Source organism: Pelodiscus sinensis, chromosome 15, assembly GCF_049634645.1.
Source record: "Pelodiscus sinensis isolate JC-2024 chromosome 15, ASM4963464v1, whole genome shotgun sequence".
Lineage (NCBI taxonomy): Eukaryota > Metazoa > Chordata > Testudines > Trionychidae > Pelodiscus > Pelodiscus sinensis.
The window spans coordinates 14360562-14495235 of NC_134725.1; the positions used below are offsets into that span (position 1 = coordinate 14360562).

The following is a 134674-nucleotide window of genomic DNA, read 5'->3' on the forward strand; positions in this document are numbered from 1 at the left end:
CAATCTGTTATCTAAAATCTAAAGGTTTATTAATAAAAAGGAAGAAAAGGTTGAGAGTACAATTGTTAAAGAAAATACATTACATACATCAATCACCAAGTTTTTGATGCAGGTTTTTAGCAGAGATGTAATAAACTGCTAGCTTAAAAGTCTCTGGAGGACATCCTTTGTTAGGATGGGTCAACGGTCCTTCCCAGATCTCTTCTTTAGATCAGTTTCTTCTGGAGCAGAGAGCAAGAGTGAAGACCAAGATGGAGGCCTCCCCAGGATCCTTTCATAATCTTGCCCACACGGAGGAAAATCCATTTTTCTCCTGAATGATGAGGGTGTCTTGCAAAATGGAGCTGATCACATGGTTAACTAACCTGCCCATGTCCTTTAGGCAAGCAGCCATGGTATATCTGCTTGTCTGCAGGTTCTCAGCAGAATTCCTCAGATGTTTATTGGCAACACTTAAAAGCCATTGTCCATGTGGCATCGAGTAACGCCTCTCACAGTAGGTGTTCAACGCCTCCTGCTATCTCCCAGACAGAAAACATTTAAAATAGAAGTACAGAGCCCATATTCATAACTTCTCATACAAAAAAATCACACATATATATGAGCAGCATAAGTAGACTCAGCATAGAATAAGCTTTCATTAGATACCTCACTTGGCCCAATTTGCACAGAATTTGGGGCTAACATGTAGCAGTGGGTGCATCAATGATCTGCCAGTTCTCATTAAAATCTCATTAAAATTAACGTGGCATAGGGAACACTGCTGTCCACAATAAAATATGACTTTGGGTATCCTCAAGTCATCCAGATACTTGACAATAATTCAGGATTTTGATACTTTGAATCTTGTTCCATCCTTGACCCCGGAAACATCATAGGTAGCTCATATGGAACTGATCTAGTTTCCTATGTTGTCCAAGTCCCACAACCACACAGAAATGTTGTAAGTGTTCATGTTCAATGGAAATTTAGCTTAGGGCTTATTTTGATGCCTCTATCATTCCATAGAAATTGTTCTACGATTTCTATAAATCATTCTAGTATTCCATAGACATTTAATTTAGGGTTTATTTTTGATGCCCTTATCATTCCACAGATAGTGCTCTTGCATTCCAAATTTAGAATTGACCTTGGCTATAGGATGGGCTCCCTCATCATCGATTGTGGCCTTCTGTGACAGCATATCTTCTAGATAGGAAAACTTCTCTCTGAACTTGAAAGGAGCATTGTTGATCTTACTGCTTGAGTAAAGGTGCATTCCATGACACAGGTTGACACTGCACATCAGTTTTCCTTAGGCTGACTGTGAAGCCAAAAATGATTGACTACATGATCAGCTAGAAATGGAACGTCCTCAGTTGTGTGAGCAACATTCACAATTATCACCAAATAAAATCTCCTTACAAAGTACATGTTGCCACTTTCTAAGCACTGCAGATTGAATAAATTCCTATCAATGCAGAACTAGATAAATCCTCCCGTCAATATCATGAAATGCATCTGTAAGCACAGCTGAAAAAAGTATGGAAAACAACATGAAAGCCAGCACACTGCCTTGTCTGGTGCCTCTGATGACCAGAAACGGGGTCTGCAGTGAAGACTAATGCAAAAAAATCACCTAGTTTCTTCACAACACAGCTGTATTTTCCTTCAGTGCTGCTTCAGTGCCTTAATGATCTAGTGACTCTTCTAATGTTTGGTAGACTTCTTGCTTCTGATGTACTTAACTTTTGTGTGTGTGTGGGGGGGGGGATTTGTTTGGGTTTTGTTTTGGTTTTTTGGGGTTTTTTATTTTTTCGTAGCTGCTCTTCAAATTTTTTTTGAACTGCCTAATTATACTTCTTCCCTTGCCGTGCCACAGTTGATGCTCTTTTCTATTAGATATCAATAGAAAGCCAGTATTATACTGATCATTTCATAGTGTACATATGATGAACAATAGGGATGTAAAACTGAGTTTAATCAGTTAACCAATTAAAGGGGGGACAGGAGGAGGTGGTTGGTGTGGCTCCTATCTACAAGGTACCCGGGCCCATCGTGAACAGAGGTTGCTCCAGATGCTGGAGCTGCCCTTACCTGCTGAAGACAGAAGCTGCTTCAGTCCAGCCAGACCAGCCACTATCTGTGGGGTTCCCGGGCCCACTGTGGACAGAGAGCCCCATCCATGGTGGACCCTGCAAGTGCTAGAGTAGACCCCTGCCTGAGGTGGGTAAGGAGCTGTTCCAGCCCCCACCGGTTAACTGGAACCAGTAAGCATCACCTATTAAGGTGGTTAACTTGTTCAGGTGGTTAATCAGTTAAGCTTTCATATCCCTAATGGAAAAATTTAAAATTATGGCTGTATTGGAAATTATGTCATAGAAGGAAAAGGCCCAGGTAGGGATCATCAAATTGTGGAGGTAAATGCGTAGTTGTGCCAGCTGTGTCAGAGGGAAGGCTTTGGACCATGGGATGTTGTTCCAGGAAGAGATGGGATCCATCTAACAAAGAGCAAAAAGTGTATTTATAGGCAGGTGTGCTAATCTAGAGAGGAGGGCTTTAAATGGGGTTTTCTGGGGGATGGTGACCTAAGTGTTTCAGTAAGTAGAGAATCAGAATACCGAAAGGAAATACAAGGAGGAGGGTGCAAGAGGGGAAGCCTCCTAATTTATACTGAGAAAGTAGGGCAATCAGCCAGTTATCATAGGTGACTGGCTTGGCTTAGCAGTGAAATCCTTGGCAAGCTTAAATACAAAAAGAAAGCTTACAAAAAGTGAAATCTTGGGCAGATGACAAGGGAGGAGTATAAATATATTGCTCGAGAATGTAAGGATGTAATAAAAAAGGCCAAAGCACAGTTGGAATTGCACCTAGCAAAGAGTGTGAAGAGTAACAAGAGAGGTTTCTACAAGGCATGTTAGCAATAAGAGGGTGGTCAGTGAAGGTGCAGGACCTTTAGTGGATGAGGGAGGTAACCTAGTAACAGATGATGTGGGAAAAGCTAAAGTACTCAATGCTTTTTTGCCTTTGTCATCACAGACAAGGTCAACTCTCAAACTGGTATGCTAGGCAACACAGTATGGGAAGGAGGAGGGCAGACGTTGGTGTAGAAAGAACAGGTTAAGAACTATTTAGAGAAGTTTCACATACACAAATCCATGGTGTTGGATCAAATGCATCTGAAGTTGCTGAGGGAGTTGGCTAATGTGATTGCAGAGCCATTGACCATTATCTTTGAAAAGTCGCTGTGATCAGGGGGAGGCCCTGGACAATTAAAAAGGGCAAATGTGGTGTCCATTTTAAAAAAGAAAAGAAGGACAATCCATGGAACTACAGACTGGTTAGTCTCACCAGAGTTCCCTGGACAATCATGGAAGGGATCCACAAGGAATCCATTTTAAAGCACTTGGAAGAGAGGAAAGTGATCAGAAACAGTCAACATGGATTTACCAAGGGCATGTTATACTGAGCAACCTGATTGCCTTCTATGACAAGGTAACTGGCTCTGTGGCTATGGGAAGGTGGTAGAGGTGATATACCTTGGCTTTAGCAAATCTGATAAGGTTCAACAAAGACAAGTGTGGAGTCCTGCACTTGGGATGGAAGAATCCCAAACATTGTTACAGGCTGGGGACTGACTGGCTATGTAGCAGTTCAGCAAAAAAGGACCTGGGGATTACAGAGGATGAAAAGCTGGGCACGAGTCAACAGTGTGCCTTTGTAGTTGAAAAGGCTAGTGGCATATTAGGGTGCATTAGGAGGAGCATTGCCAACAGAGCTGGGAAAGTGATTATTCCCCTTTATTCAGCACTGGTGAGGTCACATCTGGAGTATTGTATCCAATTCTGGGGCCCCCATTACAGAAAGGATGTGGATGCACTGGAGAGGGTCTAGTGGAGGGTAACAAAAATGATTAGGGAGCAGGAGCACATGATTTACTAGGAGAGGCTGAGGGATTTGGGCTTATTTAGTCTTCAGAAGAGAAGAGTGAGGGGGGATTTGATAGCAGCCTTCAACTACCTGAAGGGGGGTTTCAAAGAGAATGGAGAGAGGCTGTTCGCAGTGGTGGTAGATGACAGAACAAGGAGCAATGGTCTCAAGTTGCAGTGGGGGAGGTTTAGGTTGGATATTAGGAAAATCTCTTTCCTTAGGAGGGTAGTGAAGCACTGGGATGGGTTACTTAGGGTACGTCTAGACTACATGCCTCTGGCGACAGAGGCATGTAGATTAGGCTACCCGACAGAGTAAAATGAAGCGGCGATTTAAATAATCGCCGCTTCATTTAAATTTACATGGCTGCCGCGTTGAGCCGACAAACAGCTGATCAGCTGTTTGTCGGCTCAGCGCGATAGTCTGGACGCTCCCCTGCCGACATCAAAGGGAGTTGTCGACAACCCAGGTATGCCTCATCCCAGGCATACCTGGGTTGTCGACAACTCCCTTTGATGTCGGCAGGGGAGCGTCCAGACTATCGCGCTGAGCCGACAAACAGCTGATCAGCTGTTTGTCGGCTCAACGCGGCAGCCATGTAAATTTAAATGAAGCGGCGATTATTTAAATCGCCGCTTCATTTTACTCTGTCGGGTAGCCTAATCTACATGCCTCTGTCGCCAGAGGCATGTAGTCTAGACGTACCCTTAGAGAGTTGGTAGAATCTCCATCCCTAGAAGTTTTAAAGTCCCGTCTTGACAGAGCCCTGGCTGGGATGACTTAGGTGGGATTGGTCCTTCTTTGGGCAGGAGGCTGAACTCGATGACCTCCTGAGGTCTCTTTCAACCCTCTGATTCTATTATTCTATAAAATCTCATCTGCTTTTGTTGATGAACCTGTTTGAAATAAAGCAATGTTCATTCCACTTAATGTGGCAAGCTGCTGGGTACTGTGTCTCTAAACAACAAACCAACCACAATCTCTCTCTCTCTTTAGCCCAGGAGAGGGCTAGACACTACAAAGTATGTGATTTGGGAGAAATTTGGGACTCCAAGTGTGTTGTAATGAACTTGCCAGATGTAACCAGGGTGTCGCAAGCAGGTATGTGCTGGAATGAGAATTGCTGCTTAACAAACAGACAGTTTGTGCAGACTTATGTGCTGCTTGGGAGCATCCAGACAAAGGCTGCTGCAGCAACCTAGCCTTCTGAGGCATTTCTTACAGGACAGGTGTGATAACTCCTCACTTGTCAGGATTACACCGCAGAACATGAAAATAACTAAAGTTTTAAAAAGTCCATTGAACAGGGGAACTAGATGCTGGGAGTCTCACATCAGTGCACTAAACCCTAGTAGTGCAGTGCCCAGGGAAACTGAGGCACACACTCGCGGAATTACTACAGAACAGTATAGTGGAAATCACATGCACCACATTGGGCACTTTGGCACTGTGAAAGGCAGTGGCCTGTGTTTTGTAGAAGTTCAGACTAGGTGATCAATGGGAACTTCTGGCTTTTTAATCAATGAATCTATAGAAAAACCAAGATCCCCACACAGTCTTATTCCCAGTTTGTCTACATTGCATTCCTTCTTCAAGAGAATGCAAATGAAATTGCAAATGAAGCACGGATTTGAATTTCCTTTGCTTCATTTGCATAATGTGGCTGGATGCTTTTCCAAAATAGCATATTTCGAGAAAAAAATGGGGTTATTTTGAAAAGAAACCCTTCCTTCGAAATAACTTTTACTCCTTAAAAAATGATAGCACACAGCACCATTGCTCCCACAGACAGGCTATTATGTCTCTCTCTCACCACAGGATGGCAGGGTCGGTGCATCTCCTGCATGTGGTTAACCCCTATCCTACAGGGTAGTTGCAGTATCTGTAGGGTTTTGTTTTGTCCCAAGGCACCTGGTGTGTGCATGTGCTGCACAGTTCTTTCTATGGAAGAATGCCTGGAGCATGGCTGAACTAGTTCAACTGAAGCTGGAGACAATCCAGAGAAGAGCAACAAGAATGATTAAAGGTCTAAAAAACATCGCCTATGAGGGAAGACTGAAAGAACTGGGTTTGTTTAGTTTAGAAAAGAGAAGACTGAGAGGGAAAATTATCGCAGTTTTCAAGTATCTAAAAGGGAGGAGGGGGGGAAAAAATTCTGCTTGGCCTCTAAGGATAGGACAAGAAGCAATGGGCTTAAATTGCAGCAAGGGCAATTTAGGTTGGACATTAGGAAACATTTCCTAACTGTCAGGGTGGTGAAACACTGGAATAAATTGCCTAGGGAGATTGTGGAATTTCCAACAGTGGAGATATTTAAGAGCAGTTTGGATAGACATCTATCAGGGATGATCTGGACAGTGCCTGATCCTGCCATGAGGACAGGGGACTGGACTCAATGATTTCTTAAGGTCCCTTTTGGTTCTAGTATTTTATGATTCTGTGACCCCTGGAAAAGCCACTGACTCATGTGTGAGGGACCAGTCTCAGATCCAATCTTTGCAGAAGTACTTTAAAGCAAGTTAAACTGACACCCTCTTCCTAGCTTTTTCCCTTTGGCTACGTCTAGACTGGCATGATTTTCCGCAAATGCTTTTAACGGAAAAGTTTTCCGTTAAAAGCATTTGCGGAAAAGAGCGTCTAGATTGGCACGGACGCTTTTCCGCAAAAGCACTTTTTGTGAAAAGAGTCCGTGCCAATCTAGACGCGCTTTTGTGCAAAAAAGCCCCAATCGCCATTTTCGCCATCGGGGCTTTTTTTGCGCAAAACAAATCTGAGCTGTCTACACTGGCCCTTTTGCACAAAAGGACTTTTGCCCGAACGGGAGCAGCATAGTATTTCCACAAGAAGCACTGATTTCAGACAGTAGGAAGTCAGTGTTCTTGCGGAAATTCAAGTGGCCAGTGTAGACAGCTGGCAAGTTTTTCTGCAAAAGCAGCTGCTTTTGCGGAAAAACTGGCAAGTCTAGACACAGCCTTTGGGTGTGTCTACACTACAGTGTTATTTTGAAATAACACATCTAGACACAAAATGCATTTCAAAATAGCGTTTTGCTATTTTGAAATAGCGCGTTCACACTGATTGGATGCTGCATCGCATTTAAGGCCGGCCAGAACCTGTTCTGGCAGGGCATCAGGTCAGGAGTTACCTTGTGTGGCTGCTGCCTGAGGCTAGCTGAGACCTGTGCTTAAAGGGATCCCCCTGGACAGCCGGTTCTAAGGTTTCCCTGCTTGCCTGCCTACCTCACTAAGGGACAGCAAAGCATTTTTTTCTCTGTATGTTCTGGTTGCCCTCACTCAGGACACCACACCACTCTGCAGCATGGAGCCGGAGCTGCCTCTGGGCACTCTGGTGCTTCTCCTGGATGTGTTGCTGTGAGCCTGGCAGCACGTTCTGCAGGCAGTAACAGTCTCCCTGATGTGCCCCACTGGGGGCTTGTGCCTCATTCCTCCCTCACGTCCTTCCACTTACCCCTCCCTAACCTCCCTCCCTGCTGTACAATAAAAGACACATGTTCATTACAACAAAGCTTCTTTAGTGAACAAAACTGGAGTGAGAGGGAGAATGAAACTGAGGTAAGACTGGGAAAAGAAGGTGAGAGAGGGAAGGAGAGAGAGTGGAGGGGGAAACCTGGGAGGAGGGAGCTGGCAGGGGGTGGCAAGGGGAGGAAGGAGGAGGAGAAGCTCAGGGCTCAGGTTTGGGGGGGGTCTCACCAGGCCAACTGTCTCCCAGAACCACGGGTGTGGAGGCCTCAGCATCCCTGGGGGCTTGGCAAGGATTGGGAGGAAGAAGCGGGAGGGGGAGAAGGAGTGGGAGGAGGAGCGGTAGCTGGGGAGGCAGCAGGGGCTGAAGCAGCAGAGACAGGAAGCTCTACCCCAGGGTCAATGACTACCTGGGGGGCACAGACCATCCTGCCCCCCAGGATGTGTTCCACAGCATCAAAATAGGGGCAGGGGCCTGGGTCTGCCCCTGGTTGGGAGCTGTCCCCTGTGGCCCTGGCATACGCCTGCAGCAGCTCTTTTATTTTCATATGAACCTGCTCCTGGATTCGCATGCGGCCTTTGGTGGCGAGGCTGGCAGCCATCCGCCTGTAGATGGTTGCGTTCCTCCATTTAGTGAGGAGATCGTGGATGTTGGAGGCATCCCCCCAAACCTGAATTAGGTCCCTGATCTCCACTCTGGACCAGGCAGGCACCCACCTTTTTTGGCCCCTGGCAGGCTACTGGAAGATGGCAGACTGGTCCTGGGGAGCGGTGGAGGGCTGGCTGGCACTGGCTGCCTGGCTCATGCTGGGGCCACTGGGTCTGGTACAGCGACTGCTGGCTCTGGGATGGCAGGCTTGGAGCTGGCACAGGCACTGTGGCCAGAATCTACCCCTTTAAGGGCTCCGCTGAGGGGGGAGGGGAGAGAGAAGTTTTCTCGGTTGTGCCCAGAGTGGCCACCAGGGCACTCTGGGAAGGCTGGAGGCCCCCTATTTTGAAATAAACACCTACATAGCGCTTATTTTGAAATAGCAATTTCGAAATTGGTGCTATTCCTCTTGGAATGAGGTTTACCAATTTCAAAATAAGCCCTCCGCTATTTTGATTTAATTTTGAAATAGCGGTTTGGCTGTGTAGACGCTGGTAAAGTTATTTCGAAATAACGGCTGTTGTTTCAAGATAACTTTGCTGTGTAGACATACCCTTTCACATTTTATCCAGCCTCAGGGTAACTTTTGTGCATAGTGGGTTGGTCAAGTAGCAAAGCTTTCTGCTTTGTTTTGAAGTGGTCCCAGATTCCTACCTAGCTAAGCTTTTACAAACACATTCAGTAAGCTCATATCTATCTCCATGATGTATTTAGTTTTCCCATCCAGGAAAAGGGAAGTTGTAACCATGTCTGCTGTTTTACCAGACAACAGATTCCTACCCCCACCTTTTTGTGTGCTGCAAGTTGGTGTGACCCTCTCCTAGCTTCAGTGTCCCTTACTTTCCTACCCTGACATCCTGTTGCAGCCTGGACACCCCTTAATGTGTTCTCTTTGGGGCTTCTGTTTTTAGGGTCTTCTCTGTATGTTTCCCTGTTATTTTTGTGCAGGTTTTAGCTCTTAATGGGCTGAGCTGAGCTGAAGTGCTTGCTTCTCCGGGTTTCTCCTTTCACAGGGGTGTTCTTCCCATACCCCAATTCCTTGTCCCAGCCCTGATCCCCCTTCTACCCTCTGAACACCTTGGTACCAGCCTGGTGAACCCTCCTCCATCCCAAACCTGTTATCCTTGGCTCAACCCTAAATCTTGCTCTCCCAGCCAGAGCCCTCACCTCCTCCCTTGCCCCTTGCACACAATTTCATGAGCATTCATGGCTTGCCATACAATTTCCATGCTGAGATGTGTCCTTCAGGCCAAAATGTTTGCTCATCCCTGCACTAACTTCTTGCATATGTGGTAAAAACGATATTTTAGCTTCTCAGTAAAATATCCCATCAGGAATACAACAAATCCCTTTATGAAAGGGGAATACATCTATATATATCACTGAGAAGTAATAAAAGACATGTATCAAGATGGAATGAAAAAATCCCATAACCAGAAGGAGTAAAATCAGTCCATATACCAAGAGGAATTTTTAAAACAATCAGGGGATATAAAAACTCTGTATGGTAGGAAATATTACTATTGCCCTTACTCCAAAAAACCCCAAAACTTTCCATGTGATATAAGATTAAAATAATCCCATAAATTAAACACAACTGAAAAACACCATAAATCAGAGAAAGTAACAGAATACTGTATCTGAAGTGGCTGTAGGGGGAAAACACACACATTTGAGGCATTAAAAACAACTGGTAGATCTGTGAGGAGGGATAAAAAATGCAATATCTGGAGGGAGCAGATAAAAAAAAAAGAGAGGGATATGAGACCCTATTTCTGGAGGGAGGGAAGGATGGAGTACACACGCGGTACCCGGCAGTTCACCTTCAGGTGTGCCCCTGCCTACTACCTTATCCACTCAAAGTTCCTGCAGCCCACATGAACAGTATGCCACATCCAGGACACCTCTATGTTAACCCTATGTTTGCCCCCTAACCCCCACCATTGGGCCACACATCAATAGCATACAATTCTCGCAGCAGGGGAAGATACATTTATCCTACAGCAGTGAAGAGGTTAAGCAAGAGAAGTTCACTGGCCTTCTTCCTCTGACATCACAGTCAAAGGCCTCCTGTCAGCCCCCAGAGCGTTTATGCAGTGAAGTCCTTTGAAAGGTGCATGAAGTTCTTAAGCAATCAATAGTGACTAAAAAGGTACAAGCTGCCATAGCAGCTGCTAACTGAAAGGGGCTGGGATGCAGGAGAATTCCTGCTTCCCTGGTGTTCTGAGCTACTATATCAAGACTGCATGCAGCCCAAGAGAACTGGCTGTACTCCCTGCTGCAAGCCTAGGACAAGCTGCATTACTACACACACTGTGACTTGCCTCAAGCCTCTTCTAAATTGGAATACAAAGCAAAGGATTTCCAGTGTAGCTTTCTGCTGCCTGAAGGGACTCTAAGAAGCTCTCTTGTAACTCTATGGTTTAATTTCATTGTGGCTTGAGGCTTCAGTCTTTCCGCTCAGGTAAGCAGCTATTTTAGATTGTGCATTATTTTGCTTTATGAGCAGCAAATGGATAGATATTTGTCTGGTTGAAAACTGAAGTGTAAAGAAGCTGTTTCTCTCAAATAATGATCAAGTTCATGTTTACATATCTATTCTGTTGACATTGCTAAAATAGTATAATTGTGGCTTTCTGAATAGATTGATTATATCATCCTATGTAGTATTGCTCTAACTGAAAATTAAAACCTAAGAAAAGAATACAAGCTGCCTCCTTTGTGTTCCTTCTAATTTAACATTGATCGGATGCAGCTCCTATATGCTGCAATGTGTGTTATTACTACCTACATAGAATTCAGTTGATTTGTATTAGCAGCACATCATGCAATGTTTTGTTTAGGTTTGCTGTGTCACATTCAGTGTGGGCTAGTCCGAAGCTTCGTTAATGATAAATGCTGAATCAGGTCTTCTAGTATAAATAGCAATCATATTTATTAACTATTCCTGATACCCTGCAGTATAAGTTTAAATTGCTAAGCACAAGATAACATAGGCTAGTAGTTAAAGCACAGGACAGTGAATTGGAACAGCTGGATTAAGATTTTCAAACTTGGCTGCCTAAAATAAGGTTTCTAAACCCATATTTAGGCATCTAAATTGAGATTTGTGGGCACATAATTCTCTTAGGTTCCGTTTAAAAACCAAGCCCTTTATTTAAGGGTGGTATTTTCACTGACTGAAACCAATGAAAATCAGATTAGTTAACCAGTTGGTTAGAAATGGTCAATGATCTTAGACTAGAATTTTAAAAGGTGCCTAGTAGAGATGGATACCCAGCTCCCATTGATTGTGAGAGTTGGACACATAATGCCATTTGACCTCCTTGACAATCACAGCTTCAGGAGCCCAATGATAAACTGTCAAGTGTGAAAATAATGACCCTGATTTCCATAAATTGGCTTAAAACAGAGCTGCAGATATCTCTAGATTTTCTGGGCTATAATGGTTGATGGCCTTGTTGGTGGCTGACAAGTCTAAGATGGTGAAACTTAGGAAGGAACTATCCATTGCACACATACAAAATGGAAACTGCCTGTCTAGGAAGGAGTACTGCAGAAAAAGGAATCCACGGGTCATTGTGGACTACAAGCTAAATATGAGTCAGTAGTGTGACATTGTTGCAAAAAAAGCAAACATCGTTCTGGGATGTATTAACAGGAGTGTTGTAAGCAAGACAGAAGAAGTCATTCTTCCGCTCTAGTCTTTGCTGATTAGGCCTCAACTGAAGTACCGTGTCCAGTTCTGGGCGCTACATTTCAGGAAAGATGTGGACATATTGAAGAAGGTCCAGAGAAAAGCGACAAAAATGATTAAAAGTTTAGAAAAAATGATCTGTGAGGGAGGATTAAAAGAATTAATTTATTTAGGCTTGAGAAGAGAAGAAAGAGATTTTAGTACCTAAAAGGTTGTTTCAAGGAAGAGGGAGAAAAATATTCTCCTTAACCTCTAAGGGTAAGACAAAAAGCAATGGGCTTAAATTGCAGCAAGAGGTGTTTAGGTTGGACATTACAAGAAATTTCCTAACCCTCAGAGTTTAAGCACTGGAATAAATTGCCTAGGGAGATCGTGGAATTTCCATCACTGGAGATTTTTAAGAGCAGGTTAGACTGGGATGAGCTTCAACTGGAGTGTGGTCCTTTCATGAGTGAAGGGGATTGGACTTAATGACTTTTCAAGGTTCCTTTCCAGTTCTATGATTCTATGGGGTACTGATTCTGAGCTGTCAGCAGGAAAAGATTATGCAGGCTTCGGTAGCAGTGGATTCAGTGGAGAGCAAGGAGCAAGAAGCTGAATTGGAGAAAGTCTAGGCTGGAATGGGAAGAAATCTCAGATGACAATTGTAGACAGCATGTTCAATAAGTTTACATCTAAAAGGCAGATGGACTGGTAGTTGGAGAGGCAAATGGTGTCAAGGGTGAGTTCTTAAGGTGGGAAAGTATACAGTTTGTGTAATGAAGGGAAGGAGCTGGAGGAGAGTGAGAAGGAGAAGAACAAGTGCAAGGCTGGAAGAGGGAGCACAGGAGATCAGGAGGTGGGATGGGGTCACTGGGGAAAGTGGAGGAGAAGAGCAGATCAGAAACATCTGTATCTGTGACGGGAAAAAAGGAAGTTGAGCTGAGGGGAGAGGTAAAGTTACATGATATTTTGTCAACTTTATGTCAGAATAAATTGGTGAGAGTCTACGTAGAGACAGAATTGGAGCAGAAGGATGGGAGAGGGTGAGGCATAAGTCAAATTAAGGCAGGAATAGGATTCAGTTAAGTTGACAGAATTATTTAGCTAGGAAGATGGCAGAACTGAAGGTCATAGGATTTCTGCCAGCAATGCTCTGTAATGGGAGAGCAGGAGTGGAGGGAATGAGCCAGGGCTGTGGGTTGGCAGGATGTACATTGTGGGCAGTAAGTGGGTCAAAAAAAGTCAAGCATGCAAGTTAGTGAAGCATGGAGAGAATTAACAACAATGGCAATCAAAGAAAGGGAGGAGAAGGCCAAGAGCAGTTGAAGGCATTAACACTGCTGGACTGGAAGACAGAGAAAAACAGAGTTACGTCTATATCCCCATGTGCACTCCTTTTTATACAGTTATGATAAATGTTGTATGAAATATGCCTTGTGAGAGATCATTTGAAATGTCCTGATTTGCCAACCATTATCATCCTCATGCAATATAGATAACAACATTGCATGAACAGTTACAAGATTCCTCTGTACAGTGTCAAGACATGTTCAAAGCCCAGGGACGCAGCCTCAAACTAATTTCACAGAAGCTAGCCAACTCCTCAGCCACCTGTCTACAAGATCACAATTGCCAAATATCTCGTGAAGTAGACATTTTTGGGCAGGAAAAAGACTGTGTGCAGAAAATCTATATCTTGAACAAAAGAACAGCTGCAGGTTCCTTCCCACACAGATTTTCCATCTCCAGAATCTCAGCTAGAGATGATTCTCACAGAAGAGAAAGGACTATGGCCAAGTCTACACTGGCAAGAGCCAGCACAATAAATCAGCTCCCAGCCTTTAGGTCCCAAGGTGCCCACACTGGCAATGAACTTAGTGTGCACTAATTCTGCTGTGATTTAGGTAAACCACCTCAGTGAGACGCATAGAGTTTGCTGTGCTCTGGATACAGCGCTGAGGTACTGGTGTGGACACTTAAATTGTTTGTTACTTTCTGACTGGTCTTTGGAAGTGGCCCATAATCTCTCAGGCCCCCTCAACTCCTTGTTTTGAAGTCATATGTCTGCCCCACAGGCATGTGCATATCCCCTTTCAGGTTTCTGTTCTGAACCACCCTCATGATGTGCTGATTTGCTCTGGGACACAGAGCAAACCATGCAGATAGAGGGGGGGATGTGTGTGTGTGTGTGTGTGTGTGTGTGTGTGTGTGTGTGTGTGTGTGTGCTGAGATCCCCCAAAACACGCTGTCTCCTCCGCCCCCATACACACACGCTCCCTAGAGTTCTACTGAAAAGCAGCTGTCAATGTAGCAGGATGACCTTGGAGTAATAGGATTGGGAAACCTACATCATGTGGTGCTGACTGCTCTATGTGCCCTTGCAAATCCTTCCCAAAGCACCTTGTGGCCAGTTGCACAATGGGGTAGCTACCACAATGCACTGCTCTCTCTGCTATTATTAGAACTGCTAATGTGGACATGCTCCACGATCATAAGGAGCACAATCTGGACATACGACTGTGATTTCCTTGCAGCACTCTGTGAGCAGTGCTGTACAGAGCCTAAGAGAAAAGAAGGCACATGTCCCCAAATGACCCTCATGTCTCTACCCATGGCTTCAAGAACAGCTGAAGAACAAGGAAAGTGGCACTAGATTGAGGGAAAGATCCTATCTGAAAGGCGATTAGCCAGTAAGACTGTTGAGATGAGAGAGACGTAGAATTCATGTAGCCTATTAAATTGCATTTTACATTTTATTTTTTGATTGCCAGTTCTGATTTATGTCTCATTACTTGTAATCACTTAAAATCTGGCATTCTCTAGTTAATAAATTTGTTTTATTGTTTTCTCTAAACCAGTGTGTTTGGATTGAAGTGTTTGGGAAACTCCATTTGGGATAAAAAGGCTTGTGCATCTCATTTTCTGTTACTAAAAGGTGGTCTCCATATGAGCTCATCTTGTCCAGGAAAAGGCTGGGTAGCACAATACACCCATTTCTGGATGAAAGCCTAGGTGGAAGAGTTTGTTGGTGTTGCTTTGCAGTGTAATTCATGAGCAATCAGCCAGTATTCATGCCTTGTAACTTGGAATAATTTATATGTTGCAGACTGTGAGAACAGACCAGGAGTGGTAGCTCACATAGCAAAGCAATAAAAAAGCACCCCAGTTTGGAGGAGTGAGGGGAGACAGATGTTCATCAGTCTAGCTTGTACTGTGGGTAATGTCTCAGATTGGGCATGGGGGATGAGGCTGCTGGGTGATACTGAATGTCACAGCTGGTGGTTGAAAAAAGGAAACTTAGCAACAGAACAATCGGGGAGAGAACATTGCCTGCTGAAGATCAGATAACTGTATGACCAGGTCAAGAGAAAAGGTGAGATGTGTCATCCGCATAGATACTGAAGAGACAGACGATGAATGGAGGAGACTGTGAGTAGAGGGAGCCAGGAACTGAGACTACTGAGGAAGGTTGATCTGGAGGAGTTGGATGGACTGTAGATGAGAGCAACATGGAGGGAGCAGAAAGAGGAGTGTTAGGGTACGTCTAGACTACAGGCTTTTGTCGACAGAAGTTTTGTCGACAGATACTGTCGACAAAACTTCTGTCGACAAAGAGCGTCTAGACTACATTTAGTTCTGTCAACAAAGCAAGCTGCTTTGTCGACATGGTAGTGTAGACGCAAAGGACAGTTTACATGCAATAACACCTTCTGTCGACAGAAACTCTGTCGACAGAAGGTGTTATGCCTCGTAAAATGAGGTTTACCAGCGTCGACAAAACTGCTGAGTTCTGTCGACGTTATGTCGACAGAACTCAGCGGTAGTGTGGACGCAGGTATAGTTTTGTCGACAAAAGTCCACTTTTGTCGACAAAACCCTGTAGTCTAGACACACCCTTAGATGCAGCATTTTTTAAAGGATGACAGAGTGGAAAGCAAGAGGTCAGGGGAGTTGGAAGCAGCAGGAATGGGGAGAAAAAAGTCTAACATTGCAGGAGCAGTCCATCTGACTCCACTGTCAGTCTCTGGAACGGGATAAGAATCTGGCCCTTTGATGGCATCAGTTGGAGAACGCTACAGAAGATGAAGAAATATTACTGTTACTTTTATTACCTGATTTTAAATACAACTATTGTTTGAAATACCAAAGCAACAAGCAAATGGAACTAAATTGTTTCAAGAAGACATTTGTTTTTAAAAGCTATTTCAGAAGCCCCATTTGCATGGGGCAAAGTTTTCAAATGTCCACTAAATTCATTTTCCTCAATTCTGGGGACTATAATCCCTTTGGAGCAAACAGGGTTACATTTTCATTGGCCAGCATTAGGGTGCCAGAACAATCTGTATAGTGAGGGTGCAGAGAAGCACTGAACCAAACTGTAAATCCTGTATATGCGATGGGAGCCATTTCAAATCAGATGGTGATACAGCATCCCCAGCACTCTTATTAGTTCCAGCATCTATGTTGTACCTGCAAGAGACACATTATTAAACCCTGAATGTGCAGGCAGAAATATGAACTTGCTTAGGTGACTAAGCAGTTACACATGCAATTTCCTGTTTTCTACAGGTAAATGTGAGATGTGTTGGTGTAATGAATTTATGCACAAATGTTGTGGCTGCAGCTTAGTCTAGATCTTTTGATATCCCATAGTAAACTGTCTGTATTTCTTTTGCACACACTGTCACAGAAATATCCTTTTGGTGTGCAAAAGCAAAAGTTTAAATTTAAAAACCACAAAAAAGATTTGAAAATAATATGCAGCTTCCAAATGAAAGTTTCATTCTTACCATTTTGTGTGTTGTGAAATCCTTCAGTTCCACACAGGGCAATCTGACACTGTGAAACTTTTCAATGTTTCTGTTTTTATTGATGCACCTTTGAGATCTTAATTGCATCTCTTGTTTAATTATTAATTTCAGAACACTACTTGTCTATCTTGTAAAGAACATATTAAAGCTGTAGCACTGAAAGCCGTGTTAAATGACCCTTTAATCATAACATAAATGACTGAATCAGCAGCGAGTAAAACAATACTAGTTGTTGCTTTAAACAATGTTCATGGGATACATCTCAGAAAATCATTGAACACATTAAATGGCAGCATGATAACATTTAATGACAGTGAAGATTGCATTTAAGACACGACCCCTGAAAACTTCAACAGCAGAAGATAAGGGAGAAGTCACAGAACATCACCTACAATACAGTAGGGTGAAAAACACACACTATCACTCTGCAATTCTGGGAACTATAATTCCTTTTGATTCAAATTTCATCTTCCAATTCCACTTCCAATTCCATCGTCAATGAACACCAAAAGCAATCTTTCACCTCCAAACAAAAATCCAATTACTACCTCTGTGTTGATTCATAGATTTACCTTTCTATATGCTGGACTTGTCGCCTTCTCTACAACTAAAATCTTGCCCTGTCTCTCTGACATCTCCTTAAGGACATCCATGTTTCAATTTAAGCTCAATGTGGCCGAAACAGAGATTTTTGTCTTTTCTTCCATCCCCTCCTTTCTGCTTTAATCACAATGTACACCACCAAAACTAACTTCTCTGTCAATCAGGCCCCTCACTTGGGTGTCCTCTTCATCTCAGGCCTCTCTACATCCTTTCATGCAGGCTATGTCTACATAAGGGGTTTTCAGAATTGGGTAGCAGTCCCAGCCGTGTAAGCCGCTGGTGGGCCATAAGAAGCTTTGCTTATCTAAGTGTCTGTAGGTACAGCGCTAGTAGCTCCCATTGGCTGGAGTTCACAGCTCACCTTAGCTGGAAGTGGCAAGGGCTTTGTGCTTATGGACACGTAGATAAATAAAGCAGGCCCACAACCCAACTTTGAAAACCCCTGCTCTAGATCTTACTGGTTCTCCCTACACAACATCTCAGATTCAGCCTTTCTTCTGCATCTGGATTGCTTGGTAAACTGGGTGCATGCAAACAATGCCCATTTTAATATGGCTAAATATAAATGTATATAGCTAGGAACAAAGAAAGTAGGGCATACAGGTTGAGGACTCTATCCTAGGAAACCTGATTTGGGAGTCATGGTGGATAATCAGATGAATTTAAGCTCCCAATGTGAAGCTATGGCCCAAGGATCTCTCCTGGGACCCGTCCTATTAAACTTATTTATAAATGATCTAGAGAAAGGGGTAAAGAGTGAGGTGGCAAAGTCTGCAGATAATACCAAATTGCTCAAGATAGTTAAGAACAAAGCAGACTATGAAGAGCTTTAAAAAGATTTCATCAAACTAAGTGATTGGGTAACAAAATGGCAAATGAAATTTAAAGTTGATAAATGTAAAGTAATGCACATTGGAAAAAAATAATCCCAACTATATATACAATACAATGGGGACTAATTTGGCTACAGCTACTCAACAGAGAGGTCCTGGAATCATTGTGAATAGTTCTCTGCAAACATCCACTCAGTGTGCAGTGGCAGTCAAAAAAGCAAATATAATGTTAGGAGTCATTAAAAAAGGGATAGAGAATAAGACAGAAAATATTTATTGCCTCTATATAAAACCATGGTACACCTACATCTTGAATACTGCATTCAGATGTGGTCACCTAATTTGAGAAAAGATATACACTATTGGCATTGGAAAAAGTTCAGAAAAGGGCAACAAAAATGATTAGGGGTTTGGAGTGAGTCCCATATGAAGAGAGATTAAAAAGACTTGGACTTTTCAGCTTAGAAAAGAGGAGACAAAGGGGGGATACGATAGAGTTCTATAAAATCATGACTGGTATGGAAAAAGTGAATAAGGAAAGTTATTTACTTGTTCTCACAATATAAAAACTAGGGGTCACCAAAAGAAATTAATAGGCAGCAGGTTTAAAACAAACAAAATAAAGATTTTCTTCACTCAGCGGACAGTCAACCTGTGGAACTTTTTGCCAGAGGATGCGGTGAAGGCTAGAACTTTAACAGGGTTAAAAAAAGTTTTAGATAGATTAATGGAAGTTAGGTCTATCGATGGCTATTAACCAGGATGGGTAGGAATGGTGTCCCAAGCCTCTGTTTCTCTAGAGGTGGGTGACAGGGGAGGGATCACATGAAGATTACGTGTTGTGATCTCTCCCACTGGAGCATCTGGCATTGACCACTGTCAGCAGACAGGATCCTGGGCTAGATGGACCTTTGGTCTGACCCAGTATGACCATTCTTATGTTCTTACATTTAAGCAACTAAAGCAATCCTGGATAGATGGATGTATCTCCAGTAGGAGCAGAGAGGTTTTTTTTAATTTTACTTCTCTATTTGGCTTTGGAGTGAACACTGTAGGACCCTGTTCAGTGCTGGTACAATTCAAAAGGATGTTGATAAATTGGAGATAGTTCAAAAAAGGGTGATGAGAATGATCAAAAAATTAGAAAACCTACCTTTATTGATAGATTGAGCTCTTTAGGTCTATCTAGCCTGCTGAAGGGGAAGAGGATAAAGCTAGACAAATTCAGACTGGAAATAAGGTGAGAATAATGAACTATTAGAATGATTTACTAAGGTTCTACACTGGATTTTTTTAAAATCAAGATTGGATGTTTTTCTAAAAACTCTGCTCTAGGAATTGTTTTGGAAAGCTCTCTGGCCTGTGTTATGCAAGAAATCGGACAAGACTATCACAATAGTCCCAGGGAACTTGGCTGTGTTCATTTCAACTTTAAATCCAACAGTTTTGCTGGAACTAGAGCCTATGTTTTTGAAAAACATCCAATCTTGATATAAAAATGTCTAGTACTGAAGAATCCACCATAACCACTAAGTTTTTCTTCGAGTAGTGTCCCCGTGTAGTGTCCCCGTGTAGTTCGAGTAGTGTCCCCTATGAAGACACTAACCCAACGAGGCAACGAGGTCCCAGAAGGCACCCAAACCAGGCCCGCCCACCAACTACCCAACCATCTAAACAACAAATTTGAAGATTTGGTCGAGGACCTGCAGCACCTCTCTTACGATCTACCACGAGTTCAACATGGCCATCTATTCACCCACCGTTTGCGGCCATTCCTTCCTCAATGGGAATCCATAACATCGGACCGCTGGGTTTTAGAGATAATTCGAGTAGGCTACACCATTCCATTTACCTCTGTTCCCCCTACCCTTCCCACTATCCCATCCCTCTTCAGGGACCACTCTCACGAAACCCTTCTAAAACAAGAAATCGATCGACTCCTCCTCATCGGAGCTATAGAAAGGGTACACCGAGAGTTCCATTGGAGAGGGTTTTACTCGAACTATTTCCTAACCGAAAAATGAACAGGGGGTTGGAGACCTATATTGGACCTCCGCAAACTGAACAAGTTTCTCAAGAAACAGCATTTCAAGATGGTCACACTCTCTACAATCATTCCTGCGCTAGATCAAGGGGACTGGTTTGCAGCCCTCGACCTCCAAGATGCCTATTTCCATGTAACCATCCACCTCCCCCCCCACAGTCGCTACCTACGCTTCACATTGGGACCAGACCACTTCCAGTACAAGGTTCTTCCCTTCGGTCTCTCATCAGCTCCGAGGGTATTTTCGAAGGTACTGGCGGTTGTAACGGCGTATCTCAGATGACAAAACGTCATCATATTTCCCTATCTAGACGACTGCCTTCTAAAGGGATCCTCGTACGCCGAAACGGCCTCTATGATACATACGATCATGACCCTCCTTAGTCGTCTAGGCCTTCTAATCAACCAAGACAAGTCAACTCTGCACCCGGTTCAAGACATAGAGTTCATTGGCGCACGCCTGGACTCAGTTACAGCCTGGGCATACCTACCTCAGCAACGTTTTGCAACTATGCAAGAAATTATAAACGGGATGCTTACAGTTCCTACCACCACGGTACTTACATGCCTCCGACTAATGGGGCACATGGCTTCCACCACCTACGTAGTCCACCATGCTCGTCTGCACTTTCGATGTTTTCGGCTCTGGATTGCAACCGTTTATATCCCATCACGACATCCTTGAAACAAAACAGTTACTATCCCACCAGACGTGCTGGCATCCTTACGATGGTGGACAGTGCCAAACAATCTTCTGACAGGGGTTCCATTCCAACAAACCAAACCCACTATCCAAATCACCACAGATGCTTCCCTTCTCGGCTGGGGGGCACATATGGATGGTCACGAAGTTCAAGGCAGGTGGTCCCCAAACGAGACACTCTTACATATCAATCTCCTCGAACTGAGGGCAGTAAGGAATGCCTGTGCACACTTTGCCTCCGACATCGCCAATCACACAGTCCGCATCCTAACGGACAATATCTGCATGATGTTCTACATAAACAGACAGGATGGAGCCTGCTCCTGCTCCTTATGCGCGGAGGCTATTCGCCTGTGGAACTCGTGCATCCGCAACCAAGTCACCCTTATAGCATCCTACTTGCCCGGAGTGAACAATATCAAAGCGGACTCCCTCAGCCGAAACTTCACCTCGGACCACGAATGGGAGTTACATACGGAGGTGACGAACTCAAATTTTCCACCAGTGGGGATGGCCATTGATAGACCTCTTTGCTTCTACCCAGAACACCAAATGTCCCCAATTCTGCTCACGTGTGGGACTTGACAAACACTCTCTGATGCCGTCCTAATCAAATGGACAGCCCCCCTATACTATGCCTTTCCTCCCATGCCGCTCATCCCAAGAGTCCTGCGCAAGATCCTGAGAGACAAAGCCCTAGTCATCCTGATTGCGCTATCATGGTCTCGCCAAACCTGGTACCCATACCTTCACAGGCTAGCGGTCCAGCCTCCCTACCCACTACCGTACCGGATAGACCTACTATCTCAGGATGACGGCAGGATATTGCATCCACAACTCAATACCCTGCATCTTCAGGCATGGCTTCTCTCTGGTTCTCAGAGGTAGAAGATCGCTACTCCCAGCGAGTAAAAGACGTCCTCCTCCACAGCAGGAGACAGTCTACTCAGAAAACTTACCAACAGAAATGGACACGTTTCTGTTACTGGTGTCACCGAGCCAAAGTGGAGCCCCGTGCCTCACCACTAGATGCCATCCTCGACTACATTCTGGACCTTAAAGCATCAGGACTGTCAATCTCCTCCCTAAGAGTACACCTCTCTGCAATAGCAGCATTTCATACGTCAGTAGATGGCTTCTCCATTTTTAACCATCCTATTACAAAAAGATTCCTCAAGGGACTCCAGAATGTGTACCCACCACATAGGGCCCCACCCCCTTTGTGGGACCTAAATCTTGTTTTGAACTGCCTCACCAGACCTCCCTTTGAGCCACTGGCAACAGTACCACTTCCTTTCCTTTTTATGAAGGTCTGTTTCCTCTTAACCATCACCTCCGTCAGGAGGGTGAGCGAACTTGGAGCATTAATGTCAGAGCCTCCTTACACAGTTTTCACAAAGGATAAGGTCATACTTAGACCCCACCCCACGTTTTTGCCAAAGGTCTGTACAGAATTCCATCTCAACGAACCAATCGTGTTACCTACCTTTTTCCCAAAACCACTTTCTTCGCAGACAGATGCCAGCCTGCACACTCTGGACATCCGGAGGGCTCTGGCCTTCTTCCTAGAAAGAACAAAACCATTTCGTAAATCTGAAAGACTTTTTATCTCCATTGCTGAATGATCCAAAGGGACACCAATATCATCTCAACGAATCTCAAAGTGGATATCGACATGCATAATTAAGTGCCACTCTCTGGGCAATAGACCGCTGCTACGCCCACCATGAGCGCATTCTACTTGAGCCACGGCTGCTTCTACAGCCTTTCTGGGCAATGTCCCCTTAAGAGACATTTACCGGGCAGCAACATGGTCTTCAGATCATACCTTTGCTAAACATTACGCTATTCTTCCACAACTTAAGAGTGACTCAGCAGTTGCCACGGCAGTGCTCTCCACCACTGCCAAACATTGACTCTAGCTCCCTCCAGCCATATACTGGATACTGCTTTGTAGTCACCTACAGTGGAGCACCCAAGGGGACACTACTCGAAGAAGAAAAGGGAGTTACTCACCTCGTGCAGTATCGAGTGTTCTTTGAGATGTGTGTCCCCGTGGGTGCTCCATGACCCTCCTTGCCTCCCCTCTGCTCGGAGTCAAAATTACTCGGGCGGAGACGAGGAACTGAAAGGGAGGGGGTTGAGCCGCGCTCCTCAGGAGGCGGGAAGGGCTTGAGACTCCTCCTGGGCATGCGTGGCTCAACAGGGGAAACTGCTATACAAAGCTCCGATCTGAGGCTCAGGGCGACCCTTCACCCTACAGTGGAGCACCCACAGGGACACACATCTCGAAGAACACTCGTTACTGCACGAGGTGAGTAACTCCCTTTTGTTCCTATAATTACCTTCCTTAAAATTTTGCACTTTATTTCTACTATGAATTTGTCTAGTTTCATCTTCCATACATTGGATTATGTTAATTATAGAATCCTAGGGTCGGAAGACACCTCAGGAGGTCATTGAGTCCAACCCCTACCCAAAGCAGGACCAATCCCAACTCAAGCATTCCAGCCAGGGCCTTGCCAATATGGGATGTAAAAACCTCTGGAGATAGAGATTCTACCGCCTCCTTAGGTAACCCATCCCAGTACTTCACCAACTGCTGTTTATCTAGTCAGTCCCCAGCCTGTAACAGTGTTTGGGATTCTTCTGTCCCAGATGCAGAACCCTGCACTTTTCTTTGTTGAACCTCATCAGATTTCTTTTGGCCCAGTCTTCCAATTTGTCTAGGTCACTCTGGACCGTCTTCCTATCCTCAAGTGTATCTACCTCTCCCCCTAGCTTAGTATCATCTGTGAACTTGCTGAGGATGCATCTATCCCCTTATGCAGGTCATTAATGAAAATGTTGAACAAAACTAGCCCTAGACCCTGACCCTTGTGACACTCCACTTGATACCAACCACCAACCAGATATCAAGCCATTGATCATTACTGTTGAACTTGACTATCTAGCCAGTTTTCTAGCCACCTTACAGTCCATTTATCCTATCTATATTTCCTTAACTTACTGGCAAGAATACTTTGGGAGACCATATCAAAAGCTTTGCTAAAGTCAAGGTACATCGCATCCACCATCTTCCCCATGTCCACAGGGCCAGTTACCTTGTCAGAGAAGGCAATCAGGTTGGTCAGGCATGACTTGCCCCTGGTGAATCCATGTTGAATGTTCCTGATCACTTTCCTCTCTTCCAAGTTCTTCAGAATTGATTCCTTGAGAATCCCCTTCATGATTTTTTCAGGGACTGAGGTCAGGCTGACCGGTCTGTAGTTACCTGGATTGTCCTTCTTCCCCTTTTAAAGATGGGCACTACATTTTCTTTTTTCCAATTGTCTGGGGCCTGCCCCCATCGCCACAAGTTTTCAAAGATATTGGCCAATGGCTCTGCAATGTCAGCCATCTCCTTCAGCACCCTCAGGTGCATTAGACCAACCCCATGGGTGTATGTCCAACTTTTCTAAACAGTTCTTAACCTGTTCCTTCTCCACCATGGGCAGCCAACCTCCTTCTCATACTGCGTTGCCTAGTGCAGTAGTCTGGGAGTTGACCTTGTCTGTGATGACAGAGGCAAAAAGAGAGAGAGAGAAAAAAGCATTGAGTATTTCAGCTTTTTCCACATCATCTATCACTAGGGCTACGTCTAGACTGCAAGCCTCTTTCGAAAGAGGCTTTTTTGAAAGAATCTTTCAAAAAAGCCTCTTTTGAAAGAAAGCGTCTAGACTACAACCTCTTCTTTCGAAAAAGTGAGCCATCCAACTCTCCTGGATTCCTTCATGTTAGCAACCCAAAGGATCCTGCCCTTCAGTTCCCTGAGGGAGTCAAAGTCTGTTTTCCTGAAGTCCAGGGTCTGTCCAGGAGGGTTGTTTTGCATGTGGTTCTGGTGGATTGTTTATAGCTCCAGGAATAGGTTTATGTTTGCTCTTGGAGGTGTATATGAGGTAGGAGGGTTGCTTGTGTTTTTTGGGGTAGTTAGCCTTCAGGGGAGGTATCTATGTGTGTTCTGGAGGATTGTGTGTAGCTGAGGGAGGAGAGTTGTACATGTGGTTTTGGGTGTATAGGTGAGAGGGGAAGTTGTATGCTTATGTGTATTGTAGGGAGTGATTTATACCTGAAGGGGGAGAGGGATCCATGTGAGTTTGGGGACAGCGTATAGTATGGAAGAATTGTTGGGTTTGTTTGAGGGTGAAGTGGCATAGAGTTGGTGTGGAGTTAAGCAGAGGGGGCAGTGTGTGTGTGTTTTTTGGTATTTGAGTATGGTGTGTAGCTGAGCACCCCCTCCTTTCCTCTCCTCTCCCTCTCTCTTGCCCTCACTGTCCCTCCTCTCTTCCAGCATCACCCTGTCCCCTTCCTTCTCACATCCTGATTGACACCTTCCCTCCCCTATCCCTTCCTGCCCTTTTCCTAATTGTCTCTTCTGGGCTCCCTGGCATTTATCTCTCCTCCACCCTGCCCCTTTGTGCTTGCCCTTTTCTTCTCTTGCCCTGTCCCCCTCCCCTCAGCACAAGCCCCTTCCTCTCCTCACCCACCTTCGCCTTAGTTCTCCCCCTGCCCTTCCCTCACCTTCTGCCTTTCATGTGGAAAGAAGTTTGCTGCAACCGGGCTGCAATGTTATTTTTATTACTGTGGTCCCAACCCCAGCTGCTCCCAGGGCAGGACCGCATGCCAAGACTGCAGCAGAGGTCGCCCAAAGTGCTGTTTTTAGGACTGCAGTCCCAGTTCCTGTGGGTTGCCCGGCTCCAGCTGGAGTCAAGCGGCAGCCACATGAGGCCTGTGGCAGTGAGGCTGCCCCGGCTGGAACGCACCTCGTGTGGCTGCCGCTTGACTCCAGCTTGAGCTGGGGCCACCCGCAGGGACCTGGGCTGCGGTACTAAAAACAGCATCGCAGGCAGCCTCTGCTGCCATCCCAGCACCTGCCAAGCTCGAACATGCCCCATCCTGCAGCACCCTGGCCGGACACTGCATGGCTCCTGCTGGGGCTCCAAGGTGTCCCGGAGGAGGAGGCGGTGTCGCCAGAGCAGGACCCCATGTGGCAGAGGTGGTCCTGTGGGAAGGAGGAAGGGAGGGGCTGCATGCCACCAGAAGCCAGCCCGGCTACCTTACTTGCTCTGCCGGGGAGGAGAGGGAGGAGGCTGCTGAACTATGTGAGGAGCAGTGGCACCGTACCATTTCTTGCTTCTTCCCATACGGGAAGCCCCAGCAAGGCTTTCTGGGACATTTCACTACTTGATGGGGCATTGGCCCAGAGTATTTAAATTTGGGATAGTCCCGGAAAAATCGGGACGTATGGTCAACATAGCTATAGGGTGGGATTCTACAACTTGTTAACTGAAGTTATATCTGGAGATAGCAAGGCTGTTTGCTCTCTGGAGATTGGGGCTCTGGCTCTGTCATGTTACTGAACCTGACATAGCCCTACATCACACTGTGCCTTGGCCTCCAGGAGAGCCACCGTTTCTTTGCACATGCTCTTTGCTTTCTGCCCCTGGTGATGTGTCAGGCTGGGTGATCATCCTGGCTTTGTTTATGAGTAACCGTGGTTTGCTGAACTGCATGGCAGTGTAACTCCTCACTCCACAGACTAGATAGCTTTTTTATCGCCTCACCTATCTGCTAGAGATAGCAATATACTGAGCACTTTGTTTTGTGATAACAAAGGGCAACTGTGTCCAAAAGACCCACTTTACTCATTCAAAGGTCAGCTACATATGAATAGTGATAGAAATGTAGCCGTATTAGTCTGGTGTAGCGGAAGCAAAATACAGGACTATGTAGCACTTTAAAGACTAACAAGATGGTTTATTAGATGATGAGCTTTCGTGGGCCAGACCCACTTCCTCAGATCAGATCCTTCAGGCCCACAGATCTGCAGAGGCTGAGGGCTCCTCTCCACTCCCAGTCTGTCAGGACAGAGCCCTCAGTTAGTGGCTGACTGCTGGCCAAAAGGAGCACATGAGGGAGGGGGGAGAAGAGGGTAGGCAGAAGCACAAACAGCTCCATGGGGCACCTGAAAATGTTGGCAAATTTTTGGGTGCCCTATGCAGCCTGTATTTCACATGTGCACAGATACAGCATAAGAATGTAAAAACAGCCATACTGGGTCAGAACAAAGATCCATTTAGCCAATATTCTGTCTTCTGACAATGGCCAATACCTCACGCTAATTTTGGGGCTTCCCTGCTGTGTAGACGTGCTATTTCAAAATAAGCTATTCGGAAGAACTGTTCAGGAATAGCTTATTCCAAATAACTGTTCAGTGTAGACGTAGCCGTACATACAGTGCAACTCCTCCATCTTTTCCCTCCCACCTGTCCTTCCTGAACAGTTTATATCCTTCCCTTACAGTGCTCCAATCATGTGAGTCATCCCACCAAATATCCATTATTTCAATCACATCATAGTTCTTTGATTGTGCCAAGATTTCCTATTTGTTGTGCTTGTTTCCCAGGCTTCTTGCATTCATGTACAGACACCTCACTTAATTAGGTGATTGCCTTACTGTCTCAGTACAAATCAGGGGTCCTCCTCTGTTGCACCTTTTTCCTTGTGTTTCTTCCCAGGAACCCACTTCCTCACTTACCTCAGGGCTTAGGTCACAGTTCCCCGATGAACATAATTTAAAGCCACCCTCACTAGGTTTGCACGTCTGCCTGTGAAGATGCTTTTTCCTCTCTTCACTAGGTGGATCCCATCTCTTCCTAGCAATCCTTGTGCTTGGAACAGCATCCCATGGTCATAGAATCATAGGGGAGGAAGAGACCTCAGGAGATCATTGAGGCCAGCCCCTTGCCCAAAGTAAGATCAACCCCAGTTAAATCATCCCAGCCAGGGCTTTGTCAAGCCGGGACTTAGAAACCTTTAGGGATGGAGATTTCACCAACTCCTTAGGGAACCCATCCCAGTGCTTCACCACCCTCCTAGGGAAATAGTTTTTCCTAATATCCAACCTGGACCTCTCCCCCCATAACTTGAGTCCATTGTTCCTTGTTCTGCCATCTGTCATTAGTGAGAACAGCCTCTCCCATAGTCTTTGGAACCTCCCTTCAGATAGTTGAAGGCTGCTCTCAAATCCCCCCTCACTCTTCTCTTCTATAGATTAAATAAGCCCAAATCCCATAGTCTGTCCTCGTAGGTTGTGTGCTCTAGCCCCCTAATCATTTTGGTCACCCTGCGCTGGACTTTCTCCAGTGCAAACACATCCTTTCTGTAATGGGCGAGAGGGGGCCAGAATTGGACACAGTACTCCAGATGTGACCTCACCAGTGCTGAGTAAAGGGGAATAATCACTTCCCAAAATCTGCTGGCAATGCTCCTCCTAATGCACCCTGATATGCCATTAGCCTTCTTGGCTATCAGGGCACATTGCTGACTCATATCCAGCTTCTCATCCACTGTAATCCCCAGGTCCTTTTCTGTGTGATACATCCCAGGTCAGCACTGCACAGTCCCCTCAGCTCCTGTGCTTCCCTGCATAATTCACTGTCAGCTGCATAGCTTGTGCAGCTTCTCATGAAGCCCCGTGCAGAGACTCAGAGTGCAGCAAGGAGGGATCTCTCTCCAAGCCCTAAAGATGCCAGGGCCAGCAGGGAAGAGCCCCTCCCCACCAGCCCCAGCATGGAGCTGCCCAAGTAAGCCTGAGCACCACACCACTGCTTTGCCTTGAGTCAACCCCAGCCCTGAGCACCCTCATGCAGCACAAACTCTCATCCCCAGCTCTGCCCCAGAGCCTACACCCCTAGCCAGGACCCTCATACTCCTGCATTCCAACCCTGTGCCCTAAGCCTCAGCCCTCTCCCACAGTCAAAGCCCCTTGGTCCCACTCCCACTGCGTGAATTTTTGTTGAGTGCACCACCAGAAGGCGATGTGTCACACGTACCTCCATGTTGATGCATATAAGAAAATTAATTCTGCTCAGGGATGGAAAAAATTAGAGGGATGCTGGTTCCCAGCCAATGGGAGCTGCAGGGACAGGCACACAGCCTCAGAGCTTCCCTGACCATCCTTCCCTATGCCCAAGGTCCTCGTGGACAGCCGAGCAGCCTGGCATCCAACCTTCCCTTTGCAATGGAAGAGCTCACGGTTCCAACTCCAAGGCTTAGGCCTTCCCACCCATGGTGCAGAGACTTGCCATGGGCCAGATCAAATTAAACAGGTGGATAGATCTGGCTTGCAGGCTGGAAGTTCACCACCCTTGGTTTAGATTGTTGTCTCTGATTTGTATTTCTTTGGGCAGAGACTCGCTGTGATAGATGTTTGTACAGTGCTTAGCCCAGTGGGGCATCTGCTGTAATACATAATGATAGATAACAGGGTTACTCTGGGAATTTGTTATAGAAACACTGAAGCAAAACAAATATTTTGGAAATTAAACTCAGTTTGCGTGCATTGTTGTTACTGAAAAGGTACTGCCCCACACTTCAGAGGGATCTAAGCCACTCTCCACTGAAGTCTCCACTGATAGCAGGATTTTCAACAAAATCAGTAGGAAATAGGCTCTTAAATACCACACAGAGTCTTTGGTGGGCCGTGGCTGTAATCCTGTGTAGTCCAACCTCAGGCTATCAATACATTTTGGGATTGGTGCAAATGCCTGCTTCTCTGTTCCTTCCTTGACTGAAGAGCAAGCCTTGGGTGCCTTACTCTGACTTTGTGAATCCCAGGGATTCTCTGGGTGACTGAAATTCCCCGTGTGAATTTAACTGTTGACAGCTGGAAATAAATCTCATGTGGAGGCTCCATTCCCCAATATGTTCATCAGTTTACAAAAAGACTCATGGTGCATAATCGAACATGACTTGTGAGCCATTATTTCATGTAAGGGAAGTACCTTTAACTTGTGAATTTGTGTAGCCTAGCCCGTGGTTGTGTGGTTGTGTGAAGGAAAAGGGTGACTTAAAAATAAAGTATGTATGTGAATGTATTGCTTGTATTACTTTTTAATTGAGTTTTTTCCATTTAACATAGGTTATGAAGGCAACCTAGCACCCCTGCTGGCATGATCAGCCAGTGTACCATGAAAGGTTATACCAGACATCCTGGTGAGCCGATTGCTCATTTTAAGCCGTAATGGTCTGTCCCACCTGAAGACTGGGCTGCAGCATCTACTAGTTGGCTTCCTTTCTATTCCTGCTGTGATTCTCTCCCCCTGCTCGGTGCACCATGGGAGGATGCTTCTCCAAACCAAAGCCAGGTGACTGCTGTTCATTGTTCATCTAGTCGTCAATGTTTGTCGGAATAGCTGCATATGAATCTAGGTCAGGCATGCCGAGGTACTCCATAGGGAGGCTGTTTCAGAGAATTTTAATTCTCTGCTCCTACACAGAGGATTACAGGGCAGTTAAGCCGCAGAACATTCCATTTCATTTCCACTCCCATGCAATGAATTGTATAAAACCTTTCAAAGTGCAGAGAGGGAGGGTTTAGAGTGCAGTGAAAAACTCAAATCTCAGTAAATTAGAGATAGAAAAACTCACCAGGGCATCAGTTGCAGCTTGGGCCAAAGATAAGAATCCAGCCTTGATTTGAAAGACAGAAATTCAAAATCTAAGTAAATTTGCCATTTGATTTACCCTCATACATGAACTGCCCATTGAGGCTATGTCTACACAGCAGCATTATTTTGGAATAACTGATGTTATTCTGAAATAACACCGTATGCATCTGCACTACAGGCAGTTATTTCAGCATAATGTCAAAATAATATCCAGCTGGAGGACTTCCTACTCTGACTCCTGTAACCCTCATTTTATGAGCTCATTAGAGACACAGGCTGCATGAGGTGATAACATTTATTGGCCCAGCATCTCACTTGGTGAGAGAGATAAGTTTTGAGCCACACAGAGCTCTTCTTCAGGTATGGGAACAGAATTGACAGTGTCACAGCTAATTACAAGATCAAATGGGTAATGTTACACACATAGTTAGCACATAGTCTTTAGTTGTTTAGTCTCTCCATTTTTAAATATTAATAATTTTTATCAGACCTCATCATCTGGGGGATCTGATTCATGATTTTTGAATGCTTGTAGGTGGTATTCTGAGAATGGCACAATACTGACATTTGCAAATAATATAAAGAAATTGCTTAAGCTACTTTTTTTAGTATCTTTAAAAACTTCTCCAATTGTCAGGTTAGCTCATTTGTCCAAGGCAGTTGCTTTGCCATGAGAGAGAATGGATTTCTACTTCCCAACAATGTTGGGTCTTACATGACAAGAGTCCTGGTCTTCAGCACAAAAGTTCCACCTTTGTTGGCCCAACAGAAGTTAGCCCTCATTGCTACGGAGTAAACAGAAGTACAGTCATATGTGACTGCTTAAAAAATTCCAAGACGTTAGATCGCAATCACATTAAGCTTAAGAACCTCTTTATAGTAAGTTTAAGAAGAGCTTAAAATATGCTGGAATGCAATCCAAGTACATCTACACCAAGCCAAAGGGATTTAAAATGTTAAGAAATGTGGTGTTTATAAACCTCTTATTTCTTTGAAATTTAATTTTCCTTCATCAGAATAGAGCTGTTTCCATTCTGGACACAGTCACCATGGATCCCCAGACTCCAGAAGGGCTCAGCAAGAGGGAATACTGCTCCCTGCCTAAGTGGCTGTCCTAGAAGCACCCAGTGTGGTGCAGGGTAGGGTGAAGCAGTGAGTTTCCAGGATGGGGAAGGCATGAAGTGGACCCAGGATGCAATAGAGAGGAGGGGGTGGGATGAAGCCAGAAGACTGTGGGGGGAGAGGGAGGTGAGCCACATTGTCAGGGGCTGAGTTGGGAACAAAGAGCCAGGTGCCTCCACCAGGGGCCTGTAAAGGCAGCTGACTCCCTTGCTAGTGCCATATAGGCCCTCTAGTCTTGTATAGCAGTGGCTCTCAACCTATGGTCCACAGATCCCTGACTATGTGCAATGGGTCTAGAAAGACTTACACTGAAAACTCAAGGAACAGAATTCTACTGTATATACAGACAATAGATTTCCAAAAGGGCTCACACCTCTGCTTGAAATGTTTTGAGGGCCACCTTAAGAACCATTGTAGTGTAGTATTGAATAGTGGCATAAATTTGTTGCTGTGCTGGTTAATTCAGCTGATAGGGAAGTACATATTCCCACACATTTGCTCACAAGGCCCCTTCTTTGTCCACAGAGACACATAGTTGCATATCTTAAGCCATCTATACTACAAAATTAAGCCAACCTAACTGCCATTGGCATATGATTGCCAAAGTTATGTCATCTGTGCATGTCTACACTTTGCTCCTTGTGTCATCGGTGAAAATTCTCACCAGGATCACTTATATCAATTTTACTGCACTGTGGGATGGATCCTGAAGGCCAATAACAGTTAAGGCGACAGTGCATTGCTTACATTATCTTAACTATATCAGCTTCACCTGTACACTGTGAGGGTATGTCTACACTACCCCCCTAGTTCGAACTAGGGGGGGTAATGTAGTCATACGGAGTTGCAAATGAAGCCCGGGATTTGAATTTCCCGGGCTTCATTTGCATGAAGCTGGCCGGCGCCATTTTTAAATGCCGGCTAGTTCAGACTCCGTGCCGCACGGCTACACGCGGCACGGACTAGCTAGTTCGGATTAGGCTTCCTAATCCGAACTAGCTGTACGCCTCGTGGAACGAGGTTTTCAGGGTGGCTGACCCTAAAAACTGAGGCTGAAAGGATTATTAAAAAGGTAGAGATGAGTTATTCAATGGTGCATCTCAGGGGTAGTAACCATGTTATTCTGAATCTGCAAACTTTGAGGAGTCTTGTGGCACATTGGAGACTAACAGATTTATTAGGGCATAAGCTTTCTGGTGAATTGGGGTTTGAAGCACGTGGAAGAGAGGAAAGAGGTCAGGAACGATCAACATGGATTCACCAAGGGCAAGTCATGCCTGATCAACCTGATTGCCTTCTATGATGAGGCTCTGTGGGCATGGGGAAGTCGGTGGATGTGATATACCTTGACTTTAGCAAAACTTCTTATTCAGTCTCCCACAGTATTCTTGCCAGCAAATTAAAGAAGTCTGGATGGGTAAATGGACTGTAAGGTGGCTAGAAAACTGGCTAGATTACTAGGCTCAATGGGTAGTGATCAATGGCTTTATGTCTGGTTGGCAGTCGGGATCAAACGGAGTGCTCCCAGAGTCAGTTCTGGTCTGGTTTTCTTGAACATCTTTATTTATGACCTGGATGAGGGGATGGATTGCACCCTCAGAAAGTTTGCAGAAAGATGTGGATACACTGGAGATTGTCCAGAGGAGGGCAACATTCATGATTCGGGGGCTGGAGCACATGACTTATGAGGAGAGGCTGAGGGATTTTGGCTTATTTAGACCTCAGAAGAGAAGAGTGAGGAAAAATTTGCTCGCAGCCTTCAACTACCTGAACAGGGGTTCCAAAGAAGATCGAGAGAGGCTGTTCTCAATGGTGCAAGAATCAGGAGCAATGGTTTCCAGTTGCAGTGGTCTCAAATTGCCCTAGCCACAGCCAGAGAAGGACTTTTATCCTGACCCTCAGAAAAGATTAAAGAGCTAGCTGTAAAAAGGCTTGGCACCATGAGCAGAGAATCTGTCTTCATCTGTTTGATTCCTACTGTGTTCTGGGAAACAGGACTGTGTGCATTCTTTGTATATAAACAGGATTGCATCCAAGAAATACCTGACTGCATCAATTGCATATGCTCAGGAAAATAATCCGCTAGACCCTAATTATTGGCTAACCACTTGGGTCAAAAGCAGTAACAACACTGTATCTGGATCCAATGCTTGCATGCTGTTTCTGTACCAGAGATAGGGTTGTATATTTCCTCTGGGAGGTCCATCTGGCTAGCAGAGCCTACGCATCTAGGCAATGCTTTTATTACAAAAAGTGTGTTTTTACATCAAATAGCTAGCTCAAGACAGCCATCTTGTTGTAAGGTCAGCATGGAGACAAGATACAGTAGTACTTAACTCCAGGTAGTTGGTCAGGCTGTACTCCAAATGGATCTTGGCTAACTCTATCAAGATAAAAACAGCTGCATCTCATCTCCACTGGAGTTACCTTCTCAATACCAGAACAGGCCTTTGCAGTTAAGGCATAGCCACAGGGCAGGGATGGGAGAAGGAGATGGCTCTGTCTAATAGTCGCCCAACAGCTTCCACTTATGGGCTGTTAAGAGACAGGGTCAAGCCCACTAGCCTTAATGGTTCCAGTCTGACCTCCTAGGAAGCCCCTACGTTGGTTTGAAGAGGGCGAGGCAAGGCATTACTGCACCCACCTGATACAGAATCCAGTGGGAGAAAGGAAGGTTGTGTGACTTAAATAAGGACAGGCTCTTTGAAGAGGAATCAGACAACACTTGACTTAGGCTTTTGAGGGTTTGTGAGCTGGGCCAATTCTGTTCTTGTAACTTAACTGGATAGTCTCTACATGAGCTTGTAGGGCACATAAGTGGTTGGTGATGGAGTAGTATACCCACACCTGGCTTAAGTGGGAGAATTCTGAGATTCCCCAGAGCCTAGTACTTGAGGGAGATGTGCTCAGAGAGACCAGAAAGGGGACAAAGCTGCAGCTAGCTCTGTAACCATGGCAACATCCAATTCCTTTTACAACAAAAGAAAATAAAAAATTTACATCTCTTAGGAGAATGAGAATCCAGGTCTAAAATGGTATGTCTATGCTTGCCCTTGATCAACAAAACTTTTGTTCTTCACAGGTGCTTAATGCACCCTCCTCCCCCAGAAATGACAAAGTTTTGCTGTGGCAAGTGAAAGTGTTAACGCTGCTTTGTTGGCAGAAGCGCTCTCCTGCCGACAAAGTGATTCCCCCATAAGAGGTGGAAGTATTACAGTGTTCACACATGCTGACTCTTAGTCACAAGGTAATGTCAACACAGCCTTGTTGCTAAGAGCTCCGCCAGGCAGACATGTTCCAAAGTCATGTCAAGTCTATTTCATATTAGAGTTAACGTGTGAAATAATACCTTGTGCTGGAAATCTAGAAATCAAAACACTCCATCGTAGAACACCTCCTGCCTATTCACTTCTGAATAGATGCATGTCACCTCAACATCCACCAATTTCTGCATTTACCCCTCTGCCTCAGAGCAGCCTGTGGTGCAAAAGCAGTGAGCGATGCTCTGAGTCAGTGGCAAGGGCTAGGAATGGCTGTATCTCTCCAAATCAGTTGACATGTCAGCCCTGATGCAGCTCGGGTGACGCAGCAGGGGGTGGGTGAGTGTGCACTGTTATCATGCTGTCCAGCACTGTTATCATGGTTACAAGCTCCTCCAGCTCCAGAGTCCCAAAGGAACCTATTCTACTCTGCAACTTGTTCAACATGGTGTTAGGGAAGAATATGAAACAGTAGAGAATAATATAGCAACAATACACTAATAACTAGCCCGACATCAAGGGCAGTTCCACTCCACCATTTCCTTCCTCTCTGCCCCTGCTGCACCCCCAAAACCACACAGCCCTCTCCTTGTTACCCTGGGATAAGTGTATAACTATCATGGAAGGCCTCAGAGCTGCCCTTGCCCGATCCCCAACAGTGCAGAGGCCTCCTCTACAGGGAATTCACTGGCCATCATGAAGGCTACTTTGTAGTATGGCCTTAAAAAAACAGATACTCAGGCTTTTATCTTTCATTCTGAAATCTTTTCTGTCATAATGGTTTATGTGGAAATACTCTGAAGAGCATCTGTGACTAGGGTTGCCAGGTGGCCGGTTTTCACCCGGAGAGTCCAGTAATTGCGTCTTCTGTCCGGTTAAAAAAAAACCAGAAAATATCTGACATGTAAAATGTCTGGTATTTTCTGTTTTTCTTGGACAGAAGGCTGGCAGGGACATTTTTCCCCTGCCACATCTGGTGGGGGGGGGGGGGGGCAGAAGGTGAGGGAATTTAAAGGCACAGTGACCTTTTTTTTTTCTCAACCAATTTTTTTCCCCCCCATGTTCGGAATTTTTTGTGAAAGTATCTGGCAACCCTATCTGTGATGGAATGCTCCTTAACCTCTTCCAGTGGTGGGCCCTGCCAAGCAGTACTTGCAAATCCTGCATAAGAACTAAGGCAGAGCAGTTCAAAGGTGGACAAGCAGAGGGAGGGAACAGATTGGTGCTCAGGGGAGATAATAGTCCACCAGCTCCCGTCTCACAAGACATGACCACACCAAGCCTGAGAAAAGACCGGCGGTGGTGTTGGAAATCCAGATACTTTATTTTCAATTCAGTTCTTTAATTTGCCCAGTGGGGAGACAAAGGATAACTCAGGTAATTTGATTTGTCAATTTCACATGCATTCATTTTTTTTGATTGTATCACTTTGGTATACAGGCAGTCCCCGAGTTACGCAGTTACGAACGGGGCCCTTCCTCTCCCTGGTCTCCAGCAGACCAGGGAGAGGAAGCAAAGCCGCGGAGCACGCGGCCAGCTGACAGCCCAGACGCGTCTGGGCTGTCAGCTGGCCACGTGCTCCGCGGCTTTGCTCTGCTCTGCTCCCCGTCCCCCTGGTCTGCAGACCAGGGGGACGGGGAGCAGAGCAGAGCAAAGTCGCGGAGCACGCGGCCAGCTGACAGCCCAGACGCGTCTGGGCTGTCCACTGCCCGCATGTTCCGCCGCTTTGCTCCCCATCCCCCTGGTCTGCAGACCAGGGGGACGGGGAGCAAAGCAGAGCAAAGCCACGGAGCCCGAGGGCAGCAGGATAGCCACGGTGCATCTGGGCTGTCCCGCTGCCGCCGTGCTCCGCGGCTTTGCTCCGGACGCCTGTGGTACAGCAGCTGGGGCGCTGCCGGTTGGTCCCGTAGTGCCACTCTGGGCGCCACTGGGCCAACCCAGCAGCACCCCAGCTCCTCCGCTGACCAGTGGCTAACTACAGGAAGCCCCTGCCCCGGGCTTCCTGGAATCAGCCGCTGATCAGTTTCAGCAGCAGCTGACTTGGGGACGCCTGGGGTTCTTAAGTTGAATCTGTATGTAAGTCAGAACTGGCGTCCAGATTCAGCCACTGTTGAAACTCATCAGTTTCAGCAGCGGCTGAATCTGGACGCCAGTTCCGACTTACATACAGATTCAACTTAAGAACAAACCTACAGTCCCTATCTTGTACGTAACCCGGGGACTGCCTGTATATGGTTGTGCCAATTTTCTTCCACTATTTGATCTGAGGAAGTGGGTCTGGCCCACGACAGCTCCTCACCTAATAAACCATCTTGTTAGTCTTTAAAGTGCTACATAGTCCTGTCTTTTGTTTCAGGTAACAAGTGATCTAGGGAGGCAGCTACTGAGCCCTCCAAAGTCATAACTGAGCTGCCCCCCCTGGGGCCCTGTACTGGAGTCTGGTGGAGGGTATGGGCCTGGGCTTCCCTACCAATCCCTAACAGAGGGATAACAGTAGTTGTTTACCCATTGGTGGGAAAGGCAGCTGGAAAAGGCCCTCCTGCCAGAGCTAAGGCAAAAGTCCTGAAGCCCATATGGGCACAAAAACATCTTTGTTAGTGGAGTTCTTTTCAAAAGCGGGGGGAGGGGGAGCGGGGGCTAGACTATCTGGCCCAGCTGGAGGGCTGAGCTGCAAAAGAAGGGCCCAGGCCAGCAGGATGGCGCTATAGAAGAAAGGTGGATGTCTAGTTGTCCCCTGCCTGACCACTAGGCTGCACAGCTGATGGGGGGAGGGAAGGTTCATGTTTCACAGCTTTCCAAAAGTGGAAAATAAATAAAAGCACTAGGCAGGGGCACTTTGTTGTCACACATTCTAAGGATATGTCTTGCTTATGTTTGGCCTATGACATCCCTCATTTAGCCTGTTTTCAGAACATTTTTATATGTGCTTTTGATAGTTTTACAATGAAATGCCAAATGCAGCATTAATTACATCAAGCCTGTTTCCTTTATCAGTTAAGCGATACTCTTTCCAAAGGACAATTTTCAGACTTATGTCACAAGAACTATTTTCCCACGAAACCACATTGATTGCCAATAATTATATTTCATTTGTGTAAATATGAAAATCCCTGTTTGCCCTTCACAATCCTCCCCCCACCCCCTCCCTTCACTGTGAATTGACGTGAACTGAATGAGTCAGTGAAGTTCACTCAGAAGTCTGCAAAGAAATTTGCTCACAGTCAGAGACTTTTAAATTGGTGAAGTCTGGCACGTTTGATAGACATTATAACTAACAGTTACTGAAGCTGCCAGTTACAGTCACATGAAAGAAGTTCACCATCCATCTCTTCCAGTGAGTCAACATGGAAACAGCATCCTGAGAGAGAGAAAGAACAAGCAAAAGAATGATGCTATAAATGGGGGAGCTGGCAGCCTTGCTAAGCTGTGGGTAAGGTGGGGTGGCAGTTCCATACTCTGGAAGGGATGACGCCACAGGAGGAAGAGACAAGGCCAAGGGCAGCCAGTCTTCAGTGCCACCAGGACTGTGTCCCGCCTCCCTCCAGTGCTGCCTGGAGCATACCGCACAGAACCCCCTGCTTCCCCAAGCCACCCAAAGCATGCTGCTCCCGTGGCAATTTAAAGGGCTCAAGTTGCTCAGGGCTCCGGGTGATGCAGTGGCTATGACCGGGGCGGATATAGGGCAGGGTGAGTGGGGTGGCCGCCCCGGACCCCGCACTTCAAGAAGCCCCACACATGTGTGTGGTGCCACCGCGCATGTGCAGTGTCAAAGGGGGGGCCCCGCAAAATTGTGCTGCCCTGGGCCCCGCAATATCCTCATCTGCCCCTGGCTATGACAGCAGTGGCCAGAGTCCTGGGCCCCTTTGAATCACTGGTCCCTGGGGAGTTGCCCCCTTTGTCTCCCTCCCACCGTGTCAGCAGGCCTAACTATAAACCAGTTGTTAGTACACTCAGGCTATGTCTAAACTGCAGGCTTCTTGCGCAAGAACTGTTTTGCGCAAGAGTTCTTGTGCAAAAGGTCTTCCACAAGAGCGCGTCCACACTGCCATGTGTTTTTGTGCGAGAGATGTGCTTTTGCACAAGAGCGTCCATGGCAGTGTGGACGCTCTCTTGCGCAAGAAAGCTCTGATGCTATTTTAGCCATAGGGGTTTCTCGCGCAAGAAAATTATGTTGCCTGTCTACACTGCCTTCTTGTGGAAGAGCTCTTGCGCAACAGGGCTTATTCCTCGTGGGGAGAGGAATAACTCTTCTGGAAGAAGCCCTGTTTTCTGACGCTGTACTGTAAATTTACTTGAGCAAGAACACCCGTGAAGTGTAGACACCCGGCAAGTTTTTGTGCAAGAACAGCTGTTCTTGTGCAAAAAGCCGGCAGTGTAGACATAGCCTCACTGAGGCTGTGGGCGATCCAGGACATGCACTCCTGTTTCAGTCATTCTTTTTAATTATCTATCCATACTGGAACAGCTTCAACAGAAGAGGCCAAGCAATTCTCCATTTCACAACCCACATATTTCAGTGATTAAGGGACTCAGCTGAAAAGTGACAGATCTCTTTTCCAATCCTTTCTCCCCCTCAGGCAGAGAAGGGAATTGAACCAAGGATCTCCCACATCCCAATGGGGCTAAAACTCCTCCTGCTCTACCATTTTGTGTGAACTCACCTGAGGGGCCTGATTACAATAAGAAGCCTCTGAACATGCCTACCAAATCAGTGCCCACACCTGACTTGGTCAGCTGAGCCTCTGTCCTGCTCATTTTTTGAATCATTCTAGGGCTTAATTTGGAGAAAGGTACCTGGATACCCACGGAAAGGCAGTAGGGTATATGCCAGAGATGCCCAGGGAATGCTGACAGCAAACCTACAGGCTTTGGCAGCAGGGGTGGGGTAGGTTGTGCACTGAAGTGGTGCCAGAATAGGAACTCAGGTACCTCACTCCTATTGTGCATTGAAGCCATGGAAACAGCTATACTGGGTCAGACCATCAAGTCTGGCATGGGTGTCCTTCCACTGCTGAATGTTTGTCTTAATTCTTCAGCAGAAGGTGAACCTCTCTTTCATGTATCTGCCATGCTGGAGATGCAGGGCGGGGATGGGGAAAAGTTCTCTTCCTGGACTCTGCATGATCAATTCCATGACCTGAAGCAGGAGGTGGATTAAACCCATTTAATCATGCATGACTACCGCCATTTTTGCTCAGAATTACACAGCCCTGTTTTCAAATCAGGGAGGAGGACTTTGTGTGGCCGTGAATTCCACAGCTGGACACCATACTGTGTAATGAAGAATGTCCTTTATTTCTTGCTGTTTTGTTGGCTGCTGTTAAGTCCCTGAGTGACCCTTTGTTCCTTGTATGGAAAAATGCAAAAGATAGAAACTTGCAGCTTGATCAAAAGAAATAGCTGCCTTTGGTTTAATGTAGGGAGGCGGGTGGGTGGAAAGGCAAATTTTCTTGCAGAGGAAACTTACCCTTCATGTTCAAAAACTCAGAAGTACATAGTCTTTAATTGCCCTGGCATAGGGGCTTCAAACCCACCTCCCCCAAGCCTGACTGATGAAACCCCAAAACTATAGCCCCCAAATGCCCAGATAAACTGCTGATCCTGGAGGAGCTTCAGAAAGCTTTTATGGAAGGGGAGGAGTGAGAGTGCACCAGAATCAGGGTTTATAACCCACGCCTCGAGCACCCTCAGCAAAGGCAGAGGGCTCTTCTTCCATTCCAAGGGGCTCTGTGGTTCCCAGTAGGAGAGAGAAGTGGTTCTTTATGCTCTGGGGTCTGATGGCAGGTCTCAGCCTGATTTCCTCCTAAACTGTTAATAGTGGGGTGCTTCTCTCGAACCATTCTTTTCTGCTGATTAGGTGCTTCCAGACAGATAGCTACAGCAGCAGAGCTTTTTAAGGCACTCAGGGTTACAGGACAGGCAGTGATACAACCTCTCACTGGTCTGTGTTGACATGCCCACCTGAGTCTTCTGGAACCCACAGTCTATTGATGCCCTTGACTTCCCAGCTGCCTTCAGCTCACTCAGTCCACAGCTGAGTGTTGTTTTCGCTGTGTTCACATCTGTCCTTGGTTTACATAAGAACGGCCATACTGGGTCAGACCAAAGATCCATTCAACCCAGTGTCCTGTCTGCTGACAGTGGCCAATGCCAGGTGCCCCAGAGGGAGTGAACCGAACTGGTAATGATTAAGTGATTAAGTGATTTCTCCCCTGCCATCCATCTCCACCCTCTGACAAACAGAGGCTAGGGACCCCATTCCTTACCCATGTCACATGCACCCACTTCCCTGACTGTGCTCCTGAACACCATTGGTGGGAGTCTCATGACCTCACAGACCTCTTCCACAATAGGTGTTTTCTCTCCTGCATCAGCCCAGGCCCCTCCCTGTCCAAAACCAATACTTCAGCTCCTCCCTGCATCCCATGCTCACAGTCCAGTCACTTTTCTGCAGTCTTTGGCTCAATTCCATCCTCTGTCTCTACACAGGATCTTGCCAATTTGTGCAAAGAGAAAATTAACAAAATCTGCTGAGCTCTCCCCCTCAAATACCCTTTCCCCCCCACATCTGACTTGAAGGTCTTCTACTTCTAATCTGTCCCCATATCCCAGGGATCCTATCACTTCCTTAGCTCCATTTTCTCCCTGCTCCCCCCTTTCCTTGCCTTATCAATATCTCATTGTTCTGTGTCCTGGGCCCTCAAAATAGAAATGTGTTTCAGTCTCTCCTCCTTCCAGAATAGTCTTGGATCCCTGATGCCTTTTTAATGACTGATCCATCTTTTTCCTCCCCTTTATCTCTAGGCTAATTCAGCAAGTACCTTATGAAACTTGACAGAACTCAAGCCTTCCTTGCTTATGTTGTCTTGCCAAGTTTTGCCTCATCTCAGATTCCTCCCTCTCTGCCAGTGCTCCCAGCATTGGCACTCCATTTGTCTGATTCCATTCCTACCCAGTCCTCTCTGTGACTTCATAATAGGATCAGTGTTGTAAACTAAGCACTTGGGCTGCTGACCAAGAGAGATTCAGGTGCAACCCAGCAGACAGGGGAGTGCCTGCAGCTGCCCATAGCATATGTTTCTATTGGTGGTGCACATCTGCACATGCCTCGGTGCACATGCCAAAATTTATTCTGCATGTGGATGGAAAAAATTAGAGGAAACATTGAATAGGACCGCACTGAGCTCATCTGCAAGGCCCTGACCCTGCCTATATTTAAACCCTCTGCCATGCCCCCACTACTGCAAATTGAGGTGTCTTATATGCACCTTGTCATAATGTTCTTCTCCTTCCCCACCTACAATCTACTTATATTGTGAGATTCTCAGAGGATAGACAGCACTTCCTGAGTGTTTGAAAAGGGCTCATCATACACTAGACACCAGGTGTACAGGGCTCTCTGGAGGGGAGTATGGCGCCTAGAACAAACCCTTCCTCCCGCCACAGATTTTGGAATACTATAAGATGGGGTGGGCAATAATTTTTGCAGGGGGGCCACTTAATGAATTGTGGTACATGGTCATGGGCCAGCTCCACCCCTAGAAGGGGCGGGGGACCTAGTCAGAAGGAGTGGAGCTGGGAACTAGCCTTCCCCAGGAGCTGTGTGGTGCCAGATGCTTTGAATTAAAAACACAGCAAAGGGCGCACAGCTTCTGGCTCCACTGCTACTGTGTTGCCTGGAGCCACCTGGGGTTGCTGCAAATGTTTAAAAAGGCTCTCAGACTCCGGCCACTGACAGTGTAGTGCTGCAACTAAGTGGTGAGCCATTTAAATAGGATCCTGCTGCCTGAGCCACCACTTGAATATAAAAAGAAAGCAGCCAGATGCAGTTCGTGGGCTGGATCAAAGCACCCGCCTCCCGGGCTGCAACCTGCCCAGCCCTGCTGTAAGAGATGTGACTGCAGAATGCATATATTAGGTGCTGGGACATGTGAAAAGGTGCCTGCTAGTGTGGCAGGGAGGGGGAACAGCCAGGTGAAGAGCTGAGCCAGCATCTTGATCAGGTGAACACCTGGGTCAGCAATTCAACCAGGCAAACAAATGAGTTAGCAAACTGATCTTCCTGTTAGGCAGAAAAGTGTTTATACAATAGATAATGAGTAACTTGGTAACAATGTATTTAAGACCAGCACCTGAATGAGATTGTGCACTTACATTTAACCCTATGCTATGCTGTGCCCCGTTTTGCTGGGCTAATCGCTCACTACAGAAGCAAACAAACAACAGAGGTCTTCAGCTCTGTCTATGAACCCGTGTCTTCTGCTTCACAGGGAAGAGAACTGGCCAGCAGATGCGTAAGGAATAGGTTGGTGAATAATACAGAAAATATGTCACGCCTTTATGCAAATTAATGGAGGAACCTTGTCTGCAAACTAGGGGTAGGACTGGTCATCCGATCTCACCCAATATACTGCCGAATTAGAGGCGCAATGAATATGATCAGTGGCCTGGAAAAGCTGTCTTATGAAGAGAGAATGACAAGTCTGGGATTGTTACCTTGGGGTGTGTCTACACTGCACTGTTATTTTGAGATGTCTACACAGTCATTCCATTTTTTCAAAATAATTTTGAAATAACAGATGGCTTATTCCAAATTCTGTAAACCTCATTCTACGAGGAATAATGCACATTCCGAAAGAGTTATTTCGAAATAAGGCATGTGTAGACACTCCACTGCTGCTATTTCAAAATAGCCCCTCACCAGGGCCATTCTAAGTTATTCCTCCCCAGTGCCTCCTGTGGCTCTAAATCGACATAGCATATTTACATTAGAGAAGCCCACCTTGGACTAATTTTGAGGCTTCTCTTCAGTGTGGACGTGCTATTTCAAAATAAGCTATTTTAGAATAACTATTCCGGAATAGCTTATTTCCAAACAGCCATGCAGTGTAGATATATCCTTAGAGAGGAGACAAATAAGAGTTTATACAATGTCTATAAAATAATAGACTCAGACTTTCAGGCCAGAGCAGACCATCATGATCGTCTAGTCTCACCTCCTACATACAGCAGGCCACAGAACCTCACCCACTCACTCTTGTACCAGACCCCAACCTCTGCCTGAGTTACTGATGTCCTCAAATCACAGTCCAAAGACTTCAAATTCCAGAGAAGCCACCATTTATTCTAACTCAAACCAACAATTGACCCATGCTGCAAAGGAAGGCAACCTTCCTCCCCCCAGTATCTCCAACAATCTGACTTTGAGGGAAATTCCTCTCTGACTCCAAACATAGAAATCCGTTCAACCCTGAGCATTTTAAGGAGACTCACCAACCAGACACCTGGGAAATAATTCCCTGTAGCAAATCAGAGCCCTCCCCAGCTATGTCTCATCACTAGTTATGGAAGATAGTGGCTCAGTTTCACCATGCCATCCCCTCTATAAACTCACCAAGCTCTGTCTAAAAGCCAGCTTGGTATTTTGCAGCTATGACACTTCTTGGAAGCTGTTCCAGTATTTCACTCCTCTGAGAGTTCTAATTTCACTCCATCTAATTTCAAGTCTAAATTTGACAATTGACAGTTTATATCCATTTTTTCTTGTGTCCACACTGGTAGTTAGTTTAAATACCAAGACGGGTTCTGGAGCCCAAAAGGAGTGGGGTTTTAACAGGAAGGAGCACAGCTAGAGACGAGCCTCTGCCAGCTAGCCCGTTGGCACTGCCCTAGTGCATGTCACACCAGCCTCTGGCCACTGCCATAGCTTTGTAGTGGCAGCAGTGGCCAGGAATCCCAGATCCTTTGAAATCAATGGACCCTGGGCCTGCCTGAGTTTACAAATGCATTAAAATCTTTGCTCCTGGGCTGGCAGTTGCATCTGCCAGTTCCTTAATTCTTGGAGATCATCCATGGCTGGCCTAAAGAATGCATGTTGGGAGTATCTGATCTCTCCGTGTCACAGCAAAAGAAAAAGGGGACATAGAAAGAAATGGAAAGAGCCCCAGTGTTGAGCCACACGTGAAATAATGGAGGAAGCTTTATGTACAGATTCCATTTATTGGGGGGGAGACAGGGGAGGAAATGTGACATGAAAGTTTGGGCACCACTTTCAATATCTGGCCTTTGCCTTGTTTTACTGCCTTATTGTACTGGACATTTCTACTCCCTAGTTTACTGTCTGCTTTCACCCTTCTCTCCTTTCACACTTTCCAGTGTGTCACTTACTCTGAAGTACTCTGACAAGTTTAATTAACTTAATATTTGCTCCTTGTGTCTAGATCACTAGTAAAGATGGTAAATTAAGCTGGTACCAACAATGATCTCTGATCTCCCATGTACCTATGTACTAGCTGCTGTTTAGGTAACCTGCCTGCATGTGTTTCTTGAATGGCCTCCCCATCGCTAGACTGTATATTAATCTTCAGCAGGATAATAATACTACCTTAAATACCTGTAACAACTCCTAGTAAAACCAAACTCTCTTTCTGTTACTGTTTTCCCAGCCACAGTCATCCTCACAGGTTCTCTTGTACCTGCTAATTCTGTGTCCCAAGTATAGTCATTTTCATATTCCTTTTTATGAACTTGCCCAGATGTTCTGGAGGGAATGAGGAGGTGTCAGGCCTCATCCCTGCTTAGCACCTGGCCAGTCTTCAGGAACAATCTTAGGGCAGAGAGCAGGCCCAGAGCTGTAGGGGAATAGAGAAGACAAAGCATTGCTTTTGCCCCCCTCATTATGCCAGCACATCTGCCTTAAGATGCACTGTGCAGTAAAACCTGACCCTCTCCCCCTTCCTCCTTCCCAACTCTCCCAGCTGCTGTGACTCTTCACTGCCTATCTCATAACTAAAGGCCATTGACACTGAGCTATCCCACCCCTTAGCCTCCTGCAGCATCTCCCTCTCCTACCCCTCTGCCTGCAATTCTGTTCTTCCCCACCTTTCCCTCATCCCTGGCTGCTGCTGCTGCTTCTCTGTGTCATGGGGTCTTGGCTGAGGGCTTCTTCCTCCACAGTAGAGCCACTGACCTGGGGCAGTTTGAGTAACTCTGAATGGCACTAAAGACTGGATTAATAAAAGGACTTACAAGCCTAACTGCCACATTAGGTGCCTACATCCCAGAATCAGGCCCACTGGGAGTTATCAAGCCTTTATCCGTTGCCACCAAACCCTGTCGGTGCATAAACGCATGTGGCACCTACAGGTTTGCAATAAATGTTTGCTTGGTGAGTATTTTTCTGTCTGCGAGTATGCACGCAGCTGCTTCCCTCCCTGTGTCCAGATATCTGCCCCAGAGCGAAACACAAAGGCTACGTCTACACTGGCCCCTTTTCCGGAAGGGGCATGTAAATTTCACTAGTCGTCGTAGGGAAATCCGCGGGGGATTTAAATATCCCCCGCGGCATTTAAATAAAGATGTCCGCCGCTTTTTTCCGGCTTTTAAAAAAGCCGGAAAAGAGCGTCTAGACTGGCCCCGATCCTCCGGAAAAAGTGCCCTTTTCCGGAGGGTCTTATTCCTACTTTGAAGTAGGAATAAGACCCTCCGGAAAAGGGCACTTTTTCCGGAGGATCGGGGCCAGTCTAGACGCTCTTTTCCGGCTTTTTTAAAAGCCGGAAAAAAGCGGCGGACATCTTTATTTAAATGCCGCGGGGGATATTTAAATCCCCCGCGGATTTCCCTACGACGACTAGTGAAATTTACATGCCCCTTCCGGAAAAGGGGCCAGTGTAGACGTAGCCAAACTGGGGGAAAAAAGTACTTGCCTGCCATCTGGTGTGCTTAGAGCTCACCTCCCAGAGCTGACTCTCCATAGGTGAATTTGCAAAATGTTTGAGCAGGACAGCCCTCGTAGCTCTTAGACAAATCGGGAGGGTACTCTCCTGGGATGGGGAAGAACTCCAGCTCCTCCCCCGCCCTGCCACAGATGCTTAATGCTAAATAAAGATTTTGCCAACAAGAGAGAAGTGGTCCACTCCTAGAGATGATGGAGCCCTCACTTTGGCACTGCCCATTGAATAGCTGAGGTGGGGAGCCATATCCCATGCTGGCTTTTGTGGATTCCATTCTGAGGGAGCCTAGGCACCGAACTTGGGTGTTGTGACTCCCAGAGATTTTCTAGGTGTGGGCACATCACTGCACCTAAGTTCCTCTGTGAATCTAGCCACAAGCAACTGTTGTGGGAAGGGGAGTTTGTGCAGCTCCATGTGACATTCCTGACTAGCCAGAAAAGGCCACACACGAACCTCACGGGTGAGGAACCTCATACAAAACCTTGCATTATGAGAATTTCTCTGCAAGTGACAGGAATCTCACTTGCCCCATTTCCCAGCTACTAATGCAAATAATTACTATTTCCTTATGTTATGAAACATATGCAGATAATATTTGCTTTCAGTGTGAGGATAACTGACCCTGTAGTTCCCCCTCCATGGCCCATTCCAGAAGTGCCCAATCAGGTCTCCAGGGGGCACCAGTCTGTGGGCAGGGAGCATTGTCCCACTCCCTTCTGACAGTGGGTTTTAAGGCTGCAAAGTTCCCTGCCTTACATAGGGATATGCCCAGTCTCGGTGCCTTGCTTTCCCTCTGAGAGCCACACACAGGCTATGTCTAGACTGCGCCCATTCGGCACAAGAAATATGCAAATGAGGCAAACCATGGAATCTCACCATGCCTCATTTGAATAATTAATGAGGCTCCATTTTTGTGCCAGAGGCTTTTGCGCAAAAAGGAGCTGTCTACACAGCTCCTTTTTGCACAAAAATCCCCTCTTGTGCAAGAGCCGTTCTTCTGTATTTTTTTCAGGAAGAATGGCTCTTGCACAAGAGGGGGTTTTTGCATAAAAGCCTCTTGCCAAAAATGGAGCCTCATTAATTATGCAAATGAGGCACGGTGATATTCCCTGCTTCGCCTCATTTGCATATTTTTTTGCACAAGAGGGGGCTGTGTAGACATAGCCGGTATATTGCCAGAGGTTACAAGTTACTGCATGGCTCTTTTGAAGGAAGCATCTTTATTCTCAAGGTAAAAACAGAAAAGCAGTAAGTTGATACACACAGGCTGTGACACCTCTCACTTAGCCAGTAGTCTCTGTCACTATAGCCAGGTTGAAAAGGCCAAATGGATGCCAGCTGAGTAAGCCCTGGGCTGAAGGCCTAATGCAGGGGACTCCAACCTTTTTAAACACAGGATCTCTTTTTGAATTTAAGTGCAATATAAGATCTACCTCAAACCCAAATACCCTTGCCCCGCTTCCCTCCTGCCCCTTCTTTGAACCATGACTCTGCTCCACCCCTTCTCCGAAGCCTCACCCTGCTCACTCCATCTCCCTTCCTCTCCCATCCTCACTCATTTTCACCAGGCTGGAGTAAGGGGTAGGGGTGCAGCAGGCTCTGGTCTTGGGCCAAGGCTTTGGAGTGTGGGATGGGCTCCGGGCTTAGCCCAGGGTGGGGGATTGGGAGTCCAGGAGCGGTTTCAGGGTGCAAGCTCTGGGAAGGAGTTTGGGTGCAGGGGGACTCACATAGGTGTAGGAGGTTGTATGTAGGAGGAGGTTCAGGGCAGGGACAGTCAAAAAACCAAAACCACAAACTTTGCAAGCAGTAAGAGAAATAACAACAACCCCCCCAACCCATATGTGTTGGGTCAGGAGATGAGTGAAGGACTGGACAGTGCGTGTTTGTGAGAATGACAGAGACGCTTAGTGTGTGAAAGTCACAGAGTTGCACTGCCAAGCTCCCTCCAGCCCCTTCTCTCTGTGTAGAGAATGAGTATAGAAGTAGGGGAAAGACGGACACCCTAACATCAGCACCCCCTCTTCTCCCTCCCATACCCTGCACAGCAAGCAGGAGGCTCCCAGGGAGGCAGCTGCAAGGCAGAGGGCAGGAGCAGCACAACAGTGGGTGGAGGGGCAACTGAAGTGCCAGCGCTTGAAAGCTTCCCAGCCAAACCAGTCAGGATCCCCTGTCAGAAGCTCCAAGATCTACCAGTCGATCCCGATCTACTTGTTGGTGACCACGGGCCTAATGGAAGCAGCTGTGAGCCTCATTAGCCAGAGGGCTATATAAGGCAGCCAGAGGGGACGTGAAAGAGGAACAAGGAGCCAGGGTGTGCACCCCATCCAGAAGGAGAGGCTGGCTGAGTCTGCTGTGAACAAAAGCTCTGTAAATAGAAGGTGGTGCAAAATTGGCACTGACAATAAAAGGCATGGGTGATTGCACAAGTTAGGGTCTCCTGTTGATTTGTGACCAAAGAAGGGGTCCCAAGGCAAGGGGTCTAGGCAAGGACCTTGCCACAATGCTAAGAGTTCAGATGAGGCCACCCTCGTAGGTACAATGGGACCTAATAAGCCGAAGACCTTACTGCTTCTGCAAGGGTTGGGGGATACCCCTTGAAGAGAAGATCCTGTCTGGTTGGATCTGAAAGAAGCCCTTGTGGCAATTTATTTGCAGTTTTTTACATTAAAAAGTCCTTTTTTCATCTGTTTGTCTCAAAAAACTATGCTTGGACTAACATACGCAAACCTCTCCAGCAGACAGTACCACTTTGGACATGCTGACAGTTTCAATGACTTTCCCTAATCACCTCTCCCCCCCCCCCCCCCCCCCGCATTGCATTTAGCTCCCATGGTAAGGTTCCCCTTGAAGTTGCAACAGTCCCTGGCCCATAAAAAAAAAGACCCATTGACACTCTTAATACAATATCATCCCCAAAGATATTGCATGCAGTTGCAATATCATTTACATTCATAAGTACAAAGGCCAATTGACAGTACAGCTGAGACTAGAACTCACATGCAACGTAGGCATTGTGTTAAGTGCCGATCTTGGAGCTACATGGTTTCTAGGAAGGTTTTTCCTTCTCCAGAAGCTTTGTCAAAACTTAGAATTTGAAAAGCAGCCAACACTGCTTGAAAATGTTTTCTAGGAACATCTCACCCAGTTCTAATTGTGCTGTTCATCTCCAGGATATTTTTCATCTTCTGTTGTCAAATTTGTGCACCTTCTCTATTTAATGCTCAGGATTCATAAGAATTGGAACACTATGTTGAAATTAATAATCAGTTTCTTATTAATTGTCCTCTAAAAGGGTAGCAAAAGCCTGCTCAGCTGTGTACACGCTTAATATGCTAAATGGCATGGTTTTAGCATTACCTCTCATTTAATATTGGCTATTAATGACGGGGAGAGTTTTTTATCTGTTTTCAGAGAAGTGAGGGCTTGTCTACCAGTAGAAATGGAGCCCTCCAAGTCAAAGCAGAAATTACATCCCATTGCTAGCATCTGTATTTCATTAACAGGGAACAAGACTAACATGGATTAAATGGGGTTTCACAAAAATACTTGGTTGGAAAGGAAAGCCAGTGGTGGATGGTTTAAAAAGGAATAATGGGGTAATGAATACTAAAATTAAGTCAAGACTAAATTAAACTGAGATTAAATTTGCCATCTTCCCAGCCAAGGCAGCAAAGATTACAATTTTGAGTGTCATGTATCGGGTCCCCTAGAATTTCCTGAAAGCCAGTGATGCTATGAGAGCTGGAGGTAATGTCTCAAGGTCATAATAGCATTCTCTGTAGATTTCTGAGGAATTTATTCAGATGGACTTAAAAAGCTGCTGCTTAGTTTTAATGCAGATTCCTGTTTGCTCCTACAGTTGAAGTGAAAATTGAAGTTGTGCTACCAGAGAAAGAGAGGGCCAAGGAAGAGATGTCCCCCAATGGGAAAGCCAGTCCACTTGTTTACAAAGTCAATGGAACTGCCCGGCATTACCACCTCGATGAACATCCCATCACTCTCAACCCCTACCAGAACCTGAAAGACGTAGTTGAAGCCTCAGTGTGCCATGTGAAGGACCTTGAGAATGGACAGTAAGTGTTTAACATTTTTACACTTAGCCTGAATGATCCCAGAGGGCTTTATACATGCTACACCATTTACTCTACTGTAATTGAAATGTTGCCAGAGCTAAACAGCAAAGCTGCACGAGTCTATGAAATGTGGCACGTTATGAGCTCAACAATTGCACATATGCTTAATTGCAACCTTGTGCTTAAATTGGTTTCCAATCAGCATGGCATTTAAGCATATGCTTATAGCAAAGCATGTATGTTACTGCTTTGCTGCATCAGGACCTGTGTCCTTATCTATTTTTTTTAAACTGTTCCTTTTTTCTCATTAGCTCTTTCCCTTTGACAAATCCAAGATAATCTGATGATCTGCAGCCAGTGCAGTTTATCTTTTTAATAAGGGTATTATTATCTTCCTTCAGTTTTAATAAGACACTACTCATCTTTAATGGTTTTGGATACATGAAATTCTTTCATGTTCTGTGCAATCGGCTGTGGAATTCCAGCTATGGAGATCCGATACTTATTTCCAGTAGACCTTGTCTAGTCTCCTTCAGTTGTTTCTTTAATTATTTGTAAGTTTCTTTATTTGCGAAGTTCTCAATTTATCCTTTTAGCAAACTAGTTTGAGTAAAACAAGTATGTATGGCATTCATGCAGTAGGCCCACATACCACTTCTATCATGTCTTGTTTTTCTAGTTCATCTAGTTCCTTGTCCATTTATTCTCTCACAAAGAATGGAATTTTCTGACTTATTTGTGCTAATGGAAATACCACCTTATGTGCAGTTTTACAGCCCTGATTTTTAATGTAACAATTTTCATAATGGAAAAAAAATCTTCCCCAATAATAGATAATCAATTGGGTTTTTTTTATTTTGCCATGAATGTGTTTTCATCAACATGTGCCACTGACTGATACTCTGACAGATTCCACCATTGCTTTCAGTTGCAAATGGATATCATAGGTTGAGAAAGCCTTTAATTTTAGTGGGGTTTTGGTGCCATATCTGAGAGTAGTCTGATTCTGTTACAAGAAGCATAGTTGTAGTTGTGTCCCTAGATATTAGAGAGACAAGGTGGATGAGGCGATATCTTTTATTTGTCTCACTTCTCTTGGCCCTGCTTACTTGGCGCTTTACATTTTTTCCCCTAACAGTTTTGTTCATATTTACTTCAGCTTTGGGAAATTGGCCATTTTAAAGCAGTAAGTATGAACATGCCACTGGTCTGGACTGTATTCTATTTCCACATAATTAATGTACACACTTACCTTTAAGCAATGGCTAGCTTCTAGTTCAATAATAATTTCATCTTTTAGTGTCAAAATGATATTCAAAGAGAAGTAACCGTGTTGATTTCATTATCAGTTGTGGTTTTTTTAAAAATGATCTATATATTTTTTGAAATTACAAGGACATTAGTCCAATCCCAAGCCCTCTATCATATGTCTCCCCATTGAAATCCCCCATGAAAACACAATTTTTCTTTCTACACATGATAAATAGATGTTTAAGAAGCATCCTGTTCTCTTATCTGATTTGGCATATCAATATTCAACCTATCAATATTCCATCGTGTACTTTCTCAGTTAGAACATTGATCCAAAGGCTTTGCAGAACTGGCACTTGTGAGCCAATTACTGTAAAACAGGTAATCGCAGATTTGACACAAAGCACTATCCACTTCTATTTAGCTCAATCTATCCTTCTTGGAGGCAGCTAATTAAGGAGAGTCTCACCTGTACAGGAACAGGCAGGGCCTGTATAAAGCTAGGTACTTGGGGAAGTAGGCTGCAGTCACCAAGTAGTGGGAGTTGGAGACTGGCAAAACCAGAAAGGGGGAAGCCTTATGTGTAGGAAGAAGCACAGAGAAACAGTAAAAGGTTTTGGACTGCACAGGGACTCTGGTTGCTTGTTATAGAGTCTCTGGACTGGAATCCAGTGTAGAAGGTGGGCCTTGCACCAAGTTTCTGTATTTGCTTCAAGCCATCAGATGCTGATGATTATCTCTCTCGGGTCAAATGGTTCTTTAGGGGGGCTGTAAACCATTTCTCTTATCTTTTCATATCTTTGGAGCTGTTATTTAACAAGAGCTGTGGGCTTGGTCTGAAATAAAATCCAGCTGAAGAATGCAGCAAGACTTCGTTCCTTTTGCATGTGGTGAAACATGAAAGTTCATTGATCTCTTTATTCCATTTATATCATGGTTACTGCAAGGTCCAAACATGTCATGGAGAGGGAGCAGAGTCCTTGAAGCAGTCTGCAGTATGTATTTAGCAATAGCCCATACTTCTGCTTAGGGCCCTCTCACTAAGATATCTAAACATGTGCCAAAAGGACTCTTCTAGTGGGACAATTCTTGTGTAAAGGCAGGCAGGTGCAGAATCCAACAGGTGCTCCATTTTGTTGCACTTTGGGAACAGCTGCATTCTAGCTAGGAGCACAGGAGAGGTTGGATTCATGAAGGTATTCAGGTGCCTAACTTTCAAAAATAGGCCAGCAAGGAGAGCCAGGATTTACTGCATAAGAAAGGACAACATGGGGGAATCTCCGTGTGATGCTTCCTTGAAACCTGGGGTTAGCTGGGACTCCCCAGCTGATCTTGGGTTCAGGAAAGTGTTGCGGGGAACCCGAGGTCAGCTGGGGAGTCCCCAGCTCCAGCAGCATGCAGCTAGCATGGAGCTCAGGGTCAGCAGGAGACTGTGAGTCCCCCATCTGACTCCGGGCTCCATGGCTTTGAAATGCACAAGAGCCTCTGCTGGGGACTCTTGTGCATTTCAAAGCAGGCACCCACGTGAAGCTTGGAGTCATCAGGACTTCCCACTGTCCCTGGGCTGTATGAGGTGTTTCACATTCCTTCTCTGAAACATACAAGGGCCCCAGCGAGTGCCCTTGTACGTTTCAAAGGAGGAATGTGAAAGGGCCCATCAACTAGTTGATGGAAATTCCATTGACTAATCAATTAACTGCATTTTAACATCCTTAGTTTGGATTATACTCTGGTATGTCAGGCCCGCTTTATAGTATTTCACAAGAACAAAGCATTACTTCCTCTTCAGCCTAAATTTCTACCCAAGATCCTAACTCCACCTTACCCAGAGTATTCAGTTTTTATGAAACCCCATGCTTCACCTGAAGAGACTTCATTTCCTTGATGTTTCCTTCACTGGCTTTTACCTGCAAAGAACCAAGTCCATCAAAGTCTCTCAAGACTCTTTGTTATGATAGCAGAGAGATCCTGTGGTCAGGCTGTATCCACTCAGGGTGTGTCTGCACTGCATCCTTAGCTTGAAAAAAGCTACACAATTTGAGCTATGCAAATGACATAGCTTATTTCGAGTTAATTTCAAAACAGCTTATTTCATAATTTGGCTCTGTCTACACAGCGCCAAATTTTGAAATAAACCGCTATTCCAAAATGTCTCTTAATACTTATGGAACGAGGTTTTGAAATAACAGGCTTGTTTCAAAGACACAGACTAGCTATTTTGGGATACCGGAAGTATCCCGAAATAGTGCCGCAGTGTAGACGTGCCCTCAGAGAATTTCTAAGTGGGTTTCTGGCTGCATCACCAAATGCTGCAGACTAGCTCACCTCCCACATCCCAGCCACATAATAGTCCACTTCACAAGCATGCGAGTCACTAGAGTGGTGTTCCAGGAAGTGGTTTCATTGCAGGACACATGGGATGTATCTACACTGCAGGGCATAACTCGAAATAAGCTACGCAAATGGAGCTACGTCAATTGCATATCTTATTTCAAAATAAGGAGCATCTACACAGCACTTATTTTGAAACAGAGCACCCTTCCTCTGACTTCCCTTACTCCTCATGCAATGCGGGTCACAGGAGTCGGAGCAAGAAGTCCTCCAGCTTGACAGTATTTCAAAATAACTGCCTGCGGTGTAGACGCAGACTAAGTTTGAAATAATGTTGCTGTGTAGTGTAGACGCAGACTAAGTTTGAAATAATGTTGCTGTGTAGACATACCCATGGAGAGCAGACACTTACTCCATATACACGTTACCTAGACATCATGCATCAGCCTAAGTTGCTGCTTTGAATGCAGCAGTGGGATCTGCAATACTACACACATCTTGATTGCCAGCTTCCTGGCACCCACCTCCAATCTGAATAACACTTGTCAATCTCCTGTGTGGACCTGGCACTCAAAGAAGAGGCCATTACTTACTGTAACAGGAGACTCCTTGAGCTGTGTGGGCCCTATCTGCATTTCACTTCTCACCTTCCTTCCACTCTGCTGCAAATCTAATGAGATTCATAGTGAAGCGAGGACTAAGTAGACATCATCCTGAGCTGCTTATTATACCCTCACTCAAGAGCATGAGGAGAGCTATGAGGCATGTGCACACCAACATACTTATTTTTCAAAATTGCAACACTCAGGCAGATGGTGCACATGCATACTATGGATGGAGTACAGTTAGAGACCACACATCTTGAAAACCCTTCAGTTGCAGTAAGTAGCCTCTACTTAAAGCTAAACACAAATCATTAGCTAATGCAAAAGCTTGAGGCTGACTTTCTAGCACGTGACAGCCAGAGTGGATCAGAATGTACAGTTGTAATAAACTCTAGCCTAAAGGAGAAAGGGACAAGCTAGGTCTGGGACTTTGGTAGCTTTTGAAGTGACCTCAAAGACAGTCTGATCAGTTGCATGTTGCAGGACCCTAGCCTCACGCTGATTAAAGTGGCTGGCCAGAACAAGGCCTGCACACTCTGCAAGAGCATTCCCAGATTAAATGGAAATAGTATCAAGTAGAGTTCTTACTGTTGCGTCAGTTCCCTACGGGCAGATCCATAGAAAATGGGAGAGACTCCCCCTGATGTCAGTGGGCTTTGGGTTGTGTCTATATTGAGGCTATATCTAGACTGCAGAGTGTTCTCTGGTATCCTGGAAAAACTCTGCCTCATCCAGGGAACACGTCTGCTTTTTCGGAACAGTTTCCGAAAAAGCAGGCACATTCTTTTGGCATCTCTGTATTCCTCATTTTATGAGGAATAAGGGATGTTCTGAAAGTGGAGGTTTTTCCAACATTTGGCCCCATGTAGATGGGCCAAATGTCGGAAAAGGCTTTTTCAAAAACACAAGAGGAAAAAGGTATACAAATTGTGGTTCGCAGTGTAGACATAGCCTGAGGAAGCAGTCCAGAATGATTTCCTCTGGGGACACAAGTGCCACTGAATATGGAAATCACTGTCTCTAAACAATGGGCATTAGCAAAACACCAGTGAACTTTTCAAACAATTTTTCATACCCATTTGTACTTCTGTAGCACCTTTTTTAAGCATCAGTGACTCTTTTTTAAAGAAAGTGAATTGGAGAATCCAATAGACCATAATGAAACTGATCACTTGTATTTATAAGATTAAATGGGAAATAGTGATGATAAATAATAGTAATAATAAATATTTGTGATGTGTATTATGCTTCTCATGTTTTTTGCCTTCAGGATGCGAGAAGTGGACCTGGGTTGTGGGAAGGCTCTGCTGATCAGGGAAAATGGAGAATACTATGCAATGGGACACAAATGCCCTCACTATGGAGCCCCACTGGTGAAAGGTTAGTCTGCTCTCTCTGGGTGTAAGAGTATGAATTAGGCATATTCATAACAGATGATGGGCCTACAAGCAGACAACTCAGCGATTTGGTATCTTTCACTACATTGCAGAATTTTTTGTTCTGTAGAGACATCCTGCCTTTGAAGTACACATGCATGTATAATCAAATACAAGGATCAAAATCTTCAGCATTCTGCCCCGATTTGGTCTGCTACCAGATCACATGCTAGCCTATGCAGTACATCTCTGATTGAAGTCTCCTGAAATAATGTTTGAAGAACAGAAAAAAAATTATGATGGAGACACTGTGACCCCCATAGTTAAGACTCAGTTTTAGTTTATACTTAAAGCAGGAGTTGCACCTCCTTCTTATTGCATTAAAAGTACTAGTGCTCATGTGTGATGTGCTGTAAAGTTTGAATTTTGTCTGGATTTTCATGTGTTTCTGTTTCCAGATCTTAATCTGTTAAAAATTGTCCTAAAATAATTTTATATTCTGAGTCTCTTGACTTTTAAAAGCCACAAACTGTAATCAGTTAAAAGTCTATACATGCTGGGCTCTCTGGATGCATGCCATTGTTTTAATTAACAAAAAGTAAATGTTGTTAATGTTTTGTGATAACTGAATTTTGGGGATGACTGTTGGCCCATGAAGAGTTTTCCACATTGACGATGTCTCTTTCCAGATACGCAGTATGTGGGAGCCTTTTAAATGGTTTAGGAAGTGGTATAAACCTGCTGTTTGATATAACTGATAAGTGCAAGTTGGTTAGCCAAGGGGCAACTGGGTGGCATCAGATCTTCTGCTCTGCCAAAGACCAGGATTTCTGTGAAGCTGTTAATGCAGTTCAGATATGAAGTGCTTCAGCTGGCTGAGTATTTGCAGGTTGCTGTGCTGAAGATCCTGTTCTCTGTGAAGCCATTCAGATAGCTCCAAGAGCTGCTAATCTCATGAAGCACAAGCTGCAACTGTTGACAATTCTGTTCTTTGTAGTGCTGTGTGGCCAGGTCTAACCAGTGCTCCCGAGCAGGAGAGTCCTTTCCAAGGAGCAGAATTTGCAACACAGGTCGCTTTAACAAAGACCAGGGCCTTGAGGAAAGTGTCTAGCCAGTTTATAAATGGACCCTGGACTTCATGAAAGGAGCCACTTCCCTGCTAAAGTTTCCCTCTTAATCTTAAAAACCAGGGGAATTAACACAGTTGACTTTTCCCCCAACAAATTATGTTCATCTATGTATCTGACAATTTCATTCTTTACTATAATTCCAACTAATTTCCCTACTACTGATATTAGACTTATTGGTCTGTAATTACCTGGACCACCTCTACAACCATCATATATATAGTAGCCCAATGTCTGTGACTCTGTAATGCTGCAATGCTGGCTGTTCCCTCTGGGCAGCGCTGTTGCCTGAGTCACGTCCTTCGCCTCCCACCATGGCACTCGGCTGACTTCTGCGCCGCTCGGCCGTTTGGGCTCCGTGGTCCCCCGAGTGAGAGGCAGGAGGGGGAGGAGAAGAGAAAGAGAGACAGAGAGAGGCAGGAGGTGAAGGTGGAGGAGAGCTGAGGTGGGGGGGGAGGAGGCAGTAGGAGGAGGAGAGAGAGAGACGGAGTGAGAAACTGGAGGCTCAAGAGAGAAGACCGACGTGGAGGAGAGATCTGAAAATCCTGTCTTATGATGGGCTAATTGGCTAGTTGTTAAATATTGGCGTCACATTAGCTATCATCTAGTTATTAGGTACAGAAGCTGATTTAAAGGATAGGTTACAAACCATAGTTAATAGTTCTGCAATTTCACATTTGAGTTCTTTCAGAACTCTTGGGTGAATGCCATTTGGCACCAGTGACTTATTACTGTTAAGTTTATCAATTTGTTCCCAAACCTCCTCTAAAGATACCTCTATCTGGGACAGTTCCTTAGATTTGTCACTCTAAAAAGTGTTTTTGGCTAGCTGTTCTTCAATCTTCTTTTTGGCTTTTCTTATTATATTTTTACATTCCCAGAGTTTCATGTTCCTTTCTATTCTCCTCACTAAGATTTAATGTCCACTTTTCAAATGATGCCTTTTTGTGTCTCACTGCTTTTTTTTCTTGGTTGTTAAGCCATGGCAGCCTTTTTGGGTTTTCTTACTGTGTTTTTTTAATTTGGGGTATACATTTAAGTTGGGCAACTATTAAGGTGTCTTTGAAAAGTTTCCATGCAGCTTTCAGGGATTTTACTTTTGGCACTGTACCTTTTAATTTCTGTTTAACTAACCTCCTCATTTTTGTGTAGTTTCCCTTTCTGAAATCAAATGCCACAATCTTGGGCCGTTGTGGTGTTTTTTCCACCACAGGAATGTTATATTTTATTATGTTATGATCACTATTTCCAAGCAGTCCAGCTATATTCGCCTCTTGGACCAGATCCTGTCCTCCACTTAGGACTAAATCAAGAATTGCCTCCCCTCTTGTGGGTTTCAGGACCAGCTGCTTCAAGAAGCAGTCATTTAAGGTTATTCTATGATTCTATGACCTGACAGGCCCTTTGACAAGGTGGGTGGGCCATCTCTGCACTCCTAAAAAGGGTAGAGTTTCATGCAGAAAGGGCAGTGCCAGCCCAACCACAGCATTTCCCCCCTCCCACCCCAGCATTGCTTGGAGCATGCTATGTGGCACTCTGTTAGCATTTAAAGGCCTCAGGGTGCCACTGCTGTTGGAACCCGTGTCCCCCTGGCATTGGCAGGCCTGACTATACCTTGGCTCCAGGAGACAGTGGTTGGGGCATCAAATGTCAGGGCTACCAGGGGCACAGAGGCCACAGAGATGCTTGGTGGAGTAATCTAAAGGAGCTGGGTGTTTTGTGAATTCCAGAGAATGGTAAGGCTTAGAAAAATTAGGCAGGCATGTAAATTATTCTTCCTAAGATCGTATTCTCTTAAATGCTTTGGTTCTAAATGGAATAATAGAATCCTAGGGCTGGAAGAGACCTCAGGAGGTTATCGAGTCCAGCCCCCTGCCCAAAGCAGGACCAACCCCAACTAAATCATCCCAGCCAGGGCTTTGTCAATCTGGGGCTTACAGCCCCTAGGAACAGAGATTCATTCCCCTCCCTACGTAACCCATTCCAGTGCATCACCACTCTCTTAGTTAAATAGTTTTTCCTAATATCCAACCTAGACCTCCCCCACTGCAACTTGAGACCATTTCTCCTCCTTTCGTCAAATGTCACCACTGAAAAGAGCCTCTCTCCATCCTCTTTGGAACCTTCTTCACGTAGTTAAAGGCTGCTATCAAATCCCCCCTCACTCTTCCTTCTGCAGACTAAAGCTGTTCCCCACTCTGGCACAATGAATGCAGAAGTGGGAGCCTGCAAAAGCAACCTCCAAACCTCACCTCTATAGGCTTTGGTACAAAAACTTCCCCGAAAATCTTAACACCCGGACTTTGGGAAATAAAAATCATAAAAAAACCACTGCCACCACCCAAGTATTACAAGAAAAACCAAGAAAGAGATCACTTGGGAAATCTCAGCCCTAAAGTAAAACCAGGACACAAAAATTAACCAATACCAGGTTAAATAAAAAAGAAAGAACTCTTATTATCAAAAAAATACCCCAGTTACAAGCGTAGTTAGAATGGCTAGATGATAACAGTCACCAATTAACATACTCATGGAGGATTCCGCCATGGTCAAAACTTAGTTGCAAAAGAGAGGAAAACCCATTTCTAACAGCAGAGATATCAGATCCAAATTCCCAAACCAGAAAACAATAAAACCTGACAGATTTATCTAGACTTTACCCTACTTACACATCATGAAGAGTCTTTTTCTTGGAGAGAGACATGTCTTCTGTCTCTAAAGGTATCTAGAGAGCAAAGTGGCTCAGAGACAAAGGAGGGAAACCCAAAAATTCCTTTGTCAGTTTGAAATCCCTACCTGCATTTCTATTGGCTGACTGCTACCTGGCTAGGTACAGGGACATAGTTAACTCCTTAGTCCCCAGGCTGCTGGCCAACCCTCATGGTTATGACACCCTCAGTCTCTCCTCATAAGTCAAGTGTTCCAGCCACCTAATCATTTTGGTTGCCCTCTGCTGGACTTTCTCCAAAGTGTCCACATCCTTTCTGTAATGGGGGCCCCAGATTTGGACCCAATATTCCAGATGTGACCTCCCCAGTGCCGAATAAAGGGGAATAATCACTTCCCTAGATTTGCTGGCAATGCTCCGCCTAATGCACCCTAATATACCATTAGCCTCCTTGGTTATAAGAGCACACTGCTGACTCACATCCAGCTTCCCATCCACTGTAATCTCCGGGTCCTTTTCTGCCAAACTGCTACTTAGCCACTCTATCCCCAGCATGTAGAAGTGCTTGGCATTCTTCCCAAGACTCTGCACTTGTCCTTGTTGAACCTCATCAGATTTCTTTTGACCCAATCCTCCAATTTGTCTAGGTAATTCTGGATCCTATTTCTGCCCTCCAATGTATCTACCTGTCCCCAAAAACTTAGTGTCGTCTGCAAACGTGCTGAGGGTGCAACCCATCCCCTCATCCAGGTCATTAATAAAGATATTGAACAAAACTGGCCCCAGAACTGACCATTAGGGCACTCTGCTTGAAACTTACCATCAGCCAGACAGGGAGCCATTGATCATTATCCGTTGGTCCCAACAATCTAGCTAGCTTTCTACCCACTTTATCCATTTATCCAATCCATACTTCTCTAATTTGCTGGCAAGAATACTGTGGGAGACCATGGCTGGTTAGGTGTGGAAAGACAGTGAGCGTGAGCTGGGGAAAGAGCTCTGTCTTCCAGGGGAAAAGCAGAACTACAGCAGAGCCACACACAGAGCTTGGAATTTCTAAATGATCTGTCCTAGAGAATAGGTTCCTTTCACTGCAGAAAGCATTGGTTAAAGTTTCTGGGCCTTGTGCAATGCAGAAGATCAGACTAGACAATCATAGTGGTCACTTCTGGCCTCCAGCTCGCTGACTATATGTTGAAATGCTTTTGCACTGCACTGTTACTGGTCCAGCACAAATGGGGCCATCCCTGATCTCTGGCCATCAGTAACTTTGTCTGGGTGTTGCTGAACTAAGAGCTCACCAGGATTGCTAGGAAACGGGCGGGAGGAAACTATGGAGAAGTATGACTCACTCCTGCCATGCCTTTTACAGGAGTTTTATCCAAAGGAAGAGTACGTTGTCCCTGGCATGGTGCTTGTTTCAGCATTGGCACTGGTGATATTGAGGACTTTCCTGGATTGGACAGCTTGCCCAAATTCCAGGTAAGATCTTCCAATCTACGGAGAAATAAATGACTCATATGGGGGTGGGGAAAGTGTTTTCCTTTCCAAGTGCAGAGCTGGAGTGTCCCAATTGATCCCACTCATTGCTCCCTCCTCTACTTGACCCTCATGATTGCGACTGCCCCATTTTCCTTGCACCCCTCTGCAAGTACCTGCCAGCTCCTGACACGGCCAGTCAGTGAAGCTGCTATTTGGGCAGGCAAGCTGCCCAGCCTGTGGCCTCCCCCATGCTCTACCCCTGCTCATCCAGGGCATGCATCCTCCCCACTGTTTTCTTCTTCTGTTTGCCCACCAGTTCTAGCCAAATCCCTGAACTAAATGGAGCAAATGACATGGGGGGAACGGGGGACTCATTTCAAAAGAAAATGAAACATGTTTTCCACTGCATGCCAGATTGTGGAGACTGGACTTGAAGAAGGTACCTAATTAAAAGTGCTAAATTAGGGAATAAAAAAGTCACTCACAGATTTTTTTTAATCTATATCTATACACACACCTTGAGATTTGCTAGAGATTTATTTTCAAAAACTTTGTAGAAAGGGCAAGTCAGTTGTTCTACTGAAAACAACAGTAAATATTGAGGCATACAAGGTGCAGTCCTTCTCTGTTTTACATTTTCTTCATTGGAATTTCTAAGCTGATTTTATGAAGACTTAAGAGTACATTTAAAATATAAAGCAATCATTCCAGATTACTACATATTTAAACTCACTCAAACAAAGACATTATTGTAAATTAATAAGTCAAAAAGGTTTAGTGTGTTCATAGCAAAGTTCACTGCTTTTAGGAAAAAGGAATACTAATTTATTTTGTGTGCTTTTCATAATAATAGACATGTTTATGAAATTTCACTATATGATTGTTAAAATATGCTTCCAAAGATTTTAGGCATAACAGCACCTTCCCTTAGTAAGGTACTGTTCTTGGTAGAGGGTTCTCTTAAATAGTCAGAAGTAAAAGGGAAACTCATTTGTCCAACTATCTGCAAGAAAAGGAATGTTTTCCCTGTAAGGACTCTCTTCAGCATGGGAGAAGAGGGTGAAAAGACTGAAGGGATGAATAGTAAGGACAGAAAGACTTTGGAAGCAGGTTTTGTGCTATAGTAATTAAAATGCATATATTAGATGAGGGTGGTCTATTGAAAAAATTATTTAAAAATATATGTCTGAAGTTCCAAGGATTTGAGGCTAAAACTGAATATTGAAGATTATGCATCTAAATATCTATGGAAGGATTTTTTTAGAGATGTAATTTTCATAATGTTCAGCAACAAACTAATGAAATATTTAAAGCAAATTTTAAACAAAGGTCCTCTAGACATAGTAATGCATAACTGATTCTGTCCATAAATTCATGGTTGGCACAAGCCTGTTAAATGGTTTCATTATCACTTAATGGCTCTTTCACAGGTCCAGTGTTATGCTAATAGGTCTGGCAAGCTGCAAGGCTTTTCACTTCTAAGTTAAAAGATCCACTAAGGATGTGCAAGCAGCAGCAGTCTGTTGTGGGAGCCTTCAGGAATGGTCAGAATAGGGATAGTAAGAAGGGAGAGGTTGTGCACTAAGACCCAGGGAAGGCATGCCTCCCCTTGCCTGCTGCCCATGCCTCCAGGTTAAGGAGGAAGGAGAGAGGGAGAGAAGAGCTTGTTACATAAAGCAGGGGTGGCCAACCAGTTACAGACGAAGAGTCAACATAGTGCTAGATACACCACGAAGAGCCAAGGGGGAAAAAGTTGTTGAGGCCACCATGTTCAGTCGAGTAAAAAGAAAAAAAACCCACAAAAACAAAAAGCCACGAGTAGAGCGGCATTGCCATTTTATGGCAACCATTTTAAAGGCGGCCATTTTGAAGCCTGCATGGGACACTGCAACTCCATCTCTGTCTCTTTCAGAGCAAAACACGCTGCCCCTTTCAGAGCCGCGAGTGCAGGTGCAGGAGCTGCAATTTTTTCTTTGGAGAGCCACGAATTGGCCACTCCTGACATAAAGGCTGCTGCTGGTGAAAACCAGTGGGGTGGGGAGAGAAGTGGGGAGGAAGGGTGTCTAGGTGCCCCCCCCCGGATATGGTGGTGCTGAGAAATACAGCAAATGGTGCAATGTGTCTGAATGGACAGAACCTGTTTTGCACTGACTTATATGCAATTCAACATTGGCTAGCACAGAATAGATAAACAGGCAATTTAAACCTAGAGATTCTAAATATGCGACAAATATGTTCTAAATATTCTAAATATGTCTTCTCACCTCAGGTGAAAATTGAGAAGGAGAAGGTGTACATCCGAGCGAGCAAACAGGTGAGGGCAAGAGATTCCATTGGTATCCAAATAGAGGGGCGGGGGACTACAACATGCCAAGAAGCAAAGGAGATTTGATCCTTTGGCCCACTGGTTAGGTAAACAAATGTCCAAACAGCAAATAAATAGATCATCCACACTTCCACCCTGCATCCTTACTGCTACGATGGGGTTCAACTTACTGAGGTTATCTCCTGTCTTCTAGTGAGTTCCACAAGGACTGCTGTAGCATTGCATTTAGAGAATGCTCAGATTTGCAACAAAAATGAAGAATGTGTACAGACCACACATAAGGCCCACCAACATAGAACTCTAGAAAATATAATCTATGAGGGAAGATTTGCAAAAAAAAGTTTTTGTTAAGCCTGGGGAAGAGAAGATTGAGGGGGGGACGTAACAGTTTTTAAGTACACAAAAAGCTGTGAAGAAGAAGAAGAAGAAATGTTATCTTTATGGGGATAGGACAAGAAGCAATGGGTTCCAATTACAGCAAGGATAGTTTAGTTGGGACATTAGGGAAAAAAATCCTGTCAGGGTGGTTGAGTGCTTGAATAAATTGCTTATGAATGTTGTAGAATCTCTGTTATTGGAGATTTTTAAGAGCAGATTAGACTAACACCTGTCGGGGTGGTCTAGACAATATTTAGTCCTTCCTTGAGTGCAGGGGACTGGACTAGAAGACTCTCGTGGTTCCTTCCACTCTTACTATTCTATGGACATTTTACCTATTAGGAGCCATGTTCTGATATCTACCCATGTACATCTAAGGAGCTCCAGTGACTCCAAGATTTGGCCCAAACTTACAGTTGTAGCTGCCAGCACGTGGACAGATGATTTGTGATGCCTTGTTCCATCTATCCAGGTTACACATGTGAATGTTGGGATTTGACACCTTCCTATCTCAGAATAGGTGTTTCACCCAACCATTCTGTGCTGAGCTCTTAAATCGGCAAAGTAGGGGACGTAGGGTGGCAGAAGTTAACTTTGCTAGAACTTGCTGGTGAATAATTGTAAGGCCATTGAGCTAGCACAGCTGCAGCTTTGTTTGATACTCAAACTTTCTGCCCTGGATGAATTTGTGGCTGGTGATGGATTTATTTTTCACCTGCCTTCTGGGAGTGGCTTAGTGACATGCCTGGAGGAAAGATTTTATAGTCTTATAATGCTTTTGTTGGATGTGAGTTTGGAATCCTCTTTAGCCAGTATGAGGAAAGCTTTCATCTAAGCTGCTTTACAGAACAACTCTTGGCTCTTTGCATTTGTACCTGGCAAAGTTAAAACCTTGACCTATTAATGACAGTCATCTCCTTAATTGTTATTCAGGCTCTTCTGACACAAAGAAGGACAAAGGTTATGGCAAAATGTATCTCCATCAGCAACTACAGTATCAGTAGCACCAATGTGCTGATCATCGGAGCAGGTATTGAGATGTGCCCACTGTCAGCAGCAGGTCTGTCATTACATGGCAGATATAAAGAGAACAATTAATAGTATATATGTTAACTGATGTACACTCGTCATCTTTCTGGTATTGTGTGGATACACCCATCCCACTGCCAGTCTGGATACAAAACTGTCCATTCTCCTAATGTGGATGGACCACATTCAAAATCCACCTACCTAGAACTATAAACTAAGCCATTACACTAACTATTAGCCTGGGCTAAGCAATAAGTCAGCCTGACTCCATGTGCAACACTCACATGCTCCTAATTTATAGACATTTGTTCCTGAACTTTGAGGAAATCTATCCCCAAGCTCCCACCCTGGGTAAATAATTACCTCTCCCATTGCAAGTTTCTCAACATATCTCTTCACCACAGAGTTAGCCCAGTGATTCATGTTCTTGGTTTGTATTGAGCTCACACACACCAACTCACCAGAGCAATGGATACATTCTGGCTACGTCTACATTGGCCGCCTATTACGAAATAGGCATGCTAATGTAGAACTTTGGAAGAGGCAAATGCGCGTAGGAATAAGAGATCCTCCAGAATAGGGCTTTATTCCAGAGGATCGCGCCAGTCTGGACGCTTTTCTCCGGCTTATCTCCAAGCCGGAAAAAAGCGGCGGCCATGAAAATGCAAATGCCGCGGGGGATATTTAAATCCCCCGCACATTTGCCTCTTCCCAAGTGCTACATTTGCATCCCTATTCCGTAATAGGGGGCCAATGTAGACGTAGCCTCTATGTATAAGTAACCCCTAATTCCTGTACCTGATATGTTTTAATTCTCCCTCTCCGTAAAAACAGCGATTTCCTCCTAAACTGCCACCAGACTCCATAGGCACCTTTCTGTCTAATCGCCACCCCAGCTACTAGTTCCTTAGCTACTTCCACACCCATGCTCCTGAACTGCTACTAACCTCCACTCTCCCAGGCTTTATAAATGCAGATGCAATATAACAGGTGGTCTGGGTGCAACACTGCGAGGGTCAAATCAGGGCAAATCGCTTAGCACCAAGGCTACTTATAGCCCAAGACTAGGGCCCTCCTCTATAAAGTAGCAAACCAGTCACACAGAGCACACCAGCTGCCCATCTAGCCAGCAAGAAGTCTCACAAGCAATCCCCTTAGACATTCCAGCGTTACCTGGACCGCAAGCAGTGTCATACCTTACACAGGTGGGAGGTTATGAAAAACAGTATCACCAACCACAAAAAGGTTCCCAAAAGACACTGGGCTGTTGGTGAAGTTAAAGCTGGGGAGGCAAGTCCCCAGCCCCTTCAGCTGAGGGCCCCCTCCCATGGTGAGTGAAAGAGGACAGGTACACGCATGCCACTCTCCAGTCCTGGAGCATGGGGAGGGTGGGCAGTGCACGACCCAAGCCTCCTCAGCCATAACTATGGGGAGGATAGAGGGCATGCAGCCTGAGCCTCCCTGGCCTGGGGCATGTGCAGCACTCGACTCCAGTCTCTCCAGCCCCAGAATATGAGGAGAGCAGGCAGCACGCTCTAGCCTCCCTGGCCTCCAGTGTGTGTGTGGGCGGCGGGGAGTGAATGCTGAGGGTAGCAACCCTCCACCCCCAGAATACCTATAATAGGCATTCTTAGGGTGGAGTGTGGGCAGGGCCAGGCTGGTGGTTGAAGAGGCCTTTCCCGGTCTAGCATACTAAACACCCATGCAAAGGACCAGCCACAGTGCCAGGTAAGTTTACACCTCAGATTTTACCCACAAGAGCACCCGGGGCCAATCCTCTAGCAGCTAAAATCTGAAGATTTGTTACTAAAAAGAAGGAAAAGGTTGAGAATAGAATTGCTAAAGAAAGCACATTACATACATCAATCTCCATGTTCCTGGTGCAGGCTCTTAGCAGAGATGTAACAAACTGCCAGCTTAAAAGTCTCTGGAATGCATCCTATCTTAGGATGGCTCATCAACAGACCCTTCCAGACTCTTTATCCATAGCAAAGATGCTTCTGAAGTGAAGGGGAGGACTGAACACAAAGATGGAGGACTCTCTAGGGGTATGTCTACACTACCCCGCTAGTTCGAACTAGCAGGGGTAATGTAGTCATCCGCAGTTGCAAATGAAGCCCGGGATTTGAATTTCCTGGGCTTCATTTGCATGAAGCCGGCCGGCACCATTTTAAAATGCCGGCTAGTTCGAACCCCGTGCTGCGCGGCTACACGCGGCACGGACTAGCTAGTTCGGATTAGAAACCTAATCCGAACTAGCTACTCCGTGCCGCGTGTAGCCGCGCGGCACGGGGTTCGAACTAGCCGGCATTTAAAAATGGCGCCGGCCGGCTTCATGCAAATGAAGCCCGGGAAATTCAAATCCCGGGCTTCATTTGCAACTGCGGATGACTACATTACCCCCACTAGTTCGATCTAGCGGGGTAGTGTAGACATACCCCAGGATCCTTTTATAATCTTGCCCATGAGGAGGGAAATCTATTGTTCTCCTAAGTGATAGTACCTCCCAAAATGGAGATGATCAGATGATCAACTCACCTGCCCGTGTCCTTTTAATGCAAACAGCCATATGGTGCCTGTGGGTCTGCAGGTTCCCAAAAGAATTTCTCAGGTGTTTATTGGCCACCCCAAGAGCCATTGTCCATGCAGCATAGCAATTCATTGCGTAACCACCCCTCACAATAGGTTGTCAATGCCTGCTGCAGTATCCCAGAGAGAAAACATTTTAAATGCAAGTAAAGAGCCCAAACACAGAACTTTACATATAAAAAGCATACATGTATATGGGCAGCAGAAACAGAATCAGCAAAGCATGAGCTTTCCTTAGACACCTCACATGGCCTACTTTGCACAGAATTTGGGGCAAACACACAACAGTGGGAGCAACATAGATCTGCATTTTTCAATCAAAATCCAATTATATGACAGCAGGTATATAATAGCAAAGCTTCTGGCATTGCTAGTCTGTCCTCTCTTCCAACAGGTGGGCATTAATTTTAAATTAAAGCTTTGTCTACAGTGAGAAAATGTTGCAAAATTCCTGCACCATTGCTCACTCCAGTTCAACGGCTTTGATTTTCACAACCAAGTTTTCTCCTGAACTAATTGATATTTGAACGAGAGCAGATCTTTTGGAAGACTTATGGCCTTTGTTATGAGGAGGTCAGACCAGGTGATCACAGTGCTATACCTCCAGCGTAGCTGACATACAATGCTTAGAATAAGTACTGCAGCCAGTATCTCCTACCTAGCTCTAAGTATGTTTAATCAACCATGCTTTAAACACCCCATTGCCACCAATGCCCCCAATGTAATTAACACCTGCCATGCTGAAATGATGGCAACAGTGAGGTCATTTTACAGAATTTCCCTAGTATGGACAAGGCTTTAGTTCCAAATTTAGTAGAACAAATTGAAGGAAGGGGTAGTTGTGTTTGCATTGGTACTTTGTAGTTTTCTTCAAATGCTTTTTGTGAATGCAACAAACTTTTGCTAATAAAAACCTTCTGGGCTGTTAAGTAGCAACAAACTTCATTGCTGTTGCCTTTCTACAGAGTCATGAGAGTCATGGTGTGTGCTCCCTTTCCAATGATGGGGATATTGATTATGTTTGCAAAGACACCATGGCTACATCTAGACTGCAATCTTCTTTCGAAAAAGAGCATCTAGACTACAACCAGTACATTTGAAAAAGCAAGCCACTTTTTCAAAAGAGAGCACCCAGGCAGTCTCTTTTGAAAAAGCACAGTTTGCATTACATAGCACCTTTTTTTGAAAGAGCACTTTCGAAAAAAGGTGTTATTCCTCATAAAATGAGGTTTTCCACTGTTGAAAAAACTGCCATGTTCTTTCGATTTACTTTTGAAAGAACACAGCAGCAGTCTAGACTCAGGGGAAGTTTTTTCGAAAAAAGGCCACTTGTTTCAAAAAAAACCTGTAGTCTAGACATGCCCCATTATTTCAGGCTCAGTCACAGGAGAGACCTGAGGTTGAAAATTTTCTACTTATTTTGCAAAGTTGCAAATATGCAATTAGATCTGGTTCAATACTATTTGGCAAAGACATTGTTCAGCATACGTTGCCATGGCATGACTATGTAATGGAACAAATACATTTTGCAGTATTTGATTATCTCTGGAACTAATCAAATCCCAGGCCACATTCCACTGTTTACTCCAATTTTGCTTAGCAGAGTAGAGCAGGGCTGTCAGGGCTATTCTTTGCTAGGCTGCTGGCCTCTTCATAGATTACAGCTTGTGGCTGTGTTTGTGTATGCCAGATGCCTGTGGTCTTCAAGATGCCATATGTAATGGAGGAAAGCCAAAGCACATCATGCTAGAGGACAAGGAGTAGAGCAGCTCCCTGCCCTGGGGGGCGGTAGGAAGAGATGTATAGAAGCCAACTTTGCCTGCTCTTCTTCAGTTGCATTTCCTATGTGCCAGTGTGCTTTGCTGGATAAAACCTAGATTCGGTCACCCTCCATTGGTTTCAAGGGGACTGTTCCTGGAAACGGACACCAACTGGACCCAAATGACTCGTCAGATAATGATAATTTACATAAAGAATGCATTTGATTATTGGCTTTTCCAGGCTTCAGCCCCTTCATTTTACAGTTCTCTTAATACTCCAGTTCCAACTCTGGTGAGCAGGATGGGAAAGGGGTTCAAACCTTCACAAGTGAGGAAAAAGTTCTATGCACAGACTACCCTTACTTCCAGTGGAGCCCACACACTGTGCCAAGTTCTAAGTTACTGCAATAGCACTAGGCATTTTTTTTCTTTGTTTAGTTATCTAAGCAAAAGAAATAAAAGGGTAAAGTAAAAAAAAATAAATTATGGAGCCCTTTACTGGATGGATGCTAAACTCTTCACTTGTTAAATAAAATATATATGTAGCAATCTTTGGCCTTATCTGTCTCAGGTGCTGCTGGATTGGTTTGTGCAGAGACGTTAAGACAGGAAGGTTTCTCCGACAGGATTGTAATGTGCACAATGGACAGACACTTACCTTATGACCGCCCCAAGCTAAGTAAGGTTTGTATCATCCAGAATGTTTCATATTCTTACCCAGCCGCCATTGGGCTCCCACCTCAGAGAGTATTTTTTTCACTGGACAGTGGGTGTTCCAGCCACTACAAATGTGACTGGTTTGTCCTTTTATTGAATTGAGGCATTGTTGATAAAATTAAATGCCAGGGAGTTTTGGAGTTTGTCACCCTTTTAGTGTGTGTTTTCAGAGGCAAACCCCATGAATCCTTCTCTTCCCTCATTCTAACATCATCATCTAAGACCAATAACAGAAGGAACTCGATAAAAGCTGGGGCCTCGATTTTCCAATGCATGTGCTTAATGACACATTTCATAGATGGAGGGTTGAATAAGTGGCCTCGTGTTCATAAGTTAAAATCAGAGAGCCCTACTCACTATTCAGTACTTTGCACAGTCAGGTTATCAAGGTCTCTAGGTAAAGAACCTATTTTAACAAACCTCAGATCAAATAGTGGAAGAACTGGGTTTAATCAATGTTTATACCTTGAATTCTTTAATATCTTCTTAGGCAGAAATACTTACAATGATAAAATGAAGACTGTAAATATAAATATATTTTAAAAGGAATGATATTCATGGTGTGAACAAAATACAAGGGCTGAGAGAAAATGGAATATGGGAAAGCAGAAAAAAAAAGTTAAGCTAAGACAAAATTTAACCTTCTGGAACATAGAGTTAAGATAATGTCTCCCATCCCAAAAGAACCTCCATCCCAGCTCAAAGGGACAGAGGCTATGTCTACACTATGGAGTTTTTCTGGAATACTGGAGGTATCCCAGAAAAACTCCCACATCCAGGGAACGCGTCCGCTCTTCCGCTTTTTTTTGCGGAAGAGCAGATGTTCTCTTTTGGAAGCCATGTCTTTCTCCTCCCATGAGGAAGAAGGGCTCTTCCAAAAGATGAGGCTTTTCCAAAATTTGGCCCAGTGTAGATGGGCCAAATTTCAGAAAAGCCTATTAAAAAAAACCTATCGGAAAAAAGATATGAAAATTGCAGAGCGCAATTTGTGTACGTTTTTCTGATAGATCATTGTAGCGTAGACAGCCAGAGTTAGGCACTGGACAAAACTTGACCCATCCCTAAAAACCTGCCACACATCCAATCAGTGAACACTGCAGAGTGTGCATATGTGTGTGCACTCTGCCGACATCAGCCCACCAAAGCCATAGTGTTGTGCTGCTGTAGGCTGAGTCCAAAACAGACTGAGCAGACTGGAGCCTATCACTACATAAGGCAGGCTTTTTAAATCCTTGATCATTCTCACAGGGTATGTCTACACTACCACCCAAGTTCGAACTAGGGTGGTTAATGTAGTCATACGAACTTGCAAATGAAGCCTGGGATTTGAATTTCCCGGGCTTCCTTTGCATGTTGCCGGGCGCCGCCATTTTTAAATTTCAGACTATCAGTGAAAAGCAATGTCATTCAGATTAAGAGGGATGTAATGTAATGAGAATTTGCAACTGTTTAATTGACAGCGAAATGGCTTCTTTGTTGCAGTCAATGGATTCCCACTCAGATCAGATCATCTTGCGCCCGAAGGAATTCTTCCGTACAAATGACATTGAGGTCCTGACAGAAACTCAGGTAAGAAGAACAACATTTGCATGCTATCCTTACACAAGATAGCATACAGTATGCATCTTGGAGACTCTGTCTAGAACACAGGGACTGTATGTAGCTGGAAAAAGCACACGCTAACTTTGCTAGCTGGCACTGTCAAATTACCTATAGAGAATGTTGCCAAAAGCTGCATTGGAGCCCTTGCTTCACAGCAAGATCCCATCTGGATGTTGCTATTCAAAGCTGCTGTTTGCTTAGCTAGCAAATAGCTGCAGGATGGATGCTCATTGTGTCTGTTCTCACACTGAACACATTCAGTGGCACCCCAGAATGTCTCGCCTGCATGAAGGCACCTAACTCCTGTTGAGAGGAAGGGCTTCAGCCCCATTCCTTCTCGTGGCATTTTCTATTGGCTGGCTTATGTGGTTGCCCACTCAGCATGATGGCTTTTATAAATCCCATTCTTAGCACCAAACTTTCCCTTTGCATTGTGTAGTGAGTATGAATATCTCATTGTGAATTCCACTATGGCACAGGGTGCCAAAATGCTAGGCACTGCAATGCAGCTGCCCCATGTGGATCTTGCCCCAGGTGTCTCTTGATTAGCATGGAAACATATAGACACTGACAACTGGCATAGTTTGTTTTAATTTAGCAGTGATTATTGAACAGTATCTGTCTCCTGACAGCACAAGGAACACTATATGAAATGACCTTTGAGGATTTAAGGAGGTCAACCCTAAAGTTGGTAGACCTCGCGTTGATGGAGAGAAATTTAAAACAACCAAAAGTGAAACTTGGAACACCAAGTACCATTGGAAAAGATTCAGAAAAGGCCAATGAAAATGATTAGGAGTTTGGAACAGGTCCCATATAAAGAGAGATTAAAAAGACTGGGACTTTTCAGTTTAGAAAAGAGGAAACTAGGGGGGGATATGATAGAGGTCTATAAAATTATGAGTGGAGTGGAAAAAGTGAATAAGGAAAAGTTATTTACTTATTCCCACAATACAAGAACTAGAGGTCACCAAATGAAATTAATAGGCAGTAGATTTAAAACAAACAAAAGGAAGTTTTTCTTCACTCACTGCACAGTCAGCCTGTGGTACTTCTTGCCAGAGGATATGGTGAAGGCTAGGACTTTTAAAGGGTTCAGAAAAGAGCTAGAAAGAATCATGGCAGTTAGGTCCCTCAATGGCTAATTGAATCTTCTTTTGGAGCCATGTTTCATAGTCCTTTGTTTTCATTTCTGTCTTTATGACTTGATCTGCAGCAGAGATTTTCCTCCATGACAGACAAGCTCTGCTCCAGCCTGACTGTCTCTAGGGATGCCAATGCCAGTGCCAACAGTGTACAGAATGGTGCAACTGCATCTCTGTGGTCAGTTCCCAGGGAGCTGGTGAAGGGATCAAAACCCCAAATAAATCCATCTTACTCTGGGTAAAAGTTTTAGACAGAGAAAACTCATAAGGTGTCCGTCTCCTTTTTCAATGAAAGAGATATATGTACAGTGGTCGCTTCCCCAGTAATTATTTACACTGGGCTTTATAATAAACAAAAGTGTTTTTAGTAAGTATAAAAGGTAAGGTTTAAGTGGTCAAAGGAGATTAAAGTAAGTTACTAAATTAAAATGAACAAAAAACCCCCACTAGTTTTAATCCACTAAGAAACTTGTTACATGCAAATTCTTACCCTAAACAGCTGTTATTATATCAAGTAAAAAGCTTTGAGACAGAGTTGATCTTTATTCTGGTCCAGGTCTACTGTTTCTTCAAAGTTCTTTGTATCCTCTTAGAGTGGGCCAGGCAGTTTCAAAGGCCAGATGAAGACAAAGGACTGATGGCTTCCCATTGCTTAAAGAGACTTTCCCCAAGGCCGAGAACCCATTGTTCACAGCTCCCCATCCCCATGGAAAAATACCTGGGTCAAGATGGATTCCAGTAGTAGGTGGCATGGTCATCTCATTCTAGGACCAACCACAATATGGGTTTACCAGACAAACATAATTACAGTATTCTCAGGTCACTGATATGAGTACTGAGTCATTATGTTTATAGAGCATCAATAATGGTCCTCACTGGCACATTTAAAATTATAAACAGATTCACACTTCATATTTATAACTTCACATACAAGAATGACACATCAACAAAAATAGGATATACAGATTCAGCAAACTGTGACTGTAAAATTGATATGTTACGTGATCTGTTTTGCATGAAGCATCTTTGAATTATGCACATTTCTATCCAAAAAACAATCTTCATAGAACATGGGGGTAGGGGGAGAGCTGTAACAGGTATCTCAATAAGCATCTCAGATTTTATCCTTTAATGTTAATTAGAAATGATTGCAGGTTGCAGCTGTGGATGTCAAGAACAAGATAGCTGTGTTCAAGGATGGATTTAAAATGGAGTATAACAAACTGCTGATAGCAACTGGAAGCATGTAAGCTACATACATACGTAATCCACACCAAGACAATTTCTACTCTTATCTATCTGTATATTTTAGAGTGTGCTTATCTGTCTGTGAGTCCATTTGTTCAAGAACACCTCCTAAATGGTAAGAGCTAGAGTCACCAAATTTGGTAAGCAGCTTCTTCTTACCCTAACTTAACTCTAGGTCAGAATTTGGTTGTGCCAGGAAAATGGGAAGTGCTGGGAATGGGACTGTTTTCCAGAACATGGAAAAGGAGGGAGCTGCTGTTCAGTGGGACACAATATGAGAGTGACCACTGGAAGCAGTGAGCCCATAAGAGAGAGCTATCCTGAAGAATGTCCACAGGGGGCAGCCATACCACTGAGTCAGTGGCCAGCAGGGCTGGGGCTCTGCCAGCACACCGAGTAAGTAGCCTTCCCCACCTCAAACCCTTTCCACCCTCCTGGCTCTTGGCCACTGCACTGGAGGGGCAGAGGGAGGGAGAGGGAGGAGGGAAGTGGAGAAAAATGGTGCCTTGTGGCTGGTAGAGTCGGGAGTGGGGGAGAGAAAACACCCCTCGTGGCCAGTGGAGCAGTTATGGGGAAAGAAAAGGCCTGTTCTAATTGGGCCCCCATGCCTTAAACCCTTCCCCAATCCTCATCCTTACATACCCCACCCCAGCCTCCTACACCCCACTCCCCACATTCTCAAGGCACCCCCACCACATACACACACACACACACACACACTAACAGCTCTGTGCCCTGAAGATCTGGGCAATGCCAGGTAAGTCCACTAGTGAGAACATTAGGGCTGCGTCTAAACTGGCAAGTTTTTCCACAAAAGCAGTCGCTTTTGTGCAAAAACTTGTCAGCTGTCTACACTGGCCACTTGATTTTGCGCAAAACCACTGACGCACTAATGTCCGAAATCAGTGTTTCTTGCGCAAATGCTTTGATGTTCCCATTCGGGCAAAAGCCCTTTTCCGGAAATGTTTTTGCGCAAGAGGGCTAGTGTAGACAGCTAAAAACTGTTTTGCACAAAAAAGCCCCGATGGCGAAAATGGCGATCAGGGCTTTCTTGCGCAAAACCGCATCTAGATTGGCACGGACGCTTTTCCGCAAAAAGTGTTTTTGTGGAAAAGCGTCTGTGCCAATCTAGACGATCTTTTCTGCAAATGCTTTTAACGGAAAAACTTTTCCATTAAAAGCATTTGCGGAAAATCATGCCAGTCTAGACGTAGCCAAGGAGTTTGTGGGTAGTTGTAAAGGTCTAAATTCAAAAGGTACTTAGATAATTAACCGCCAAATTTAGGGCCTAAATCCCACTTTAGGCTCCATTGTGACTCTCAAAATTGCCACTGAACCTGACAGGTGCCTCAACTCACTTGGCACCTACTTTTTTCTATTTAAAAAAAGACCTTGATGCACATGTTTCTGCCTCTGGGCATGCCTATGCTACCTACCTTCAGGTGTCTGAAGGCCTATCTCCCACCAGAGCCCCACAGCAATTTGTGAACTGGAGGCAGATAAACATTTGGGCACCTCATTTGTGTATGAGGCCCAGGCAGATAGGTGTCCTCAGAGCATGCTTCTTCAACTGTGCTTCTCAGGTGAGTTGGCACAATTCACCTCAAGGGCTCCTCAACTCTTAGCCCAGTGATTAGGGCATTCACCTGGGACATCAGATTCCTGGCTCATGTCCCTCCCAGCCTGACCACAAGGAATTTGAACAGGGATCTGTTGCCTCTCTGGTTTGTGCTCCAACCACTGAACTATGGGCTATTCTCTCGTGGGGCTGCTTAACATTCTCCTGCTGAAGCTATGCCACTATGGATAAACCATTAAAGAAACACTGGAGCAGCAAGACTGGATCCCAGGTGATGCACTAGCCACCAGGAGAGTCATGCACTCTCTCTCTGGCCCAATGAGGAAGCGTCTGTTTCTTTGTAAAACACTCCTTTAGGTACCTGACATCAAAGAGGACTTGCAGCTGAGAATCACCAGGGGTGTGTCTATACTGCAGGTCTTAACTCTTAATAAGCTACAAGAATTGAGTTACGTCAATTGAATAGCTTATTTCAAAATAGCTTATTTAGAAATTGGAAGCATCTATTCTACACAGCACTTATTTGGAAATAGAGCACTTGTCCTCTGACTTCCCTAACTCCTCGTGCAATGAGGGTTACAGGAGTTGGATTAAGAAGTCCTCCAGCTTGACAGTATTTTGACACTGTTTTGAAATAACTGCCAGCTGTGTAGACACGGACTAAGTTATTTTGAAATAGCGCTAGTTATTTTGAAACAATGTTGCTGTGTAGACGTACCCTAGCAGAGCTAGGTCTCCCTCAGCAGCCCAGGTTCAAGGCTCCTTTTTCCAGGAGAAGGGTTGGACTTTGGACACCCTAATGGTATCTCATATACAGTCCTTTCCAAGCCTGTTGGCTTTTGAGAACTGCAGTCTAAGGCACCTGTCTCTCCCAATTCATTGGAAAAACAGCATGGGAACCTAACTCAGGCTTTCATTCTCTAGATGCGTGAAAGGGAGGTGTACCTAAATACCTTTGTAAATCTAGGCCAGCAACCTAACACTGGAACTGAATTAATCATTGGCCAGATGAATTTGTTTGCATGAAAATTTGGAGAAAAGGAAAGTGTGATTATATGGCTATATGAAGCCTAGTCTGAATATATGTTCACATGACTATCCATTCATGCTGGAAAGGTTTGTGCAGACAAAACTGAAAATTGTGTTTTAGAGCAATCCAACTAGGAAGCAAAACCAACACCATGTTATCAATTAGGCATCAGGAGTCTGGTGGATAGTGACTATTGAAGCACAAACTGATGACCAATACTCCAGGTAAAATATTGTTCAGACACTATTTATAATAAATAGCTGTGTAAACAGAAGTATCAATGGGTAAATCGTGAACATGGGGGCAAGGCTTACAATACACTTCTGGTTGGCATCTCCCATTAGTTAGCTTATATGGCTGCCTGCTCAAAGTGCCCTAACCACGGGGCTAAAAGTTGAGAGAAGTTCTCCCTCTTCTCCTCCCTCTGTCAGTTTTGCCCCAACCACCTACCAGATCAGGTTCTTTATAAAACTCCAGTAGCCAACTGTCTGTCTTTGCCAGGTTAGTGAATGCACGAGAACAAAATGCAACCTGTTCTCACTCAGGCTGTGTCCAGACTCAGGGTTTTTTTCGAAAAAAGTAGCCTTTTTTCGAAAATACTTCCCCTGTGTCCAGACTCAAGCCGTGTTCTTTCGAAATTAATTCGAAAGAACGCGGCTTTTCTTTCGATGGCGGTAAACCTCAATTTACGAGGAAGAACGCCTTCTTTCGAAAGTTCCTCTTTCGAAAGAAGGCGTTCTTCAATGTAAATAGGGCTTCTTCGAAAGAGAGCATCCAGACTCACTGGATGCTTTCTTTCGAAAAAGCAAGCCGCTTTTTCGAAATTTCTCCGTGCAGTCTAGACGCTCTCTTTCGAAAGAGGCTTGCAGTCTAGACATAGCCTCAGTCATGTTGTCAAGACCATCCCTAGAAAGGTGTGGGGCTCAGGGCAACCCCACTGTGCCCCAGGCCACACTCCCACCCTGCGTCTTCCCTCCCTGCTCTGCCCCTACTCTGTCCCCACACCATCCCTTCTCCTAAGCCCACCCCTTCTCCACCCAAACCCCACTTCTTCCAACCTCTGCTCCACCATTTCCCACCCCATTGCACCCCTTCCTCAAAACCCCTTCTACAGAGAAAATGTATCCAGGAATTACTGGATTGCAGCAGGGGTTTGGCCTCCTGCACTCACCGCCGCCTGGGGAAGTAGAGTGACTCAGCTGAGAGATGGCAGAGTGGAACAGGCTGATGTATCATTCTGTTTTTCATGGCTCCTGCTGCTGCAGTGAGTGTGGGCAGCCTGACCCCTGCGGCCATCCTGCACCACACCCCCCATGTAATACCCCAGGATGCTTTGAGCCCCACAGACTACCATCAGGTATGTGGACATTTTGCACCTGTTTGCCATACCAGAGCACTCAGGTTGTTGACTCATATTATAGACAGTCAGCTTGCAAGATTCCTACCTATCCCATTGCTTCTTAAAGGGGGGAAATGAGTTAAAGAGCCTGGAACAGATTGGCACTATCAAGAAAATCTCAGTCAACAGCCAAAGATTAATGGGAAAATATGAGCCTGTGTGGCTTTTTAATGACTTAATGATAGAGTTGTAAAAGAAAAAATATATCCTCCCAGCACTGGGGGTAGAGCTACACTGTGTGTGGGGGGGGGGGGGGAGGGTTTCAAAGAAGGTATGCAAATTGCGCTTGCATTTGCTTATCATCTTCCGATTTTTTTTCCGGAAGAAGATTTTCCGATATTTAGCCTGTCTACACAGAGCCAAATTTCAGGAAAAAAAACTCTTTTGGAAGCCCCCTCATTCCTCGTAAAATGAGGTATTCAGGGGACTTTTGAAAGAGGGTTTTTTCTGACATTTGGACATGGGCCAAATATCGGAAAATCCTCTTCTGGAAAAAAAATTGGAAGAAGATATGCCAATGCGAGCTCAATTTGCATACCTTCTTCGAACCTCCTCCCACCCCAGTGTAGCTGTACCCTGGATGACTTCCTCCCTAAAGCAAAAGGAGCTAGTCTTCTCCAAATTGGATGTCTCAATCACATTCTGACAAACTTCCTTTAGCCAAAGAGAGTTCTAAAATTGACTCCATTTATCACGCCCTTTAGGAGATGTTGCTCTCAATTTTGCTTTTGGGATTACCAATGAAATTTGCCAAAGACACATAGCAGAACTGTTAATGAACAAATGGAGTTGCAGTTTTCATGGACTATATTTTTATTTAATGTATGAGGTTTTGAAGGAACACCGCCGCAGAAGTTCAAGTGATGTTTAGTCATAATCAAATTAGTCTTGTTCCCGGTAAAGAGCAGCTTCTCAAGAAAGATTTAAATGCTGCCTGCCTGATTAGCAGGGTATGTCTACACAGCGGTGCTATTTCAGGGTAATGGCCATTAACCCGAAATAGTGTTCTATGTGTCTTAAGAACACACCTGTTATTTCAAAAGACATTTCAAATAACGGGCTTTTTATTCCGGCTTCCTGTAAATCTTGTTGCATGAGGATTAAAGAAGATGCTGGAACAGTGATTGATTTTTAAATTAGTGCTGTGTGGACAGCGCCAAATTTCAAAGTAAGCTATTTTGAAATAAGCTACGCAGTTTGCATAGCTCAAATTGCATAGCTTATTTTGACGTATGCACTACTGTGTTGATGTACCTGCAGAGTGCCCACCGCTAGAGTTTTTTTCTACTGGTGGTACTCATTCACACATGCCTCAGTGCGCATAAAATGTATTCCGGCTCTCCAGTAAGCCTGCACTGTCATGCTTGAGTTTGTTTGGGAATCCAGTCCCAAAGGTTTATATGTTATGATATTATCTTAAATTATTTTAAAAATCCAAACTCCTGGGTAAAATTTTCAAAAGCACTGAAGTTACAAAAGAGCCTAAATCTCATTTTCAGAGGTGATCCCTAAGATCCCTTAGGGCTGGATCCACTAGAGATTGAGATGTTGCAAAGCACTTGCAATGCCTAATTTTTAATTGTCTGCCACCCAGCGGACTTCTCAGGCCTGAGTTTGGTGCCCAGGCTCCCTACACAATGCAGGAGTGAGAGTTAGGTGCCTAAGAGAGGGATTTGCAGAACACAGCAAACACAATGAAGAGCCTCCTGAGTCCTGAGCTAGCCAATTAGAAATGCAAAGGAGAGAGGTGGAGCCTAAACTCATGTTCTCACCTAACTTTGGATTGGAGGAAAGGCTCTCTCTCCACTGGGGACTCACATCTCTGACCCTTCTCTTACTGTGAAGTGCCTGACAAAGAATAGGCCTTTCTCACGGAAAAAAAACAGGAAAAGAGATGTTCTATAGTTTCCTCAGGGAATCAGTGGTATCTCAAAGGTAGCTAGGAATGCTGGCAACGTGGGGTCTAAGAGGAAAGTCAACATAATCCTGCTGTAAGTGTGCCAATGCCCAAGATGATGGGATGTCCAGGATTTCCAGGTTTATGGATCTTGGGTAGCAGATAAAATACTCCTGGTCAGGGATCTGAGAAGGTGGGTATTCGTATAGATTTGATCCTGACATGTAGCAGGGAGTTTCATGAGCAGATGGTGCAGTTTCTTTTGGCATTCCTGAGTGGGATAAGAGGAAAGAGGCCTGTAGAATGTGGTGTTGGTGAGTTGTCTGGCAGCCTCTTGTTTGTAATCTGTCCTGTTCATGATGACTACAGTGCCCCCTTTGTCAGCCTCTTTGATTTTAATGTTAGAGTTGTTTTTGAGGCTGTGGATAGCGTTGCATTCTGCCTGGCTGAGATGATGTCACATGATGTTGTTTGTTCACAATGTCAGCCTCTGTGCACATTTGCGGAAGCAGTCAACGTAGAAGTCCACACTGTTGGGAGGGTCCACATAGAGGTTTTCCTCTTGTGACATTGGTAGGGGGGGATCCTGAGGGTCAGTGTGACATTCAATGATGTGTTGGCAATATTTCTTCACACAGAATATTTTACATTAAATAGTAATAATGATAATGATGATAATAATAATATTTTACATTACATTATATTTTACATTAAACAGGACATACACTTGTGAAAGAAGGAACCCGAGATATCCAGCCAATCAGTAACTGCTGGGGATCAGAAAACTTCTCTTATGATAGTTTTATACCTACTTCTGCAACTATTGGAGCAGCAGGCTGAAAGATCACTTGTAGTTATTTTAGAAGGTGTATTGGCTCTTTGAATAGCTCCATGCAGCGCCTACAGAGACATACTTAGTAATAGAAAAAATACAGATAACAAAGCCACAATTGAAACCTAACATAAATATGTGTTTTTCAGGCCCAAAGCCCTTAGCTGTAAAGGCAAAGAAGTTGAGAATGTTTTCAACATCCGAACCCCTGAAGATGCCAACCGGGTAGTGAAACTGGCCAGCAGCAAGAATGCAGTTATAGTGGGAGCTTCTTTCCTTGGTGAGTTTTGGTCTTGGGCAGATCATCTCAAGAATCCCATTCATTCAGTTCTGTCATTTTTGAGGACTGTACTTGCTTTACTGGTTCGGTCTCTTTTCGGTTTGGTTTTATGAGAAGCAATCCCATTCCAAGCACATCCCCTTTTCCTGGCACAACCAAACCTTTGGTTTCTTTAAGGAGGAAGCTGCATACCAAATTTGACAGTCCTATCTCTTACCATTTATGAGAAATTCACAGACAAACAGACAGACAAACCTCAAAAATGTATAGTAGATTAGCTTGACTATGATGCCAGCGGCAAAGTAGTAGTACTCCTAGTTCTTCAATGCATAATGCTAAGGTTTTAAATGAGCAAGAGAAGATAGGTTTGGTAATGTTTTTATTTCACCAACTTCTGTAGGTGAGCGAGACAAACTTTTGAGCTTTAGAGAGGTCTTCTTCAGGTGTGTGGTTCTCAAAAGCTTGTCTGTTTCAGCCACAGTAGTTGATCCAATAAAAGATGTTATATCTCCCACCACTTATATCTAATATACTGGGACCAACACAGCTACAACTCCACTGCAAATAAAAATGGTTATTAAGTATATGAGGGTATGTCTACACTACCACCCTAGTTCGAACTCTTGTGGTTAATGTAGGCAACCGGAGTTGCAAATGAAGCCCAGGATTTGAATTTCCCGGGCTTCATTTGCATGTTGCCGGGCGCCACCATTTTTAAATGTCCGCTAGTTCGGACACCACGAGGAGTAATGGTAGTTTGGAATAGGAAGCCTAATCCCAAACTACCTAGTCCGTGCCGCATGTAGCCGCGGGCACGGAGTCCGAACTAGCTGGCATTTAAAAATGGCGGCGCCCGGCAACATGCAAATGAAGCCCAGGAAATTCAAATCCCGGGCTTCATTTGCAACTCCGGTTGCCTACATTAACCACCCTAGTTCGAACTAGGGTGGTAGTGTAGACATACCCTTACAATGTATCCCTTATGTCAGTCTTCAAAGCCTTGTTATAGTTTCTTCCTAGTCAGAATTTCACAAATTAATTACTGGTCATTGTTTTTGGACCATCACTATGAAGCCCTTTGGAGATCAAATGATTTTGTTTCTTCCCACACTTTGAATACTCTTAACCTCCTGAAGTGGAATCAGTCTGCTTAAGGTGACTCATGTCATGCTGAGCCTTGACTATCATTATGAATACCAGCAGCAGTCCTCATATTGCAGTCATACCAAAGAACCCAATAAGGATCAGATTCTGTTAAAAGGGGAAGAGGTGTTAAAAGGGGAAGAGGTGCGGTTACTGTATAATAAAAAGATGGTCTCCTAGCACTTACAGTAGACTGTGAGAGTGACTTGCTAGGAAAACGTTCTTCATGCCATCTGCAATGCATAGCATCCTTGCTATGCAAATTGTGTATCTTATTTTGATTCTGTTTCAGAATAGCTTATTTTGAAATTTGGCATGTCTACACAGTGCCAAATTTCAAAATAACGCACTATTTCAAGACATCCCTTAACCCTCATGGAACAAAGGTTACAGGGATGCCAAAATAGTGTGCCTGTTATTTCAAAATATTTTTCAAGATAACGGGCAGCTTGTGAAGAGGTGGGTTAGCTATTTCCGGGTATCAGAGGTATGCCGAATAGCCATGCAGTGTAGACATACCCATTGAATCCAAAGGCAGATGCACATGCCATTAGCAGCAGTTCCCAGTCACAAAAGGGAAAACTGAAAGTTCTTACATCACTACCTGCCCGCTCTTGAATCCAGTTCCAGAGACCTCACTGAAGTGCAGGGAGGAGGGAGGTGAGGAGGAATGGGATACTGTTTCTAACATGCTTCTGTTCCCCAGGGATGGAGGTGGCAGCCTACCTCACAGAAAAAGCCCATTCCGTGTCTGTGGTTGAGCTGGAAGAAGTGCCCTTCAAGAAGTTCTTTGGGGAGAAGGTTGGCCAAGCTCTCATGAAGGTGATTATGACCTGCCAGTTTTTTAGAGGATTATTTTGGATCAAACGAGGGAGACAGTGACTTTGGTTTCTGCTGTGCAGAGGACAGCTGTGTATGCCTTGCGTCCTTGCTGGCACTACCAGTTAATGGTATCATTGTGTTTGGTTTATTTGGCGTATTAAATATGTGTGGGGTTTTGGAGCTATAATGTCTGTGCAGTGGTTGACACCTAAAAGAAAACATTTGCCATGTCCTCCCCTTATTGTCTGAATTGCAGTGAGCTCCAGTATTTTGTGTTCATACACTGCAAAATTATGGCATGCCCCTGAGCAAGCAAGATGCAGAGAAGCTCAGAGCCCATGTCCAGTGCATACTCAAGCTGAGCTAAGAGGCCTTACTCAGAGGCTGAGCTAAGAGCTAAGAGCTTGTCTTTCTCATTGCACAGATGTTTGAGAACAACCGGGTGAAGTTCTACATGCAGACTGAAGTGTCTGAGCTGCGGGAACAGGAGGGCAAGGTACAGTGGCTGGTGCTCCACAGGAGTCAAGTACTGTGGGGCTAAGAGAAAAGGACTATGGGCTCGACTATGCCTGACCTGTGCACAAGTGTCTGGAAGGGCAGGGATAGTGTGAGGAGCTCAAAGGGGGTGATGGTGCAGGCACTGTACCTAACCTGCACCCCTAGGGGCACCTATGACTCCTGTGGAAAGAGCTGGGGAGGCCTTATCCTGTGACATCACTACAAAGACCCAAATATTCTGCGTGAAACCAATGTGCCTGGCCCACCCATTAATTAAATACTGCAGGAGAAAACCCAAGCACAGAGAAAATAGTAATGCCAGTCCTAATTTGCCCCCTCCCCTGTTTACATTCCCAGAGGAGCCCAGAGGGCTTGCTGTCAGAGGTGAGGTTGACTTGTATTGCTGGCTTATTGTTTCTTCTTGATGCTGCTCTATTTAATTCACATTCTGGCCCCACACCCATCAGCACCTTTCTGAGGGCCCCCATAGACTTCTCAACCTGAATTTATTATTGTGGAGAGATTTCAACCCTGGGGATCTGGACAGCAATTAGAATCTAGGATGGTTGGTGAGCACCAGCCAAAGGGGAGGCTGGTACAATCTATAGCATGCATTACCACTGTCATTAGGGCTCAGAAAAGCTGCACAGCAACAGCATTTACATTAGGGAGGCAAGACCCACAAGTGAGACTCCAGCAGGATAATCTCTTTGTTGAAGGAGAATTACAATGGAGTCATTGTCCCTTACTTCGTGTGCTGCAGAGAGATTCCAGCTCTTCTGGGTATTGCTAGTTCTTTTTTTTTTTTCCTTTAAAGTAATCAAGTGTTTCATCTGTATTTCCTGAAGCTTAAGGAAGTTGTCCTGAAAAGTGGGAAAGTCCTCCGCGCAGATGTCTGTGTCATCGGCATAGGTAAATGAACCAAGACTTGAAAAGCTTCTCATTGTTGCCAAACAGGGTTGACTTCTGCTTTCGCAGGTCAAGGGGAGAGCAGGTTCAGAGTCCTTGTGCTCTTCTCTTTGAGAAAGCCTGAGTCCTGCAGCATGCTGCATGTAGGTGACTTCTCTGCCCACATGCAGCTCACTGCAAGTTGGGGGCATGTCTGAGTCAGGCAGAGGTTAGAGGAGCAGGTATACACTCTACAAGGGCAATGATCATTGTGTCAGGTAGCATTAGTGCAGGGGTGGGCAAGATACCTCTCACAGGCCGGATTCATCCCTCCAAACCGCCAGATCCAGCCCACACATGCTCCATCCAGGAACCTCAGGCACACTTCAGCCACTGTTTTAAATGCAGGGTTGCTCTGTGTGACTCTATATTCCAGAAGGAGGGGGAGGCGTCAGGTGATCTCTCCTCTTCCAGCACAATCCTCAGCTCCTCTTAGCCAGAAACAGCCAGCCAATGAGAGCTGAGAGACTGGCCTGGGGGATGGGGGCAGCACAAGCCTCTCCCCCTTCCCAGAGTTGAGAGCCTCGTGGAGGGAGCAGGCTGCATTTTCAATGCTCTGGAGCTGCAGCAGGCAGAGAGCCCAGCCTGCCTACACCCTGCACCTAGAATTGCCAGGTGTCCTGTTTTCTACTGGACAGTTTGGAATTTGCACCCTCTGTCTGGTAGAAAAATTCAGAAAATACCGGACATGTGCAGTGTCCGGTATTTTCTGAATTTCCGTCTAGGCGCCAGACAGAAGCCTGGCGGGGAGCGACTGGGAGGCAGGGCTGCAATTGTTGCTGGGAGCCTTGTGGTCCCGTGCAAAAAGCTAGGCGGGGCGGAGCGGGGGTCGGGACTCCCAGCCACTCCCTCCACCCAGATTTTGCACATGACCAGAGGCTCCCAGCGCCAATCGCGGCCCCGCCTCCCAGCTGGGAGCCTCTGGTTGCGAGCAGAAGGCGGGCGGGGGGAGTAGCTCCAAGCCCTTCCCCCGCCCGGCTTCTGTTCATAACTAAAGGGAGTGCCTGCAGGGGGCACGGCCCAAAGGACTCCAGCTGCACACACACACCCCCCGCCAGGTCTGCTCCCGCCCCCCTCTCTCCTTCCCCCCCTCTCCTCCCGTCCAGCCTCACAGCCCACGACCTTCCCAGCTCTGCTTCCCGGCCCCCCTGCTTCCTCCCAGCTAGCCCCGCAGCCCTCAGAGATCCCCCCCCGCCAGCTCTGCTTCCCGCCCCCCTCCTCCCATCTAGTCCCGTGGCTCCCGTACCCGCCCCCCTCCAGCTCTGCTTCCCGCCCTGCCCACCTCCCGGCCAGCCTCACCCCCCTTTTGGCCAGTTTCCCTCCTCCCTCCTCCCGCCCATGATCAAGTGTGTCCGTTTTTTTTTGCGGGGTCTACCTGGCAACCCTACCCGCACCTCCTCCACAGAAAAGTGAGGCCCTTGACCACTTTCCAAAATCTTGGAGTCCCCCTCCTCTCACCAAAAATTATTGCCCACCCCTGAATTAGTGTGTTAGCTCCACACTTCAAAGGAGATTGTTCTGCTATTTTTAAAAATGTGTATATAGAGTAGGAATGGGGCGAGTTAATTGGTGCACAGGAGTCTGTAAAGGAAAGGAAGTACAGGCAGTCCCCGGGTTACATGGATCCGACTTACATCGGATCCCTACTTACAAATGGGGTGAGGCAACCCCGCACTAGCTGCTTCCCCCCAGCAGACCAAGGAGACGCGAAGCTAGCGCCCCCCCCCCCCCAGCAGACCAGGGAGACGCGGAGCGGCTTTTCTCAGCAGACACCTCAGCTTGAGAATAAAGGACTGAGGGAAGTGAGATGTGGGAGAATAAAACTGAGCTCTGGAGAAATGTTTGGCTAGAGTTTCCCCTACAATATGTACCAGTTCCGACTTACATACAAATTCAACTTAAGAACAAACCTATAGTCCCTATCTTGTATGTAACCCGGGGACTGCCTGTATTGCAGGGGAAGGTAAAGGAGGGAGAGAAGGTATGCCATCTGATGTAAACAGTTACCTAGTTTCCAAATGCAGCTGCATATGTGGTCCATATTTAAATGAGTTTATCCCTGGGCCTGTGCATTTCCACTGTTGCCTTAGCTGCTGCCAAATCCTCCCCATCCATTGAATTCTGCCAAGAAGGCTCTCAAGCCCCCTGCCCGTCATTCCTTTGCTGCCCACACACCCAGCACAATTCCTGAGACCCAATAGCAGCTATTAATTGAGGAGCACACAGTTATCATGGAACTGAACTGACATTGGCAGGAAAGTGACTGCTGGAGTTAGCAGGTCCTTACGCGCTCAGACATCCATTTTTGTGAGCACAACAGTGTTTGGGATTTAGACTCATTTGCACAATGTCCTTTGCCTTTCTGGCAGGTGCAAGTCCAGCAACAGGATTTCTGAAGCAAAGCGGCATTAACATTGATTCCAAAGGCTTCATTGTTGTCAACAAGGTAAACAGTGTCAAAGCCCAGAAAGGTGCAAGGCCCTACGTGGGGTCTCATAGTAGGTGTGGAGGTGGCCATGTAGCAGAAAAGTGGGAGCAAATCCAGAGTTTGTAGTGCACTTGCTGTTTAGAGCTAAATTTTCAAAGTACTCTAAAACGGACAGGCATAGGCAGATTATCTTCAAATTTTCTGTGTCTAACTAAGGGCCTGGCTAGACACAGTGGGCTGTGTCTAGACTGGCAAGTTTTTCCGGAAAATCAGCCGCTTTTCCAGAAAAATTTGCCAGCTGTCTACACTGGCCACTTGAATTTCCTGCAAAGCACTGACAATCTCATGTAAGATCGTCAGTGCTTTTCCAGAAATACTATGCTGCTCCCGTTCGGGCAAAAGTCTTTTTCTGAAAGACTTTTGCGCAAAAGGGCCAGTGAAGACGGCACAGTACCGTTTTCCGCAAAAAAGCCCCGATCACGAAAATGGCGATCGGGGCTTTTTTGCGGAAAAGCGCGTCTAGATTGGTCACGGACACTTTTCCGCAAAAAGTGCTTTTGCGGAAAAGCATCCTGCCAATCTAGACACGCTTTTCTGAAAATGCTTTTAACGGAAAACTTTTCCATTAAACTTTTCTGCAGCTACTTTTGCAGAAAAACTTTCCAGTCTAGACACAGCCTAACAGTATAACTGCAGTGGTCATCCTCTAAAAAGCTATACCGCATATCAAGATTTATGACAACTACTCATTGTGTGTAACATGATCATAGAATCATAGGACTGGAAGGACCTTTAGAGGTCATCTAGTCCAATCCCCTGCACTCATGACAGGACCAAGCACCATCTACATCAGAGTGGTCAATAAATGTTGTAGGAGTGGAGGTAAGAACTTGGTATGTGGTCAAGGGCCACACTCTTCCATGATATTAATTGAGGGTGGTGCAGGATCTAGGATAGGGTTGGGTGCAGAAGGAGCTCAGGGTAGGTGATTGGGGTGCAGAATAGGGTGTGGAGTCTGGGAGGGAGTTTGAGTGGAGTGGCTTGCGATATGGGGGAAGGTATTGAAGTGCAGAATGGGGTGCAGGGTCTGGGATGGGGTATGGTTATGAGTGTAGAAGAGGATTCTGACCAGGAGGAGATGTGCAGGTGCCGGGGTTTGGGTAGTGACCTGGGGCAGGGGATTGAGGTGCAGAGTTTGGGAGGGGGTATGAGTGTAGGTGCAGTGGGTTAAGGACTGTGACCTGGGGTAGGGGTGCAGAAGGAGGAGCAGACAATTAGGGGAGAGAGGGGTTGGGATGCCAGGTGCAGACTCTGACCAGGAGTTGCTTACCTAGACTACTCCTGGCCAGCAGCAGCCTAGCAGGCACCCTGCCTTCTGCACCCCCGCATGCTGCTCAAAGAGGCTTGCTCCGGGGGCCATGTGGTCTCTGTGTGCAGGTGCCCCAGGGGGAGGAGCTCTGTATGCGCTGGTTGCACCACAGGCATGGCCCAGGCAGTGCCCATTGGCCAGTTTCTGGACAATAGGAACTCCAAAATTGTGCTGAGGGCAGGGGCAACATGTGAAGCCTTCCCCCCACCCTCCTGGGTTTCATAGTGCGCAGAAACACACATGGCCCCCACAGCTGGTGGTTTGAGCGCCACCAGGGTGCAGAAGGCAGGGAGCCTGTCCAAAGCTTCCACCAGGCCAAGGAGGGTGGCGGGTTGGATCCAGCAGTTTGGTGAGCCAGATTTGGCCCACAAGCCATATTTTCCCCACTCCGATCTAGACCACTCAGACTCGGTGTTTGTCTAGCTTGCTCTTAAATATCTCCAATGATGAAGATTCCACAACCTCCCAAGGCAATTGATTCGATTGGCTAGCTCCCCTGTGGTAGCTGCAGTATACAGATGTGCATGTTCATTCTGGGGGCGGGGAGGGAGGGGGGACATTTCTTTGTTGCTGAGTCTGAGTCAGCAGCATGAAGCAGTGATGCTTCTGACCTTGCACTTGTAAGGCCTGTTGTGGCATAATACCCAGAGCCCTTTGCTTCCTTTCAGATGATGCAGACCAACATCCCAGGAGTTTTTGCAGCTGGTGATGCTGTCACGTTCCCACTGGCCTTGCGTAACAACAAGAAGGTGAACATCCCTCACTGGCAGATGGCACATATGCATGGTGGGTATATTTCAGTCCCTTCCTGTTAGGGCTCCTGGACTACTCAGTGATAAGCTCGTCATGAAGATGCACAGGAAGTTAGCCAATCAGTTCTGGCTTGTTAAAGGCAGTTGGGCTTAGGCAGAGGGGGAATGGGGATTTATTATTAATGATACTATCCTCATTATTCCTTTATAGCTTGTTTATCTTAGATTGGCCAATATAGTCCTGACGCAATGTTTTTTTCAGATTTAAAGAGATTTCAGCATTTAATTATGCAGGTACATGCAAAACCTTCGCCTTTAGGCACTTAAATACCTTTTCACTCTGGTCCTGTACATTTCTAGACAGTACCTAGTGCATTGTGGTTACCACTGGGCTACAAATAAACCATTTTGCAGAAACACAAGTCTGCCCACTGATCAAGTTGTAAAATCCCAGGAGCAAGGCAGTACGAGTACCCACCTCCACTGGGCTGTACTGATAGCAGAATCACATATAAAAACATCAGTGGTTTTCATTTCACCAAAGTCAACCAGAAGCAATTTATTTGGAGAGTTTTAGTACTTTGCTCTGCAATGCCAGGGTTTTCCCTCGTGCCTTTAGCTCCAGTGGTACCTTCCGGCAGCAGGCTGGGGCATGACACGCATGCCTGTCCAGTAATGACCCACGAGTTTCCTTGCCTCATTAATACCCCTTCTTGGGTCCAGTTTGTTGTAAAAACAAAGTGCAAATCAGTCAGCATCCCTCACTGCCCTGTTCCCCAGTGTCTAGCCCTTCAGTGTGTTGACAGGACAGGCCCTTTGCTACTTTCCTTCCTTCCACCAGCCCTGGCTCTGGGAAGCCAGACTGCAAACCCCTCTTGCGGCTCTTCCGCCTTCAGCCTTTACCCAAGAGCCACCTTCTGCTTCCTCCAGTTCTCTGGTCCCTGGGAGATCTCAACAGTTGGACTAGGTCTTTTCTCCGGAGGCACATCTATATCTCGATTGGGATTGTTAGCTTCAATTTTTTGATGAGCCTCACACGCAGCAAAACTTAGTGCTGCGTGGCTTGAGTCTAATTTTCAGAGAGTCGTTTTAAACATGACCCACAAAACCTCTGCTACTTTCTCGAGTTTAAATTTATCAGGCTTTAATTTCTTTTGCTCTCGGGATTCTTCTAACTTTTGAACTAACTCTATTAAGAGAGTGTGCCTTGGACTACCGTGGATAACAGGGGTAGCTGGAAGGATGGCTGACACATGGCTATCAGATTTCTTTAAAAAATTTTCTGCCACGGTCAAAAGTTTTGCCAGGTCTGTTTCGTTCCCTTTTAACCCTGTTGTTACACAGGTGGGGCCTTTTGTCTCCTCTTCCAGATAAAACATGACAGAGAGGTGTGTCTTTAACAAACACCTCAGAGAAGTGATAGAAATGTAGCCGTGTTAGTCTGGGGTAGTTGAAGCAAAATGCAGGACAATGTAGCACTTTAAAGACTAACAAGATGGTTTATTAGATGATGAGCTTTCGTGGGCCAGACCCACTTCCTCAGATCAAATAGTGGAAGAAAGTAGTCACAACCATATATACCAAAGGATACAATTAAAAAAAATGAACAAATATGAAAAGGACAAATCACATTGCAGAACAGGAGGGGGATGCGGGGGGGGGGGGGAAGGAAGGAAGGTAAGTGTCTGTGAATTGATGATATTAGAGGTAGGGAGAGTGGGATGTTTGTGAGTTAATGGTATTAGAGGTGATAATTGGGGAAACTGTCTTGGTAATGGGTGAGATAGTTCAAATGTTTGTTAAGTCCTTGTTGGCAAGTGTCGAATTTTAACATGAATGACAGTTCAGAGGATTCCCTTTCAAGTGCAGATGTAAAAGGTCTTTGTAGCAGAATGCAGGTGGTTAAGTCATTGAGAGAGTGTCCTTTCTGGTTAAAATGGCAAGAAACTGTTTTCTCTTTGTGATCTTGTCTGATATCTGTTTTGTGGGCATTAATCCTTTGGCGAAATGTCTGAGATGTTTGTCCAATGTACATAGCAGACGGACACTTTCGGCACATGATAGCATAGATTATATTTCTGGATGCGCAGGAATATGTGTTCTTGATCTTATAACTCACTTGGTTAGGTCCAGTAATGGTATCAGCAGAATGAATATGTGGACAAAGCTGGCAACGGGGTTTGTTGCAAGGGAAGGTACCAGGGTTGGTATTAGTGTGGTATGTCCTGTGGTGGTTGGTAAGAATCATCTTGAGGTTAGGTGGTTGTCTATAGGAGACTATGGGTCTGTCTCCCAGAGCCTCTTTGAGTATGGTATCCTGTTCCAATATAGGCTGTAGTTTATTGATAATGTGTTGGACAGGTTTAAGTTGGGGGTTGTAGGTGATGACAAGTGGTGTTCTATTGTTGGTTTTCTTGGGTCTGTCTTGAAGTAGATGGTTTCTAGGTATTCGTCTGGCTCTTTCAATTTGCTTTTTTATTTCTCTGGGTGGGAAGTTGAGATTTATAAATGCTTGGTAGAGATCCTGAAGCTTCTGGTCTCTGTCAGTGGGATTAGAGCAGATGCGGTTGTATCGAAGGGCTTGGCTATAGACGATGGATCGCGTGGTGTGTTCTGGATGGGAGCTGGATGCATGTAGGTAACTGTATGAATCGGTGGGTTTTCTGTAGAGAGTGGTGTCTAATTTTCCATTGTTGATTTGTACGGTGGTGTCCAGGAAGTGGATCTCTCGTGTAGAATGGTCCAGGCTGAGGTTGTTGGTGGGGTGTAGGTTGTTGAAATCTCTGTGGAATATCTCCAGTGTTTCTTGGCCATGCGTCCAGATCATAAAGATGTCATTGATGTACCGTAGGTAGAGGAGGGGTGAAAGGGGACAGGAGTTGAGGAAACGTTGTTCTAGGTCAGCCATAAAGATGTTAGCATACTGTGGGGCCATGCGTGTACCCATGGCTGTGCCGCTGATCTGGAGGTATAAGTTGTTCTCAAACTGGAAATAATTGTGGGTGAGAACAAAGTTACATAGGTCTGCTATCAGGTTGGCAGTAGTGTCCTCTGGGATAGTGTTTCTAATTGCTTGTAATCCGTCTTCATGTGGGATGTTGGTATATAGAGCTTCTACATCCATGGTGGCAAGGATGGTATTATTGGGGAGGTTATCGATGTTTTGTAGTTTCCTTAGGAAGTCAGTAGTGTCTCGGAGATAGCTGGGGGTATTGGTTACGAAGGGTTTGAGAAGAGTGTCTACATAGCTGGATAGACTAGTAGTGAGCGTGCCAATACCAGAGATGATGGGACGTCCGGGGTGCCCAGGTTTATGGATCTTGGGAAGTAGATAGAACAATCCTGGTCGCGGGTCAGAAGGTGATTCTGTGAGGATTTGTTCCCGAGTAGCTGTGGGGAGGCTTTTAAGGAGACAGTGTAGTTTCTTTTGGTAGTCCAAGGTGGGATCAGAGGGGAGAGGTTTGTAAAATGTGGTGTTCGAGAGTTGTCTGGTTGCCTCCTGGTTATAGTCGGCCTTATTCATAATGACCACAGCACCCCCTTTGTCAGCTGGTTTGATTACAATGTCCAGGTTGTTTTTGAGACTCTGGATGGCATGGTGTTCAGCGCGGCTAAGATTGTGTGTCGCTTGTTGTCGTTTGCGAATAATGTCAGTCTGTGTGTTGTTGCGGAAGCTGTGTATATAGAAATCCAGATTGTAATTCCAGACATTGTTAGGAGGCCTGCCCATGTTTTTAAGGCTTGCCTAGTTCCTTACTTTTATATTAAAAATCATTGAGGGGTTATTACTCTCATTATCTCCCAATTTGTGATACGTTAAGTGACTGAATACATCTTCCTGAGTTTCACTTGGGGGTCTGCTTGCCCAGGGGCATTCACCACATCCTGTTCGTGACGCCATGTTACACCTTTGTTCGGTGATGTGGTGGAAGCTTCAAGGGTTAAAGCTGATTACCCAGTGAAAACTACTGGATGATGGTGTAAAACAAATGATCTTTATTAAGTGGAATGATTCTTTTATCAAAACCAACAATTAGAAAATGGTCTTTTTAACTAACAATTGCCTAATACTTTTACAGGGTAGAAAACTTGAACACAACTATACCTAACTGATTACAATTCCTAGATTACAATTTACTTATATTAAATCACTATCTCTAATTCACCTAAGGCAACGCAGCATACAAATGAAAAATACAAAAACAAAGGTAAAATAATAATAATAAAAGAACCACCCACAGCCAATCCCTCCAATGTTACTTTAGGACAGCTGGTGGAGTTAGTCATGGATTTTTTACTGTTACAAGTTGACAACTCCTGGGTTTTTCTTCTAACACTTATACCTGGGCTAAAACTTAACCTTTTCACATAACACAAAATCACACTATCTATACAATACAATTAATATGACTTACTTATACTTCACAGGATTATAGGATATAATTAATACAGCTTAACTATTAACTAAACTACTAATTAATAAATTTAAGCAATACTTACAAATCCTGCAACGATAGCAACACAAAAACACACTAGAACTCGGAGCATGCTTAGGACTCATGCACCCCTATATTTGACTCGAAGGGTGGGAAGGCAGCTTTAGGGTGATCAGTCCTTTAGCCGGGCAAAAAAAGATATGTGCCCTCAATACACAGAACCTCCGTCGAACAATGGGGTTGAGGGTCTTTTATAACATAACCTGATATCCGGTACCTTATTAGGGTTAGTTCCTTGGCTGGGCTTGATAGGCTGGTAATGAGGTAACGTGAAATACTGCCCTATAGGATTTTTCATGATGCCCGCCTGATGGCCCCGTGGACAGTGCTGGGTGTGGACATGGTCAGTGTGCATGGCAGCTGCGTCTTATCTCCCTATGCCTACCTCCCTGCCTTCAAGGACTGGTCAAGAGAGTCTTATTTATCTCTTGCAGCTTGTGTTCTATTTTTTCATGCTCACCTCCCTGTTCTATGATGCCTACAAGGCCAAATCCCATTTTACAGAAAACTGCATTGTGTGTCCCATACTTCTCTGAGTATCTCACAGTCTGGGTTTTCTGTGAGGGGCCTTGTGAGGCAGGATGGGCTATACGCGAAGGCCATGGACAGAAAAAGCCTGCTTTCCAACATCAACTACTGTTTTTTACTGACAAAGTCTGGCAGCTTTGATTCAGCCAGATCTCTCTCCCCCTGATCCTTTATAGCTCCAGGTGCTGCCCACCTTCAGCTGGTCAGAGTTAGGAGCACCTCAACAAACACAGGGGAGCTGGGCCTACTACACTGAAAGAGGCCGCCACCCTATGACATATGTTCTCTTCAGCATGGAGAGTGGCACATCTGCCTCAGTTTCCTTCCTGCAGAGTCCCTAGTAACTTTATATTGGCTTTCTTGCTTCAATAATTCTGCTCCTTGGAGCCAGTTTATTATCAGAGCACAGTGAAAATCAATCAGTAGTCAAAAGTCCATCACTGGAGTATAGGCCTTACACCCCTGGTCTTTCCAACAGGAACCTCACCCCTCCCCACCACGCCTCTCTGCTGGGACTGCATACTCAAGATGTAATGTTTCCTACTGTATCAACACTCCACCAGGACAGTCACCCAAGACCTTCCAGATGGAGTGCAACTCCACTCTTCCCAGCGGGAACCTCTCACTGCTCCCTGGGTCCATTCTCCAGCACATCAGCTGCAAACCGCTCTCATGCCTCCTGCCCTCTTCCACCTTCAGCTTTCTGGTTAGAGCTAGCAGGCACATCTCCTCCTTTCTGTCATCTGCCCTCTCCAGCACTGGTTCAGGGAAATCAGCTAACAAAAGCATCACTCTGGCCTTCACCCTCCTCTGAGGAGATATCTTCTGCTTCCTTCAAGGACCTCCTGTGGGCTCCTGGCTATAGGAGCTCTCACCTGCCTTCTTCCTGAATGAGACTGGAAATGCCAACTCATCAGATCCATCTTCTTAGGGCACTGCTGCCCTGCTTCTTTATAGCCCTCACCCTCTTAATGGCCACACTGGCACAGAGGAACAGGCCCTGCTTCAGTTAAATGGGTCAGCCACCCTGTGATCTCTTACCAATTTTCTGTACTTCACAGCCTCATAACTGACATTGACGTCCTCGTATTTCCCTATCCTTCCATTTGTTATGTTTCTTTTTTCATTCTAATTGCTGCCTTCGCTTTGCCATTAAACCAGGATGGGTTTGTAGCCTAATTTGTTCCCTTTCTTCAGTGAGGAATCATGGCTTTTTGGTCCTCTGATCATAAGAACTCCTATTTTTCATTCACATTTTTCTATCTCATTTATTCTTCTTACTTAATTTTGCTCATAATGGCTTTTAACTTTGGGAAATGAGTGATTTTTCAAATGCCAAGTCTACATATTTCTGGCTCAAACTATCTTCTCTGTGCTCATATTGAACATAATCCAATGTGGCCTAGATCATTGCTAGAATTCCTTCCCTGTATATTTTAAAATCCCTTTATTGTCCTTAACCTATTGGCCATAGATATTTGCTTCTCTGAATGCCCAACAGTTTACATAGAAAAAGAGGAAAATCTCCCTGGCAAATTGAAGGACTTATCATTTCCCCACTTGCATACTAGCCCCTTTCTCCTCTTTTGCACGAGCCTTTCCCCATTTTCATGCTTTCCACCATGGCTCCACCAGGCAGGTGCCCAAGTGTGGTGTATGAAGGCACGGACTCCGGCCGTTGCAAGCACAAAATCGTTTTATTGCAAGATTACAACTATCTTTATTCCCTCTCAACTTCCCAAAAGTCCACATCCTGCTTTTCACAAACTGTGCTCTCTCACAGTCCCAACACAGCATTCTCGAAGGTCGTTGACTCTGGCAGATGTTGTTATTGTTGGCTCAGGACTCTTGATCACGCGCGTCCCCGCTGACTCCTGGATCATCCTCCAAGGTCTGCAGCTTTTCTTGGTTTTGTCCTTGGATGCCCTGTCACGCGGCCAATGCACTATACTTGTTGATTCTCTACACCTAAGTGGTCAGGTTTTGGTGTGTTATCTCCCAGACTGTCCTTCTTTTGGAACATAATGCTCTGTAAGCATTGCTCTCAACGTGCTTTGAAGTTTGAATATCATGACACGACATAAACAAGCGTCCGCACTGAAAATATGCTGCCCTTTTGCCCACGGCAATGTCATTCTCAGTCTATGGAGCTCTGAATCAGCTTGGTATCAGTACAGATCTGGGGGGGCAGTTATACTTGATGGGGCAAAAGTCTCCACTCTTGAGAGGTGTTTTCTCCATCATCCCTTCTCCTCCTCCCATCTCTCCTTGTTCATTTCTCGATATCTGCAAAAGATGCTAGTTGGCATTCAGTCCTGCCATTGTGAAAGAGCCCTGAAGGTGGGGAGGTGGGAAGATTGCTAGCTAGGGTTAATATTTTGTTGTGGTTATTTTTAGTAAAAGTTAAGAACTGGCTGCAAGCAATAAACAAAAATTCATGGATGCTTGTGAACTGTCTGTTACTTTTATTAAAAACTGGGGGAGGGTGATGGGAGAGGGGGAGGGACTGATCAATACCCCAGGGAAGGGGGGAGAGCCCGAGGCCTGCTACTGGAGGGAGAGAGAAATCCAGCACCAACGACTGTGGACAGCTCCCTCTGCCCCAGTAGCTCAGAGCTCTAGGGTCTCCAGCATTCTCAGTGGCTTAGAGCTTCATGTCCCCTGAGGCAGTGAAGAGCTCTGGCCCCACCAACCTGGAGCTGCAGCAGAAAATGTCAGGGTGGTCTCTGAAAGCTTCTGTGACATCTGTATTAATAGACAGTCTGCTTGGGGATGGGAGGGCACCATCTAAATGTGCAAACTAAGGGCCTACAGGTGAACAAGAACCATATAACTTTCCTTCAGAGGCAGATGATCAAGGTGCTTCACCACAACCTTGCTTGCACTGTGGCTCATGAAACTCCTGCTCTTGTTCTGCTGGTGGGGGTGGGGACTAGTCTAAGTCTTGGGCTCTACTTAAAGTGCGAGTAAAGGAATTCATAGCAAAAGGCTCTAAATCATCTTAAAGAGCTGGGCACAATCCAGGGAGGCTGACAGATTTGCCACACTCCTGGAACTGGTTTGCATGTGGGGGAGAGGGTCCATGCTGAAAGGAGGGGGTTGGGGCTAGCCTCTCTTGCCAGTCCTTTGGTGCTGCACATTACTCTGGCTGTGACCACACAGTAGCAGCAATGGCTAGGAGCCCTGGACCCTTTTGAATTATGGGGCCCATGTTAGCTGCCCTCTTTGCTCCCCCTCCTTTATGGCAGGTCTGGCCTGATGCACTCCACGTAGTCTGGGCCTGCATGTGGCAAGACTTCTATTGTTTCCTTTCTTGCATTTTGTTTCCTTGGTTTTCCAGGCCGTATAGCAGCTCTGAATATGCTAGCCCATGGCATGGAAATCAGTACAGTTCCTTACCTGTGGACAGCTGTGTTTGGGAAGAGCATACGATACGCAGGTAAGAAACACTAATGCAAGCCTGAAGAGCAAGTCAGCCCCTTGAACTGCATGGGAGCCTTATAGAAGCTGGGGGGGGGGAGGGGGAGAAATGGGAGGGAATAACATCCCACTCCGATGGCAACCTGGAATGGGCCTCACTAGTGACCGACATTTGCCACATATGCTATTGTGTGACTGGAGGGAGCTTCCAGCATCTCAAGCTTCACAAACAGGAAGTGGCTGTGAGGGTGCAGTGCTGAACCTGCCTGGGCTGGGTTGGGACCTGACCTTCAGTGGAAGGAGATGCCTGTTCCTGGGAGTAATACTTAATCAGACTGGGCTGATGGGTGGCAGCTGAATCTGATGGGGGGGGTGGGGCACTGCCTACACTGGACATGGCACCTGGACTCACTGAGGCACCGACTTCTGCAAGGGTGACCAAGTTGAGGATTGTGGTAGTTGGTATTACAGGCACTGACTTTTGTTTTTCCGTGTGTACTCCACCCCTGATCCATTCTAAGGTCCGACCTTTGCTTCACCCCTTTCCCTGAAGCATTGTCCTCATTCCTAGTCTTCCTGCCCCTGCTGCACCCCCTCTCCCAAGCACCTCCTGTCCACCACTGAAAGCTGATCAGTAGGGCCACTGCATCAGCATGACGGCCTTTCCCTTGCATGCTCAGTTCAGTTCAGGGACAGAGATTTGCAGCCCCACAAGAGAGAATTTACCATGTAAGCTCCAAAGCAGTAAAATAAAATCCAAAGATTGAGAGCTCTCAGTTGCTCGGGGAGAGTAAGGAAAACATATGGCTAAAGGCACAGCTATGCACAAAAAAGCGGCAGTGAGTGTCAGAGCACCAGTCAACCAACTCATTTTAAAAACGGATGCCCTTCTCTGTTGCAGTGACAGATTGTGGACATTTGGGTCTCATGCTGTGGGACTGAAAATAGCCATGTGGACATTTGGGCTTGGAAGCCTGGGGTTGGAGGAAGATGGGTCTCCAGGGTTGGAGCCTGAGCCCAAATGTGCACATGGGGAGAGGAGACTTGGTATGGCCTGCTCTGGGTGATGCTAAGGGTCTGGCTGCCCCCAGGCACTGAACCTTCTGCCCAAAGCACACCCTTTGTGGAATCATAGAGCCAGTCCCTCGCTCCCTTGCCCAGGTAACTGAGAAAGTCCCCACATCTGAATATCTCATTTTAGGGAGCTCACCTCAGAGGTGTAGATCTCTGTACAAATACTTCTCTCCATTCTATCCCATCCCCAGCAAAGGGGATGAGCTGAACATGGGAGTCTCCTTTATCCAAGCTGAGTATCCTCATCACTGAGCTAAAGAGTATCTGGGATTTTTTCCTGTTTCCTGGATACCTGGCATGGCACTGCAGGGTGAATGCACAGAGGGAGAAACATAAGTACTGAGTATCAGAGGGGTAGCCGTGTTAGCCTGCATCTGCAAAAGCGACAAGAAGTCCTGTGGCACCTTATAGACTAACAGATATATTGGAGCATAAGCTTTCATGGGCAAAGACCCACTTCATCAGATGCATGTTAAGTAATGAGCAATTTTAGAAGCCCACAGACTTTGGTGGCAGCTGAACAGTGGTTTCATGAATCCCAGTGGTGCCAAATTCTGGGATTTAGGCATCTAAAGTGACATGTATGCTCTTACGTCCTCTAGAGCAGTGGTTCCCAACCTTTTTTACACCACGGACCGGCAAATGCATTCAAAAACTTTTGGAGGACCAGTATAGAAACATTTGCATATTCATTATGGTAATTAACTTTAAACGGTAACATGTTGTTTTACATTGCATCTGTACACACACAGTGCATGTCATTTTGACAGATTTTTTTTATTATTCCCCTCCCAAAGTATTCACTTTCCACCTTGAAAAACATACACACTACATTGCTAGCTACCCAAAGTATTATGTTTCCACCACTGTTAAAAATCAAACATAAGACATCACTTCTCAAAGTATTTTACTTCCACCAGTTTTTAAAATCATACATAAATTATCACTAGTTAGTCTAGCTGCTAAATAACATGAAAATAAATGACTTACTGATGAGATCACATCAGTTGGATTGTTAGGCTGTTCTCTCGACATGAGCAAGTTATATCAAAATATTATGCTTGACAGTGAGACTTGCAGTGTGTTTCTCATGTCAAGTCTATCCCAATGTCATGTCTTGGTAGCAGTCATTGCAGAGAAACCCATTTCACAAAGGTATGTAGATGGAAATGGCAGCAAAGTCTTCAGAACTAGCTGAGTTCTGGATATTCACCCTTTATTTTAACCCAGAAGGACGACAGAGATGAGGATACATTAAACAAAGTTTTAAGTCCTCTGTAACATGGCAGTTCAATCAATGGATCCTCTTGCAGTAGTGGCTTTCTTTCCTGACTCTCGGATCTTTTGAATTTGGGAAATTTTGCTCTGATGCCTCTGAGAGTGACTTGAGGTATTCACTTATTAACTAAGAAAATCCAACAGCTTCTTCTGAAAAATCCATAAAAATATGAAACGTAAAAAATTCTACTCACATGTTTCCCCCCAGGCTGTGATTTTATCCACCATTTTAAACGGATGCCCTTCTCCTTTGCACCAACAGATTGAGTTCAGTCAGTGGAAGTTTAGCAAGCCAGATCTTATCATTAAAATGTGCAGCTAATGGTGACTTTTTATCTGTGAGAAATCTCTGCAGCTGTTCTCTTAACTTAAGACTCTGGTCAGGTTTTCCCTCTCAATAGCCAATGAACTTCTGTATGCAGCAGAAGCTATTTGTGTTCAGCATCCATATCCTCACACAGTGGTTCAAATAAACATGAATTTAGTGGATGTGTTTTGATATAATTAACAAAACGGCTCACTTTATGCAAAACATTGAGAAGTTCAGGACAAAGTTTTCGGTTTCGTGATGAATAACACAATGGGTAGACTCACATTCAGGCACCACTTCTTTTACCTTGGTCGTGAAACTGGAAAGCCTTCCAGTCATTGCAGCAATGCCATTAGTACAAACTCCAACACAATAAGTCCAGTTGAGCCTACCTGCAACATAACCATCCAAAACTCTGAAGATTTCTGCCCCTGTTCTTGTGTTAGGTAGGGGAGGTGCACACTGTAAATCTTCATGCATGTCATCCTCAAAAATATAATGCACATACACTAACAGCATTGCCTTGTTTTCAATATTGATTGATTCATCCACCTGAATCAAAAACCATGGCAACTGCTTCTTGATGTCCTCAGCTATTTCGTCGATCCTCCTGGCAATGGTGTTGGCAGAAAGAGGAGCTTGTTCTACCTTACAAGCTGCTGTTTCCCCACACAGCTCAGGACAGACATCTTTTGCAGAAGGAAGAATCAGTTCTTCACCAGTTGTAAAAAGGTTTTTAGCGTTGCCAATTCGGTGAGCTATGAGAAACGTTGCCTTCAAAGCAGCCATGTTTGAGGGTGCGCATGTGGCAATGCAAAATAATTGTTTTTGTCCTTTGAGAGCAGGATACTTAGACTCTAAGTTCCGAATTGGCTTTGAAGATTTAATTGCTTCATTGGACATTGTTTCGGAACATATAACACACAGTGCTTTTGGAGCCTGTGAATCACCACATGCAATAAAAGCATACTTTAAATACAAGGAGTCATCCTTGCAATTGAACATTGCTGTCTTTTGTTTTTCTGCATTTTCTTGGCGTTGGTTATCCTCATTGTGCAAAGAGTCTACAACAGGGATGGCCAACCAGCAGCACGTGAGCCACATGCTCACAAACCCTTGAAGTGCGGCTCATGAAGCCTCCCCTGCACACCTAGAAATGGTCCCCGGCCCCAGGCTCCCTGTGCTTACTGGGGTAGGGTAGCTGTCTGGTGCGATGATCCAAAATGATGGTGTTGCCAGGATGGCGGCGGCCGACGGGAGCTTGATGTGGCCAAAAAGCCTTGTCTTTTAAAGGGGCAGCATCCTTTTTTTTTTTCCTCAGCAAAAATTGCTGAAAAAAATTTCTGGTGCAGCTCTTTGCATTTTTTCCGTTGCTGTTTTGGCTGTCTTCATGTAATGAGTTGGCCACCCAGTCTACAATGTCTTCCTCTTTATCCTTCGAACATCATTCTCTTTTCTCATCATTAACTCTTTCCAAAAAAGAAATCCATGGAAGTTTGCTTGATCATCTTGCCGCTGTATTTGATGGAAGTGATTAGACACAGTTCCCGCTGTCCAATTTAAATGGAGTACATGTGTTATCATCCTTTCTAACAACTCAAGCTAGTAAATACACCAAAATAGGGAATACTTCAAATAGCTATATCAATAAAACAAGTAGGGAGGGAAGGTAAACTTCCCCCAGCCAGAGCTCCTGCCTCCCATGGAGCCTGGACCACAGGCTGGGCACCAACGAGTTCCCTCCACAAGGCACTGGCGTGGACTCCCTCTAGGAGAACCTGATCCGAAGCAGTTGCCAGAATGCAGCCCCTATGCAACACAGGCAATGCATGAGTTAGTATTCCACATCTTGAGAACCTGGGGCATCCTGAACAGCTGCTCTGGCAGCCATGGAGGTTGGGTGGAGGTTTGCCCTTTGCTGCTGCCGGAGACAGAGTGCTGTAGTGGGACAGTAGGAGCAAGGCAGAGGCAGAATCTCTGCACCCTCCTGACTTGCCCAGGGAAGGAAGATGCATGTCACAGGCTTGAGAGATTTATATGGTTTTGTGCAAGCCTCTACTCTCGGATGCTGAGGCTGCTGCTCTTGCCCAGCTTTGGGCTGGCTCCCTTTGTGCATTGATTGATCCTTTTTTAGAGTCCCCCCCCCCCCCCCCCTCCGATCCCCAGTCTGGAAAGCCTGGCAATAGCAAGTCAAGCCTGCAGGAGGAGGCAGTCAGGTTGGGGGGGGTGGGGGACAAATTGCAGCCCAGCTGCTGATGGTGGAGAGATGCATTGGAAACTATGGGGAGGGGGGGTGCATGTGCACCCTTTGCACACCCACCCACATATGGGCCTGCTCTGATCCCCTCCCATCCCAGCCATGTACTTCCTCCCTCCCTCCCTCATTATTGATTTTTAAAAGGAAAGAAAAACTTTAAAACAAATCATGTCTTGCTGAGGTGACTGCCAGGAATGTGCTGCCTGAGCTTTGGCACCGGGGATGCCTGAGAAGTGCACCAACAAGCTGGGGCCTATTGGGGGAGAGTTAGTCCAGTTTCAGGCCCTGGCTTTCTTCTTTATTTTATTTTATTTTTTTGGCAATGCAGCTGGAGCCTGGAAGGAGCCTGCTGCGGAGGAGAGAGGCAAAGGGGGTAGAGCAGTCAGGACAGGAGAAAGGGGGCTGTGACAACAGAAAGAAGGAAAGGAAAGAAAAGTGGAAGCCTCCAGCTAAGGCTCTTTGGCTGCAGGAAGGGGAAGGGGCGTGGTGAGAAGCCAGCCTACAGGCAGAGCAGAGGGATATCGATGGGCTAAAGGGAACTGGGAATAGATGGAGAAGAAGGGAAGGGAAAGGGAAGAAGGGGCATGAGTGGGACAGGGGACCAAGCTGGGGAGAGGCTGGGCTGAAAGCAGCAGGGGCTGACTTCGGCTCAGAGGGCTTTTCTCACCTTGTCCCCTCACCTCAACCCAGCCGCTTGGGTAGCAGCGGCACCTGCTCAGGCCCAGCTGCCCTGCCAGGGGGGCCCCGAGCTAGCTCCCAGGGCTCAGTGCGGCCAGGCAGCAGCAAGTCTCTATGTGTGCGCACTGGACAGGCTGGGAGCAGTTAGAGGCAGGGGGGAGGCTCCTACTGAACAGTGATTGTGGAGGGAGCCTCCCAGCAGTGCTAGTGCAGGCGGGAGTAGAGCGGCTCATGGGCCAGCTTATTCTTCAGTCTCTCTTCCTGCAACAGAAGCAGGGTGGGAGTCTAGCTTGGAGGTGCCCAGGAGCTTCTCCGCTAGCTCAGCCACCCTCTACTTAGTCCCAGTCCTGGCTGTCAGAGCAGCTGCCCTCCATGCAGCCCCACCAGCCAGGCCACACAGCAGTTGCTGGAGCAGGAACCAGGGCTACGGTGAGGTTTCCTCAGTAGGAACAGCCTCACTGTGGCCCCAGTTCTGGCTGCAGCACACTGGGGCAGCTATCCGTCGTGTCACTCACCTTCCAGCAGGAAGTGAGTGAGTGGGTGGAGAATTTTTTTGTGTGGAGCTACGCCGGTGTGCACCTTCTTACAGGGAACTATGCTCCCCAGACAGGAAGCTCTATGTGAGCAGGGCTCAATTAGCATCTGCACAGCTATGCTGCTGCACACAACTTACAGGGAACCCCATCAATCATCAAGACAAGGGGCATGGCCTGGCAACGTGCCACAGCCCAACAGCCAGTGGTTCCTGGCTGAGCACTAGTCCAAGGACTAGCAATTGGGAACCACTGCTTTAGAGACTTTAGCCCCTAGAGGGCAGAGTGTGGCTTCCCTTAGGATTGAGACTATGATTGAAACATTTGGGAGACGCCTTAGCAAAGAATGCTGGGTCGTTGCAATTGTCACACCAACCTTAGCACTGGGTGTGTACGTGTCATAGAATGCGATTGTACAAAAATAGGTTGTGTCTGTAGGACTGAAAAATGCCATGTGACGTGCTATAAACTAGAACAGTGACAAACAAAAGGGTGCTTGTGTGTCTTTGTATGCAGGTGTTTGCCTATGTGTATAAGACTGCATAATGAAGAGTGAGGGCAGATGGAACAGAATCCTGTCTCCTGCACTGTTTTGATGCTTCCTCTGTTTTTCAGGCCATGGGGAAGGATTTGATGATGTCATCTTTCAAGGTGATTTAGATGAACTGAAGTTTGTGGCATTTTATACCAAGTAAGTGTTTCTCTTTCCTTTGAGAGATCCCATCATGGATATTAATCTGTCTGCTCAGTTAGAGTAGAATCAAATATTTCCGGATTTCTGCAATTTTTACTAGACATCAGGTTTTTCCTGTCCAAGAATTCAGGTTGTGCATTTAAAAAAATAGACTCATTTGAAATCAGAGAAGTTTTGCGTTTACTGCTGCATGAATGCACTAGGTTTGGTTTGCTCAGTGTGATGAATGGAGCCTGCTGTTGGGAAGTCTAGGCATGCCCAGTACAACCTGGATGTCAGAGTGTGAGGGTAGAGAAGGAACAGTGAATTCTTAAGAGTGACTTAAGTGCGTAACTCGCTTTTGGCACCTCAGTCCAACCTTTGGATACCATTGGCACTCACAAAGTCACTTCTCAGCTGCTATCTGTACCTCAGACAGTTTTGTTTACAAGGTCCATTGCAAGGAAGCATGTTAGGAAGAATGTAAACCAAGATGTTTTGTTTGCATCTTTTGTTTCCTGGGAGGCCACAAGCTCTGGAACCATTATAGTCACCCAATTAGTGCTCCCCCCAGCCTGAGTCAGTGCCAGGGGCATGCATAGCCCCAGTGATTTTCCTGACATCACTATGAAGACAAAATGGACTCCACTTCCAGCAGCTCAGCAAAGAGGGCTTGGGAAGGTTTTGCTCTGGTTGTGAAAAATACATGAAGGGCAGGTGGTATTGATGGGAAGGTAGAATGTTGCCTCACATACCACAGAATCAAATTACAAATTAGCAATGGAAAATTACCACATTACAAATTAGCAATGGAAAAGTCCTGATACATCATCCCACATCTCCTCCTGCTCCCTCATCTATCATCCACAATAAGCACTCCCCCTCCTTGCTCTTCACATTTGTTGTACTGATGGGGGCCTCAAAATTAATTCTGGGAAACTCTCTCAGTACAAAAGAAATGCAGTTTGTTATCTAAATATCGAACTAATGTGCAGAACTAGAAGTAGACCCTGAGAAGTGTAAAGCTAAAGGTGAGAGAGAAAAATGACCATTTCTATTTCACTGTTCAGCATGAGAGGGGCATGGATGGAGATTCCTTCAACAGGCCAGTTCATAACAGGTATAAGGTCCCATAAGTATTTTAGCCACTTAATGAATGTTACAGCAGCCCTGAAACTTTACTTTGTTGTGACAGGGCCAATGCAGATGCACCTTGAGACTCTAGTACACATGACTGGCTTTCTGAAGCCCCACCCCCATTTCCTCTCATCATAACCATCATCATGGCAAATCCCAAAGGGACATGGTCTCCTTGCAGAATAAGCACCACTTGGATTGATCTCCCACTACATCTTGCAGTCTGGCTGGCTGGATGTACAGGTCATCTCCATCATTGGCAATCTTATTGCACTGCTAAAACCTCGGGTGACAACATGAGCACTAGGGGTACGTCTAAACTACATGCCTCCGTCGACGGAGGCATGTAGATTAGCCAGATCGGCAGAGGGAAATGAAGCCGCGATTAAAATAATCGCGGCTTCATTTCAATTTAAATGGCTGCCCCACTCTGCCGATCAGCTATTTGTCGGCAGATCGGGGCAGTCTGGACGCGCCGCGTTGACAAAGAAGCCTTTCTTGATCGGCACAGGTATGCCTCGGCAGAGCAGGGCAGCCATTTAAATTTAAATGAAGCCACGATTATTTTAATCGCGGCTTCATTTCCCTCTGCCAATCTGGCTAATCTACATGCCTCCGTCGACGGAGGCATGTAGTCTAGACACACCCTGGTTGTGTAGCAGCATTCTTTGATAAACACACACTGTAATTCATTGGTCTTCTAGCCTAATAGTATATCTTTGCCAAGAGAACCACCAAACCCAAACCGTTGCTCATGAAGGCCATTGCTGGGTTCAGCTTTAAATACCCTCATTTGTGACCATGTCCACCCCTTAATAAGGAGTGGCTAATGAAAACAATAAGAACTGAAAACATCAGTCAAATGCTTGTCAGCCTTTTTCAACAACAAATTTCACTGGCATTCAGCAGAACTGGTAAAATTGCCACTCTATAAATCCACAACTTTGTAGTAGGCTTGATTTCATGGCACAGCAACAGAATCTGCTGAAGGACCTGGCACATGGCAGCAGCTGCCTACCTCTTCTGAGCAACCTCCAGCACTGACATTTCAAGTATTTGCCGGTTGCTTTCTGCTTGATGTCCAGTCTGGACAGGTTAATGCTAAGCGGATTGAAATGTGAAGTTGGAGAATGCTTGATAGCAGTGTCCGGAAGTGATTTTTACCCAGATTAATAACCACATGAATACATGTTATGTCAGGTGTGGGCCATAATTTTTACTGGGGGACCACTCCAATATTTTGGTAAGTGGTCAAGTGCTGCACTTCTATGAAAAGGGACCTGGGGCCTGGGATGGAGGTTAGGTGCAAAGAGGAGCTTGGGACAGGGGACTGGAGAAGGTGTGGGGTCTGAGAGAGTTTGGATGAAGGAGGAGGTTGTGATCTGGAGCAGAGGCTTGGAGTGGCAGGGTCCAGGATGGGGGTATGGTTCAGGAGAGGATTCTGGCTTGGTCAAGGATTGTAGGAGAGGGTACAGGGTCCGGGAGGGAATTGTGACCTGGGAGAAGGGGAGTATGGGGTGCAGAGGGTTTGGGTGTTGACCTTGGGAACGAGGAGGTGACGGCCTTATCCAGGTAGTTGTGTGGGTAGAGGGGGTGAGGTGCCAGAGGCAGGTTCTGGCAGGGAGATGCTCACCTAGATGGCTCCCAGGCAGCAGCCCTGCAGGAACTGAGGCAGGTTGCCTGCCTGTCTGCTACAGTCCAAGGCTGCTCCATATGGCTCTGCTCTGGCAGGGTGGGGGGAAGAAAGGAGGCTTTACATATTGACCATAGCAAAATTTCTCAGCTCCTATTGGCCAGACACTGGCCAATGGGAGTTGAGAGATTTTGCTGGAGGCAGGAGCAGCACACCAAACTTTCCCCTTTCTCCAGAGCATCCAAAGCAGAGAACAGCCTGTAGTTCAAAGCGGAGTGAGCTGTTCTGTGATAAGAATTCCAGTGAGGCAGCCACAGGCCCGATCCAGTGGCATGGCGGGCCGTATCTGGCCTGCTGGCCACATCTTGCCCACCCCTGTGCTACTTCTTGCCTGGCTGCAACAATTTTCCTAGCTGAACCAAGACAAGGCCATTGGTGTATTCGGGATCTCAAAGCAAAATGTTGTTCAGCTCCAACAACCACTTCCTCAGGCTTATCCATCAGCCATTCAATATTTGGTTTCCTGTGGGACTAGTGCTAAGAACTAGAGAATTAACCAGATCCCTTGGTAAATTCTTCCAAAGGTCAATTATCCTCACTGCTAAAAATGTGTGCCATATACATTCGTCAATCTTCAGTTTCCAGCCATTGGACCTTTGTTCTGACTTTGCTAGATTAAAGAGCTGTCTGCTGTCAGAATCCTTCATCTAGGTACTTGTCACCTCTTATGCTTCTCTTCAATGAGCAAAGAGATTGATGGAGATTTTCAAAAAGTATCTTATTTTTTCAGGCTGCAATGTATTAATCCAATTGATCTTTCTTCTATCCTTATTGGAGCTACTATTCTGATGAATCAATGAGTTCAAGTATTGTACTTTATCATCACTCTGTTCCTGCACTTGGATACATAAGGACCCTCTTAGTGGAATATTTCTTATTTTACTCTGATGAGGGATTGCATTGCTTTTCATGATGTTCTATACATTAATCTCTTTGCAGGTCCCATTGAAATTGTCAACACTTTGTATTATTGTCAGAAGCCTCATAGTCACTTGAATGCCTACAGGTTCATTTTGATTTGATTTCTGTACTACGTGCCTCTTATCTATATAACATTTCCAACTCCCTTTAGCAATGAAAACTATTGTCTGTTATTAGACCTGGTCCTTATTAGAGCCGGTAGAATTAGTGACTTCTCAGTTTGCTGTCATTTCCAAAAAATATTTTATAAAATTTCAGCTAAACCCAGACCTAATCCAAAAGCTCTGGAAAAAAATAAACATTGACAAACGTTTTGTTCAGTCTGAAAATGAACTATTTCACTTTGCTTCCAGGTGCTTTTTAACATATGGGCAAAGGAAATGAAGGGCTAGAATGACAAAATAGCTGGAGGAGGTGCATGGTCTGTCCTTTATAATTTTTAGTCCAGGAGTTGGGACACTCACCTTAGATGTGGGACATTCAGGTTCATTTCCTCCCTCCATTCTGTGTGGTGAAGGGATGGGAACATGCTTCTAACCACATGAGAGTTAAGTGTCCAAACCACCGAACTATAGGCAAGGCCACAGTGCCTCTTTCTCCCTCTCTCCTCTTGAAGCTGTTCTACCATGTGTAAACTTGACTGTCTTCCAAAGAAGGAATAAGTCTGATTGTAGCATCTGATGGTTCAGCACTCACATGGATGGTGGTAGACCCAGGTTCATGTCACTTGGGCAGTGGCTTTTTAGTGACTTATACACAGTGGAACAGCATGTTATCTCCTGGCCCAGTAACATGAAATATACAAGCCCATATTGAACTGAATATGGGTTTCCCACATCTGAAGTGAGTCCCCTAGCAAGTGACCTAAAGGACATAGCCCTCTTCTGACTAGCCTGTGATTTTTGGCTAAAATACAAAATAAAAAGTTGGCTAACATTATTTGTAAATTAATGAGTTTTGAATCACCCCAAACTACATTTTTAAGTGAATAAAATTTATCAAAAACATTTTTCCGAACTCTTGTCCTCATAACTACCTGAGCTTGTGTCAGTTGAGTGCAACATTAATTGCACACTTGAAACTGAATGCAGATATTCAGGAGTGTCTGGGAAACCTGTAATGAGAACATAGGACCTTATTCATTTCTGGATCCCACAGACAATGCACAAACCACTTCACATTCTATTTTCAGTTCACATGGGGACTATTCTTACTGAATTTATACAAAAAATATGGGCTTTAAAATATCATTTTTGTGATATTACTAGCAGACAGCATTTTTTCCAGGACTCTTGGTTGGAGTTAGCTACACAACTGACATCACTACTTTGAAGGCATGGTTTACTTGCAGTGTGGCTTCTATTTTCATCCATTTGTAAAAGAGATACTTTGTTTCTTAGTATGGACATTTACTTCATTGCCACTAATACTCATTGGAAAATCAATCAAATTGTATCATCAATATTTAAATTCCCTCCTCCTTTAGCAATCTCCTGTCTTAGAGTGATTTGTCTTTGCAATTATTTGGTTTTGAGTCATTTCATGATCCCGACACCAAAACTGAATGGAGAGACTGGTTTATATCATGCCTCTGTCTCTCTTTCCACCCATCAGTTCTCTAGGGGTTTGGTGCTCTTTACTGTAAACAAAGCATTTGGCTGAAACATTATCAACAGTTCAAGGTACTTATTTTATGCAACTGTTGTTTGAAGATTCAAATGCAGAATCGCAAATGGCATGAAAATTGTAAGCTGTGCTTAGAGACCCAGATAATATAGCAGAAGAGCTTTCTTTTGTTCTGCAGAAAAGTAAGCATTGATAGTGTTGATAGTGAAAGAAAGAGACCAAATTGGAATGGCCAAAGGCTGAGATCAACCTGGTCAGCAGAGGTTTTTGACTAGCTTAAGTAAAGTAAATGAGCAGGCAGGAAGCTTAAACTGCGGTTTTTATTTAAACACGCTCTCAAAGGGCTGGATCCTGCATAGAGTGAGTGGATATTGCTGCATAAATAACCACAGTATAAAACATAAGAAGCAGGAAAAGGAGCATGAGGTTCAAGTAACCATTCAGCATTTATGGGATGGAGCTGCATGGCCATCAGATGAATTGCTCCCAGTTTGCACTGGATGAGAGCAGAATTAGGCCAATGAAGCTTAACCATGCCTGGATCCAAGTATTGCATTCCAGCACATCTTTGAGAGAAGGCTAACACCTGGGCTACGTCTACACTGGCGGCTTCTTGCGCAAGAACTCTTTTGCGGAAGAGTTCTTGTGCAAAAAATATTCCACAAGAGTGCATCCACACTGCCATGTGCTTTTGCACACGAGCATCCATGGCAGTGTGGACACTCTCTTGTGCACGAAAGCTCTGATGGCCATTTTAACCATAGGGGCTTCTTGCACAAGAAATTCATGTTGCCTGTCTACACTGCCCTATTGTGTAAGAGCTCTGGTGCAAGAGGGCTTATTCCTCATGGGCAGAGGAATAACACTTCCAGAAGAAGCCCTGTTTTACAACGCTATACTGTAAATTTACTTGTGCAAGAACACTTGTGCAGTGTAGACAGCAGGCAAGTTTTTGAGCTGCCAGTGTAGACATAGCGCTGGTGCTTTCTATTGTCAGCCTACAGAAATGAAGTCGACAGGTAGCTACTATCTCAATGTTGTCCTTCTCCTTATAATCTTTTCCCCCCAAGTTTTCTTTATCCACTTCTATTTACTCTATTGGAAGGAGGGTTCTGAACAGGAATAAGATGAATGACAGTGAAGTATTAGCCAGGGGTAGTTTTTAGCATTGCCACCTGTGACACCAGTTAGGGTTCAAAGACCTTCTTGTAGGGAAAGATGTATAGTTACGGGTCAGAAAAGGAAGACATGTGGGAGACGATGTAGTTTACATGATGAAATTATTAAAACATTTCACCTCCACCTATTTTCCCCACAATCTACAACACTGTGGATTCTATGCACATTAGAAAGAATTGCATCTAGCATGTTGTCTAAGCTCTGACCTTCTCCACTAGAGGCAGCTGGACGTTATTTCCCATCTCAAAAAAGTGTATTAGGGTGTTTTAGTACATAAATATTCAGAGTTCCACGGGGCACACTGCCCCATTTTGACTAGGGGCAATGTGCTCAGCTCTGTTGTCCCACAAGCAAAGCTGGGACCAGGCATGAAGCCACTCCCCACCCACCATCTGTTCACGTGCTGCTCACCGACTTCTCCCTCTCACCAGGTGCTGCCACTGGATGTAACAAACTTTGGGGGTACAAGGGCTGGAGCTTGGAAGTGATTGTAGGTTCATAATCACTGGTGGTTCCATCAAGGAGTTTTGCCATTTGTGAAGGAATAAAAAAAATGTCTGTCTGCAGCCAGTCTCGGCATCATCCCCAGTGTCTCCTTCCCACCTCTCATCTCTGTTGTAGGAACGAGGAGGTGATTGCTGTGGCTAGTATGAACTATGACCCGATTGTGTCCAAAGTCGCTGAGGTCATGGCCTCTGGGAGAGTGATCAGAAAGCGAGATGTGGAGTAAGTAGAAGCTGCTAAAGACAACTGAACATACAACTATTGTGACATAAATTGGGCCAAGTAGAATCAAAACCAAATGAGTGAGTGATCCTCAGCCAGCAGGTGCCAGAGCAGAAACACCACGGAGACCAGAAGCAATGGTTCATACCATTTTAGTATCCATATCCATCTGTTGTTTGTTAGTGCAGACTGTTCTTACTGAATACACTCACTCATCTCTAGGTCCTCTAAACTCATTAACCCTTTCCCATGCACTATTCCTTGCCTCACCACACTCCTGCCTCATTCACTGTTCATCCTCAATCACATTTGCCCATTGATAGCCTCAAGAGGGAACTAGCCATGCCAGCCAAACAAAGAACAGTTCTGCAGGATCCCTGCCTGTGTACTGACCAAGCCACAATGACCGAGAAGAAAACCTGTATCTAATAGAACGTGGCATGGTATATACCCACAATGGAAGGGGAAGCATTCTAAAGGTAGACGTAAGTGCCACACAACTTATACAGGTGATGCCAAGAAAATACTTGGAGATTTTCTTTAAGCAGAAATCAATCCCACAGCAAAGATAAACCCTTTCACTCAGGCAAGTTGAAATGGATATGCACCAGATCACTTCAGATTGTCCCAAGGACAAATTTCAGTTTCTGGCTCAAATCATTAAAGAGTTACGGCTTTAACAATAAAATGCATTTTTACAATGGCCCTAATGTATTCACCCCCGCTTTGTTTTCAGAAGCACCCAATTTATTCTTAATGAAACTTTTTTAACCTTTACATTTATTCAGCACCAGATGTGAAAAATATCATGTTGAAAGGGAAATGTTACTTGCAGCTTTAAGCTACTGTAATTGGTGAATTTTTTGTAATGTGAAGTCTTTAAACAATGGTTTGAAGATTTAACATCTGGCTGAGTTACTGAAGGTTCTATTTCAGGAGTGAGTGAAATTCTAAGGCCTGCAGTGTGCCGCATCTTGGTCAGAAGGGCCTCTTCCCATAGTGGGGAGTTGAGCATTATACCCTCATTGCTTGCAGATCATAGAAAGCAGCCACAGCTGCTTTTTGTTTGGCCTGTCAGAACCCATCAAGATCTCTGCCTCTCCTGGAGTTTGGGGTAGAGGACCCTGAATATTAACCGAACATTTTCTCTTTGTTTTCTTGCTGCATTCACATATTTAAGGCTGTTCATTCATCATGGCAAGTATGTTTCCTTTTGTATCTTGAATCTGCCACATGTTATCAATGAAGGGTTAAAGTGACAGATTTTAAGTTAATGTCAACAACTGAAGGCCCTGGTTTGGGAAATGTTCCCAATTCCTGCAGAAGGGTCATATACTCTGCTTATTTATTTGCTCAAGTATAGCAGCCAGTCACATGAAAAGACTCCCTTGCTTGGAATTAAGTGGTTTCACTATGGTTTGTTTCCTCTGCATAGAGCAGTTGATAAATCTGTTGCTTCTCTGGAAAGGGAGTTTGGACATATGTAGCCAGATTTGCTAATGTACCCACAAGTAGCACTCATTCCTAAACCTGTACATGTGCATGCATCTAGACCACGGCTAGTACTATGGGCATATTTATCATTACATGGGTTTGCTTCTAATTTGGTTCAACAACTAATTCTATTAAAGCAGTGGGAAAACCCTGTGTAAGCCATTCTGACTTTAGTTTAAAACTGTTTTTAATGAATTTAATTTAATTGAAAAAGCAATCAACCAATTTCACCTAAAACAACATCAACCAAGTTTAAATTGAATTAAGAGTGTCTACACAAGGCTAAACCACTTTTTTTAAAAAAAATCACACAGTTAAACCAATGCAACTTGGGGTATTGACAAGACTTTAATGACACAAATCCTGGACATGCTTCCCTCTCTGCACTTGGCTTTAGCAAGTCAATAATCTGTCCTAGTTCCTCACAAGGACTGCAGGCAAATCCAAGAACACAGGTTGTTCCCTCAAGAGAAATTGAAGCAGCTTGATAGCTAGCAATTACTAGCCCATGCAGAAAGCAAACTCAGAAACACCAGGTGAGCAGATTTGGTTAATCCTGTCATTATGCTTTTGTCTTTGCCTTAGAACAGGAGACATGTCTTGGTTAACTGGAAAGGGCTCTTAACATGGGAAGGAATTGATTCCTGCCGAGGCTGCACTTGCTAGAGAGGAGACCTGGATGATCAGGAGGATCCACTGCTAAATGCAAATCTAGTCAGCTGAGCCATTGACTCATTCAATCCTTGAAGAATCCAGCATCTTTCACTGAGCAGTCATCTTCCCAACAATGCCCTCTGTTCACACAGCTGGTGGTTCTGAAGCCCCTATAGCAGCCTGTGTGCTTGGGCTCTGCAGAGTTTAAAAATCCTATGGAAACACAAGAAGCATGCAGGGTCCCTGAGAAAGCATTGACTTGCATTGTCCCTCAGCATCTGAAGCAACCATGTGCTCTAGCACTGACAGCTGCATCTTCCTCTGGCTGCCAGGGATTGGGGAGAGCTGAATAGAACTTACCTGCAGTTTCTTCCGGTAGGGAAGGACTACCTGCAAAAACAAGGCAAACATGTCATCCTGGCAAGCACCATGTTAAAGTCACCCACGTTGGGACACATCTGATCTCCGTGCAAACAACGCCACAGCCTTTCACTCCATCCCTTGACTTCACCCATAATATGCACCCAGCTAGCCTACTCCTCTCCCATATTCCATTGAAGTCCAAGCATACCTTCACCGGCACCATCTCACTCTCCCAAGTGCCCTACATTATCACCTTCACACAACTGCTTGCCCACTTGTATCCAGGCACCTGCAGCCAGGCTCACTTGCTATCCAGAGCATCAGCCTCACCTGCACAGCTTCAGCTACATCCAGATGGTCCCCTTCAGATCCTTACCTGCAGCCTGTGCCATACTGCTTCACTTTTATCCCCCACTACAGCCATAAGCATTGAGTTCCAGAGGCTCACAGGAGCAAGGTTAATAGACTATGGCCTGTGGGGCTATACAGCAGTATTGATAGCACTTCAACACTGCAGCTCAGACTTGAATTAGTCTTAGAGCACTACTCCCACAAGCCTGAGTCTGTTGCTGGGCATATCCTTGGAATGGATACCCTTACTCCTATGTTAATTGCTCTCAGTTGCCAGGTAATGAAGTTTAAACTCCCGGCTTTGTAAATCCCTGGCTCTCCCTTTTTAGTTCTTATACACATTGGCTATTTTCATTCTTTCCTATTTCCCAGGAGCCAGTTTTGACCTTACTTACATTGGCATTATACTAATGCAAAACTTTTTTTTGCCATGGAATTACTCTTGATTTACATCAGGGTAAGAGAGACCACAATAATCCTGTCAACTCAATAAGGTCTCCGTTGTAATTGCCAATGGTTCTGGTACCATTTCAGCATTTATTCTGAGATGGTAAAGGAATAAGCTATCAGACCCTCTTGTTTTGAATACGATCTGATCATCCTGGTCTGTTTTATTTGCTTCTGCCAGATCCAGCCTCATAGACATTCCCTTTTTTAATTGTGTTGCATAAATCATCTTGCTGCTTTAATCCTGCCTCCCATGGAAAGTGGCACAAAGCAGCTTTTAAGTTCGATTTCTGACTGTCTTGTCATTTATTATTAATCCTGCTTGACATTCAGTGGCAGCACTTTAAACTTACCTTCTCACTTCCTGAGTGCTTTATCATTTCCCTGTTCTGTCCGGTTTTAGAAAGAAAGGCATTGCCTTACCATTTCAGATCAGGGCCCATGTTCTTGTGCATTCTGTCTCAGACACTGTCCAGGGACTTGAAAGAAAGTAGCTGAAACCCCTCGAATGGACAGTTTTGAAATAACATGCTCCTGAGAAGAAAGTTTCTTCCTAATCCTTCACTCTGTCACATTTTATGCCCTGAAGCAGGAGAGTTTATACCGTAATATTATCTATCCTGTTTGATGTAACTAGTGTTGCTCTTATTATCTTAGAAGTGTCAAATCCATTCTGGAATCCTGATAAATTCTTAGACTCAAGAATATTTTTGTGGCAGAGAGAACTATAGTTAGCATTGTGGTGGTGTCATAGAGGGCATTCACTGCTAGTAGCACCCCCTCTGGTGGTGTCCCTCCTGCCGTCTTCTCACTCAGCAGCCCCCTTATGCTTCAGGACCCACAGGGTGTCCCTACACATCATCGTAATTCCAAGTAAGATATGCAATTAGAGCTACGCAAATTGTGTATCTTATTTTGATGATATTTCGAAATAGCTTATTTCGTCATTTGGCGCTGTCTGCATAGTGCCAAGTTTCGAAATAAAGTGCTATTCTGAAACCACTGAATGAGGTTTACAGGGACGTCAGAATAGCGAGCCTGAAATAATGGGCTTGCTGTGAAGACGCAGGATAGCTGTTTCAGGACACTCCAGTATCTCAAAATAGCGTTGCAGTATAGATGTACCAACAATGTCCTCTTTGGGACTTTGGGCACTGTCATGGTTCCCCCTGCCAGGAGAGGGGTGAGTTTCAAAATTCCTCCAATCTTCCTTCCCCTTACTGCTCTGACCATGCCACTTCTCCAGTGATAATCATGTCATTGACAGAATCTCCCACCTCTGCTTTTCCAAACCATTAATACATATATTAAACACTGGTTCCTGTACAGAAGATGACACCCTACATTTCACCTTCATGATGGTGAAAAATGATTGTTCCCTTCCCACCCTTTATTTTCTCTGAACCAGCATACTCTGTCAGCATTTTATCTCACTCCATGGCAGTTTAGCGTCTCTAATAGGCCCTTCTTGGGGTTTCGTCAAAGGTTTTTTGAATGCCAGTTACATTATATGTACTAAAATGTTTTTACCCAACAGTTTGTATTAGGCCTTCAGACAATCAAACTAAATGCCAGAGTGTTGACATAATGTAAATGTTTGTTCTGGAATTTGTAATTCTCCTTTTAATTGTTGCCTCCACCAATTTTCCTGCTACTGAAGGGAAGCTGACTAGTTTGTAATTCTCAGAATCACTTCTCAGGTTGTCAAAAGTGTACACACCTTGGTTTCCCTGCAGTCTAGTGGCCATTTTAATGAGAGATTACCTCACATTAACCTAGCTCCACAAAGGAACTTAGACGTTGTATCACTGGGTATTGCAGCACCTCACTCTAGGCACCCAGCAAACCTTGTGTTATCTGCCCAGGCTCCCTGTATAGTGCAGGGCACTTAAGAATGGGATCCACAGAAGACAGCACCCTAAGAGGGGAGCTGCCTAGAACAACCAATAGTAGATACTGAAGAGAAGGATATGTACTAACAGGCCCTTCCATGGAATTAGGTGCCTAAATCTGGGCTAGCAGTAGGGGCCTCTTGCTACTCAGCCTTCACAGCTGTAAATCCCTTAGTGGAGTTAGGTGCCCACGCACTCTTTTTCCGACCCAATGCATAGCTCAATATTTTTACACAATGGAATAGCTTCTGCAGGAGAGACTGAGGGAGTCCCACGACACTAGCTTATAGCACCCTCCTGAAAGGGGCAATTAGACATCTAAGCCCTTTGGTGGAGGAGTTTGTCTTAGCCACTTGTTGGATGTACCAGATGAGCCAAGGCCTTGATGCCCCTTGATGGTTCCTTTTGTGAACATTTACCAATATGCAGAGTCAGAATTTTACTGAACATTTCCTTGCAGAAGCTGCTCTTTGACTCTGCCACCTGCTCATAACCTGAGACAAACAGGTACCACCCCAGTCTCCTCTGTGATGGACCCTGATGCTAAGAAATGTCTTATATTTCTTAATTGCTTTTGCCTTTATCTGCTGGTGCCCAGCAGATCAAATCCCTCTCAAAGGCTTCCTGGTTCTGAGACGGTTACTGAGAATTCTTCTGGTTTGTTTTTAAAGTCTTTGTCTATTTGCTGTTCAGATTCTGATTTTGGCCTATTTTCCAATATTACATGTTACTTTCCATACTGTTTGCTCCACAGGCTCCTGAACTTGAACATTTAACCAGACTCTTCTGTTTCTGGTTAGGAGGGTGCATGCCCTTTGCTGCTCCATTGACATGCTTTGGTAATACTCTGTGTCTGCCTTGATCTTACACATTGTTGCTGTCACCTTTTCTCACACCCTCTTTACTTGTCCACCGGAATGGATCCTTTCCTTTTTTTAAATTTCCTTTTGTTTTAAGAACTTTTAAAAAGTTTTCTAAGACCCAAGTGCAGCCATTCTGGACTTTCACAGCCTCCTCATTGAGGCCTTATCCAGACTATGACAAAGGTGTTTAAAAAAAAAACCCTGTTCCTTAAAACATCTTAATTAAGTGCCATTTTGAAATTCATTAGTCACTAATGTAAATAGGTTTTAACTCCTTTAAAGTGTGTGAACTGATTGTGGTCAAGCCTAGCCTGCTCCCAAAGTTTGCTTCAACCACCTCATGTAGTAAAATGCCACTTGCACCTCTTTCTCTATGCAGTCAAGACCTGGGGCTAGGAAAATCCCCACCAATGTTGGGTAAGGCAAGGTAGTGGTGAGTCTAGGATTGAATGTGTGAGCATAGGGGACAGCTGGAAGCTAAGAAGCCCAGGCCCTCCTGCCTCTTTGGCAGAAGTGGGAAAGTTGGGCAAGAAGCATAGGAGCCAGTAGAGTTTTTTTTAAGAGGAGGGATGGAGCAGAGAAGCTATGCTTTCGTAGAAGGGGGCATGGAGGGAAGGGCAAACCCCAGTCAGAGAGAAGCAGTTAGAGGAGCACTGATCTTGAATGGCACATCTACACAGCAGGGAAAAATCGAACACTCTTCCTTTGACTTCCTCTACTCCTCATGAAATGAGAGCTACAGGAGTGGGAGGGAGTAAGAAGCCTCCAGCTTGACATTATTTTGAAACAATGACTTGCTGTGTAGATGCGCATTATGTTATTTCGGAATAATGCTGTTGTGTAGACATAGCCTTATAAGTGGGAAGGGGCAGGGCGAAGAGGAGAGGAACCAGCCATCTGCAGGAGGCATAGGAAGGCCTCTCCTCCAAGAGACGCAATAGCAGAAGAAGCAACAATGGCTGATCCCTGCCAGCAAGAACTTACTTAGTTGGAGGAGTGGGGTCAGCAAAAAACTGTAGGGAACATGGAGGGTTCAGAGGCCACAATGGGGATGCCTGGAGGCCCTACGGGCAGTTCAGAAAACCTTCCTTCAGCTATCTGTGCTGGTCTCACTAAGTGCAGGTCACAACCAACTGCAGGATCTGCAGGCAGCCATTTGTTCTCGCCTTATTTAAGTTCCATCCCATTAGGGTATGTCTACACTACCCCGCTAGTTTGAACTAGCGGGGGCAATGTAGTCATCCGCAGTTGCAAATGAAGCCCGGGATTTGAATTTCCTGGGCTTCATTTGCATGAAGCCGGCCGGCGCCATTTTTAAATGCCAGCTAGTTCGAACCCCGTGCCGCGCGGCTACACGCGGCATGGGCTAGCTAGTGGAATGAGGTGTACAGCTAGTTCGTATTAGAAGCCTAACCCGAACTAGCTAGTCCATGCCGTGTGTAGCCGCGCGGCATGGGGTCCGAACTAGCCGGCATTTAAAAATGGCGCCGGCCGGCTTCATGCAAATGAAGCCCGGGAAATTCAAATCCCGGGCTTCATTTGCAACTGTGGATGACTACATTACCCCCGCTAGTTCGAACTAGCGGGGTAGTGTAGACATACCCTTAGAGTTCAGTAGATCAGGGCTGCAGCCTTTCAAAAGCTCTGTGCAGCTCCATGGACTCATTTAAGCTTTCAGAGGCAGACGTTCGCTGGCTCCCTCTTGAATTCTTTCTCTCTCTCCCCCTCAAGGTCACTCAAGACTGTTCCTCTGCAGGCTGGAGGTAGGAGTCAGCACCGCTCCTTTTTCTTTGCAGTCTGATTGTCAGGTTATTTTCATGTGTCCCTGACTATTTTGCCATCTTCTGCCTGTCTGCCTGGAGAATCCGGCCACTTCCTCTTTCAATTTACTGCCTTGTCCTCCCGATTTCTACATCTACTTTGTATTACACTGTGATACCCACAAATTACCTATCTCAGCTTGTCATTAACTAATCATTTATCCCACTTAAGGTCTTTGACTTCCCACAGCACATCCAGCTCTGTCTGCCTCTTTCATGTCTTTTCTGGTTTTCTCAGCTCAAAGAAAACAAGCAAAGCAGCCCTTACCCTATTCCCATAAACTGTATTTGCAAACCCCTCTCCACATTTGCCCTTCACATAGAGCAGTGGTCACCAACCAGTAGTCTGGGGTCTACTAGTAGATCTTGGAGCCTCTGACAGATGATCCTGACTGATTTGGCTGGGAAGGTATCAAGCACTGGCACTTTAGTTACCCCCGCCCCCGATTGTCATGCTGCTCCTGCCCTCTGCATTGAAGCTGCCTCCTGGGAGCCTCCTGCTTGCTGTGCAGGATGTGGGAGGGAGAGGATGGGGGGTGCTGATGTCAGGGTGTCTCTCCACCCCCCACACTTATACCCCATCTCCACACAGAGAGAAAGGGATGGAAGGAGCTTGGCAGTGCAAATCTCTGTCACTCTCACACACTGAGTGTGGCTCTGTCATTCTCACACACACACACACACACTATCCCCCACTCTCATCTCCTGACCCAACACATATGTGGGTTGTTGTTACTTCTTTTACTGATTGTAAAGTGTGTTATTTTGGGATTTTGATAAAGATGTTAAGAACTAGTTGACTATCCCATAAGGAAATGCTTATCGGATAGCTGAGTCGACTCATTGATTCCCCCCCACTTGCTGCCTCTATCAGATAGAGGCAACAAATAGAGGGAGGAAGGGGTACTTCAAAGCAGCAGTGCCACACTGAGCCTGGAGTCAGTTTTGTGTGGTGCTGCCACTTTGAAATAATGAGGGGGCATTTCAAAGGGGCAGTGCCACACAGCTGAGCTCGGGTTCTATGTGGCACTGCCCCTTTGAAATGCCACCATGGCATTTCAAAGCGGCAGCGTTGTGTGGAGCCCTGAGTCAGCTGGGCTCTGTGTGGCATTTCCATGGAACCGGGGATCAGCTGGGGAGACCCCAGCTGACCCAGGCTCCATGTGGCATTTCAAAGTGGCAGTGCAGCATGGAGCCTGGGATTAGCAGGGGACTCCGAGTACCCCGCTCAGCCCAGGTTCTATGAGGGCACTTCCACTTTAAAAATGCACAAAAGTCCCCAGTGGGGGGACATTTCAAAGCTGCCATACCACGTGCAGCCCGGAGTCAGCGGGCCTTTCCACTGGCCCAGGCTGCAAGTGAAGTTCCACATTACTCCTTTGAAAAGTACAAGAGTCCCAGTGGGGGATCTTGTACATTTCAAAGGGGGAAAGCCGAAGTGCCTGTCAACTAATCAGTAGCAGATGGAAATTCCACTGACTACTCTACTAGTAAATTAATCGTTAGTTAACATCCCTAGTTTTTGACTGTGCATTTCATAATTTTCATTTCTCTCTTACGCTTAAATGTAATTCTTTGAGCAATGAGTTCTAAAATGCCTAACCTGTCATGGCTGGAGTAATTATCCCTGTGGTAACTGCTGCTCCTGGAAGTGGCTGGCATGTCCCTGCAGCCCCCGAGAGAGGCAGAGCAGTGAGGCTTCACATGCTGTTCTTGCATGAGACTCCACTCCTGCAGCTCCCATTGAGTAGTAACAGGGAATCGTCCAGTAGAAGCTGTGGGCTCAGTCCCTATAGATGAGAGGCAGCACATGGAGCCGTGGAGCCATTGCTGTACATATCAGCTGCTTTCAGGTGTGGTGCAGGGCCAGGGCAGGAGTGAGCCTGACTTAACCCCACTGCTCCACCACCTGGAAGCCATCTCAGTTAAAAGGTGCCCAGCCAGAGCCTGAAACCTGAACCCCTCTCCTAGCCCTGAACCTCCTACTACTCCCAACCCCCTGCCCCAGATATGAGTCCCCCTGGACCCAAACTCCTTCCCAGAGCTTGAACCCTGAAACCCCTCCTGGACCCCCAATCCCCTACTCTGGGCTAAGCTTGGAGCCCCTCCCACACTCCAAGACCAGAGCCTTCGTGCCAACCCCCTACTCCAGCCTGGTGAAAGTGAGTGAAATTGAGGGAGGAAGGGGGATGGAGTGAGCAGTGGGAGGCCTTGGAGAAAGTGTGCATCAGAGGCAGGGCTTCCAAGAAGGAGCAGGAAGGAAGTGGCACAAGGGTATTTGGATTTGAGGTAGCTCTTACATTGCCCTTAAATTGAAAAACAGATCCTGTGGTTAAAAAGGTTGGAGACCCCTGACATAGAGACTCACTTCTCACACAACCTGTGTCCCAGTCCATATGAAGTGTGAATGGAGGATAAACTCTTTGGGGCAGGACCTGAGGCCAGCATTAGGCCTCTGAAGGCAGAGACTTTCCACAAGAAATCCTTGACATTCCCATTTACATGTGCAGTCCCATCTGTGCCTTTGAAAAAAAATCTCGTCTAGGTGCCATACATTAGGTATCCACATTAGAAAATGCTGCCATTTATATTTACTTGCTATTAAAGATGGTCAACAGTTTTCAAATGTAAGATTTTTCCCCTTGAAAAATTAGCCTTTTTCCCAGGTGAAATGTCATAAAAATGTGCTTATTGAAATTGACCATTTTCTCTGGAATTTTGGGAGGAATTTTAAATTGACATTTTTAATCAAAGATTGTTGTTTACCAGAAGGTCAGGTTTTGGTAGAAATATAATTATTCTGATTTTAAAAAATGAGCTTAAACTTTGATTTGAAATGAGGGGGGAAATCATGAAAAACAAAAAAGGTTTCATTTCAAACCAAGTACAATGTACTGTGAAATTGTGTTTTTCTTTTTCTGACCAGATCCATTTGCTGTTTTAAAGCATTGTGTGTTTCTAGTGTATATAATATAGCAGCATCATCATTATGCAAAACAGAGCCACCAAAAACTATAATGAAGAAGAACCAATTTTATATGGCATGCAAAGAGAGTCTAAGCTTAATATGCAATAATAGGCATGGACTCTTTTATTTATTGTGATGCCCTCAGCAATTTGCAATGCATACTGAATAAATCTGAGCTGATTCTCCTGAAGTTACATACATACAACCACCATTGGCTTTAACAGGAACTCCGTGCAAATCAATGTGAGAGAATCAAGCCCAGGTCTACGTTATGTCCCTCCTGAATTGAATCAGGTCTAGGATGCATTCAAATGGGGCACTCACTCCCCAGATGCCTGTTTTTCTTTTTTGCCTTTTATTACTTTCAGAATTTTTAAATTAGCAATAATTAAAATGATTGGAACGAAGCTCCTCCTGAAAGGGCAATGGGTGAGTGTGAATGATAGGAAGAATGTGAGGCAAGGAGAGGCCAGAGAGTGAGCGAGGAGACAAGGAGATGTTTTATCTACTGTCATATCATCTTTACTGACAAATATACTGACTGTAGTTATCTAATCTTCTTTTCCTCACTGTGGATACTCTTAGGGAAAATCTGCATATTCAGCTAGTGCTCTGCATGGAGGAATGTAATATAGAACCTGAACAATAAAGTCTGAACTTCCAACTGACTATTATTGTAATTTATTTGCCTACCACGAAGCTGCCTCCAGCTCTTCTAGCCTTCCATTTTCCTGTTGAGGAGTTCCTTGCTTCTCCTCCAATTACTGGCCTTATGGCTCGCTGCTGACCAGTCCTGGCACTGACCTCTAATTCCAACTCTGGTGGCCTGTATTTGGTATCTGACCTCAGCTCCAGACCTCAGCTTTGGCTTTATCTCACCTCTGGCTCTGGTAATTGGAAGTTGACTCTGCCACTGCTGACACTTTGTCTGCCACTAGGCAAGACTACCTAACTTCTGGTTCTCTAACAGTGTATTAAAAAGAAGCCTGAAAAGTGACTTGATCACTGTAATTACCTGCACAAAAAGAACAATACTGATTTAGTCCAGTAATAAATTCCTAAATTGCTAGAAGTTGAAGTAAAAAAAATTATCTATGTATGTGTGTGTGTGTATATATATATATATATATTAATTTTAGAGTGCATTTGTCTGTCTGTGTGTCTGTCTGTGAGTCTATTTTGTTCAAGAACTCCTCTTAAACAGTAAGAGCTAGTGCCATCAAATTTGCTATGCAGCTTCCTCTCACCTGAACTTAAAGCAAAGTCAGGATTTGGTTGTGCCAGACCTACTGGATGCCCTGGGGAAAGGAACGTTTTTCATAACATGCAAAGGGAGACCCTGCTGTTCAGAGGGATGCGATATGACAGTGGCCACAGGGAAAAGCGAGCCTACCGGGAAGAGCTATCCTTCAATGTCCACTGGGGATAGCTGTATCATGAAGGGAGTGGCCAGTAGGCTTGGGACTCTGCCATCTTGCCTGCCAACACTTCAGGGGGAGGGGGATGGAGAAAAAAGGCCTCAGGTAGCCAGAGGGTTGGGGGGTAGAGAAAAGGCCCATTCCAGATGGGGCCTCCTGCCCCAAGTCCCTCCTTACTCTCCAACCCTCACTCCCATACCTCCAGCCTCCTGCACTCCCTCCACATCCCCTTGGCCTGCCCTGATTCCTGCACCCCAGACACCACCAGCCCCTGCCCTGTAGGACCCAGGCAATGCCAGGTAAATCGGCTAGTTTGGAAATAAAATGCCAAACTTTTAATAATGAATTTGTCACAGGTCAGGTCACTTGCACCTGTCTGGTTCCTCAAGGATAGGCACCCACTCTAGGCTCCCAGCTCCTCAGTAATCGCTTCTCTTGACTAGACACCGACATCTCTCTGCCCCTTAATTTGGGTTTTTCCTAGGCTGCATGGATACCTTCCTGTACCATGATATTTCCAGCAAACCAGACTGACTGGACAGACCTGTGTCTATGCTCTGCTTGCTCTTAGATGGCTAGAAATAGTGTAATTGCCACCAGTTACAAGTTACCACACAGCTCTTTCTAAGCGAGCACAATTATTAAGGTAAAATGCCAGAGAAAATATTAAAACAATACTAGGGGGTTACACCCCTTGCTCACTAAGCTCACCAACCCTTCTCTGTCCATCACAGCTGGACCGTGGCCTCCCCTCCTATTTGTGCTGCAGCAGGAGTCAGGGCCATCACCAGCCCTTCCTGTGGCCAGATGGAGGCTGGACCATGGGGCCTGCCACAGGATCAGGGCCAGGAACGGGATGCTGTGGCCAGGTGGGGGCTGGGCCCTGATTGAGCAGGGTGTCTGGCTGGGGGGAGGGATCAGAAGCAGCGTGTCTGGGCAGGACGAGGGGACAGAAGCGGGGGAGAGTGCAGGAGCAGACTGGGGGAAGATGCATGGTCAGGGGGGAGGGCACAGGAACAGGCTGGAGGTAAGTGTCTGACCAGGGGGAAGAGTGCAAGAGCAGGGTACACGCAGGTGTCTGGCTGGGGGGAGGGGACAGAAGTAGGCTGGGGGTAGGTATCTGATCAGGGGGAAGAGGGCAGTAGCAGGGGATGGTGCAGGGGCAGGGTGTCTGTCCAGGGGAGAGGGGGAAGGAGCAGAGGATGGGGCAGGAGGAGGCTGGGGGCAGGGTGACTGCCCAAAGGGAGGGGGGAGGAGCAGGCTGGGGATACAGGGTCTTGGCATGGGAGAGGGTGCATGAGACACTGGGGGTGCAGGGTTTGGGTATGAGGGGTAGGGGGCACTTACTTGTTTTTACACTTCACGCTTCTCCCAGAAACCGGAGGCTTTCCCCGCTGCTCCAATGGGATCAGAAGGGAAAGCCTCCAGGAAGCGCATCCACACACTGCTGTTCCCCCAGCCGGGGGAGGTGGAAGGGAAGCAGCAGTGCGTGCACTTCCCCGCAAGCCAGATCTGGAGTGGACCCTCAGTGCTCTCTGTCCTGCCTCCTGCAGGAACTTGTGGGAAGTTGTGGGTTCCCTGCTGCTGGGGGAGCACAGCAGGGGCCCTGGGGCAGGAGTGAGGAAGCCACCAGTAGGGCAAGCAAGGAACTTGCCATATCCTGCTGCTGTGGATCATGCTGCCCCTTGGGCTTCTTACGCTCCGATTCCGCCTATCCCTGCCCCGACCTGTTGATGCTGATGTGATTACATCACTCCTTCATCCTGCAGGAAAAAAATTATATATATATATATATATACAGAGAGAGAGACATGAACTTACCCTTGCTAGTTCAGAAGGCATGAACCATGCTCTGTGAGCAGAAGAAGCCATGTCCCCTTACACTTGCTGGGCATGCTCGAGCTGGAGCCAGAGCATAAAAGGGTATGTCTACACTACAAAGTTAATTCGAACTAACAGACGTTAGGTCAAATTAACTTTGATAGGTGCTACACAGGCAAACCGCTAGTTGGAACTTAATTCGAACTAGTGGAGCGCTTAATTCGAACTAGGTAAACCTCATTCTACGAGGACTAACGCCTAGTTCGAATTAAGTAGTTCGAATTAAGGGCTGTGTAGCCACTTAATTCGAACTAGTGGGAGGCTAGCTCTCCCCAGCTTGCCCTGGTAGCCACTCTGAGCACCACCAGGGAAATTCATCTGCCCCACTCCCTGCCCTGGAGCCCTTAAAGGGGCACGGGCTGGCTACGGTGCCCGTGCCAGGTGCAAACCTGCCAGCACCCAGCCAGCAGACCCTGCACCTGGCACGGCACGAACCAGCCACCCGCTGCCACCCAGTCCTCTGCCTCTTCCCAGGACCAGGCTGGTGGCTCCCGGGAGCCTGCCCAGGTCCGCAAGAGGTGGGCGCCCACCTGGTCTAGTGCGCAGATCGTGGACCTCATCCATGACCCCTGCACTAGGCACAGGAAAGTGGCCGTCTAGGGCAGGATAGCTGCCAGCCTGCCCACCCAGGAGCAGGTTTGCATGAAAATCAGGGTGGTCCAGTGAGACCCCCGACCCTGAGCTCTGAGCTTAGAATGTCCGTACTGGGTCAGACCAAAGGTCCATCTAGCCCAGTAGTCTATCTGCCAACAGCAGCCAACACTAGGGACCCTGAAGGGGATGGACCGAAGACAATGACCAAGCCATTTGTCTCGTGCCATCCATCCACAAACAGAGGCCAGGGACACCATTTCTACCCCCTGGCTAATAGCACTCCATGGACCCAACCTCCATGAATTTATCTAACTTCTCTTTAAACTCTGTTCTAGTTCTAGCCTTCACAGCCTCCTGCAGCAAGGAGTTCCACAGGTTGACTATTTGCTTTATGAAGAAGAACTTTCTGTTATTAGTTTGAAGCCTGCTACCCATTCATTTCATTTGGTGTCCTCTAGTCCTTCTATTATGGGAACTAATGAAGAACTTTTCTTTATGAACCCTCTCCACACCACTCATACTTTTATAGACCTCTATCATATCCTCCCTCAGTCTCCTCTTTTCTAAGCTGAAAAGTCCCAGTCTCTATAGCCTCTCTTCATATGGGACCTGTTCCAAACCCCTGATCATTTTAGTTGCCTTCCCCTCTCCCACCCTCTCTCTTCCCCTCTCCCACCTCCTTTTCCCAGTCTCCCCGAGTTTTGTTCAATAAAGAGAGTTTCTATTTTTGAACACGTGTCCTTTATTTTGTACATCAGGAAGGGGGGGTTAGGAGGGTAAGTGGAAGTAGGTGAGGGAGGAATGGGGTACGAGCCCCCAGTGGGGAGGACTGGGGTGGCTCTGTGGGCTCCTCGGGGTGGAAGCTCTCCTGCAGCCCCCCGATTGACCCCCCCCCGATGGCAGCCTGCGGCAAGTGCAGCCGGGCTGATGGCCAAGTGCTGTGATGTGCCGAGTGTGGGCACTCGGGGCACTCCAAGCCAGGACTGCTTTGCAAGCGGGGAACCCCTGAGAACTGTCTGTCCGGGGTGGGGGTCGGGTCCCTTTAAGTACAGCCCTTGGCTAGCCTGAGACAGCAGCTCCTCGCTCTAAGTCCTAATCTGATGCCCTCCCGGCACTGCTTCCAGCCATCCTTAACCTCGGTTCAGGGTCCACTCAATGTGGACATGCTAGTTTGAATTAGCAAAATGCTAATTCGAACTAGTTTTTAGGTCTAGATGTATTAGTTCGAATTAGCTTAGTTCGAATTAACTAATTCGAATTAAGTTAGTTTGAATTAGTGCTGTAGTGTAGACATACCCAAAGTGAGTAATTGAGCTCATTTGGGGCCAGCCATGGCTGAGTGTAGTAGATGTGTGATGCAAAGCTCCTGCAAGGGAGACTGCTGCATATCTGGGATCCAGAAGCCAGCCAGGTTAAGAGCACTGCCACTGTCAATGGAAGTCATGTGACTACCAGCCTTGGAAGTGTGTGACTCAAGGCTTGGGACTGAGGTACCAAGTGACCAAGACTGACTGTGGAAGCACTAGTACCCGAGGGCTTTGGGTTGGGCCGGGTAAAGTAGAGTGGGCCTGGGTCCCCCTGCCTTGGGCAGTTGACAACCAGAGGGAGGACTTCTCTACTGAGCTTACCAAGGGGGCCAGGCCACCCTGCACCAAAGGGCGACTGTACTCCAGAGGTGAAGTACGCCTGTGCACTGCTCCAGCGAGGAGCCGGCTGGCTGGGGAACTTGGCTGTAGCCAGAGGCATGACCCACTCCTAGCAGGGTTCCTGGGGCTTCCTGCAGGCAGGTTAAAGAGCTGGCTGGAGGCACACTCTCCCCCATCGCGCAGGACTGCTTCAGCCCCGAACCACCCAAGAGCACCACTGAGAGAGCGCAGGTGGAGCGGAGCCCCCCTGAAATTTGCATGGGGATGCTGTTTGTTGTTCCTCTTCCTATCAGGGAGTAAGAGGAAAGCTCGCCGTGTGTGCATGTACTCCTCTCCCTTATGGCTGAGGGGGAGGGTCAGAGGAGTGAGTGACCCCCCCTGGGCACTTCCCTCCTGTTCACTGGCAGTGATAAAGGGAAAAAGCAGCAACATCTAAGTCAGAATCTCTGTGGGGTGGGGGCTTCAGCTCCCCACGTCCGTCCTTAAATGGCACCCTTGCCCCTCTGTACTCCCTCTTATCCACCCATACCCCAACCCTCTGCCATGAGCTCCTACCTACACCCACAACCCTGACTCCTGCACCCCCATACACCAACCGTCTGTTCTGATCCCCTCATCACACATCCCAACCCGATTTCTGTGTCCTCCCCATACCCAGCCCCTTCCCCTAAGCCATCACATCCCAAACCCCTGTCCTGACTCCTACTCCGCAGATATCCATTCCTGCCATGAGCCACCCTCAACCATCACAAACTCCTGTCCTGAGGCCCCCCCTCCAACACCACTCCACAATACACTTAAATGTCTTACTGTCATATCACAACCCTCCCAACTGCCTGCCCCTAACTCGTTTGTATGCAATACGACAGTAACTGTAATAAATTTAAGTTACTTTCACCTCTGCTGTTGTGGCTCAGAGGTGGTGTATGGTGTGTATCTGCCCCATGATATACCCCCACCACTCCAGTCTTGGGCTCAGTCCTTCAAAACCCACAAGAGCGTTTTGCCCATGGCTACAAGTTCATAACTATCACAGACTCTGAACCAGAACCATCATACATACACCACTTTTTCCTGTATGCAGCTTGGGACTCTGATTTTTGGCTTCATGTAACAGGTGATGAACTAACAACAGCTATTCCTCAGGATGTAGCTTCAGAAGACTTGGGTTTAGCATTGCTGAGGGAGGGGTGATTGCTGTTCACCTCCCCATGGAAATTTCCCAAAGCAAACCATGTGACACTCTTTCCCCCAAAAGTTCATTCATATTTTCTATATAGGCCTTTGATCCCATCTCCCTCCTGGAAAGGTTACCTGCAGTCCCAGCCCACAATAATACCTAGTACAAACTGACACCAATTCAATCCTTTTTTTAAAAAAGGATATTGCAGGAAATTGACATTTCTGTACAGAATGCAATTAACTGCTGGAACAGATCACCAGCAGGAGTTCTCATACATGGGGGATTCTCCCCAGAATCTTTAAATGAAGACAGGCTTTTTTTTTCTTTCAAAAAGGTCCCCTAGGCAGCTTAATCCCTGGCACTGGAACTGTAATTCCCAGGTCAAGAGACCTACCCACATTAGCTCTGAGGGAGCTAGTATACTAAACACAGCAGGGTGACTGTGGCATTGAGAGTGGCTAGCTGTACTGAATACGTACCGAGGGTCTCGGATAAGATAATACTCTGCTGCTCCCACCACCACTTGTTTTTAGTATGCCAGCACACTCAGTGCTAGCACAGGGATTCCAGTGATGCTAGAAGTTACACTTTCCATCTCCAGTGTAGACATACCACAGAAGTCAATAAAGAGCAAGGAAGCCATTTATGGGAAGGCTAGAGGGGTCTAGCCCCTGGATTTCATATTTGAGGTCTGCTTAAAGTGCATGCTCCAGAGGCACTTCTTAACTGCAAAGGAGTTTGTGCTACTCCCAGCTTTGCCTTTGGAGGTGGCAGGGTGATTAAGATAACAAAAGCCTTTGGGTATGTCTACACTACCACCCTAGTTCGAACTAGGGTGGTTAATGTAGGCAACTGAAGTTGCAAATGAAGCCCGGGATTTGAATTTCCCGGGCTTCATTTGCATCTTGCCGGGCACCACCATTTTTAAAGCCCCGCTAGTTCGAACTCCGTGCCCACGGCTACACGCGGCACGGACTAGGTAGTTCGGATTAGGCTTCCTATTCCGAACTATCAGTATTCCTCGTGAAACTACCTAGGACGTGCCACGTGTAGCCGCAGGCACGGAGTTCGAACTAGTGGGGCTTAAAAAATGGTGACGCCCGGCAAGATGCAAATGAAGCCCGGGAAATTCAAATCCCGGGCTTCATTTGCAACTTCGGTTGCCTACATTAACCACCCTAGTTCGAACTAGGGTGGTAGTGTAGACATATCCTTTGTTATCCAATAGTAATAGAGATGTAGCCGTGTTAGTCTGATCTTGCTGAAACAAAAGAAAGGACTATGTAGCACTTTAAAGACTAACAAGGTGGTTTATTAGGTGATGAGCTTTCGTGGGCCAGACTCACTTCCTCAGATCAAATTCTGGAAGAGATATGGAATATATGGTATATACGGTCATGCCAATTCTCTTCCAAAATTTGATCTGAGGAAGTGGGTCTGGCCCACGAAAGCTCATCACCTAATAAACCATCTTGTTAGTCTTTAAATGCTGCATAGTCCTTTATTTTGTTATCCAAGGAATTGAAGGATCGTTAGAGCATCATGAAAACAGTGCCACATATTCCACTTAAAAGGTAGGGGGAAAAGATGTGCATTTGGACCACTGCTTTTAAACGTCTCATAAATGTTCTTGAAAAACGGGTAAACTGTGAGGTGGCAAAATTTGCAGATGACACAAAATTACCGAAAATAGTTAAGTCCAAAGCTGACTGCAAAATGTTACAAAGGGCTCTCACAAATCTGGGTGACTGGGCAACACAAGGGCAGATGGAATTCAATATTGATAAATGCAAAGTAATGCACATGGAACAATATAATCTCAAGTATACATTCAAGAATGATGGGGTCTAAAATATCTGTTAGCACTCTAAAAAGAGATATTGGAACCACTGTGGATAGTTCTCTGAAAACTTCTGCTCAATGTACAGTGACAATCTAAAAAACTACAAAATATTAGGGATCATTAGGCAAACAATAGATAATAAAGCAGAAAATATCATATTGCCTCTATAAAAAGTCATGGCATGTCCACATCCTGAATACTGCATACAGATCTGATAAGCCCATCTGAAAAAGATATGTTGGATTTGGAAAAGGTACAGAAAGGGCAACAGAAATTATTAGGAGTAAGAAACAGCTTCCATATGAGGAGAAATTAACAAGACTGGATCTTTTCAGCTTGGAAGAGAAATGATCAAAGGGTAGGGGATATGTTAGAGGTCTAGAAAATCATGAATGGTATGGGAAAATAGAATAAGGAAATATTTATTCCTTCACTAACATAGCACAAGAAGCTCACCCAAAGAAAGGTACAGGCAGCAGATTTAAAACAAACAAAACTCTTTATTTCTTCTTGGTCAGCTTGGTCCCCCACATTTGCTGCTTGGCTTGTACTGACCGCACTCAGTAACACTGCTGAATCTGCTGTCTTCGGTCTGACTCCCCATCACGATGGGCATAGGTTGTGCCTCCTACCAGAATTTGAAATGGCGCCCCTGGTAAAGAGTCCTGAGAAGAGGTACAAAGGCTCCACTCTGAACTCTGAGGCCTCTCCTGTCATGCAATGGCTAAGCCATATCAGCCCTTACTTAAATACAACCCCACCCAATATGAACAGTTTAATGGGTTAAAGCGCTTTCGGAAGACACAGCTTTGAATCCGCTCTATTAGCTTTGGAGCATGGCTTTAAGCCCATCTTTCCCACATCTCTCCATAACCACGAGACAGACAATTGGCAATTCTGGAGTCAGGGGCTCTTTATATCTCCTTTTGAAGCTATTCCGTTGTATATGAAGTCTTATAGAGAGAAGGAGGATGTATATAGTGTGTGTGGGATGGGGGTGAGGGAGGAAGCAGGTAGGCACTCTGGTAATAGTCCGATCAAAAAGAACTCTGAACTATACTTGTAGTTGTTTCCATCACTTCAGACTGACTCTACAGACACTCTAGATTTCAGAGTGATATTTGGGGTTATTGTGTGTGTAGTTGAGAGCTCTCGTTGTTATGCAGGCTATTGTGTGGTATGTGGGTTGTGTTGGAGAATTGTGTGACTGAGTAAAAGTTAAAGAGAGCTTTATGGCTAAGGATACTTGAAACTGTAAGGAACCTATCCTTTTGTCCTGTGCTTGGAGAAGGACTTTGTACATTCTTTGTAAGTAAAACAAGACTGCATTGAAGAGACTGCCCAACTCCATTAATTTCTGCTTCTAGTTGGAATGTCCCTCAGGCCCCAAAATTTGACTAGCCACTCAGCAACAGTATATAGAACAAGAACTCTCATCCATGCTTGTAACTGTTTCCATCACTTCAGACTGACTCTACAGACATTTTAGGCTTCAGAGTGACAATCCTGGAATCTTATTGTTATTATTTTAGATTAGATACTATAGACTTTTTGTTTGTGCCAGAAGATGGCACTCTTTTATACATACAGTGCTAACTATAGGCGCATACAGAGATGTATAAAATGCTGCTGTTTATTTACAACTATTCTGAGGCAGTGGAGCCGACAGCATCCATGAGCCCCTGGACAAGGCGTGTGTGTTGGTGGGGGAAGGGCAGCTCCATGCTTCCAGGAGGAGCAGGGTCAAAGGCAACCAGGAGTAACCCTAGGTCAATATTTCCCAATTTTATTTGGCCATGGAACCCTTTTGAACTGGAAAGAATTTTGCGGAACCCCTGAACTGACTGTGTGGATTCCCTGATTGACTGCGCACAGCGCTGAATAGTGACATCATCGTCCCCACGCTCTGGCTAAACTGGCATTACACAGGGACACTTATCATGGCAAACACAAATTTAAAATAGTTTTCAATAAAATTCTTAAATGAATGAAGATTCCATTCCATTACTATAATTCAGGTTGTAATGGAATTTTCTCACGGAACCCCTATTTTCACTTTGCGGAACCCTGAGGTTCTATGGAACACCATCTGTGAAACACTGCCCTAGACCATAAGAAAGCACAAGGTGGAAAGCTGTAGGGACTGAACTGCTGACAGGTAAATTCAAGATTCTACTTTCTACCAGCTTGGAATATTTCAGAGGTAGGAACATCAGCAGATGTCTGACCACGAGAATACCATGGCAATTAATTTATATATATGCTAATAAACCTGAGGTAAAAGGATTAATAACCTCAGGGAGAAGGGCATCCAAAACAGAAGTAACATGAGGAACTACCAATGAGGAAAAGGGGCTTAAAACCCTCCTGAATATGAATGAAGGATAGTGATGTCAGTGTAACATATTATTACAGCAGGAGCCCTGTGGCACCTTAAAGACTGAAACTGCAGCTCTGCTGTTTCTCTTTGTGGTATACATTTGATGTTTTAACATTATAATAACTTTATCTTGACCTGCCTGCTTGGAGAGATGCTTAGGAGATTGAGAAGGGGAAGTTAAATATCATCAGTGGATAACAAATTAGGTTGTTTTGCAAGAGCAGTTGTAGATCTATAGATAGATATTTAGCTCATTCTGTATTATCTCTAACTGCCTTCCTGGGTTAGAGTATTTGTGACTTTGTGAACTGTATGAATCTACTATATACGTGAGAGTCTGCAAGTCTGTCTGTTTGTTCAATAACTCCTCCTAACTGGTGAGAGCTAGGACCATCAAATTGGTAAACAGCATCCTCTTAGCCTAACTTAAAGCAAGATAAGATATTGGTTGTGACGGGAAAATGGGATTGCTCCTCATAAAACTATATGCTACATCTACACTGGCATGATTTTCTGGAAATGCTTTTAACGGAAAAGTTTTCCATTAAAAGCATTTTCGGAAAAGCGCGTCTAGATTGGCAGGACTTTTTGCGGAAAAGCATCCGTGGCCAATCTAGATGAGCTTTTCCGCAAAAAAGCCCCAATCGCCATTTTCGTGATCAGGGCTTTTTTGCGGAAAACAAATCTCTGCTGTCTACACTGGCCCTTTTGCGCAAAAGTTTTTCGGAAAAAGACTTTTGCCCAAACGGGAGTAGCACAGTATTTACGCAAAAGCAGTGACAATCTTACATGAGATTATCAGTGCTTTTGCGGAAATTCAAGCGGCCAGTGTAGACAGCTGGCAAGTTTTTCCGCAAAAGCAGATGATTTTGCAGAAAAACTTGCCAGTCTAGACACAGCAATAGAGAAAAGAGAGTGACTAGGCAGACGAAAGGGGCTGGTTTAGGGAGCTCCTCCCTCATCCAGGACTGCCCCAGTCCTGAGCCTCCTAACCTCCCGGCACCCTTTAGGGAAGGCAGGTGGGAGAGGGGGACTGAAGCTTCCCCACCTCAGATTAGTACAAGAACAAAGGGCCGTTCCCCCTTCTCAGAGAGCAAGGGGAAAGTGCACAATTTTCTGCATTCCTCATTCTGGCTGGGGAGTGCAGGGGGCATATGAACTTGGACTTGCCCCAGCTATGGGCAAGCACACCTCTGCCATCTGTGCCAGCTGGAGCTGGAGCAGCCATTGAGAGGCGCTTCTTACCTGGCCTATAGCGGCTGTGGTTCTCTCTCCCCAAGGCAGCCTGCCCCACCCCAGAGCAATGATTTAAATGAAGTAGAGCAACAATTAATTGAGCTAAGGACCCG

At 45.5% G+C, this 134674-nt stretch overlaps 1 protein-coding gene and 1 long non-coding RNA gene across 2 annotated transcripts; one reads left to right on the forward strand and one right to left on the reverse strand.

The window, feature by feature from the left end:
* Positions 1-10025: 10025 nt before the first annotated feature.
* AIFM3 (AIF family member 3) lies at positions 10026-113747 on the forward strand. The gene is made up of 20 exons (XM_075898215.1): positions 10026-10501; positions 29673-29898; positions 50175-50388; positions 55846-55955; positions 61119-61228; positions 63498-63542; positions 64866-64962; positions 69882-69994; positions 71510-71596; positions 73929-74020; positions 80909-81039; positions 82889-83004; positions 83429-83500; positions 84351-84414; positions 86820-86896; positions 88916-89033; positions 97364-97462; positions 104189-104264; positions 111424-111528; positions 113608-113747. The coding sequence occupies exons 2-20, from the start codon at positions 29868-29870 to the stop codon at positions 113645-113647; spliced, it is 1797 nt and encodes a 598-aa protein (XP_075754330.1). The 5' UTR covers positions 10026-10501; positions 29673-29867; the 3' UTR covers positions 113648-113747.
* Positions 29890-41511, reverse strand: LOC112545163 (uncharacterized). Its single transcript, XR_003088598.2, has 3 exons — positions 41405-41511; positions 30182-30223; positions 29890-30022 (listed from the first exon to the last, which is right to left on the reverse strand). It is a non-coding gene; the product is annotated as an uncharacterized LOC112545163 (long non-coding RNA).
* Positions 113748-134674: the final 20927 nt, after the last annotated feature.

Excerpts from the sequence above, each read along its gene's own strand:
- AIFM3 (XM_075898215.1), top strand. The coding sequence starts at position 29,868 with ATGGGAGGATGCTTCTCCAAACCAAAGCCAG. Across the intron at positions 64,963-69,881 it reads TGTGCTGATCATCGGAGCAG|GTGCTGCTGGATTGGTTTGT; the intron begins GTATTGAGATGT and ends TATCTGTCTCAG. Across the intron at positions 111,529-113,607 it reads ATCAGAAAGCGAGATGTGGA|AACAGGAGACATGTCTTGGT; the intron begins GTAAGTAGAAGC and ends TCTTTGCCTTAG.